This window comes from Leptodactylus fuscus, chromosome 5 (genome assembly GCF_031893055.1).
Source record: "Leptodactylus fuscus isolate aLepFus1 chromosome 5, aLepFus1.hap2, whole genome shotgun sequence".
Classification (NCBI taxonomy): Eukaryota; Metazoa; Chordata; class Amphibia; order Anura; family Leptodactylidae; genus Leptodactylus; species Leptodactylus fuscus.
Genome location: NC_134269.1, coordinates 201989923 through 202134101, shown reverse-complemented (window position 1 = coordinate 202134101; position 144179 = coordinate 201989923). Strand labels below are relative to the sequence as shown.

The window sequence follows — 144179 nt, the reverse complement described above, 5'->3', positions numbered from 1 at the left end:
ATAACTTTTTTATACTTCCGCGTACAGAGATGCATAGGGTGTTTTTTGTTTTTTGTTTCTTTTTTTGCGGGGCCAGGTGTACTTTTCAGTTATACCATTTTGGAAAATTGTTATTGCTTTGATCACTTTTTATTGAAATTTTTGTCAGTGAAAAAACGGCGGTTTGGCACTTTTGATTTTTTTTTCCCACTTCGGTGTTTACTGTACGGGAAAAATATTTTTATAGATTTGTAGACCAGGCGTTTTTGGACACAGGGATACCTAATGTGTATGTGTTTAACTGTGTTTAAATACTTTTATATGTGTTCTAGGCAAAGGGGGCGATTCGAACTTCTAATACTTAAAAAAATAAAAATAATTATATATACTTATAATTATTACTTATATACTTATATATACTATATATAATAATTAAAAAAAAGGTTATATATATATATATATATATATATATATATATATATATATATATAAACTTTTTTTTTTAATTATTAGACCCCCTAGGGATCTTGAATCCAAGGTGGTCTGATGACTAATGTAATGCAATTGAGTAGCCTGCAATAGAATATACTGAAGGCTCCCAGCTGTCATTGCTACAGTACGCTGGGCCTGGAGCAATGACAATAGTGTGTGAATGATAGGATCCCATTAAGGATTGACCCTTTCTGTGGTGCCCGACAATTACCCCTTTCTCGAAATTGGACAACTCTGCCCTTCTTGGCATCTTGCATGTGACTAATGCCAATGCACTAATGCCAATGCTCTTTCCTATACAATATTTAACGGTGGAAGACGTGACACCGCAAATATCTTCATTTGCATGGGTGCCCAAATACTTATTGGTAGACAGTGTTTGAGCTACTGAGAAGCTGGAAAAAAAATTCAAAATGGGTGGAACTGGAGAAAAACTTATTTTTTGTGATTTTTGTGTGACTTTTGTTTTTACAGTGTTTACTTTGGAGCCAAAAAGAAACCTGTATTCTGTAAGTTGGTACAATTTGGGTTTTACTATATTCTTTGGAGTCACCATATTCATACTGTATATCCATAGCTTTTTTTAGATTTCCGTGTATGTGGATACATAAGCGTTTTTGGGTGGCAACTTTTTAGTTATACCATTTTAGGGAATGCCTGATATTTTGATTATAATTTGTTTATGGTTTTTAAAAATATTTTTATTAGCTGTCCTAGGGTGTTTGAACTTGCAATCTTTTGATCGTGTGTCCAATAGACTGAAAATCTACTGTAGTGAAGTTTATGGGACTTTCGCTATATAGCTATGGAGACTGATTATGGGCTCCCAACTTAAGGTTTGGAAATCTGTAAAGGTATTAAAGCATAACAAAAACCATATAAATGTGGTAATGTCTTGATCACACTGACCTGCAGAATATATGTAATGTGTTATTTTTACTCTCACTTCCTGTATCCCCCCCCTTGCTGAACAGGACACTGAAATATCAGAATACTTATACAGATCAGATAATATGCAGATGCTTCTAGAGAATGGACTCAGTGTTATCTGTGTGTTTACATAGAAAGATAACAGAATTGGCTTTATCAGCAAACTGCAATTAGCTGAACTGTTTGTCCTGCTGGGAGAGCAGTGAGTGATGTCATGTGTCCTATCACACAGGAAACACTGTGCAAAGAATGGGAGGAATAAGTTCACATAGCAGGAAAACAAAGCAGCATTGCTGAAGCAATGTATTTAAGAAAAGTCTTCAATTTACATAAGCTACAAGCATAGATAGGATCCTTGAGATGGGAATACCCCTTTAACTCCTTAATCCTCAGTCCTGCTTTATCTTCTTGATATACAAGTATTTCCTCATGAACTAATTGTATTTGTATTGTGACATTCTCTATTCTTAGTCTTTCATTTGCAAGTGTCTGAAGGAGCTTCTGTGCTTTGAAAGCACGCAAATGTAATTTTTCTGGTTCGCCAATAAAGATGTCACAACACATTTACCTTTTGACACAACAGTATCTCACATCGCTTGGCTTGGGTGTATTTTTTCTGTACATCAGCAACTACTGATAACATAAAGTATTCATATATTCCTATTGCATCCTCCATCATGATTGTCTATGGATAAGCTGTCAGTAGTGATGTTAATCTGGTAATACAAGACTAAAAATACCCTCAGGTTACACAACTTTCAGTAATGTCTGTAAAACATACAAATGTGGTTGAAATCAAGATAACTTGTAAGATAGGCTCAATTTACATTTCAATGTATATTTAGTCTTGTGGCTTATTCTAGTTTCAGCGCGTAACTGTTAGGCTACAATGTTATGACCGAGTTTCACCCATAAAACCTGATTTGTGTGTCTGTGCCGGATTTACCGGCCTGAACCGTATGCTAGAGAGGGACACCTAGTCTTATAGTTATTTATCCTGCTAGGAGTGGATTGAGCCGAAGGTAGACGTATAAGAGATTCCTTTAGGATCCTTTTGTAGCCATTCTTGGCTTTAGCTCAAAAAAACAGAGCAAAATCTGCAACAAAAAAATTTGCTTCCACAACGTGAGACTTCAGCCTTAAAGTTGCTGTGGATTTTGAAGTCCTAAGAATTTCGAGTAAGACTGTCCCTTTCCAATTCAGTCAAGAGAACCATTTGATGAAACCATGGACATGGTACACCTGCTCAAAAAATAACCTCTAACCTCTACCCTTTGAGCAAGGAAGGTGTTAAGGGGTTGAACTTGATAAAATTCTGGAAGCTAATTAAGAAGACAAAGGTTTGGTTTTCACATGGCTCAAATATAGGTTACAGATTTCACAGTCAAAGTGGAAGTGCGTCATCTGACAGAAATGACAGAATATTCTTCAATAACACGTACCAAAAATGCAGATTCAGGGGAAAATTCATGAACAAGCCCACTAACGTTAAGTAACCTAAAAATTATGACCCCAAATGTCATCGTGTTTCTGATGCAGTTCAAAGAAATTGACACTCTTGTATTCAAATTGGTGCAAGATTTCTTAACCCTTTCCCTTTAAAGATGGCAGCCACTCGGGACCTGGGCGGACACCATAGCCACCAAGTGACACCTGGTGCTAATGCCCTTGATCAGTGCCCAGTCAAGGCTGAACGAGGCACCATTTTCCCGGCAGCAAATGGGTGCCCACAGGCTATGAGAAAATGGCCACTTGCATAGTATTGTAAGCGGCCATTTTCTCGTGGCCTGTGGGCATACGCAACCTGCTCTGCTCAAGGCCCGAGGCCTAGAAGTTACAAGCCACCACTGGAAGAAGGGGCTGAAGAGGACGCTCCTGATGAAGATGGAAGTGGCGCTGGAGAGAGTTCTCTCGCAGCATTGGGGATGCCCCCAGTGCTGTTTGAGTGCTGGGGCCCGCCCCCAGTGCTGCAAGAGAGCTAATTTGCATACTGACAAGAACTGGGATTGTAGGCGAACGGCGGCACGGAGAAGACAAAGAAAGTTAGGAGACGAATAGCCTTTCTTAAGGCTATTCTGACAGGGTACCTAGAAAAAATAGTGTGTGAATGATAGAGACCGACGAGTGCTGGCCAGAGAAACCGCATCCAATCGATGGCTCACATACACCAGGAGTTTCACCAGGAATCCGGGCGTATTGTGTTGATCAATCCCATCCGTAAGAAAGCATCTGCTGGGCTCTACCAACTATTGAATACGAATAAACGTTGTTTTTCTATTCTACCGCAGGTGTCCAAATACTTATTGGTAGGCAGTGTATAAAATATGAAATGGTACCATTACGAAGTACAACTTGTCATACAAACATTAAGTCCTCATATGGCTCTGTGAACGTAAAAATACAAAAAGTTATGGAGTTTGGAAGGTGGGAAGTCAAAAACAAAAATTGTATATTGCCTGTGGCGGGAAGGGGGTTTAAGTCCTTACTTGTTCCATACATGTAATCCAAATAGGATTTATAGCATTTACATTCCAAATCTTCATTGTAGACTTTCAATGAAAATTTTTATTGAAGAGTCTGAATTTCTTTTTAATAAATAGCTAAAAAGTGTTTCTCAAGTTAGCTATAAATATACAAAATTCTCTAAACTATCTAACCTAAAATTTCCAGATTTCCAGAATTATCTAGGTCCCTAACATCCTGATATTTTCTGAACACTCACTTCAAAAACCTACAGGTGCCAAATACATTATAATTATAGTGAAAATAGCATATGATATATATGATCTACTTCTGGGCGTGAAGAGTGTTTGAAGGGACGGGAAATTGCTCAGGTTATATAGCTTTTTGTTATTGTACACAATAAGTGACAATTATTATGCCTTGTATACTAGTTTTCTGGTGTATAAGGCAGCCGGGAGCCTTATGAAGGCTACCAGGCTTGTTATAGGTATATTACTATTGAGGCTGGTCTATGACCAACCTCAATAGTAATGCAGCGAATCTCTCATAGACTGCAATACAGATAAAAAGTTTAATAAAAAGTAATTAAAGCAATAGACATTCCCCAAAATGGTAAAACTAAAAAGTACACCTAGCCCTGCAAAAAAAATGATGCCCTATGCATCCCCGTACACAGAAATATTAAAAAAGTTACGGGTGTAAGAATATGGTGACTTTAACCCTTTCCCGACATTCACTGTACTAGTACAGCGCAAGCCAGATGTGTAACTTTACGCAGTAGACAACCGGCGTTAATGTCTCCGACTGGTCCCTGGACAGATTGGAGGCATTAACTCTTCCGGCACCTCGGTCAAAGCTGACCAAGGCGCCATTTTCCTGGCGGTGCCCACTTTTTCTGGTGGTCGCCGGCACCCGAAGTAAGCTCTGGGGCCGACGTCACGTTACTATGACAGCCGGGAGCCTTGTGAAGGCTCCCCAGCTTGTCAGTACATTGCTTCTATAGCAGGCTATGCTACATAGCCTGCAACAGAAGTGCTGGTATTTTGCAATACATTACAATCCATTAGCATTGTAATGCATTGCATTAGTGATCAGACCCCCTGGGGTTCAAGACCCCTAGGGGGTCTAATAAATGCAAAAAAAAAATAAAAAAATAAAATATATATATATATATATATATATATATATATATATATATATATATATAATTTTTTTAAAAAAAGTATTAAAAATTCAAATCACAACCCTTTCCCTAGAACACATATAAAAGTAGTTAACTACTGTGAAACACATACATGTTAGGTATCCCCGTGTTTGAAATCGCCTGCCCAAAAATCTATAAAAAGATTTTTCCTGTACGGTAAACGCCGTAGCGGGAAAAATAGTCAAAAGTGCCAAACTGCCGTTTTTTCACTGTTTTGATTCTGATAAAAATTTGAATAAAAAGTGATCAAAGCAATAGCATTTCGCGAAAATGGTAGAACTAAAAAGTACACCCGGCCCTGCAAACAAAGACACCCTATGCATCCTCGTACACTGACGTATAAAAAAGTTACGGCTGTCAGAATGGATTTTTTTTAAGGGGTTAAAATGTAAATAAAACCATATAAATTTGGTATCCCCGGAATCGAACTGAAACACAGAATACAGGGGACATGTCATTTTGGCTGCACAGTGAACGCCGTAAAACCGAAGCCCGTAAGAAAGTCGCAGAAATGCATTTTTTCTTCAAATCCACCCCATTCTGAATTTTTTTCCTGCTTCCCAGTACATTATACAAAATAATTAATGGCGGCATCATGAAGAACAATTTGTCCCGCAAAGATTAAGACCTCATATGGCTCTGGGAGCGGAGAAATAAAAAAGTTATGAGGTTTAGAAGGAGGGGACTCAAAAATGAAAAACAAACATCAAAAAATGCCATCGGAGGGAAGGGGTTCAGAAAATAAATTTTTTTTTCAAAGCTTTGAATTTTTTTAAGGTGTTCAATGCAAATAAAACTATATAAATTTGGTATTCCTGGAATTGTACCAAAACATAGAATACAGGTGACATATCATTTCGGCTGCAGAGTCAACGCCGTAAAAACAAAGCCCCTTAGAAGGTCAGACAAATGCATTTTTTCTTGAATTCCACCCCATTCTGAATTTATTTCCAGCTTCCCAGTACATTGTACAGAATAATAAATGGTACCATTATGAAGAACAATTTGTCCCACAAACATTAAACCCTCCTATGGCTCTGCGAACTGAAAAACATAAAAGTTATTGGGTTTGGAAGTCGGGAAGTCAAAAAAACAAAAATTGAAAAATCAGCGGTAAGGGGTTAAAGGTATTTTCCACTGGAATTTCTTTACAAGATTCAGAGCTTACCTACAGGTATGAGTAATATTTTAATTTCCCTATGAAGTTCTAAATCAAAATTGCACAATTATCTTCCTGGTAGATTGCATGTATTTATTTTAAAAAAACATGACTATATTCAAAATTATCTTCTAGATCTAACAGATATTTCTATGACATATATGATTTCCTTCATCACTTGTGGTTTCAATTCTTCCTCTTCTATATAGTCACATACAATATATTACTATGCTGTTTTTGAAAAAAAAAAAAAAAAGGATAACACAATGAATATGAGATGAAGCACATTCAGTAGTTACAGGCGGCCTATACACCTATAAGTAGCACTTGTATAATGTTTAAATGTCCAGTAACTTTGGAGACAAACGGATGAGAACATAAGGTGCTTGCCAGATTATTGCCCCACACAAGGGGCATTAGTTATTGTAAATTTAAAGGGCTTGTCCACTTTCAGACCAACATTGAGAGACATATGTATTGTCAACTTTGACCGAGGTCCTGAGGGGTTAATACCCATGATCAGTAGGGGCACTGATCATGGGTATTAGTATCAGGTCTCTGCTATACAGTACAGCAGAGAACCGGCGGCTACGTTGGCTGCTAAGCTCCTGAGTGGTTGTAATATTTAAATTCCCTACATTCTCCATACTATTATGGGGATGTCAGGATGGGGTAAAAGAGTAACTAAACCGTAGGACAACTTTTCTGACATTAACAAATTTTGTAATATACTTTATTAACAAATTTTGGATCCTTTCTGTCAAATCCTGCATTTTTTCACTCTTTTCCTTGTTTTTGTATTGAAAGCTGTTTTTGCCTCTCACAGAATGTTACTGTGTATGGGCATATGGGGCTGTGTCAAATATATAAAGAATGAGGGTATGGGAGGGTCACTGTAAACAGTTATTATACAGCCTACAAACTTAGTTTTGGTGTCATATGAAAGGAGATTCTCCTTTCATATGACACTAAGTGTTGCAATGTTGTTAGAAAGTATTCCCATAGATATCATTGGTTGAAAACAGAGTCGGAAATAGGATATTTATATGCAGCTGTATAATATATTGTATAAATATCCTAATCCCAAATATCACTGTGGGTTTCTTTAGAAGTTTCTCTTTCGTATGACACCAAAAGCAAGTTTGTTTGTTTTATAATGTCCAAGAAACAGCTCTGAATCCAGACAAACTGGAAAAAGAAGGATTTCACAATAAGGATCCAAAATTTGTTAATAATTAGAGATGAGCAAACAGTAAAATGTTCGAGATTCGATATTCATTTCGAGCAGCCCCTCAATATTCGACTACTCGAATCGAATATCGAACCCTATTATAGTCTATGGGGGGGAAATGCTCGTTTCAGGGGTAGGCAACGTTCGATCAAATTATACTTACCAAGTCCACGAGTGAGGGTCGGGCTGGATCCTCCGAGAAGTCTTCTCCATGCAGCGTCCCCGTGGCATCTTCCGGCTCTGAATTCACTCTGCCAGGCATCGGGCCTGGGCAGAGCCGACTGAGCATGCCCGCACTACAAGCGGACATGCGCAGTCGGCTCTGCTCAGGCCCGATGCCTGGCAGAGTGAATTCAGAGCCGGAAGACGCCGCGGGGAAGCTGCACGGAGAAGACTTCTAAAGGTAGGAGAAGAACCAGCGTTGATTGGCCAACTGTATAGCATTCGTCCAATCAATGATGGTTCTGCATCGAACTTTTACATTTGAATAGCGAGTGGTACTTGATCGAGTATGAGTATTTCGAATACCGTTGTATTCAATCGAATACCTACTCGATAGAGTACTACTCGCTCATCTCTATTAATAATGTATATTACAAAATGTATTAATGGCACAAACGTTGCCAAAAAAATCAAAGTTTGTCCGAAAGTTTAGTTCCATCTGGCTTATAAGTCAAGGAGACTCACAGATTCCCCTAACCACACTAAGGTAGATTCAACGCCTTAGCCCCAGTAACCATCACTATCAAGAATTCGCTGTAGGGATGAGGTAGGGACCCCGGACATAAGATTGCATTGGGACCCAGAAGACTTTAGTTACGCTGCTGCTTAGACAGCTTTAGACAGTTCAGAGGAAAACTATGTAATTTTTGCAAATAGGGACATGGGTTCCATATCCTCAGCCCAAGTGTCCATCAGTGAGTCTTGTTCTGAAATAGGTAGAGAGGTGATGCTACTGTGAGGTGAGCTGCCCTTTGCTGAACCAGATGAGCACAGTGACCGGAGTAGTTTAGGAAGGGTTTGCCAGGTTGCAGAATCGTCTGTTTCTGGAGCTTAGGCTTCTGGGATTAGATAGACATGGCACACTTGAATTAAGTGAGAAGCTGCGGGCACAATCCTATAAGATAGCTGGCAGGAGTTGCAGGTAGTGCCAAGGAGTAATCAGGGTCCCAAGTAGGAAGAAGAGTAGGAACAAGGAAGGTAAACCTTGTTGATCAGGTGATATGGAATGAGTAACATCACAAGTGTCCAGCTTATATCTATTGAGAGGGCTTAAGCATAAAGCATAGAGGACAACATGGCACTAAGGTGGAGGAGTACATGGAGTTAGAGCAAGCCCAAGGAAGGGCTCCAAAATGTAGGATCGAGTCAGAGGCTCTGCCTGTACTGAAGAGAGAATAGATGAATCATGATGCGGATTTAATTGCCAAATTAGTATTTCTATTCCAAAAGTAACAGATTCCCAGCTATGGACAGCGCTGTTTCGGCCTATTGGGCTTCCTCAGCATAGCGTAGGGATACTGATTTGGCAGAGTGAGAGACTATAGACCAGGGTCAGGGGATAATAGAGAGAATAGTGAGTGACGAAGAGCTGAGGGGGCAATCACCAAAATCTGGTACTACCAGGCTGGGGTATCAGCTGGCAACTAGACGGGAGACCTCATGTTGTAGAGACAGCATTGGGGCGGGTGTTGCAGTAGAGTGAAGTGCGAGATGTTGTAATTTTTATCTTAACAGTAATTAACGGCATAGAAAGTAAAAGCATATCTGATTACATATTTCCCATTTCTCACTAAGTTTTTAGCCACCATCTTGGAGTTTTTGTGTCCCAATTGAATTCCTGATTTTGGAGCAAAGGTCCCATGCTCCGCATGATGAAATCCTTTCTCCTACTACTTTATTACGTACTATGATTCTAATAAGATATACATATCATATATTAAATATTGTGTTCTATTAAATGAAGTAGAGAGTTAATTACATTTTCCATCTCTGTTTTGGTGTGAAAGTAGATTTTCTCTCTGCTGTCGGTAAATCGCAAATAAATGATAAGTTATATTTAGCAAAATGGTAATCAAAAAGTGATAAGAAGTGAGATAAACAAGTGAGATGTATTTAGTCATACAGACCTTTCTACAGGTTCTGTCTGATAAGAACAAAACTCTATTAAGCGTAAAATTGCAACATGTCCCTGACTCAGCGATGGAGCTGACTCACATTGACACGCCTCGATCGTGCGCTTACACACAAAAAACACAGAGACAGGACGGCTTGCTATTCAGTGTGCAAAGTAAAAATTCTAAATTATGACAAGCTGCTAAAACCTAGAACTTAACCTTTATGAAAGACCAAATCAAAAAAATATAGTACGAATATAGCAGAAAATATCCTACAAATGGTAAATTACCCAAACCAGCACCTAGATAACCTGTTGAAAAAGAAAAATTAACAAATAGGGTTCTTCCTAGAGATGAGCGAACAGCGTTCGACCAAGTACATGTTTGATCGGATATCAGGCTGTTCGAGATGTTCGATTCCAGTCGAACACCAGGTTTCAAACTCACTAAATATTCGTATCCCCTCCCACCTTCCCTGGCGCTTTTTTTGCATCAATAACTGCGCAGGGGAGGTGGGACAGGATCTACGACAAAGGAGGCATCGAAAAAAAAAATCGGGAAAAGTTTGGTCAATGCATTCCTATGGGAAAAAAGTCAGCTCGTGCATATCGCAAGCTGACAGGGATCCCGATGTAATACAGTGACTTGGGCATGTTAGATGCCCCCAGACATGCTTCCCCTGCTGTCCCAGTTGAATTCCAGGGTGTTGGCATCATTTCCTGGGGTGTCATAGTGGACTTGGTGACCCTCCTGAGTCGAATATTGGTTTCCCCCTTAATGAGTATTTTTTCCCCATAGACTATAATGGGGTTCGATATGCGATCAAATAGTTGAGTATTGAGCGGCTACTCGAATTGAACTTCGAACATTTCACGGTTCGCTCATCTCTAGTTCTTACAATTTCACTGGTCTTGGGTAGTGTCCACTTTCGACTTGCCATGGTTTTAGTGTGTGTGTGTGGGATCTGTTTTCAAAGTGGCAATCCAAGGTGGCAATTGATTGGCTTCAGAGATAGTTATGGACCAGTCCGGTCTCTATTACACCCTACCGTATAATGGAATAATGGATGGAAAGAGAGGAATAGATCTCAGGGATTGCCCCAGATTGTCATGATGGAAAGGGTGACAGGACTAGAGGAGGGAGTGAGGAGCAGATGTCAATTACCCAACATGTGGACGCCTTTTGCTGTAAGTTGATATGTCTCCATATTCCTTTTTTCACAGGAAGAAACCTAAGCAAACTGTGCAGCGAGCTTCATCTTTATTTCTGTCATTCACAACCACCATAAAGGACACCATGAAACATCCCGGAGAACCGAAGCAGAGAGTGCCCCATACTGCTTCTCCAAAAAGTCTTCCTTGTGTACAAAATGTCTATGAACACCCAAGTTCAGACTTAGAAATCCAAGATCCACACCTGCACCCGGTCTCCGCTTTGCAGGTTTCCGTCTTATATCTGAGAAACTGGACAGGAGACGGAAACCGGCAGTCAGTTTTCAAACCCATTCACTTGAATGGGTTTGCAAAGTGTCCGCCCGTGGCGCGGCGAAACCGTTTTTTTAACCGAACACAAAGTCAGACATGCAGGACTTTGTGTCCGGTTAAAAAAAACAGTCTCGCCGCGGAGAGGCACAAGATTCTCACGGGCGGTCACTGACCGCTGAGTTTCCGTCTCCTGTCCAGTTTCCCGGGCAGAAGGCGGAAACCTACAAAGCGGAGACCGGGGCGCAGGTGTGAACCTGATTATAAGTGAGGCTGCTATTTTATGTTCACTTTATTAACACATTGTTTTATATAAACTAAAGAAAATAATGAACACTGGTCAATAAGAAGTCCCTAGTGTCTGAAGTCTGCATAGATGATGGCAGGATGTGTATCACCCTTGAGGAGCTATCTCTATTCTTCTAGAACCAACTTGATGGCTACTTGCTCCTTATTTCCTATGAAGTAAATATTAGATCTACTTCTTCCTCTTAGGTCCTTTCTGAAACAGAACCGATCCAATGTAATGTAAGAGGCATTAGTCTCAAGGTAGAGTTTTTTTTAGACATCCGGATGGTGCAGGACTAAAGCAGAGGCAAATGTCCTCATCAGTTTTCGCAAGGTCAATTCAATCTGCGGTGTCCAATGCTTGTAGTCACCTACTACTTGGCAAGAGCTGAGATGGGACCTGGCAAAGTGAAGAAAACAGGAATAAATAGATAGTGGAAGATGGCAAAGCCCTAAAATTTTTGGATATTATAGAGGCCTTGAGGACATAACCAATCATGGACAGAAAAAAGCTTTTCAGGTCCATTGGGAGACTCTGGTCAGTAATGTAAGGAAGGACTGAGAGGGAGCATCACTTGAACAGACAATTCCATATTGACTGATATTGCAAGGTGACCAAAGGTCCTCCATGCATGCCAGTGGGAATGCATTTGGCTCGGCGGTTATGCTTTATACACTTGAAAAAGGCTGTTTCTTAAGCCTGAAACGCGTTGTAGAAGTGCATACAATAAAGCTGTTTTGCTCATTTACCTATCATGGAAGCGCATTTCCTACAACCTAGAACTCATAGCGAAGTCTAGGTCCGGTCCTTGATCCATTGCCAGTAGGTTATGTCATCATAATACCTCAAGGAAATAGTGTGGCCACGGAATAACTCAGACATAGGGACAGCATGCTAGTGTGTAAACAATAGGTCATGACCTATAACCAGGAGGCTTTGCAATGGGCCCAGACATACATGAAGACAAATTCTGAAACAGTCTTGTTCACTGATGAGTGCCGTGCAACCATGGATGGTCCAGATGGATGGAGTAGTGGATGGTTGGTCATTAGCCACCATATCATAACAATGCTGCAACTTCACCAAGGAGGAGTCATGCTTTGGGCTGGAATAATCAGGAGAGTACTAGTAGGCCCCTTTAGGCTCCCTGAAGGTATGAAAATAAACTTTGAAAAGTATACAGTGTTGGTCAAAAGTATTGGCCCCCCCTGCAATTCTGTCAGATAATACTAGTGTTCTTCCAGAAAATGATTACAAGCACAAACTCTTTGGTATTAATGTCTTCATTTATTTTGCTTGCAATGAAAAAACACAAAAGAGAATGAAAAAAGTCAAATCATTGATCATTTTACACAAAACTAGAAAAATGAGCAGGACAAAAGTTTTGGCCCCCTCTGCCTAATACTTGGTAGCACAACCTTTAGACACAATAACTGCGCACAACCGCTTCCAATGAGCAATGAGTTTCTTACAAGGCTCTGCTGGAATTTTAGACCATTCTTCTTTGGCATACGGCTCCAGGTCCCTGAGATGTGAAGGGGGCCTTCTCCAAACTGCCATCAGGAGATCTCTCCTCCCCCACAGGTGTTCTATGGGATTCAGGGCTGGACTCATTGCTGCCAATTACAAGTCTCCAGTGCTTTCTCTTAAACCATTTTCTAGTGCTGACCTGAAGTGTGTTTTGGGTCATTGTCCTGCTGGAAGACCCATGACCTCTGAGGGAGACCCAGCTTTCTCACACTGGGCCCTACATTATGCTACACAATGTGTTGGTAGTCTTCAGACTTCATAATGCCATGCACACGGTCAAGCAGTCCAGTGCCAGAGGCAGCAAAGCAACCCCAAAACATCAGGGAACCTCCGCCATGTCTGACTGTAGGTGGCGTCTTCTTTTCTTTGAAGGCCTCTTTTTTTCCTGTATACTCTATGTTGAGGCCTTTTCCTACTTTTGTCTCATTTGACCAGAGAACATTCTTCCAAAAATTTTTTGGCTTTCTCAGGTAAGTTTTGGCAAACTCCAGCCTGGCATTTTTATGTCTCTGGGTAAGAAGTGGGGTCTTCCTGGGTCTCCTACCATACAGTCCCTTCTCATTCAGACGCTGACTGATAGTACGGGGTGACACTGTTGTACCCTCGGACTGCAGGGCAGCTTGAACTTGTTTGGATGTTAGTCGAGGTCCTTTATCCACCATCCGCACAATCTTGCATTGAAATCTCTCGTCAATTTTTATTTTCCGTCCACATCTAGGGAGGTTAGCCACAGTGCCATGGGCTTTACACTTCTTGATGACACTGCGCACGGTAGACACAGGAACATTCAGGTCTTTGGAGATGGACTTGTAGCCTTGAGATTGCTCATGCTTCCTCACAATTTTGCTTCTCAAGTCCTCAGACAGTTCTTTGGTCTTCTTTCTTTTCTCCATGCTCAATGTGGTACACACAAGGATGCAGGACAGAGGTTGAGTCAACTTTAATCCATTTCAACTGGCTGCAAGTGTGATTTAGTTATTGCCACCACCTGTTAGGTGCCTCAGGTAAGTAACAGGTGCTGTTATTTACACAAATTAGAGAAGCATCACATGATTTTTCAAACAGTGCCAATACTTTTGTCCAACCCCTTTTTTATGTTTGGTGTGGAATTATATCCAATTTGGCTTTTTGACAATTCTTTTTGTGGTTTTCCATTGAAGACAAATTAAATGAAGATAATAATACCAAAGAATTTGTGATTGCAATCATTTTCTGGAAGAACACGAGTATTATCTGACAGAATTGCAGGGGTGCCAATACTTTTGGCCAACACTGTATAGAGTTTCTGACTGACCACTTTTATTCACGGTACAAAAGAAAGAACCTTCCCTTCTGTAGCAAAATCATCTTCATGCATGACTGAGTCATGGGCTGCTGCTATGGGCATAAAAGGAGAGAAACTCATAGTGTGGCCACCATCTTCCACTGACCCCAACCCTATCGGGAACCTCTAGAGTATCCTCAAGCAAAAAATCTATCAAGGAGGGAGGCAATTCACATCAAAACAGATCTGGAAGGTTGTTCTGACATCTTGTAAAGAATTTGAGGCAGAACATATCCAAAAACTCACAAGTTCAATGGATGCCAGAATTGTGAAGGTGATGCCATTGAATGGATCCTATATTACCATATACCGTATTTTTCGGACTATAAGACACACTTTTTTCCCCAAAAATTTTGGGGGAAAAGAAGGGTGCGTCTTATAGTCTGAAGGTGGCGCCTGGCATCCACTGTAATAGAGAGGCGGAAGCCGGCAAGTGATAGACGCCATTACAGGTGCCGGGGCCTGAGACATCGCTGCGCTCCTCTGCCCTGCATGAAGCCAGCAGCGGCAGGGGCTCCTCCGTCCCCCCGCCGCTGGCTTCAGGCAGGGCAGAGGATCGTAGCGATGTCTCAGGCCCCGGCGTCTATCCCTCCCCGGCATCCGCCTCTCTAGTACAGCGGATGCCGGGTCAGTATCGGTGGCCCCTTCTCCCCCGGGGCCGGTCCCCACCGGCCTCGTACCTGTAAAGTTGCAGGTCGGCTCCTGCGCGGCGATATCGCAGGAGCCGACCTGTCCGGGTGACAGCCGGGAGCCTAATGAGGCTCCCGGGTCTGTCACTGCTATATATTAGTATTGCGGCTGGTCTCTATGACCAGCCGCCGTAATACTAATAGACAGAATGTCCCATAGACGGCAATACACTAGTATTGCCGTCTATGGGACTTGCGATCAAGTGACCGCAGGTTCAAGCCCCCGGGGGGGAATAAAATAGTAAAAAAAAAAAGCTTTAAAAATATGAAATAAATAAAAGTTCTAAATCACCTCCTGTTTTTTTTTCAATACAAGGTGATCTAAGCAATAGATATCCCCCAAAATGGTATAACTAAAAAGTACAGCTGGCCCCGCAAAAAAAACACTCTATGCATCCCCGTACAGCTGCAGGGTCACCTGTCAATGTGGCCTTGCAGCTGTTGCAAAACTACAACTCCCATATATTAAATATTTTACCAGTTTTTGCTTCAAAATTTTTTTTCCCTATTTTCCTCCTCTAAAACCTAGGTGCGTCTTATAGTCCAGTGCGTCTTATAGTCCGAAAAATACGGTTGTCAATATGTTTTGATTGAAACAGCTTTTGATGTCAGCACATGTGACCTCTTAATGCTGGCTCAACAAATGACCATTTTCAGTTCTTTCCAACCTATAAGAGCTTTAGAAACTCTGTTGTGCATAATAATTTGGAACAGTGGACTTAAGTTTTTTTTAACGTCTGAAAAAACAAATGTTATCATTAGGAGGTTTGCCATATATAACATGTGACTTAGACTTTAAGGGTTGAAGATGTGAACCTTACACTGACTTTTGTCATTTGCATCGACCATATAGGAAAATCAGACAAAAAGAGAATTTGCATAATTACATAATTTGGAACACAGTATATATGTAAAAAAAACTACGTTGTAGCTTTGCATTCAGGATATTGCAGTCTGGGCAGATCAACTCGATTACCTTTTTCACGGTAGACGTCACAAGTCTTTTGAAGATACAAATCTAAGAAAGTGCTACACAAATAAATTTCAGGCAACTTCTATCCGTTATCTGAGCGATCTAAGAATTATCACGCATGGATAAGCATTTGTGGTTTTCCTCTTTCCTAAATTCCATTAATTTCAGTATCATTTTCAAAGATTACAAATTTTGTTGAGAAATACTGTGTCATGTATTAGAAAACACCAATTTCCAAGTATCGTGGACATGTTTACGCTTTATCTTAGATGCCATTTATGGTATTTCCTTAAGCAAAAACATATAAAAGGACTAAGAACAATGCCAGAAAGTCACAAAAACCTACAAAACTGCTCAGGATGAAGAACTTACTTTGTCTCGTTGTGTTCGCACTGTGTGCTTGTGGAGCCTACGGTATGCCGGTCTCATGCCGACTTGTCGCAGATGGATCCGATTTCTTGTTTTCGCAAAATATTTCAAATGCAATAGCGAAGGTAACAATTCCTCTAACTATGGTTTATATTGTTTTATTGCATTTATTATCTTACCAGTTATTTGCCAATAGATCGTGTATAGGACACTCTTGCTCTTTAAGATATAAATTCAGGTTTTTAATGGTTTACGGGTTTTTTTTGTGTTTTTGCGTAGGAAATGGCACTTCAGAGTCCAGCCGATGCCTCTTGCACCGTAAGTAACATTATATTGTACTATATACAGTGTATTTTGGGGTAATAGCTTAGCACAGAAAGTCCGTAGAGGAAAACTCTTTCTGCTTCTATTATACCGATATGGAAAATGCCAGTGTTTCCGTAGGTATAATTGACATTGTGATTTACAAAAATGCAAGTGTGCAGATTTCCGGTGCAGATTTTTTTCTGCAATGTGTGGATGGGATTAGTTAGAATCCCTTCTACTTTGCAGGTAATGTAAAATGCTGCGTTTTTGTAACGTAGGACCCAGCGCTGCACCTCCCATGAGGCGACCTGAAACGACTGCTTCAGAGGGCGCTATGCCAGGGCCCCGGGGAGGGCGGCAGTTTTGCTTACCTAAGCCAGTCCAGGACAAGCTGTCCTGCACTGGCTTAGCGTCACCGTCACTGAGCGGTGGATCGGGGAGGCCCTGTGGACGCAACGCTGCTCCAGTGGCCTCACCTCACACTCAGGCAGAGAGCAGGTCCTCTCCCTGCCTGCTCTCTGCCTGCTAACGCTGCTCCGCCACGCCCCCTTCACTCCGCCCCACCCCCCTTCACTCCACCCTGCCCCCTCCGCGGCTTTCTGTCATCCGCCTCAGGCGGCAAAAAAGGTAGGTTCACCCCTGGTGGGACCCCAGCCTTAAACTGTGCCAGATTTATCACAGTGTCTTATGCCACAATGATAAATCTGGGCTATCTTTAGACTGTCTAGTCTACGATCATATTACCTACAAGTTTATCTTATCTTAATCCACACCACCTTTTCATGCTGCAGAGTTCTACATGATGGTACATCAGTCTATCTATCTATCTATCTATCTATCTATCTATCTATCTATCTATCTATCTTGTGGGGAAGTTAGCTCGGTAGAAGCAGTGGTGCGGTCCCAAACAGTCAAGACAGGGACACAAAATGTGAAGCAAACTGGTTTATTTAGAAAAAACAGGAAAATAAATAAGCCTTGGCACAATATGAGCAAAACAAAATACAGCCTTAGCAAAATAAAAAAAACCTGTTCATCTGAGCAACTAACTTAACAGAACTGATAACCTAACTATACGTGTTACTATCAGCCACATGACCAAAACAGGCGCAATATAGTCTCACCGGACTCAGGGTTACAGGACAGAACCATACACCTCCTTTCACCTCATGGAACTGCCCTGGAATGCAGGATCTTCAGCCTTTTTCTGGCCCAGTAATGAGCCCAGGATCTACACCTGGGCTGAGGCCTACTCCAGATCCACCCTGGACCACACATATGTCAGAAACCTGGGGCTGATATATCTGGACTCCAGCACTCTGCCTGTTACCTTCTCACTATATATATATTTTTTCTACAGAGTTAATGTCCTTATTTTCTTTTTCAGAGTTCGAAATGTCGGAAGTTATATCACGATGAACTAGAAAAACTGAAGGAAAACATACCTGGCCTACAAAAAGTGCAAACAATCCTAGCTTCCCCTAAAGAGCATGAGGTGAGTTGATTGTGAGATTCTTTATAATAGAAGCGAATATTTGTGACTCACTTGTCTGGTCTTATTCACACGTCCCCTTTTAATGGACTTGTGATGTTCATTTAAAGCCTAAACTTTCGGACAACTTTTGATTTTCTGTCAGTTTTTGTGTCACTAATACATTTTGTAATATACTTTGTTAACAAAGTTTGGATCATTTCTGTGAAATCCTGTATTTTTTCACTCTTTCTCTTGTGTATTGAGATCTGTTTCTACCTCTCACTGAATGTTACGGGCTTGGAGTACTGAGTAATGAGGATGGGGAGGGTCACTTCAATCGGTTATATCTCGGACATTATAGAACGTATAAACTAGAATTTGGTGTCATATGAAAGAGGAGATTCTCTTCTACTAAGTCTACACTGCTATCTATATCATTTAGTATATACAGTATATTATCTGTATAATATATATGATCTAAAAATCCCAATTCTGACTGTGTTTTCCGTCAGTGATATCTCTAGAAATAATATAGATAGCACTGCAGTGTCACTTAGTGTCACGGGACAGAAGAGAATTTCTTCTTTCATATGACACTAAATTCAAGTTTGTATGTTTTATGATGTCCAAGATATAACTGTTGGAAGTGACCCTCCCCCTCTCCCATTCTCTACATATTATACCGCCCTGTACTCCCGTACCCAGTAACATTCAGTGAGAGGCAGGAACAGCTCTCAATACAGTGAAAAAAATGCAGGATTTCACAGTTATGATCCAAAATTGGTTAATGAGTAGGGTTGAGCCGATCTTGAGATTTCAAGATCGATTTTAAAATCCGATTTCCGATCATTTTCCAGCCGATCTCGATCCTGATCGCGATCGTGAAATTTGCTCAATCGCCAATCGGAATCCGATCCTTTCCGAACCCGATCTTCAACCCTAGTCAATGCTTCTCTATGGGAAAAGTCACTTTTAGGGTTGAGCCGATCTTGAGATAACCTCCGATCTCGATCCCGCTGGAAAAGATCGGGTCGGAATTCCGATCGCGATCGTGAAATTTACTCAATCGCCGATCGAAATCCGATCTTTTCCGATCCCGATCGCTCAACCCTATTAATGAGGTATATTACAAAATTTATTAATGACACAAATACTGCCAGAAATCAAAAGTTGTCTATCAGTTTAGTTACGCCATAGATCAAAGACTTCATGTACACTCATTCATTTTAAAGATGTCAATGGAGACATGTTCTACTTTGGTCCATTTTGCGGACCATGGAGTGATATTCTAGTCTATAGGTCCTTGAAGATCATACAGAGTCATAGATGTCATCTGTGTGATGTCTGTTTTTCACGGAGGTGTTGTAAATAGAGATGAGCGAGTAGTATTCAATTGAGTAGGTATTCAATCGAATACTACAGTATTTGAAATACTTGTACGCGGTCAAATACCACGTGGTTACGTTTACCATGTGGTATTCGACCGAGTGCGAGAATTTCGAATACCATAGTATTCAATCAAATACCTACTCGATCGAATACTACTCACTCATCTCTAGTTGTAAACTGTGGGAAAATACATACATATATCAATAAATACAACTGTGGACAACACAGCCCAAAAATAACTGAAAAGCTCTAAACCTTCATTAATGCAAGTAAATGGAGTCGCATTGCAACATAGTGGATTCTTTGACCAACACTTGCTACCCTGATTCCCAGAAAATAAGTCATCCCCCGAAAGTAAGACATAGCAGAGGTTTTGTTGAATTGCCTAATATAAGACACCCCCTGAAAGTAAGACATCCCCCAATAATAACAATCTTTCTGCGCAAAGATTGTATGAAGGAAAACATTGCAGCCGGCTGAACACTGTGTGCGATGTTCCATGTGCACGGGTATGCCGGCTGGTGATGCCGCTGCGATACATTGTATCCACTGTTCCTGCTGTTGCAGGATGAGCTTCAACGTACGGTATCACAGCAGAGGCAGCAGCCGGCTTTCCTGTGCACATGGAGCACCGCACACAGTGTTCAGCCGGCTGCAATGTTTTTCTTAATGTCTTTGCGCAGCAAGCACATCTCAGCATAGCGCAGTGGTGACAACAGCACACAAAAATAAAATAAGACATCTCCTGAAAATAAGACATAGCATATCTTTAGGACCAAAATTTAATATAAGACACTGTCTTATTTTCGGGGAAACACGGTATTGCAAAAAAATGTGGCAGTGTTGGTCTTTTGTGCCTAGAAATTCCAGTTACAACATCCACTAGGGGGGCAGTGCAACTGCAACCATGATGTTAGTTCCCACGCTATGACAGCTCAAGGATATCCTGGCCTGACGAAGGCGCCCGATCGGTGTCGTAACGCTAACACTTAGCCCTTGTCACTTCTGTTACCAGAACTTAATAAATACAAGCTTAGGGGGAGTTCACACGGAGTTACGTGCCGCGTGATGTGGCACGTAGACACCGCGGGACCCTTTGCAGGCCGTAAACGCTCCCATTGATTTCAATGGGAGTGGGGATCATATGCGCCACACTAGTTTGCGGCCGTGCATTTATTCAATAATAAATGGGATCCCCGCTCCCATTGAAATCAATGGGAGCGTGTACGGCCCGCAAAGGGTCCCGCGGCGTCTACGTGCCACATCACGCGGCACGTAACTCCGTGTGAACTCCCCCTTATCTTGTTTTTTATTCTTCAACAGTAGTGTTCTGTATCTGTCCCGGTCTTTTTGTTTTAATATTCATAATTTTCACCCCCAATCCAGGTTGGTGTCCGCTTAAGAGCTGCAAGTGACACCACTGGGTCCATCCAAGCACCTTTCTACGGGTGCCAGGCACTCTTTTTTTTTTTTTTTCTAAATGTAGATTGTGAGCCCCCCATAGAGCTCACAATGTACATTTTTTCCCTATCAGTATGTCTTTGGAATATGGGATGGAAATCCATGCAGACACGGTGAGAACATACAAACTCCTTGCATATGGTTTTTTTTTTGCCCTTGGTGGGATTTGAACACCAGGACTCCAGTGCTGCAAGGCTGCAGTGCTAACCACTGAGCCACCGTGTGGCCCCTGCTCCCCCCCTGACACTCTTTTTATACATGTGTCAATCTGATGAATCCTATAATGAATAGAACTAACCCTTACAGACGTATTCCACAATGACATACTTACATGACAAATTTGTTTTCCTAGGTTCATGGAAAATTGGACATTGAAGAAACTAACCCGGAACAATTTTTTCATAAACTGAAGATATTTTTAATAAAACTTGGTAGAAGGTGCAAATGATGACAAAGCAGCGCATGACAAGTTAAATGGAAATCTTTCTATGAAGGAAATTTCAATAGAAAAATATCCAACAGTTGCATCAAGAATTTGGGCTTTACTTCATTTTTATTTGTGGACTTTACAAACATCACTACTCAGGGTAAAATGAAGCAACGGGAAAATTTTAATTTATTTTATTTATTAGGACTTGCTATTATTATATAAGTATTCTATGGAACCGGTAAATTATAAGTGGCGAAACATGTATCGACTCGGTGATTCTGGATGATTCTCGGTGATCGGTAACTTACAGATATAGCGGAGCTCAGTTTGTTGTTTGACCCAAGCCATCATAATGTTAACCCTAGAGAGGTTGATCCTCAAGGGATTCTCTAATGAAACCAAGGATTTGTCCAAGAATGCTAGACGCTATATCATTGGAAAGTACAACGGTAATCACTTACCCACCATCCATGTCTGAATACAATATCTGTATATTATATAATGATATCAGAACAACTGCTCCATACGTGTCTAAGTCACTTCTAAATTAAATTTATTAGATTATATTTAAGATGTATTTATTTATTGAAAATTGTCATAAATTTTTTTATATATTTTAAAATATGAAATAAAATTATTTAAAGTATGAATGTTCTTTTTCTTTATCCAGAGATGAAAGTGACATATACATAGTTACAATTAAAACCACATTCAATATATTCAATGGAATACAATACATATAATCAATATAATACTGTAGAATACGTACAATCAATATAAGAAATAGAAGATAGTCATGGGAAGATCTGTGCTATATTTACTGGGCTTCCTATGCTGGTGGCTATGAAAACATGACATAAAACGTGTATTCCGTATTAAAATTGAATGTAAGATGCCAGTATATCTTGTGCTATAATAATCAGCGGGTTTTGCACCCATTGTTGATAAAATGTTTTGTTTCACCGCCACCAGTGTCTACTTGACCTCCTGTGACGGTTAGCATTGGGCACCGCCTTCTGTGTCCATGTGACCTCTTATGACTGTTGGCATTAGGCACTACCTTCTGTGTCCACGTGACCTCCTGTGACTGTTGGCAATAGGCATCACTGACCAATGTCTATGTCACTGTTGGCCTTAGGCACCACCGGCCAATGTCCACGTGACTTCCCATGACTGTTGGCATTAGGCACTACCTTCTGTGTCCATGTTATCTCTTGTGACTGTTGTCATTAGGCACCACCAGTCCATGCCCATGTCACTGTTGACATTAAACACCACTGGCCATTGTCCACATGATCACCTGTCTATTAGTATTGGGCACCACCTTCTCGGCCCATGTGACCTCCTGTGGCTCTCAGTTTTAGGCACCACCATCAGTGTTCATGTATCTTTCTGTGACTGTTAGTATTAAGCAACACCCCATGTGCCTAAGTCAAAGCAGGTAGATTAGGATTAAATTTAGGAGAGGCAAATTCAGTTATTGTCAATTGGGCCATGATGCAACACAAATGTTGAGCGGAGACTGTTTATTGTGGTGAGCTGGCGGGTTCAGTCTCCAGATTGCACAGCTAATACGCCCGGAGCTGAGGCAGTGACAACTACTGGATCCATGCCAACTGAGAACCTCCTAGGGGCCAAAGATTCTAGGAACAATATATTATTATAGAATAAAGTGAAGACTTTCCATATGGATTCCAGCTTACTTCTATATTAACATAAAAATGGAAAATCCTTTCAGCCAGGTTTTGATGTTTTATATGGAAAAAGTAATATTGCCTTCTGCATTATTTTTTGTCTGTTAATGTAGCAAGTTATTGCTTCTAGTTCTTGTCGAAAGGCTGGAATTTATAGTATAACGAACGTCATCTGGGTATGTTGTTTAGGTATCTTATTCCACCATGACACTTGAAATTTGTGAATAAGCAAATGGCAAATGGCATTACATGGAGCTTGCTGCATAAAGTTATAAAAGTTATATTAAAAGATCATTGGCGTTCTGTAAATACAAATTCAGTGAGCGCCCTCTAGTGGCACCAACAATGGCTTGGCACCATTTGTTGGAGGAGACAGAAATTAACTGCTTGTCCTTATAAGAGGATTAATGAAGCAATTTACAGCACCTTAAATGTAACCAAATGTCTTACCCTTGGTTCACATCTGCGTATGGTAATCCATTTGGGGAGTCCACATGGGGACCCCCCCGAATGGGCTACCAAATTCATTGGCAAGTGGTATGCAGTGAAAGTACACAGACCCCATAGACTATAATGGGATCTGTGTGCTTGCCGCGCGCTGCCCGCACGAGTCATGTGGATAGGAAAGTCTCCATACACAGAGATATAAAAAAAAGATAAGGATGTTAGAATTTGGTGACTTTTAGAAAAAAAGACTTTGTAAAGTTTTAGATTTTTGTTAAGGGGTTAAAATGTAAATAATAATAATAGGTAGGAAGACAAAACCAAAAATCGAAAATCAAAAAATCTTCTGGCGGGAAGGGGTTAATAAATAACACATATCCAATAAAGACAGCAAGGGTTAAAAAAAATAAAGCACAGGTTCGTATCTCTACCATCCATCTCTATAATTTCCCAAAGTAGGAACAATCTCACTGTTGTAACCGTATAATGATCAAGGAGCAGGTTTGTGTTCAAGGTAAAACACCACCAACAAAGGATTAGTCTACTTGTCCCATCTCCTAGGACATGTAGACTAATCCTGGTTTACCCTGAACCTCGCCCTATTAGCCCTAGATCAATAACTCCTGCCTTTACAAGGGCAATACCACAAACTGTGCTCTAAATGCACCCTAATATTCCCTATACCATGCTATCCCTTTCCCTATACAATCCCATCCCATTGGGATAGCGTACGTGTTGTGTGTGGTTTTTCAGGAGTATCATCGTTGATGCGGCAAGTGTGGTTTGGATGGCTTATTCACTACTTTGAAGGGTTAATTTTGAAATAATTGGCAGGGTTTGGGAAATGTCCCTAGTGCTGTGTATCACAGTGTAAATACACTATTGTACATGCACCTCTGATGAAGGAACCTCTACATGTCTACACGCAGATCTGCTGCCCTGTGATCCCTGTCTGTACACTTCAACTTTTCACAGCTCACAGTGGTTTCTATGTAATTCTGACTAGCTGCTTTTGTCACTACTGATGGGATGTTAGTCAGAGTAAGCTTTCCTTATTGTGATGATATTTCTGCTTTTCTTTGTCAAGGATCTTTTTAGCTGCTGTTATGGTTCTGTGTATATATAAAAAAAATAATAATGTAAGTCTGCACAGTGGGCTACCAGTTAAACTGCACTGGCAGTCATGTGGCGCGGTACACAATGTAAACAAGCTGCAACAACACCCTGCCAGTTAACCTCACTGGACAGGTGCAAGTACAGCAGAAACAGCAAAGCTGCCAAGGGTTAACCTTCACCCCAGGTCATCAAAAAAAATATGATCCTGCAATAGCTAGGAGCTATTAAGTGAGTAGACAGTTAAATGGGCTACTTATTCCCACTGGCAGAGCCAAGGAATCCTACCTAGATCCCTAGAGTCTGCTCCTACCATTAACTGGAACCTAGCCCTAACCTCCTGTCTTAAGGTACTTAGTCAAAGTGTGAGAACCGGGTGGGTGTTGGCTCACACGATATAAAGGATAGTCCCCGCCCAACAGGGCGTTGGTCATGATGTCACCGATCATTCTCAGTATGGGCAAAACAGGACTTAGCCTCTGAACAGCTCCAAAATGTCTGAGCATGCTCAGTAGGCCGAAAGCTGGACTTACACTCCAGACACCTCACTACCCGAGGCCGAGGGCAAGAGTTAGTTTGACCCGCAGGTGGTGCTGTGCACTGAGAGAGAACCCTGCGGGACCCAATCCTAACAGCTGCATTGTAACCTGGATACGTTGTTCAGTGTCCCTGGATCTCCAGTATTATGGTCACTTGGGTTTTTCTCACTTGTTTGTTTTCTATTTTACAGTTACTCTTGGCAGATAACATTGAGAAGCTTTCTAACTGTAGGTCTTTAAAAATTGTTTTAATAAAGAGGCCATAATATTATTTACATGCATTAACCAAATTGGCCACAAGATGTCATTGTTGACTTTTACATTGGTGTTAGACTATTGAAAACGTGAGGATCCATTCACACCAAATCTGGCCATACAGTTGGCAAAGAAAAACTGTCAACTATATAAATATAGTTATATTCTAAGGATTCTGTGGGGCGTTTATAGTAAATGCCAAAATGTCTTCTTTTGACCTACAGTGGGACAGATTCACTAATGAAAATGTGCCAGAACTGTGTCCTAATTTGCAATAAAATACAGGCGAACATGCCTTATACCATAGTCACATGTGTTTTAAATATTTTTTATCGTGGTTATGGTTTCATGAAAATGGGTACGGTTTTTCAGAAAGAAAAGCAGCCAAAACATTTTTCGGATTCTAAGTCGTCTACCTGTCAGTTCAGCCGCTAGACCTTTAAGCTTCCAATGTTAACCTGGCGAGGCTTTTGTAATTTTGAAGTCTCCTGACTTGGCTGGTTATCTATCGAGCAGGCATTTATAAACCCCTCCTTCCTGACTCCGGTTGCTGACTAATTGTTATTACTTCCTGGTTTGACTCTGTATTCTGTTGTCTTTGTTTCTTATTCCTTTTGGATTCTATTTTGTCTTCTGAATTTGCCTGTGACATGTCCGTTTGGATTTTGACCTTAGCCTGCTTCCGGATTTCACGTTTGTCTTCTGATTTGGTCTCTGATGTCCGCTCCTGGTTCTGAAGCATGTCTGTATGACTGTTCACCTGCTCCACTTCATTGTATAAGCCATTAGCAGGTTTTTGTTTCCATGTATTATTGGTAAATCCATCTGTTGGTGACATTTCAGACTGCCAGATTTTGCAATAGTCCATACGGCCTCGCGGCGGGCTCTGGTTAAGGCATCTGGGGTCTGTCTTGACTTGCAGAACTGTGCTCATTCTAAATAGCTTCTCTACTACTCGCTGTTTTCAGCCAACTCCTGCTATTGCGACGCCTTGCATCAAAATCATAACTCTCTCTTGTTAAGCCCTAGCATGATTTTTCAGGATTTCTGGAGTATGCTTAAAATATAAGCCCTACTCCAAAAATAAACCCTAATTAAAGTTTATTAAAAAAGTATTTAGACAGCTATATATGTAAAAACATAAATAGAGTACAGCAGGACAGATACAGTAGACCCTTCACCAAGGAAAGCATACATGCCCAAAAGAACCAGACATTGACCTTAAAGGAGATATCTGTACAAGACTACTGGTAGTGCCGATCTCTCACACACAGATCGCGTAGTCCCGCTGTCATCACTCCCCTCTCTAGCCCAATCATTGTGGCTGCTTCTGACCACTAGATGGAGCCAACACGGCACTTGGCTGCAGTGCAACGCTGCAGCAATGGCAAGAGATCTGACAGTAACACACCTTTGACAGGACTGGTGCAAATCTTAGTGCGAGAGTCCATGCACCACTGGCACTTGCGACCTTTAATTGTTTTAAGTCTAAGGTGGTCTGTTGGGTAATAGTCCATGTGGGTATACCTGCTCAAGAAATATACAATGTAAATTATCATCCTGGATCTTAAAGGCAACCTACATGCTGTAGTTGGGTTTAGCATGCAGGTATTGTCCTTTAGGGATACCCCTCTCCCATCTCACGCTGTGCAATACTGCAATAGCTAATATGCAACTAATATATTAAGAGATACCTGTCAATAAATTAAGTGCATGTCCTTGACCTTGTATGCAAAAAAACACAATGTTGTGCCAGCTAAGAGTTGGGCAATAACTTACTCCAGTTTATGGGATGCTCAGTAATATACACCTCTTAAATGTAAGACAATTATAATAGGGGAAAGATAAATTCCTCCCACAAAGTGGTATAAGATATTATAACATAACTATTCATAGGATGTATTACTTGAATGCAGTGTTGATTTTAGATTCTTGGATGGCAATATTCTGTTTTAGACCTCATTTTCACACATATGAAAAAAATTGTTAAAAGTGGTAAGAATGAAACCTACTATATACTGGTGCTAGAGGTACATGGTTAGGTGTGGAAACGAAAGTCGGTGCTGTCTACTTGCTAATATCCATAATACACCTGGAAAAAAAACAATATTTTTAATAACAGGCTGCTCATTGGTAACCAATTTTGTCATCCTCTGTGGCCATGTAGCGCCATCTTAGATATATTATAAAATGGATCAGCACAGATCTTTGGTCCATTTATATTAAGGTATAGAGATGAGCGAGTACTGTTGGGATCAGCTGATCCGAACAGCACGCACGCATTGAAATGAATGGAAGCACCTGGTACTTCTGCTTTGACACCGGCCGGCCGCTTAACCCCCCGTGTGCCGGCTACGTCCATTCATTTCAATGCGTGCGTGCTGTTCGGATCGGCTGATCCGAACAGTACTCGCTCATCTCTATTAAGGTACAACAAATACAATGCAACCTATTTAGCAAGACCATCTAAGTTGCATGGAAAAGTAGTCTACTAGGGGTGGTCTTCTAAAACAAGATGGCGGTCTTATAAAACAATCACTGTAATCAAACTGTAATCAATCCTCATGAGCAAACTGCTCCAGTTGTCTCGGGTGTGAAGGCTGCCTTTTCCAGATTCCATGTTTTAGCTCCTTCCAAAGATGCTCAATAGGATTTAGGTCAGGGCTCATAGAAGGCCACTTCAGAATAGCCCAGTTTTCCTCTTAGCCATTCTTGTGTATTTTGGGTCATTATCCTGTTACAAGACCCATGACCTGCGCCTGAGACCAAGCTTTCTGACACTGGGCAGCACATTTCTCTCTAGAATCCCTTGATAGTCTTGAGATTTCATTGTACCCTGCACAGATTCAAGACACCCTGTGCCAGAGGCAGCAAAGCAGCCCCAGAACATAACAGAGCCTCCTCCATGTGTCATAGTAGGGACAGTGTTCTTTTCAAGATATGCTTCATTTTTCCATCTGTGAACATAGAGCTGATGTGCCTTGCCAAAAAGTTCGATTTTTGTCTCATCCGTCCATAGGACATTCTCCCAGAAGCTTTGTGACTTGTCAACAAGTAATTTGGTTATTATTACTTTTATCCGATTCAAGTTATTTCTGTGACCATGGTGGGTTTATATATTTTATACTTCTTTCCTTGTTAATGTCTTTATTTGGTTATTTGAAGTTCTAGCGTCTTTCAGCTAAATATACATTGCAGATAACTTCCTCTGACTTCACACCTCGCCAACTTCTTTTTATCAGATTTCTCTAAGCTGACTATGTGGTCAGTGAGTGTGGAAAAAGCATCTTGAAGTATATTATACATTAACCAAATGACTAAGTCCTCGAAATTTCCACCACCAGATACTAATTCTTTAGAAAGTCCCTTTTGCTGTAGCTCTGGTGCATCCAGGATGGAGAACAATCCCATCAGATTACACTCATAGTTTCCAAACTTCTCAAGGTAATTTACCTTGTATATAAAGACAGACATCTGAGCCTGGGCGCTAAGTCACCTCCGAGAAGCCACGTCTGTCAGTCATGCTCTTGTTTGCCATCATTGGACTCTTATTCTACTGCATGGGAGGACATTGTGCACCGAGTGAATGTCCAGAATTATCCTGTAATGATCTCATTTCTGAAATATTCCACAGTCTGAACAAGTGCAAGGTATGTTTTCAATTCATTTGTCTTATCCTTATGATATTCATTCTCCTATATCAACGCCTTATGTGTTTAAGCTTATATAGTATTGTTTAGGATTTTATGTTTCTTTATGGATTTACATTTTAGTTCCTTATGGGGTTTTATATCACGCTTTATGGAACGTTTTAGATTTTGTTATATTTCCATTCAATGTAACATATTCTAATATACATTTGTCTTTGTAATTTAGATTTCCACGTGGCATACTCATGCAATAAATGTAACAGAAGACAAACTTGTAAGTTTTTATTTCCTGTTACCTATTTGTTCTGTTGTGTAGTTTCAGTTGGAATTATTATAGTGACCGGTTATTCACCTATATAAGTCCTAGTTTTTATAGGTGATTTCCAGTACAGTATCTAAGGCCGACTACGCGCTAGATTTCTGGCAGCCAACGCAACCATCCGATGGATGATGGGATTGTTTGTATGGCAATGTTAACAACTAGAGATGAGCGAACACTGTTCGGATCAGCCGATCCAAACAGCACGCTCCCATAGAAATTAATGCTTCCATTCATTTCTATGGGAGCGTGCTGTTCGGATCGGCTGATCCGAACAGTGTTCGCTCATCTCTATTAACAACTAAAACTCCGGGCAAAAAAAAATGAAGTCCATTGAGTCTGATGAATGGTCAAAAGTGGTCAATCATACCAAACATTGATATTATCTGCCAAATATTGAGCATAACTGATCTACTCCAGTAGAGTCCTCCATGAATGAAGGTTCATGGAACGTACAGTCTAATGTGCTCAATCGACAGAACTTGAGGACACTTCTCCATATTCTTAATAGATGTACCAATCTGTCTGTCAATAATCGTAAGGCAAGGGAATGAACACAGTGCTCCTTACATGTAGACAACTGAAAGTACGACATATGTTTTGTGGTGTTGTGGGCTACTTTACGAAAGTACAACCTATACACATGGTAAGGCTTGGTTCACCGTAGGAGACTCCACTGCAGATTCTGCTGAAAATTTGCAGAGAAAATTCTTGCATGGAGAAATTTTCTCTCCACCAGTTTCAGTATAAAATGATGGAAACCCAACTGACATCTTGTGGACCCATTATAATCTATGGGTTGCACGGGTGAGCATGGTTAACAGCTGTTTTAGCAGATGGGTTCTCCGTTATTCAACCACTGGGCTAGTGTGTTTGAGACCAACTCATTTTGGTTATATTCAAGTCAATGAAATAACAGCTAGATCCAACCCAAGGTCTCCAGTATGACACCATTTGGATGAATTGCCATCTCCCAATCTTTTGTGTCCCTATACACCTGTAATTGGATGCCAAGTGACCATTACAAGAAAAAAAAACTTTCTAAGGAATTCCTGAACATCAATGAACTTCTGACGGTGGAGACATATAGAACGTATATCGAGATTAGCTACCTAAGCACAATATTGCTTTTTCATTTCAATCCCTTAAGTATGATAACTTCCACTTTTAGATGTTTCATGTTAGAATTAGGCAATGTCATACGATGTATGACAGCTAAGTCAGCAGTCATAGGATCTAGGCGTCAATGACTGTATACTTAGACATGCTATCACTTGTATAACACTTAAATATAGATTTATAAACAGTGAGAATAAGGCGTTTGATCCACAGTGAAAAAAGTAGAAATCCTAATCTGGACAAATGGGGCCATACTTCTTTATATAATATCATAGGAAAGTCTTTTATTTGACTCCAGTCCATCAAACTAATACAAGTTTTGTAAAAAGTCCATATTTTGTAGTGCTGTAATAGCTGTACGTTGCGAAACAACAGTCTGATTTATATATATTTATTTCTCCAAGGTCAACTGTAATCTGGATATCTTCAAAAATGATTTCAACAACCAATGGAAGAAAGAGAATTGTAATGAAAATGTAAGTATTACAGTGTATTATAGCAGAATATATATTGTAAAAAGGTTTTATGCTGTCTATAGAGGCATAAGATATTAACAGGTCCCCCCAGTGGCCCTTCATAAATTAACCTGTCCCAACCGCAGTGGCTTCTCAGACATTATATTATAATTCCCCCACACTATAATGTCCCCTTTCCAGGCTGTCCCCACCAATATGATGTCAACTTTTCAGGTTGCACCACCCAGTATAATGTCCTCTGTCTAGGTTGTCCCCACAGCGGTCCTTTTCCAGGCTACTCCCATAGTATAATGTCCCCTTTCCAGGTTACTCCCACAGTATAATGTCCCCTTTCCAGGCTATTCCTACAGTATAATGTCCCCTGTCCAGGCTACTCCCACAGTATAATGTCCCCTTTCCAGGTTACTCCCACAGTATAATGTCCCCTCTCCAGGTTCGACCTGCAGTATAATGTCCCCTCTCCAGGTTACTTCCACAGTATAATGTCACCTCTCCAGGTTACTCCCGCAGTATAATATCCCCTTTCCAGGCTACTCCCACAGTATAATGTCCCCTTTCCTGGCTACTCCCACGGTATAATGTCCCCTCTCCAAGTTACTCCCACAGTATAATGTCCCCTTTCCTGGCTACTCCCACAGTATAATGTCCCCTCTCCAGGCTACTCCCGCAGTATAATGTCCCCTTTTCAGGTCACACCCCAAAGTATAATGTCCCCTTTTCAGGTCACACCCCAAAGTATAATGTCCCCTTTTCAGGTCACACCCCAAAGTATAATGTCCTCTTTCCAGGTCACGCCCCACAGTATAATGTCCCCTTTCCAGGTCGCACCCCACAGTATAATGTCCCCTTTCCTGGCTACTCCCACAGTATAATGTCCCCTTTCCAGGTCGCACCCCACAGTATAATGACCTCTTTCCAGGTCGCACCCCACAGTATAATATCCCCTTTCCAGGTCGCACCCCACAGTATAATGTCCCTTTTCCAGGCTACTCCCACAGTAGAATGTCCCCTTTCCAGGCTTCTCCCGCAGTATAATGTCCCCTTTCCAGGTCGCACCCCACAGTATAATGTTCCCTTTCCAGGTCGCACCCCACAGTATAATGTCCCCTTTCCTGGCTACTCCCACAGTATAATGTCCCCTTTCCTGGCTACTCCCACAGTATAATGTCCCCTTTCCAGATTGCACCCCACAGTATAATGACCTCTTTCCAGGTCGCACCCCACAGTATAATATCCCCTTTCCAGGTCGCACCCCACAGTATAATGTCCCTTTTCCAGGCTACTCCCACAGTAGAATGTCCCCTTTCCAGGTCGCACCCCGCAGTATAATGTCCCCTTTCCAGGCTACTCCCACAGTATAATGTCCCCTTTCCAGGTCGCACCCCACAGTATACTGTCCCCTTTCCAGGTCGCACCCCACAGTATAATGTCCCCTTTCCAGGTCGCACCCCACAGTATAATGTCCCCTTTCCAGGTCGCACCCGCAGGTATAATGTCCCCTTTCCAGAAAATAATAGTATACGTACTATATGTGCTGTCAACAACTAATTCACCATTTCATGTTTTTGCAGATACACTTGAATATACCTGAATGCCAGGTTTACAGAGGACTAGAGTGTATACCCCATATCTGCCATGTAAGTATTATCTCCTGTAATCCAGAGGTAAAGCCATTTCTGATAAAGATGAATGCAATATAAAGTAAAATCAGAAACCTCCTCTGTGTCATGTAGTGTCTGTTGCCCTATATGTACAGTATGTTCCAGCATTGTGGTTAGCTCTGTATGGCCCATACATCACACTGATGTCATCTAGACTTCCTTTGTGGAGGCCGATGAGAGATACAGAAAAAACGATCGGTTTTTCCTGCCACCTACTATGTGAAGGTCACTAATAATTATATCTGGTGCTAACTTGCACTTGGCCGATAACCCAAATTTTCAGAGGAGAGCGGTTTTGTCTTAAAGGGAGTCTAGCACTGCAGTTATCAGTATGTAACTAAGAGCAATGTTGTGGAGGGTTTTCCAGATATACCTTTCATATTGCTAAATAATCCTGCAAATCTATGGTTTTATGTGCAAATTTGGTCACTGGTGCACTATGGGCAAAGAGCACCACATGACTCGCTAATATTTAGCTTTGCATACTAGGGATTGGATAGATATAGTTAGGGGGTGATGTAGTTACACCCCTAGTTCACCAATAGGTGAAGGTGAAATTTACATGTATAAAAGATTGTCATATCTTTGAATATGAATTTATTTATTTTTTTACTTTACAACCTCCTTTTAATAAATATTAATCACTAGAGACAGAAAGAGATTTACAGCAGTGCCTTTATATTGTGAATGGGTGTCACAGAGTAGGAAGCTATGATTATAGGATTGATTTCGGGTGAGGACACACATTCAGGATTGATGTAACTTTTGAAGCCAAAAGCAGAAGTGGATTGGAAAAAGGAAAAGTACCATCTATACCAGGACCATCTGTACCTGGACCATCTATACCAGGACAATCTGTACCAGGACCACCTGTATCAAGATTATCTATTCCAGGACCATCCGTACCAGTACTATCTGTACCAGAACCACCTGTATCAGGACTATCCATACCAGTACCACCTGTACCAGTATGTATCTGTATCAGTACCATCTATACCATGACCATCAGTATCAGGACCATCTGTACCAGGACCATCAATATCAGGACCATTTGTACCAGTACCATCTATACCAGGACCATCTATACCAGGACCATCTCTACCAGTACCATCTATACAAGGACTATCTGTACCAGGACATCTATACCAGGACCATCTCTACCAGGACCATCTCTACCAGTACCATCTATACAAGGACCATCTGTACCAGGACCACCTATACCAGTACCATCTATACCAAGACCATCTATATCAGGACCATATGTACCAGATCATCTGTACCAGTACCATCTATACCAGTACCATCTGTACCAGGACCATTTGTACCAGTACCATCTATACCAGGACCATCTGTACCAGGACCATCTATACCACGGCCATCAGTATCAGGACCATCTGTCCCAGTACTATCTTTACCAGGACCATCTATACCAGGACCATCTATACCAGTACCATCTATACCAGAACCATCTGTACCAGGACCATCTGTACCAGGACCATTTGTACCAGTACCATCTATACCAGGACCATCTGTACCAGGGCCATCTATACCAGGGCCCTCTGTACCAGGACCATCTGTACCAGGACCATTTGTACCAGGACCATCTGTACCAGGGCCATCTGTACCAGGACCATCTATACCAGGACCATCTGTACCAGGGCCATCTGTACCAGGACCATCTGTACCAGGACCATCTATATCCGAACCATCTGTACCAGTACCATCTATACCAGGACCATCTGTACCAGGACCATCTATACCAGGGCCATCTGTACCAGGACCATCTATACCAGGACCATCTGTACCAGGACCATCTGTACCAGGACCATTTGTACCAGTACCATCTATACCAGGACCATCTGTACCAGGACCATTTGTACCAGTACCATCTATACCAGGACCATCTGTAACAGGACCATCTATACCAGGGCCATCTGTACCAGGACCATCTGTACCAGGGCCATCTGTACCAGGACCATCTGTACCAGGACCATCTGTACCAGGATCATCTGTATCAGTACTATCTATACCAGGATCATCTGTACCAGGACCATCTATACCAGGACCATCTGTACCAGGACCATCTGTACCAGGACCATCTATACCAGAACCATCTGTACCAGGACCATCTGAAGTACCTTCAGTTTTTTATGAGTTCTAACCCTTTAAGATTCACACCTGGCTTTGGCTTCAAACGCTACATCAACAAAACCTGCGTCCTTACTCTCGGACTTTATCATTTTGATACCACCAATGGAGAAGGAGACTGGCGAACTAAAAAAAAAAAAAAAGTTCTTTGGCTAAAGTTAAGCTGCTGTAATGAGACTTTTGAAAAACAGACTAAACTGCAATAAATAACTATATATAGGCAATAGAGTTTATGCCTGTAGCACGCCTATATTGAGCTTTTGCTTATGAATGTCTTCTGTTTGGTTTCGCAGGTTCCTAGCACATCCTGCACGGTCCCTCAAGGTTCCAAGAGGAGAAACTTCGCCCGCACTTTGAAATCCTTTCTGGGGTCAATAAGTAGAATGCAATAATAGAAACTTAACCCCATCCCTTCACTATACAGGCAATACTTGCAATGCTTATCTACTTCAGTAAGAAGTGGTGACTATTGTAGATCGAGAGGGCTAAGAAAATAAGTTCTCCTTTTTCCATGAAACCGAGGCACTCTTGTAAATGGACTTTGTTTTATATTATAACCTATCCCCATTCCAGTGGATGTGGTTGAGCTACAGCAAAGAACACATAGACGGTGGACAACAGCATTGCATAACCAAAACCATGTCCAACAGGCTAAAGGGCAACCCAAGGAGACCCATACGGTGTAATATGGAGCCACATTGTATGCTGCTGTATGATATTTATGGGGTTACTTTCCCATAGAATCAATGCTTCTATGGGAGAATAACTCAATATATATGTTGCATCTGATGGAACAGGCCACCATTTTTTTCTGTCGGATTCGTATGTGTTAACTCATAGACCCAGAGAGGTACAGCAAGGCCCCAAATGGGTAATATGAAGTCACTGCACAGAATATGCTGTAGATCCACTTAATGTGATAAAATATCCTCAATATGGAGAATGGTAGGAAATATTTTTGAATTTCAAAAACACTGACAAAACAAAGATCCAGATTTTTTGCGTTGCACATTGTTATTTATTTCTAGATATTTATTTATTAATTGTATAAAAAGTCAAATATTTTATTATTTATTTCAATTATTTATTATCGTCTCCCTATTTCTTGGTATTAAAGTTTATCTTATACTTTAAGGGGTATTTCTGGGTTTTTATGTTGATGGTCAATGTTTAGGATTAGAGATGAGCGAACAGTAAAATGTTCGAGGTTCGATATTCGTTTCGAGTAGCCCCTCAATATTCGACTACTCGAATCGAATATCGAACCCTATTATAGTCTATGGGGGGAAAATGCTCGTTTCAGGGGTAGGCAACGTTCGATCAAATTATACTTACCAAGTCCATGAGTGAGGGTTGGGCTGGATCCTCCGAGAAGTCTTCTCCGTGCAGCGTCCCCCGCGGCGTCTTCCGGCTCTGAATTCGCTCTGCCAGGCATCGGGCCTGGGCAGAGCCGATTGCGCATGTCCGCACTACAAGCAGACATGCACAGTCGGCTCTGCCCAGGCCCGATGCCTGGCAGAGTGAATTCAGAGCCGGAAGACGCCGCGGAGAAGCTGCATGGAGAAGACTTCTAAAGGTAGGAGAAGAACCAGCGTTGATTGGCTGACTGTATAGCATTCGGCCAATCAATGCTGGTTCTGCATCGAACTTTTCCATTCGAATAGCGAGTGGTACTCGATCGAGTACGAGTATTTTGAATACCGTAGTATTTGATCGAATACTTACTCGATCGAATACTACTCGCTCATCTCTAGTAAAGAACTATTTAATAAAATATTAACACAAGTAGTTTAAGGCTAAATACTTAGGAATGAGAAGTCAATGACTGAATGATCTCCTCTGTCATCAAAATACTGTGAATACATTAAAATCATGTAAAAACATTTTGTATTTTGTGTTAAATGTATTTGAAAACTGAATTTTTTCATTATTTTATGTGGTATAATATTATATAAAGTCCTTGATGGTCACTACACCTAAATAGCTATTATGTTTGTTAGAACTTAAAGGGGTTTTACCGTCTCAGTGTCTCTTCTCACTTCCTGTATTTCTCTCCACCTTCCCCCCAGCTTGCTGAATGACACTATACACCATAGTTATGAAGATCAGATAGTATGCACGATTGTAGAGAAAGGACTCAGTGTTATCTGTGTATTTACATAGAGAGATAACAGACTTGGCTTTATCAGCAAAACTGCAATTAGCTGAACTGATTGTCCTGCCTTCACTGAGTGACATCACTTGTCCTATCTCACAGTTCGTGGTTATGGTAACGCTGTGTAAACAATGGGAGGAATAAGTTCACATAGCAGGCAAACAAAGCAGCATTTCTAAAGCTATATCTTTAGTAAAAGTCTTCAATTTACATAAACTACCAGTTTAGAAAGGATCCTCGAGATGAGAAAACCCCTTTAAAGACCCTTGGCAGGCACAGGCCATCTAGTCCCCTAGACCAGTGGCTCTCAATGTGCGATACGTGTACCCCTGGGAGTACGTCCAACTGTCCCCTGAAGTAAATAAAATGTCTCCCCATGGTAGTTTGTGGGGTCATCACTCACGAATTACAATTATACGCTAAGGGTCTCTTTGGACTCTCCGCGGGCAGGTAATAATACATAAAAACAGTTTTACTTACCTGTCCTGGGCTCTGGCGCTTCTGCCTGTATTTGTATGGCCTAAAGAGATGTCGTCAGGTGGTCACATGGATCACGTAGCGTGTGCATCATTACGCTGATGTCATGTCGGTAGACCAGAGCAGCATGGTGAAAAGCGTCTTTACACTCTTTATATGCTACATTTTATTACAATCTTGGAATTCATGGAATCACTTGTGCTTTGAGTCCCTTGTATGGGAAAAGAGCATAGGAAATATTTGCCATTTATCATTGTCATAGAGTTCTACAGCCTAGTGTAGTTTCTCATACATGTACATGTGTGTTTGGTGAATGCATGTATATACTTTTTGTATGTGTGGTAAGTTTGTTCCCTATGTGTATCTGTAATGAGTATAGATGTCTTCTTAGTATGTGTATATGCTTGTATTTGTTTGCTTCCGTCAGTCAGGGCCATGTTGGTTTATACAACTCACTTTAGCCTCTTCCATCACAGTGTGTGTATTCTGTATAACACTTCATAGGGTTAAGCGTCTACAGGAGATCGGATCAGTTTGTGGACTGCCAGATATTACTAAAACCCTACAGAGCATCTGATAAAGTCTACAGTCTGCGCCGTTTCTTCTACCATGTACTCAATTTTCTTTTATAAAAAACTACCACAAAACAAATTATAATTGCTTTTAGGTAATTTGTAAAAAAAAATTGAGCATTTATTATATTTCTATATAGACATATTAATGGATTCATCGGAAAAAAAAAATAATTGATAAACCAACGGGGTAAAACATTGGATGGAGACATTTCTCCTTTGTTAGGTGGCGGCCATTCTTTGGAAGAAAGAAACATAGAATATAGTGGTCCCTTAGGTGACAATGACCTCAAGTTACAATATTTTTAACATATGATGGCCTTCTATGGGCCATTGTGACTTGAAATCTCATGAAATTTTCAGTGTTACAATAGGACCAATATGGCTGGAAGAGAATCTAAATTGACCCATGTTACATATCCTACTCCCAAACTAGAATTTGAAGCTGCCAAGAAATATTATTATTTAATTATTAATAGAGACCATTAATTCCAGGGTGCTGTACATTATTATATTAATTCCATGTTGCTCTACATTATTATATTAATTCCAGGGTGCTGTATATTATTATATTAATTCCATGGTGCTGTACATTATTATATTAATTCCATGGTGCAGTACATTATTATATTAACGCCATAGTTCTGTACATTATTATATTATACATTATTATACATTATTATATTATACATTATTATACATTATTATATTATACATTATATATTATATTATATATATTATATTGTTATTATTATATTAATTCCATGGTGCTGTACATTATTATATTCATTCCATGGTGCTGTACATTATTATATTCATTCCATGGTGATGTACATTATTATATTAATTCCATGGTGCTGTACATTATTATATTAATTCCATGGTGCTGTACATTATTATATTAATTCCATGGTGGTGTACATTATTATAGTAATTCCATGGTGCTGTATATTATTATATTCATTCCATGGTGCTGTACATTATTATATTAATTCCATGGTGCTGTACATTATTATAGTAATTCCATGGTGCTGTACATTATTATATTCATTCCATGGTGCTGTACATTATTATATTCATTCCATGGTGCTGTACATTATTATATTAATTCCATGGTGCTGTACATTATTATAGTAATTCCATGGTGCTGTACATTATTATATTAATTCCATGGTGCTGTACATTATTATATTAATTCCATGGTGTTGTACATTATTATAGTAATTCCATGGTGCTGTACATTATTATATTAATTCCATGGTGCTGTACATTATTATATTAATTCCATGGTGCTGTACATTTGAGGGTTTACATACAGTACACAAAATATACAAAACAATACAATACTAACAGTGACCGACTGGCACAGTGGGATAGAGGGCCCTGCCCGCAAGGACTTACAATCTATGAAATAATATGGTTTGCCTTATGGTTTGGGTCAATTTCATACTGGAAACTCTATATCTACCATGTGGACTGCTTCTTGTTTGAAGAATGCGGAATCTTCTCCAATATTTTCTGATAAGACAATAAAAATTGACAATAGATAAGACCATGAATGCAGGAACATTCTATGACCTGGGACTTGTCAGAAACCGAGCCATGATTTCCTTATTGTTATCGGGTTATATACTACAAGCATGGGAGGATAACCCGGTCAGAATAATGAAACCATGGCTGAGTTTCATTGTATAGAAATTTCCTGTATTCATGGTCGTATCCAGACTGTCACCACTAAGATGGTTAGAGAAAAACTTTAAAATGCTGCAAAATTTAAAATTTTAAAATTTGTCTACAAATTTAAATCTGGTTATATTCATAGGAAAACCCCTTTAATTTCTGCAATAAATCTGCTGGATGAATGCACTATGACAGAAATCATTGGGATCTCGGCTTCGTATTCACTAAGACAGCAAAGGAATCAAAAATAACTCTTATCATCTCCCAAAGTCTGCTGGTTTTGACTATCTCCTCTGGTACATATAGATTATAGACTATGACGATATTTCGCAAGACTTAGAGAAGTTTGCGGTTACTGGAAATAAGACAAAGAAAATATCATTTGTACGTTTTGTCTTCAGTGACCTTTGCCTAAGATAGTCCATTATCATTAGAATTAGGAAACCACCAGCCATTGATAGTAAAGGGTCAAATACGTCAGGACTATCTGGAAGGCATGGTACCAGTATATAACCTTTGATCCATCCCTGGGTACATGGCATGTGATATAACATTTTTTTTTTTTACTGTAATAAGGACAAGTATGAACATTGTCCCAAATGAAGCATGTTATTCCTAAAGTTTGGTGATTTTGTTAAGGTATTGGCATTTTTTTAAGCAGGGAACCAGAGCATGGGTATAGTAACTGTGTTGTCAGTAGTAGGCCAAGGACACTCCATCAACTCCTAAGTTGGGGCAAGTTCAAGGGAGACTGTGGTGTACCTGATGGTAGTAGTTCACCTGGGGTGCTTCCGGTTGGAGAGAGGTCCTTACCTCTCTTGAGCCGGATGATGGTGGTCGGAGAGGCCCTGATGGTAGACACGGGAATGACTCAATGATGAAACTTTACTGAGGTAACCATAACCAATGCTTTCCGGATGGGAGTAGTAGGTAAGAGTTCCACTGTGGGTACTGGTACTCAAGTTGGTCAGAGGGATGCCAAGAAAAAAGTGTTATCTTCAGTGCCTTTTATGTCCAATCCAATATGACTATATTCTGCCTCTCCCACTATCTGTATATAAATAAGTCCACTTTCGACTTTTCAGTGAGTTTGGCAGCAATTCTTCCCTATCTCTGGTGGCTCTGAAAAGAACCCAAAACTTTTCCATCAGGGGCTCCATGGTCTCTCAGTATATCTCTGCTCCAATCCACTGCCAGGACTAGACTCAACTCATTGAACTTCTGGATAACTTCCAGTCCCCCCCCCCTCCCCAAGCACCAGCCAAAGATTGGCCAGGCTGAACCAAGTCCTCAATGGGAGGGGTGTACCAGGCCACAGTGGATAGCTCCTAAAAAGGGGAAACATAACACAAGGGAAGCTGCAAATACAGTGTTGGCCAAAAGTATTGGCACCCCTGCAATTCAGATAATAATGCAAGTCAGATAATACTCATGTTCTTCCAGAAAATTATTGCAATCACAAATTCTTTGGTATTATTGTTCTCTGGTCAGATGAGACAAAAGTAGGAAAAGGCATCAACATAGAGTTTACAGGAAAAAAAAAAGGCCTTCAAAGAAAAGAACACGGTCCCTACAGTCAAACATTGCGGAGGTTCCCTGATGTTTTGGGGTTGCTTTGCTGCCTCTGGCACTGGACTGCTTGACAGTGTGCATGGCATTATGAAGTCTGAAGACGACCAACACATTTTGCAGCATAATGTAGGGCCCAGTGTGAGAAAGCTGGGTCTCCCTCAGAGGTCAGGGCTCTTCCAGCAGGACAATGACCCAAAACACACTTCAGGTCAGCACTAGAAAATGGTGGTGAGAGAAAGCCCTGGAGACTTGTAAAGTGGCAGCAATGAGTCCAGCCCTGAATCCCATAGAACACCTGTGGGGGAGGAGAGATCTCTTGGTGGCAGTTTGGAGAAGGCCCCCTTCACATCTCAGGGGGGACCTGGAGCAGTTTGGCAAAGAAGAATGGTCTAAGATTCCAGCAGAGCCTTGTAAGAAACTCATTGCTGGTTACCGGAAGCGGTTGTGCGCAGTTATTGTGTCTAAAGGTTGTGCTACCAAGTATTAGGCTGAGGGCGCCAATACTTCTGTCCAGACCATTTTTGGAGTTTTGTGTAAAATGATCAATGATGTGACTTTTTTTTTCATTCTCTTTTGTGTTTTTTCATTGCAAGCAAAATAAATGAAGATATTACCAAAGAGTTTGTGCTTGCAATCATTTTCTGGAAGAGACTGAGTATTATCTGACAGAATTGCAGGGGGCCAATACTTTTGGCCAACACTGTGTGTGTGTGTGTGTGTGTATATATATATATATATATATATATATATATATATATATATATATAGCCACAGTGGCAGTAAACAATAAAACAAACAAGAACACTCACTAGGATGCTGCACTGTGGTCTCCTGTGTATAGTTCGTAACTCTGCTACTTGTTCTGTTGTCCTGCCTTGGTCACCTGTACAAGTTCTGGCCTGTGCTGTCTATATGTCCTGTCCTGTTCCTGTTCCCAGTCCAGACCACCTATTTGTTTATTCTCTGTGCCAGCAAGTTGTCTGCTCTAGTCATTATATTCTGCAGTTTTCGGTAAATCCGTCTTTACATGCTGGACCTGAATTTTGTATTTCACCCTAAACTGGTATGTAGAGACTAACATTCGTTGCACACAGTGAGTACAGGAGAATCTGCTCCATAACTGTCTCTATACCATTTATTCAGAATGTAATGAAAGTTCTGAAAATGTAATATGTTTGCGCCTCGTTTTGTTTTTTTTTTTTTTTGCAACAATTCACTGCAAAAAACACTAATCTGCCCTTGTCTATCATCATATGGGCCTCTTCCAGTACAGCCATGCCATTTACAACACTTTGTATTATGACGTCTGCTATCTCTCAAAATCAGATTAGTCTTTTTTTTTGTAGTAAACCATATCTTCTCATGCCATGAGATAAAAACATTTCCTTTTCTTGAGCTATATATTACAGTCAGTATTTCATTCACTGGAGGGAGAGCTTTGCTTCGTCTTGGCTTTAGCTTGTTCTGTAGAATGGATAGACGCGTAAGGCTGATGTGCTATTATTTTGTAATATTTTCTACACTATTTTTTTCGTCATATACAATTTCAGTCTACAATCCTAAACACATCATTGAAGAAATTATTAATTTAACCGACGAACTGATAGAGAAGATACCACATGAGGTAGGTGACCATAAACCCAGAGGTCCTCCATCGTTCCTTCTACTGTTGTCATTGGTTCCTATTGTTATAGTGTTAATAATTTTGTTCTATTTTTCTAGATTCGGGGTTTGTATTTGTCTAGTCCACTGGAATACTACTGGGTAACAAACTTTATATTATATATTATATAAGTTATGTATGTTTTCTGTTCATGCTTAATTTTGTTCTTGGGGTGAAAGCTTAGACTCTATTAGAACATTATATGTGTTAGGCTGCATGCACACAGAGTTACGCCAGGCTTGTAAAAATACTCATTCACAGCCGTACACACGAGCGCTGCGGACGGCTCCCGAACACTTCCCATTCACTTCAATGGGAGCGCTCGTAACAAGCCTTCATATGGTATATTGACAAAAATTAGCTATGACTTTTGGCATGTGGGGATAAATACAACAAAAAAAATTGGCTGCAGTACCAATGAGTTAAACGTGTAGAGGATGTACATATGATTCAAAGCAGTGGTCCCCAACTTTTTGGACTGGGAGAGACACATTTGGCACAGAGGGATAGATAAAGGTCCTAGCTAATAAGACCTGTGTAGGCTTGAGCCAATCTTGAGATTTCAGGATCAATTTTAAAATCCGATTTCCGATCATTTTCCAGTCGATCCCGATCGTGATCATGAGTCCTTTGCTCGATAGCCGATCGGAATCTGATCTTTTCCGATCCTGCTCACTCAACCCTAGACCTGTGTCTTGCTGGGAATTGCAAGTTTCCTTATAAAATCAGCAGAAACATGGCGGACCCCATTATAGTGTCACCACTTTATAAGCAGATAGGGTTTTCATCGTTTGGGTCCTCAGGCAGACCCGAAGGACAGAAACGCGAACACCAGTGTGAACCTAACGTACTAGATAAAAGTACAATGGAAAATCTATTAAAATCCAGGTTTCTTTTCTTCAGAGAGAACACCATGAATGCTTGAGAACATACTTAAACACCTTTAAAAATGGAGTGGATCAAGTTTCCGAAATTTCCATACACAAAAAAGCAATGATCCCGATCATCGAACACATAAAAAGCTGCATTCATATACTGAAGCATCACTGTGCTAAAATAGAGGTACGCTGTAGATAATGGTAACGTGTGTAATGTAGAATCTTCTCCAGTTGTGGAGCACATTGGGGTATTTTGTACGCCTTAAAGGGGTTGTCCAGGATAAACTGATAATTAACCGCTAAACTAAACTCCCTCCCCCCACTTCTAATTTAGTTTTTTTAGTTTTTAGTTTTTTTTTTTAATCTATAATTACCCATATGTCACATGACCTCTCCAGGGACACTGTTGGATAATACAGTGACTTTCCATTTCACCACTTCCGAAACCATTACTCTTTCCCCTCTCCTATCCCCATCAATATTTACCAGCCTTCCTATGTCAGGGAATGGCTCCTTCCCCTCTTCCTGTCTTCTAGCAGTGGGCAAAATAGGTTAGCTAGGGAGATGGGGGAGGGAGGGAGGGACTAGTAATGGGCGGGATCTCTAGGCTAAAGAGAGACTGTGCAGGGTGGGAGGAGCTAGTAATGGGCGGGTTTTTAAGAAATGAAACAGCTCCGGCTTGTTATATTTTATTGTTTTATGTAATCAATTATGTTTTCTGTGTTTTGTATTACAGAAACAACCTGACCATATTGAAGATTGTGAAATTCAGACGAGAGAAAAAAAAGTCTATATTTTCATGCATAACTTCCTCGACTTTTCCAAATTTCTTAACAAAGACAACTTGTGTCATAATACTGTGTATTACAAAGACTATTACTATGTGAATAAGACTCATCATGTCTGTTAAACTTAATGGAACATTCACATGCCAACATTATCGTGCTATCGGAGATCCTTCCTCCCAACCGTGGTCAGGCTGTATAATCAACATTAGACTAAGCGAAGATCACTCCGCACAGAGAACTAAATGATCTTGCGTCTTTCTTTTCTTCTTAGTTGCTATGACTCCTAGTATCTTTTCTATCTGCTATGAGCTTGTATGTGTTCTTCTTGCAATATAACTGTATTATCCATACTGCTGTAACACACTGAATTTCCCCATGGAAGGACTATTAAAGGATTATCTTATCTTATTTTATCTTATCGGGTGAAATAATAAACTGGTTATTGAGCCAACAGCTTATAATATACTGCCTGTAATACACCTTTACTTTGTATACTGTACCGCTCAGCTATAATAAATTGCTTCTTGTTCCCAGTAATGTCTCTGCAGGATTTTAATGAAAACTTTACAACGGTAATATTAGAGTTATTAGTAAATGATACCAATGTAGGCAGTGGCGTAACTACCGCCATAGCAGCGGAGGCAGCTGCTACAGGGCCCGGGACATTAGGGGCCCGGTGACAGCCGCTACTGCTGCTATCATTATACTCGGGAGTGTTTTTGGACCCCCGAGTATAATGATTGGTGGTCCAGGAGAGGTTAGAAACATAACAAACACTGTTACATACCTCTCCACAATACTGCCAGGCCTCCTTCCTAGTTGTCTGACATCTCTGATGTCACATGACCCCGGCCTGTATCCCGGGTCATGTGACGTCCGACGTCATTAAAGAAGGACGGCAGCAGAGGACGACAGAGAAGGAGCCAGGGGACAGGTAAGAAACAGTAGTTTTTTATGTTTTTATTCCCCCGGGTCTCCAATTATTATACTCTGGGGTCTGAAAAGATCCCAGAGTATAATAATTGTTTATGGGTGTCCACAGTGGGACATAATAGTGTGTGCAGGAACCACTATGAGGGATAATACTGTGTGCAGGGGCCACTATGGGGGATAATACTGTGTGCAGGGGCCACTATGGGGGATAATACTGTGTGCAGGGGACACTATGGGGGATAATACTGTGTGCAGGGGCCACTATGGGGGATAATACTGTGTGCAGGGGCCACTATGGGGGATAATACTGTGTGCAGGGGCCACTATGGGGGATAATACTGTGTGCAGGGGCCACTATGGGGGATAATAGTGTGTGCAGGAGCCACTAAGGGGCATAATACTGTGTTCAGGGGCCACTAAGGGGCATAATACTGTGTGCAGGGGCCACTAAGGGGCATAATACTGTGTGCAGGGGCCACTATTGGGGATAATACTGTGTGCAGGGGCCACTATTGGGGATAATACTGTGTGCAGGGGCCACTATTGGGGATAATACTGTGTGCAGGGGCCACTATTGGGGATAATACTGTGTGCAGGGGCCACTATTGGGAATAATACTGTGTGCAGGGGCCACTATGGGGGATAATACTGTGTGCAGGGGCCACTATGGGGTATAATACTGTGCGCAGGGGCCACTATGGGGGATAATACTGTGTGCAGGGGCCACTAAGGGACATAATACTGTGCGCAGGGGACACTATGGGGGATAATACTGTGTGAAGGGGCCACTATTGGGCATAATAGAACGCGCAGGAATGCGGAGGAGGGGGTCGGTCGAGGTCTTCGATGTCAGTCGGGGTGGGGGTGGGGCATGTCAAAAGTTCGCCACGGGGCCCCGCCATTCCTAGTTACGCCACTGAATGTAGGGTATGCAGTAGTAACAGTCACTATCGAACCCTGGGCCCTGGACACTAAGGGTGCCCCAAAGGCCTCTCTGTCACATAAAATATACCACCTTTCTCTATGACACAAGGTAGGTCGGGGCCTCATTACAGATTTTGTATTGAGGCCTAAGAGCTTCAAGTTCTGCACATACAACTTTTGCCTGTACATGTACATGATGGAAGAAAGCTTCCGTCATGTTTTTTACATTGGGATGAATGCATTCCGTTAGCATGTGTCATTTAATGTGCGTTGCGCTCCTGTGGCAGATTATATTATAATAAATTAGACTAATAAAGTCTCGGCTTTCATCATAAAAGAATGAACTTTAGATCAGTAAATCAGTTATATGATATAATGATACATTACCCAGTAGAATCCCAGCGAGGTGTTCAAAAATGTATCGGCTTGCAAAGATACAAAAATAATCAAATAATATTAATAATTAATAATCAATGACAACAGTAAAGGGAACATCTAAAGACCCTATGACAGACTTTAAGACGGCTTTCTCGGGCACCTACCTTCTTAATCAGATCCTCAGTTAATTTAATAATTTCTTCGATGATGTTGAGATATCATACTGTATATGTGGAAGAAAAAAAAATTGTACAAAATATTCCAAAATAAAATCATGCCAGTCTCATGTTTCTATCAATTTTTGAAGAATAGTAAAGGCGGGCCCAAACAATGCTCTGGCTTCGGTGAGTAAAATTCTGCAATATATACCGTATATCAGGAAAAGGAAATGGTTTTATCTTGAAATTTAAGAAGATAAGGTAAACTAGAGAGAAAATGACTTTGCGTGATAAGACGTTATCATGAAAATCTCACAGCTCTGATAGAACTTTTATAGATATGGGACATTTGGTCTCTTTAGCACCCTTAGTATATGCAGCTACTATACTCAATACCAAAGAATGGGAACATATTTGACAGGTTTAAAAAAAATCCTCAAAAGTGACCCCATTTTGGAAACAAGGCCCTTTTGGAAATTCATCTATCTATTTTGAACCCATAGGTTCTTGACGGAACGTATTTGAATTGGGCCATCAGTTTTAAAAAAAATGATAATTTTTCCAGTTATATGTACTTAATGATCAATTTTGGCCCTCTTTCCAAGGAATTAAAAAAAACATTTTGTTACACAATTTTATGGTGATTTTGTGTCATGTGACCCAGGCTGGATTAAGTGGAACTTGCTGGACCTGCTAATGTGCTAACTTCATCAATAATACAGGATTTTAACAACAAATCGGCAGTGGTGTTACAGCATTGTTCTATACTGTAGTCTGGATTTGTTAATAGTTACTGTAATGTAACAGGCAGTTAACAAATTTTTTTGCTTGTTTGTTTTTATAAGACAAGTAGACTTCCCTAACACGAAATCAATATATGGCAAGGATTTTATAACACTAACATTAACTCATTTATGCAAACTTCTTGATGCTAAGCCTATCTAGTTTGATGTGAACCTCCCCAACACAAAATTTAACTACAGTAATAGGTACCTTATACTAAACTTAACTATGATGACAGTTCCCTAATTCTAAACCTAATTACGGTGACAGTTCCCATATACTAAACTTAACTATGGTGACAGTTCCCTGATTCTAAACCTAACTACGGTGACAGATCCCTGATTCTAAATCCAACTACAGTGACAGTTCCCTGATTCTTATTTCACAGAAGGTTAGATAAGTAGTCCCTAATTAATCATAAACTCACAGAAGGGATACAGTCCCATTAGGTACTAATGAATATATAAAACTTCACTTTTATTGTATCCTTTTAAAACTAACAACTCACAACCACAAAATATTAAAATGAGAGTACAACTAATAGGGAAATAATGGACTTGACTTGTCCCTATATAAACACCCTATCTCCCTCAACCATTATAAGATAGGACGCAGGAAGAGGCTAAATGGGCTGTAATCAGAAACCCTGACCTTACAATTGCAGCCTCCACATACGACCAGAGTCCCCTGAGGTTACTGGCCTATTGACACGCCAACAGGGGAGATCAGGTGCTGCGGTAGCTAGGTGAAACGGGAAAAATGCCCAGTACAGACTCAACCTGCGTATCTAATATCATCTGTATAAACCTACGCGTTTCATCTTTTAAGACATCAGGGGTTAACTAATATGCAGTCTCAAAATTGGAAGCAGTAATAACTGCTTTTGTCAGATGTCTCTAGAGGGAGGAACGCCCCCTCCCTCTGCTCGCAGTACTCGTCCATAGACGAGCATTATCAGGGAGGGAGGGGGCGTTTCTCCCGGCTCTCACAGCACAGCGCGATTGGCTGTGCTGTGAAGAAGGACGTCTCTGACTGAGTGGCAGAAACGCCCTTCTGACCATAGAAGAGCTACGGTACCGGACCGTAAGCTCTTCACACCGGGCACAGATCGCGAAAGCCGACAGTGTGCTGAATTCAGCGCACTGTCAGCTTTCCGGCAGTATATAGAACTGCCTGTGGGCAAAATGGTGAGAGGTCTTCTTTAAGGGTATATAAATTCTCCATTAACTGCCTTCAGAATACTAAAATAGACAAATTGCCAGGTCCAGATGGCATACACCCGGTAGATCTGAGGGAATTATGCACAGAGATAGACAGACCCTTATATCTAATATTTAAAGACTCCATAATGACATAATGACCTGGTTTGTTACACAGGGTTGGTATATAGCAAATGCGTTGCTAATATTAAAAAAAAAAAAAAAAAAAAAAAAAGTCTAAAAGTGATCCTGGAAACTATAGGACAGTATACTGCTGGCATAGTGATAGGAAACAGAGGACTTGTTAATGGTAAATACTCAGGCTGGACCACAGGGGGCAGTACAGTCCTCTCCTTTGTAATAGAAGGATTTCCATATTTTCAGACAATACTAAACTCTGCAAAGTAATGAAAGCTGAATTCTCATGTTAATTGCTGATTTATGAAAATACTTTTACTTGCTCTTTTTTTTTTTTTTTTAATGTAGATTGTGAGCCCCATATAGGGATATACATATAGGGATCACACTGTACATTTTTGTCTCTTATCAGTATGTCTTTGTAGAATGGGAGGAAATCCACATAAACATGGGGAGAACATAGAAACTCTTTGCAGATGTTGTTCCTGGTGAGATTCGATCCCAGGTCTCCAGCGCTGCAATGCTAACCACTGAGCCACCATGTTGCCCCTACTCGTACTTGTTCTATGTCATTATACATCACCACATAGAACTCACCAGACACAATAGCATTATAAAATTCAATTCTATTCTTCTTCCATAGGACCCGAATCTTGCTCCTCCGAGGTCACCTCCTCTCCAGCCTCTCCGAGGTAGCAGGGATTATGGTCTGATCCTTCCATGGATGAGAGTACCTTGGGCTTCAACTCTAAAAGCCGCATAGTTTCACGTGAACTTCATATCCTCTGGGCTGATGTTGCGTTCTTGCAAGAAGCCCACTATGATAACACCAGTACACTTAATTTGGCTAAGCATTACGTCCTAGTTGCCTAAGCAGCCTCACATGACCGCCATAAAGCGGTCACAGCTTCTCACTTGGATTCCAAGGGTTGGTACATCATCTTAGAAGGACTCCTACATGGCCAACCCATTCTATTGTGCAATGTCTGTGCCCCCAACTCCTCCCAAATCTTGTTCATTCGACGGATCTTTGGCTGCCTCCAGTTGCACCCTTTTGATGGGAGAGGACTTTAATATGGTAGACAGACTGTCCCTACCGGATAGGCCCCCTCTGTGTACACAATCCCAGTTTGTAAAAGGGTTCCGACCTCTGATTCAGATTCACTCACGTGCACAATTTGATTTATGGCTTGTTGGAAATCCCACAAGTAAATCTTTTGTTCTTTTGCCACCCCAAAATACTCATATCAGAATAGACTTTCTCTCTGGGAACGCCCCGGTCCTCCGCATCCTCATTGACTCAAAAATTGGTGTAATATCATGGTCTGATCATGCCTCGTTCTCCATCTCACTTTCTTTATCCATGACTGTGTACTGTTTTTCGTTTTTTTTTTCATGTAGATTTTGAGCCCCATATAGGGATCACAATGTACATTTTTTTTCCTATCAGTATGTCTGATGGGAGGAAATCCACACAAACACAGGGAGAACATACACACTCCTTACAGATTTCACAGAAGATATATAGCACAAAAGGTCCGCAGCACCTTCGTCCGGTTAAAATATAACCTTTATTTCATGCTTAAAAGTCCATAATAGGAACGTGCTAACAAACAACAAAAAACATAGAAAAAACGCCAACGCGTTTCGGAGCTTCTACTCCTTAGTCATGGCATATGCATATGCCATGACTAAGGAGTAGAAGCTCCGAAACGCGTTGGCGTTTTTTATGCATTTTTTCTATGTTTTTTGTTGTTTGTTAGCACGTTCCTATTATGGACTTTTAAGCATGAAATAAAGGTTATATTTTAACCGGACGAAGGTGCTGCGGACCTTTTGTGCTATATATCTTCTGTGAAATCTGTCCTTTGAAGTCCAGGAATCTACAGGTCGTGCACCCTTTCTGGTTCGGTCTCATGGTGAGTGGCAGTGTGCATATACTTAATCTTCTTTGTTGACTCCTTACAGATGTTGTTCCCGGTGGGATTTGAACCCAGGACTCCAGCGCTGCAAGGCTGCAGTGCTAACTACTGTTGCCCCATGACTGTGTACTGTGTTCCCACCTGTGCTGCATTACTGTATGCCCTATGTTCATGTCCAGACAATTAATTGTAAATTAAGCTATTTCCACCAGTCCTGTGGCCAGATGGATGTCTTGGGCTAGGCTGGCATGACTTCATTCACCAGCTTGTTTTCCTCTGGAGCATCACTTTAATGTAAGGCTTATTGTAGTAGAGACTTTTCTGAAAGCGAGGAGCAATTTATTATAGCAGGGCAGTAAAATATAAAACACAAGGATCGACAACATGGAGGAGTTTGTTAAAAGCTATTGACTCGGTAACCAATTCTTTAAATCCAATCTATAATGTTAGTATGTGGATACTCCATTAAGTTTAACAGGTATACCCTGCACCAAAACAGAAGTGATTAAGGAATCTCAAAAAGCGGAGGAAGTTATTCAGGAATATATTTATGTTTCGTTCTCTTATTTCATCTTCACAGTCTTGAACATGGATAGATTCTCTCTGTAATGCAAAACATAGAAAAAAACATTGGCTATATATTTCTACACACTATACAGAACCAGTCACAGCTATTCTATCCCATAAATGCACAATACATTGTGTTTTTACGCCCTTGACATCATGTTCATTTATCAGTATGTTTTTTGGGGGGTAGAAGGAGACCCACACAAACATGGAGAACAAACTCCATATAGATGTTATTTTGGGTTAGATGCAAACCTAGAACCAAAGTGGTGCAAGTTATCAGTTTATCATGGCTACAAATGCAGTGAAACCAGTTTTAGATGACCTCCCAAAGATGCACCGAAAAGCAATCGTCTATGGAATTATCTCCTCATAGAAAGAAGAAAAAATATGTTTGTCACATGGTGGAACTAATGGTGGATACTGTAAGTGGTGAGCTCCATGCTGGAGAATAACTCCCACCCCATGTATGAGACCGTGACAGTACTGGGCAGTACTGTCAGTGACCGACTGCTTCACCCCAAGTGTGAGAAGGAGCTATTGGAGATCCTTCCTCCCAACCGCGGTCAGGCTATCTAATCTACATCAGACTAAGCAAAGATCACTCCGCACAGAGAACTAAATGATCCTGAAGTCTCCTTTTTCTTCTTACTTGCTATGACTCCTAGTATCTTTTCTATCTGCTATGAGCTTGTATGTGTTCTTTCTTGTAATATATTACTGTATCACCATGCTGCTGTAACACTGAATTTCCCAATAGTGGGACTATTAAAGGATTATCTTATCTTATCTTAAATCTGGATCTATCACAAGAAATTTGGTCTAGATAAGGTAAGAGGGGGTCATCTCGCATAGACGGCCTTTTGGAGAAGTTTTAAAATTTTGCCATAATAATCTACATAGACCACAATACATTGTGCATTCCAAAGTTCAAAGCAGATAACACAGGATTACACAATTGACAGTAAATGTTTGAGACAACTTAGTTCCTTCTCCTTCTTGCACAGTGTCAGAGTAAGTTCACTGTCTGGTGGCAATGACATAGATATAATACTGGCTTCCCCTGAAATGAGCATTTTTTCCCATAGACTATAATGGGATTCGATATTCGATCGAGTAGTCGAATATTGAGGGGCTACTCGAAACGAATCTCGAATATTTCACTGTTCGCTCATCTCTAATAGTAACTGATTATAAATTTTTTTACAGATGAGGTAGACACCAATGGTGACTTTCTAACCCCCATGTGTGGAGGATATTTCAATGTCAATAAATCGTGTGGGTGTGAGGATATCTTTGGGAGAGGTAAAGATTGATAAGTTGCCTGGACTGGATCATATTACTCCCAGGAGCCTAAAAAGTTGCAGTGTTCATCTGTGTGAGTATACACAGTAGCGTAACTAAAGTCTTGCGAACTTTTGTCCTGGCTCCCTATAACCCCTTCATAGAGCGAATTCTTGGTAGTGGTGGTTACAGGCTCTGAAGAGATATTTCAGATATTTGAAAGAGATACAGCTTTAGTACCCACAGCTTCAGTTATGAAGAATACGGTGAGTGAGCAACACAGCACCCAGCATGTAAACAATACTGGGATAGTATTATGTGCTCCGCAGTGGCCCCCAAACAGTATTATGTGCCCCATAGTGCCCTCACACAGTATTACGTTCTCAACTGTGGCCCACACACAGTATAAATATGCTCCGAAGGGGCCTCCACACAGAATTATATGCTCACACTGGCCCCCACACAGTATTATGTGCTCACAGTGCCCCCCACCCCCAAGCCTGAACCACCCCATTCCCTCCTCTTGCTCACACACAACCTGTAACCTCATTCCCTTTCTTGCTCAAATACAGTCTACCCCCCATTCCCTCTGCTTGCTCACAACACAGCCTGAACTCCCATTCCCTCCTCTTGCACACACACAACCGGCACCCCCATTTCCCCTCTTGCTCACCACAGCCTGCAACCCCATGTCCCCCTCTTGCTCACACATGTTCTCTTCTCTCCTCCTTACCTTAGATTAGACTCCGTTCCCTGCACTTCCACACTCTCCTGTACAATCCTGATTAGCTCTACCCACACGAGTCTGATCATGTGCTAGTGGACTAAAGGACCTTTCATGACATCATCAAAGGTCCTTTAGCTTACTAGGATTTAGCATCTACCGCAGGTAGAGCCCTGGAGCAGATGTTCAGCCCAGGACAGGTAAACATAAGTATTTTATTTATTTTTATACACCTCCCCTGGGCCCAGTCAGGCCCCTTTCCATCAACTACAGTATATGTATAGCGATCGGGGAACAAGGCTTTCCCCAACCTCTATGGTCTGGGACCCTGGCCATTTCAAGCTGTCCGTGGGCCCTGTACCCCTCCATTCGCGGTCACATTCACTGTGACCACGATCGTTACGCCACTGAGTATACATGTACAGTGTGTTCCAGTGCTTTGGAAGACTTCCTGTTTGATTTCTGTACCCAAGAAAAAGGAAGACTGTGATTTCAGTAACTATCATCCAATTGTTCTTAAATCACAGTTCATCAGGGTGTCAGTTGCCGAAAACTAGGTGAACTGGATCAGCAACTATCTCCCTGCTAGACTGCAATTTTTTTAGGCTGGGGCAGTTTGGGTTGAATCTGTTCGTTGCAAACAATTTGCTCAGTACTAGCTGTAGGTGTTGGCAACCCCAATCTAAAGTACAACACAATATACAGGTATACAGTAGAACAGGAGAAGACTCTACACTATACAGTTTTTCCTATAATCTACTACTCACCGTTGTGTCATGACAGTGGTCCCTCAGTATCGCTATGCAATATTTTAGTTGATCGATGATAGGGAGCACTGCGGTATCGGTGGAGATGTAAACTATTTCACGTTCAAAGGTGTTTAAGTAAATTCTCACGCATTGTGCATCATCAATCTGAATAAAAGTAAATAGGACTTAAAAAGGCTTTTCATAAGTGTCTCTAAAACCTTTGTACTTCTTTATGTGCCTTATATAACAGACTTAATGGAAGAGGATAAACATCTTGCAATGGTTGTGGTTATTGTATTATTGTAATTTTATTATTACATTTATTATTAAATTGATTTATTTCTATAAGATTCCGGCAAATACGGCACTCTCATTCGGGGGCACCCACTTGGCTTCCCAGGATATTGACTAGAAGGCTCAAGGGGATGCCATGCCAAGCAGAGGCCTCGTACAGAAGGTATAAACTCAAAATCTGTAGTAGTCTGCTCTATACAAATCCACAGTTCTCCTCCATATTATGCCCCACTGTGGACACCCATGAACAATTATTATACTCCGGAAGCTTTTCAGACCCCAGAGCATAATAATCGGAGTCCCAGGAGGGATACAAACATAAAAAAACACTGTTACTTACCTGGCTTTGCTGTACTTCCCACTGATAGCAGCCAGCTTCAATAACGTCTGGGATGTCATGTGACCCGGGGGGCCTGCGTTTCAACGCAAATGACGCAGGCCCCGGTCATGTGAAGTCAAGGACGTCACACGAGTAGACCCGAAGCCTGCCCGGAGAGGTAAGTAACACAGTTTTTTATGTTCCCTTACATCTCCTGGGCCTCCAGTCATTATACTCGGTGGTCTTTTCAGACCCTCGAGTATAACAATACTGTTTGTGGGTCTGCGATGTCACTTACCGATCCCGGCCGCTGCTAGGATCGGTAAGTAAATAGGGCCTGTTACCGTCTGGAGTACCGTATATACTCGAGTATAAGCCGACCTGAATATAAGCCGAGGCCCCTAATTTTACACAAAAAACTGGGAAAACTTATTGACTCGAGTATAAGCCGAGGGGGGAAATGCAGCAGCTACTGGAAAATTTCAAAAATTAAAATGGTTGGAGTTTTTGGATGCAGTAGGTGCTGGGGAAGGGGAGGGGGTGTTTTGGTTGTCTGTCTGCCCCTTCCCTGAGCTTGAGGACTTGGTTTTTTTCCCCCACTTGGAATTCAGCCTGGCAGACTATAGGGGATCTGCAGTGCTCCTATTAACCCCTTCCCGACAGAACAAGAGCACTGCAGATCCTCTATATTCAGTAGACCGGGCACTGTCAGACACAGGATACCTAATGTGTATGTGTTTCGCAGTAATGTTCTACTTTTGTATGTATTCTAGGAAAAGGAGGGATCTGCAACTTTTATTTTTTTAAATCTTTTTTTTTTTTTTTGCACTATTTTATGGGAGATTCTATACATTAATATTGTGGCTGGTCATAGACCCCCCTCCAAAAAAAAAAAAAAAATTATTTTGTTCTGACTGGAGTATAAGCCGAGAGGGGCTTTTTCAGCACAAAAACAGTGCTGAAAAATTTGGCTTATACTCGAGTATATATGGTAACTCCTGGTGTAAATGTTTTATATGTTTGTGTAAGTGCATACATTTTAATTTTTGATAACAAATAGTTAAAAAAATAGTTGTAATAGTTTATACTACATAATATGTATTGAATATATAAAATCAATAAAAATGTTGTAATGAAAGAAAAAAAGTTCACATCAGTGTTACGACAAATTAGTAAAATGCCAAAATAATAAAAATTTAAAGTGGAAAAAAAGATGTAGCTCTGAAAATGTCAATTTCAGTGTGACACTGAAAATTTTACTTTAGCTAGCATAACCGAAAATTGAATATATTTTCCGGGTATTCTACTAGTATATAATATATTGCAGTACAATAGTGTTGCAGTGTAATGTACAATCAATTACATGCTTCAAAAGAAAAAAAAAGGAGTGAAAATATTTTTTAAATATTAAAAAATAAGATGATATTACAACTAGATTTCAAAGAGAAGGCCGTCCTCTCATAAGTATCAGGGAAAGACCACATCTATTTGTAATTTATGAAATATCATATGAATAGTTAATATTTAAGATGGCCATATCCTTAATATTTTAAATGATCTTACCCTTTTAACACAAAAATAAAAAATAAATAAAACTTTGCATAATGAGATATCGATTAAGCTATACTTTCTTTGTTACTTTGATTATTGAAAATTTAATACGTTGATTTTATCATAAAATTTGCTAGTATTTCATATACTGAAAACCCCATTGGTTTAACAATAAGGCCTAGGCCCTGCATAGCATGAACACCACGATTTTGGGATGGGATTGTAGCTAATCCTACCCATATATTGTAGGAAAATTCCCACAGCGGACGTGCTGCAATTTCAAAAACCATTGCGTTTTCTCTATAGATATAATTGTAGCAGCAAGTCTTTCCCCTGTGGACTTTCTCCTTCAATTTTTGGATGCAGTTTTCCCCTGCGGCCTTAGCTCAAGGAACAAGATAAAGCCCTAAAAAAGTTTCAACTTTCATCACAAAATAATGAACGTATTCAGAAAACCTGTAGGTCAGATATATGATATAATGGTACATTACCTGGTGAAACTCCAATGGTGTCGTGAACCCTTCTTCAGTCTTAAGTGTTAAGTGCAATGTCCTACTTCATATGCTTATAGTCATATCAGATTAACCATAAGGAACAAATGCAAAGTACTAATAAAGTATAGGCATTCCCAATGATATAATGATATATAATAAAGCTACATTACCCAATGGCGTTCCAATGGTGTTCTCAAATATGTATCAGTCTACAAGAATAATCTATAATTAACAATCAATGGCAAAGATAAAAGGAACTTCTCAAGACCTATGACCGTCCTCAGCATGGGCTTCCTGGTCACCTACCTTAGGTGGTATATTCTTTATCAAAACTTTAGTTAATTGAATCATTTCTTCAATGATGGGTTGAGAAATTGTAGATCTGGCTAAAAATATTCCAAAATAAAAGCAGGTCAGCCTCGTGGGTCTATGCATTTTAAAAGAATACTAAAGGTAAACCTGAACGAAACTCTGGCTTCAAGTGCCTGAAATTGTGCAATGTATCTAGTAGATCAGGAAAAGGAAATGTTTTATCTTATAGTTTAAGAAGATAAGGTTTACTAGAAAAAAAAATGACTTGTCTGATTTGAAAAAAAACAAAAAGTTGCAACAGTAACAGCACCAAGAGCATTGCTACAAATACCTGCTGTATATAGGGATACATGACAATGGGGTCCTTGGTACGTAGGTGGTGTAGAGACCCTCCACTATCCCCTCACTGTAAAACGCAGCATTTCCACCCCGTGGGGCTCCGGCCTAAGTGACATAAGAAGATATGAGTCAGCATAGGCATTCTGCCCAAGGGATTGTTTAATACTCACAGTTTCTATTTCGGCTCTTTTGCACGTAACTTCTTCCTTCTTGTGTACTGTTTCAGCTTTTGCCTTCTTACATGGTACTTCAACTTCTGCTTCTGTGCTAATTTTGGTTTTGGCTTCTGCTTCCATTGCACAAATATATCCTGTCCCTTAGTAGCCTCTGTACGTGCTCTGTAAACTGTTCATTGATGGTGGAATATTTTGAAGATTGCGCCCTGTTATGGACACTTACTGTATCTTCTATCAGGTGCTCCATTCACTTTTATGGGTCTACTGTCACTGTGATCTCCAGCAGTGCCCACAGCCCTGTAGAAGTAGATGGAGTACCGATCAGGCAAGCACCCAACCCAGAATCACCAGGCTCTTCGTCATTTGGGTTCATCGTTGCACCCGAACAACAGAGAAATGGAACACTGAAACAGTGGTTACACAAGAACCGACGGACCGCATTGACTATAATGGAGTCCACTGTTTCAAAACTTAAACCAATTGGGAAGAAAGTCCTTTGTGCAGGACTTTTCCATCCGCCAATTTCCGGTGGTTTCTGCAACAGAGTTTCCAAAGGGATCCAGCCTGACGGTGTACTGTATGAATAGGCTCAATTGAACAAGCCGACTCCAGAGGTTGCTGCCATGAGGTGGATGCCACAGCTCAACGAGACAGGGCAGCTCACTTCTCTTTAGACCACCATAGACCACCATTGTGAGGGGGAAGATTATGACGTGGATTATGCGCCATAATCCGCCCCCACTGTGCCCATGTGAACTAGCCCTAATGCCCCACATAGCGGGCCACAGCGGAAAAGCTCAGTGTTTGTGCCGTGGCCAAACTGTAACATTTACGTGACATGTGTTTAGCGTTTATGCCACATGAGGCGCTGGCCTTAGGCCTAAAACACAGCTTTTTTGTTGCAAATTTTGCTGCATTTTATTGAGCCAAATTGAGGAAAATATAAAGGAAGTTCTTAGACGTTTTCCCTTGTGTTAAATCCCCCCCCCCAAAAAAAGCCGCAAAATCTGCAACAAAAATCGTTGTGTTTCCGCTATGTGGGGTCTTAGAGAGATTTTACAATAAAGCCATCACATATGTGCCCATTCTTTGGTATTGTATATAGTAGTTATGTATACCAAGGAGATGAATTGTCCTACCTATAGGGCGCACTCATACTCATCTCAGTCTCTCTGATGGAGCTGTGAGATAGAACACGCTTTTCACTATGACATCTTCTATCACTCCATATCAGACAAGTCTTTTTTTTTGTTCTAGAAAACCTTATCTTCAAAAGTTGTAAGATAAAACATTTCCTTTTCCTGAACGACTGTATATATTGCAGAATTGTATTCACAGACGCCAGAGCATTATTCGGGCTTGCCTTTACTAATCTTTTGAAATCGATAGAAACATGAAGCTTATGTTCTTCTATTTTGGAATATTTTATACACTATTTTTTTCCAGCTATACAATCTCTGTCTACAGATCTCGACATATCATAGAAGAAATTATTAAATTAATTAAAGAGCTGATAAACAAGATCCCGCCTGAGGTAGGGCCCCGTGAAAGCTTTGTTGGGGGTCTGTCATAGGGCATGGATTGGTAATTATTATATTATATTAGAGTGTTCATTTTTTTTTTTTTTTTTGTAGAATAATACATTTTTGGAGACCCCACTGGAACACCACTGGGTAATGTACCTGTATATTATATCCTTCTGATGAATGACACTTTATTGATTGAATTTTTTATTGTTAAATTGATATGATTGTAAGCATATGACGTCATATATTTCGTAGCTATATATTGCTGTAACACTTTGCTCTCCCTATTTTCATTATTATATTTACTATATTGCTCCAGAAAGCATGTCTGCTTCCAAACACCATATTAGACATCAACTTGTATGTCATTTTATGATGTCGCACAATCCTTATGGTCCTTAAAAAGCTTTTATGTGGATTATTTTTTACATATATTAGCACAAAAGGAAATCAATTTCCAAATTTCAAAACCAATTTCCAAATTCCAGTACCAATTTCCAAATTCCAAAACCAATTTCCAAATTCCAGTACCAATTTCCAAATTCCAAAACCAATTTCCAAATTCCAAAACCAATTTCCAAAAAACCAAATTCAAGCCAGTCTTAAAATGGCTTCATTTAGTATAAATTCATGGGACATCCTAGTGGAAAATCTAATAGTTTAATCGGATTCACCTTAGTATTTAGAAGCCGTAACCTGAAACTTCACGTATAGTAAAATAAACCCATCATGTCTATAACGTGGCTATAATGTGTCTATAATCAATTAAACCCATCATGTCTATAACGTGGCTCAAAAATACTAAAATTTTTATGCATCGAGATCATCTCTTCCTTCTTTTGATTGCCTATAGGGTGAAATAATAATAATAATGTATTACATTTTCATTAAAAAATGCAAAGAATATACCATAAGTTACAAATAGATGTGGTCACTGGCCACTGTTGATTTTGGGTAATTCAGTTCGCTTCCTATGTCCCTTAAGGATCGACTATTTCTGTGGTACCCTACAATTACCACTTTCTCGAAATCGGACAACTTTGCCCTTCGTGGCACGTTGAATGCGACTAATGCCAATGCTGTTTCCTATTTAATGGCGGAAGGCGTGACATCCATCATGACCGCAGATATCTTCAATTACATGGGTGCCCAAATACTTATTGGTAGACAGTGTATATGGCAAAGAATAAGGTACAAATCGATAACAGAAGTACAGAAAAAAAAAACCTTTTAAAATCCTGTTTATTTTTTTCAGAATGAAGACAAAGAATGCTCGAGAATGTACTTACACACCTTCGAACATGAAATAGAGAACGTTTCCACCGATATCGATATGCTTGATATTATAGAACATATAAGAAACTGCACAACGTTACTCCAGACGCATTGTTATGAAATAGAGGTGAGAAATTATAAGAAAAACATCTGTATAGTGTGGAGTCTTCTTCATTCTTTCATTAGGCTGAGGCCCTATGTTGCGGAGTGTTTTTTTATGTAGATTGTGAGCCCCACGTAGGACTCACAATGTACATTTTTCCCTATCAGTATGTCTTTGGAATATGGGATGGAAATCCATGCAAACATGGGGAGAACATACAAACTCCTTGCAGATGTTTTTTTGCTCTTGGCAGGATTTGAACACCAGGACTCCAGCGCTGCAAGGCTGCAGTGCTAATTACTGAGCCACCGTGTGGCTTACTTACTAGACATGTGGGTTTGGATTCTCAGAAAAAAGGGGCATGACATTGATCCGCCATGATGTGTCAAAAATGTGCCAAAATTTTCAGACTGGAACTATTAGCAAATCTTGTGAAATCTATCAGACTTTTGTAGAACGGAATAGCTCTGCGTTCTTATGTACAGATGAATGCTATGCAGAAATATTAACCCGTTCATTGTTCTGTCTTTTGCATTACAGAAGGAATCTATCCATATTAAAAAATGTAAAGATGAGATAAGAGATCGAAGTGTATCTATTTTCATGAATAACTTCCTCAAGTTTTCCAGATTCCTTCATCACTTTTGTAAAGACACTGTGCATGACAAAGACTATTACTACGTGAATACGAAGCCGGACTGTTAAACTTAGTGCTAATATTATACTGGTGACTGAGCCGACAGCTTATAATAATCTACTGCTTGTTATGGACCTGGCTTCTTAGATTTTACTGCTCCGCTATAATAAATTGTTCCTTGCGCTTGGTATAGTCTCTACATTTCTTCTTATACGGACCTCTCGACTGCTCCTCTGACCATCGCTCTGCTTGCTTGATCTGTTAGGGTACGTTCATATTTTTATGTGAATATACCGCACGGCTAGCCGCAATGGAATGCCGATGCAGTGCACCAGAATGAATGGGCCTAATCGGGAGGGAGTCTCGCTCCGTGTCTGAGTCAGGCGCAGAATCCGCGGCAAGATAGGTCATCTTGCATCTTTTTTCCGCTACTAGCTAGCGGAAAAAAGAAGTGAGCGGCTCCCATTGGAGTCAAAATTTGCTGCCAAAAAATTCTGTGTGAGCTTGTCCTTATGCCTAGTTCAAATCTACGTTTGGTAATCTATTCGGTGACTCCGCATGTTGACCCCCCTTCCCAAATGGACTACCGAATGCACTGGCAAGTGGTGTGCAGAGAAAGAACATGGACCCCATAGACTATAATGGGTCCGTGGGCTTTCCGCGCGCTGTAAAATAGATCACGATCTACTTTCCTGCCCGCATGTTCCGTGCGGAGACCATGCGGTAAGCACACAGACCCCATTATAGACTATGGGGTCTGTGTGCTTTCACTGCACACCACTTGCAAATGCGTTCGGTAGTCCGTTCCCATGTGGACTCGTCGAATAGACTACCAAACGCAGATGTGAACTAGACATAAGGGCAAACTCACACAGAATTTTTGGCGGCGAATCTTGACGCGAAATCCGCCTCAAAATCTTGGCCATGTCTTGGTCAGTTTGCAGTTGTAGAATACGTTTCCCATTTTTGGATGATGGATTGATGGGACAGCGCTCCTTGGGATGCTCAAAGCTTGGGATATGTTTTTATAACCTAACCCTGCATTAAACTTCACAACTTTATCTCTGACCTGTCTGGTGAGTTCCTTGGACTTCAGATTTTTGTTTGATTAAATTTTAGAAAACCAGGTATCATTTTCCTTCCACTTCACAACTATCTGATACTTTGTGTTGATCTATCCCTTAACGTCTCAATAAAATACATATGAGCCCTCACATCGCTACGTTGACATAAAAATAAAAAAGATATGAATTTTGGAAGGCGCGGAGGGAAAATCTGAAAGAAATCATCGAGCATTAACTTACAAACTACCCGGCATCCTTAAAGGGTTAAGAATGTAGTGATTTTTGTTGTTGTTGTTGCATTACATTAACACATTGAAAAAGTCACAGCTTATATTTTTCCCTGTGCATTGGTTTTTTGTGGGTTCAGTAGTATTTTTCAGTGGTACCATTGTAGGGTATTGTAGGGGTGTGAACCTAGACGGCGCTGGACAGTGACCCAAAAATAGGGTTGAAAAGGACTTTGACCATACTCAAATCAGGGGGCCCAACTCCAAAGAGAGCACACAGCAGGAGCAGGTGGACTGTGGACCAGTTGGAGACGGACAGGTAGTCTGTCCCAAGAGGACTGGATTCCAGAAGGGACTTGGTGAGCCAGACAGCTGGGAAGAAACCACAGTAAAGCATCTTGCCCCAAAACATTAGTCAGGGTTCAGGAACGTATATTGTAAAGCTGTTTTTTTTATATAATCTGTAATTCTGCTAGACTTAGCTTTTTTTGTTTTTGCAAGCAGTTTTTTATATTTTTATATTTTTTTTTTGATGTTTAGCTTGCAGGGTAAAAAAATGCATTATTTTTATAGTACAGGTCATTATTTACTAAGATAACCAACCTGGGGACCTTCATTAGGCTTCAGCTGCTATGACAGTACCTAGTAAATGAAATGAGGTTGGATGAAGACACAGGTAAATCAGGTCCAACCTATAACCCTACAGTGTTGATCCAGAAGAAGGCAAAAAAAACAAAACAAAACACAAAAAAACCATAAGGTTTATGCCAATTGTCCTATGTCAAGTGAAAAAATTCCTTCCTGACTCCAATCACATGTATACGTGTCTAAATGAGAGGCGCGCTGTGAAGGGGCCCTAAGAACCTATGTAATTTACTATGTTTTTGTTGTTTCCTACAGTTTATTAACTTTTTCCCACCGGAGGAATTTTTCAATTTTCGTTTTTGATTCCCCCCCCCCTCCTTCCAAACCCCATAACATTTTTATTTTTCCACCATATGAGGTCTGAGTCTTTTTGGGACAAATTTTTCTTCATGATGCCGCCATTAATTATTCTGTACCATGTACTGGGAAGCTGGAAAAAAATTCAGAATGGGGTGGATTTGAAGAAAACCTGCATTTCTGCGACTTTCTTACGGGCTTCGTCTTTACGGCGTTCACTCTGCAGCCAAAATGACATGTCCCCTGTATTCTATGTTTCGGTACGATTCCGAGGATACCACATTTATATGGTTTTATTTACATTTTAACCCCTTAACAAAAATCCAAAACTGTGTAAAAAAATAGTTTTTTCTAAAGGTCGCCATATTCTGACACCTGTAACCTTTTATACTTCAGTGTATGAGGATGTATAGGGTGTCATTTTTTGCCTGGCGGGGTGTACTTTTTAGTTATATCATTTTGGGAAATTGCTATTGCTTTGATCATTTTTTATTCAAGTTTTTATCAGACTCAAAACAGTAAAAAATGGCGGTTTGGCACTTTTGATATTTTTTCCCGCTACGTACAGGAAAAATATTTTTATAGATTTGTAGGCCGGGCATTCTCAGACACAGGGATTCCTAATGTGTAGGTGTTTGATAGTGTTTAAGTACTTTTATATGTGTTCTAGGAAAGGGGGGGAGGGGTGATTTGAACATTTACTATTTTTTATATTTATTTATATATTTATTTATTTTATTTTATTTATTAATTTATTTTGCAGCTATTACACCCGCCAGGGAGTCTGATCACTAATGCAATGCATTAAAGTGCTAAAATGAAGGAAGACTAAGTTGTCTGAACAGTTAGTGACCATTTCAATGCCCAACACTCACCACCACCTCATAAAGCCCCAACCCAGACTGATATGGAGGCCATTATTGTATTGGAATAGGCACTTGCATCCTATTAGTGCCTCAGGAGCACAGCCATGCTTTTACAAATACACCAGCACTTCTTTTGCACACAGTACAAACCCCTTGGTATAAAGACTGTAATTGCATTGAATAATACACTTCTGTCCTATTAAAGGTGACGCTTGATGAATGTGTTTCCACTATGGAGTATATAGCCCCAAAGTTTCATCAGAGTTGTATTGATTATTGGGTAAAGTGACCCTGTAATCTGCTGCATCACCTCACTAGGACATTTGTTTTCCCCATCTCTGACTCTAATGCATTGCCATGGGTGGGGAACAGGATGCCGGCTATTTAAGGACTAATCCCCACCCACCAAGGGGCGGTACCATGTGTCTCAGCCAATAAACACACAGCAATGTTGTGGCCTATACCACACCCCTTCCTGTGATACACCCACCCCCAGGAAATAACAGCCAAATACAAGCATCAGTAACCAGCAGGGAAACATAGAAAACCAAACCTGGAATCGAACTATAGAAAAAGCATAACATTAAAGGCTGCAAATAACATAACATAACATAAGGCTGCAAATAGCTCACTTCTTCTGCCACACAAAAGTGGGCATACAAAGGGCCACATGGTGGCTCAGTGGTTAGCACTTCAGCCTTGCAGCACTGGAGTCCTGGTGTTCAAACCCCACCAGCTGCAGTATCCTCCTGAAGAAAGGACAGGTCGCTTCTTTTTTTCCACGAGCCGAAACAAACTGCTCGCGGAAAAAGGAAATGACCGGCTCCCATAGATTTCAATGGGAGGTGGTTTTTTTGAGCTGGATTCTGATGCGGATTCCGCGTCAAAATATAATACAGCTAGTCCAGGTCACTAGGTCCACAGTCAGGACTGACGGCTGTAATATAGACTGTATAATACAGACACAATATGGCCATCTAAGGGCTTACCGCCACTAGCCCGCGCACTGCCTCAATGGTGGGAGTCGCCTATCTGTGGTCATCTGGATGATGTAGAAGCAGAAATCTTCAGTAACACAAGCTAGCAGCCTCACAACATGGAAAATATCATTATTAGAGACAGTTCTTGGAAGTGACTCATTCGGCCTCTGTGCTAGAAATGTATGCGACTATTGGCGCTCTTTATAGCAGGAAAATAAGTGAAGTTTGCAGGTCATGACTGAAGGTGAAACTTACAGCGAGGGCAAGGCAAACAAATAATGTCATACTACAGAATGCTACAGAGTACTACATACTAGTACAGTAAGTCACTATTCACACTGTGCCTTAAAACTAGCCAAGAATTATGTTGTGATGCAAATAACCGGCAGAAATCCCGACCTGACCCCCGAGATAACTCGCTGCATCCTCATTGTCTATCAGTTTATCAAGGTCCAGGTGCAAAGATCACAAAGCCAAAGCTTACTGTATAATGTCAGAGCTTCTGCCCAGTTTTTTTCAGGTACTGCAGTTTTTGCTGCGGCTATTACCCTACAGGGAGCTCCGACCATTGAGAGATTTTGCAATAAAGCCTATGTGCCCATTCTCTGGTATTGTGTATGGTAGCGGTTAGAGATGAGCGAACACTAAAATGTCCGAGGTTCGAAATCCGATTCAAACAGCCGCTCACTGTTCGGCTGTTGGACCGGATTTCGAACCCCATTATAGTCTATGGGGGAAATGCTCGTTTCAGGGGTACGCAAAATTCGATAACATTATACTTACCAAGTCCACGAGTGACGGTCGGGCTGGATTCTCCTTGAAGTCTTCTCCCGGTGCAGCGCCCCCGCGGTGTCTTCCGGCTGGAATTCACTGTGCCTAGGCATCGGGGCCTAGGCAGAGCCGACTGCGCATGCGCGGTCGGCTCTGCCCAGCCCGGCGCCTGTGCAGAGCCGACTGTGCATGCGAGGGCATGCCCGCGCATGCGCAGTCGGCTCTGCCTAGGCCGGATGCCTAGGCAGAGTGAATTCCAGCCGGAAGACGCCGCGGGGACGCTCCACGTAGAAGACTTCTAAAGGTAAGAGAAGAACCAGCGTTGATTGGCAGAATGTATAGCATTCTGCCAATAAACACTGGTTCTGCATCAAACCTTAAACTTCGAACAGCTAGTAGTGTTCGATCGAGTACGAGTATCTTGAATACCGTAGTATTCGATTGAACACCTACTCGATCTAACACTACTCGCTCATCTCTAATAGCGGTGTATAATTTATATAGGGTGCACCCAGATCTTTCTGATAGATCTGTGAGAACAAGTTCTGCAAGATAACATCTTATCACTCCGAATCAGACAAGTCATTTTCTTTCCAGTTTACTTTATCTTCTTACATTAGGAGATTATAAAGATTTCCTTCTCCTAAACTACTATATATATTGCAGAATTTCACTCACTGAAGTCAGATTTCATCCGGGCTTGACTTTACTATTCCTTGGCAATGGATAGAAACATGAGGCTGACATGCTTTTACTTTGGAATATTTTATACACTATTTTTTTCCACCTATACAATCTCTGTCTACAGATCTCAACATATCATCAAAGAGATTATTGAGTTGACTGACAAGCTGATGGAGGAGATACCAACTCAGGTAGGTGCCCGGGAGAGCTTGGGTGAGGTCCAACATGGGGCTTGAGATGTTCCCTTGTTATTATTGTTTTTGTATTATTGTTTTGTATTTTGTGTTTTTGTTATTAATTGTTTTTGTATTTTTGTAGACTGGGAAATTTTTGAATACGCCGCTGGAACACAAATGGGTAATGTACAATAATATCATGTCTGTACATGTTCTTTGTAAGTTCATTAGTACCGTATATACTCGAGTATAAGCCGACCCAAATATAAGCCGAGGCCTCTAATTTTACCACAAAACACTGGGAAAACTTATTGACTCGAGTATAAGCCGGGGGGGGGGGGGGGGGAATGCAGCAGCTACTGGAAAATTCCAAAAATTAAAATGGTCGGAGTTTTTGGGTGCAGTAGGTGCTGGGTGCTAGGGAAGGGGAGGGGGTGTTTTGGTTGTCTCTCTGCCCCTTCCCTGAGCTTGAGGACTGGGTTCCCCCCCCCCCCACAGTTGGAATTCAGCCTGGCTGAATATAGGGGATCTGCAGTGCTCCTATTAACCCCTTCCTGACGGACCAGGAGCACTGCAGATCCCCTATATTCAGTAGACTGGGCACTGTCAGACACAGGGATACCTAATGTGTATTTGTGTCACAGTCATTTTCTACTTTTATATGTATTCTAGGGAAAGGAGGGATTTACAACTTTTATTTACTTTATTTTTTTTTTAGCTTCTTTTTTTTCACTATCTTATGGGAGATTCTATACATTACTATTGTGGCTGGTTATAGACCTCACTCCCAAAAAAAAATAATAATTTTTTTTTTTTGCTTGACTCGAGTATAAGCCGAAAAACTGTGATGAAAAATGTGGCTTATACTCGGGTATATACATTGCTTATACTTGAGTATATGCAGTATTCCTCATTGTTAAACCAAGTTATTGTAAACATATGAAGAATGGAGTACTAGATGTATTCCTCTATTGGTTGACAGTCCCTACTTTTGACCCAAATGCATTTTAACTGACTCTTTTTCACCCCTTTCAATACATTAGCATTAATACATTTACTATGTTTCTCCAAAAAATATCTATCTGGTTCCTATTAGATACAGTTGTGCTAAAAAGTTGACATACCCTGGGAGGTTTGTTGCAGCAAAATCTGCAACAACAAAAAATCTGTGTTTCTGCAACGTGGGGTTTTCTTCTTGAGGATAGTCGAATTTGGGTCTTCAGGACACAGTGATTTATTTAATTTTTTCATTTGTGCGTACTTACATAACTATTTTATTTTCCTAGAATTACTATTTTGCTATTGAAGTGTTAGAAATTTTTAGGGGCCATATGACGGCTTGTTTAACATGAGACAAGCTGTATTTTAGGGTGAGTTCACATGGGGGGCATAAGGGTGGATTTTAGCACCGAGAATGACTCTCGGGCCAAAACCCTCCTGCCACAACTGTCGCGGCTTCCCCCCTCCAGAGCAGGCTCAAATGAATGGGCCGACACCGGAAGAACGAGCCACTGAAACCGCCTGAAAAAAGGGCCGCCCGTTTCTTTTTGCATGTTGCCGCTCACGGAATAAAGTAGCCTGATGGTCTCCATAGACCACCATTGTGAAGGGGCGGATTATGACGTGGATTACACGCATAATCCGCCTCCTCTGTGCCCGTGTGAATGAGCCCTTATATGGCACTATTCTGGTATACATATAACATCTTGTTAATTTTTATCAATGTTTTCTGTCATTTTATTTAAAAAAGACCTTCCACGTCCTCAGGTATTGCGGTGTAATATATCGCTAGAATTCAGTGCCTTTCTAATGGTGTATTACACCGCATGTGCCCGAGGATGTGAAAAGTCTTCTTTAAGGTCTTGGTTTTTGCCATTCACTATGTGACAAAAATGAAATGCGGTTCATTATTATTATGGCCATATTTATGTTGGGTTTTTTATGTTTTACTACTATTACAAAATTAGAAGCTTTTATTGGAACCATTTCAGGTTAGGTACGACTTTATAGCTTTTGATTTGGGGCGGGGGGGAGAAGTGATCAAAATTATGTTTTTTTTTTATTTATGGTGTTTACCATTTGGGCTTAATAAATAAAACTATGTTTTATAATGTTATTTGCTTTTCTCCAGGGAACACATCCACAATGTTTGAGAATGTATTTAAACACCTTTGAACATGAAATGGGGAACGTTTCCACAAATAAGTCAATGACCCCAATTGTGGAGCACATAAAAAACTGCACAGAAATACTGAAGAACCACTGCAAAAAGATGAAGGTGAGTAGTAGAGCAAAAACTAGATAGTGTAGAGTCTTCCTTTCTCCAGTACTTTGTTGTGGGTGTTAGAAACCCCTCTACAATACAGTACAAAAATTACCCCTTTCCCCAGAATATACTGAAATGGGTCAATACCTTTTAGACCTACAATCTGGGTGTGATTGTACCCTCTACACCCCCTAAAATTACACCCCTGTGTACTCTCCTCTGATGCACACATTGTGTTTTCTGTGTGAACCAGCAAATTATAAAAGCAATTCTACAGTAATCCGGATGTAATAGACCTACAGTCATAGTGTAATTGTAGATTCGTACAGGAAACATTGTATACTTTGGAGGAGAGGAAGTCAGCGCTCTGGAGGAGAGCAAATAACTTCACAATATTATTAGGATTCTCTGGTGTACCCTAACCACACCCATGTACCATAACATAGAAGAGTGAAGTCAGCATACTAGAATTTTAACCCTATATAGGCCATGAATATTATAATATCACGATATTTAACAATGTTGCGTGTTTTGCCTTACAGGATCAACCTCTTCATGATCAAGAATGTAAAGATGAGATAAAAGAACGAAGTGTATCTATTTTCATGCGTAGCTTCCGCAACCTTTCCAGATTCCTTAATCACTTTTGTACTGACACTGTGCATGACAAAGACTATTACTACGTGAAGATGAAGCCGGTCTGTTAAACTCAGTGCTAATATTATACTGGTGACTGAGCCGACAGCTTATAATAATCTACTGCTTGTTATGGACCTGGCTTTCTAGAGTTTATTGCTCTGCTTTAATAATGTTCCTTGCTCTTTGTATAGTCTCTATTTCTTCTACTTAGGCAGTAATCCTAACCCCACAGTTACAAGACTCAGTCCGTGTTTTGTATGGATTTATAGGCCTGGACAGTGATTCGAGAGACTTCTAGTGATACAGTTATCTATGTCTGGCTAGTTTGCTATCCATTCGTGAATGTCACCCTCACATCTGATTATAGTACAGGGCAGTATGTCTCTGGCACGCAGGGACTCCTATCATCATAGACTACGATGATAGGAGTCCCTGCGTGCCGGAGACATACTGCCCTGTACTATATGTGAGGGTGACATTCACAAATGGATAGCAAACTAGCCAGACACCAGTGGTGTAACTACCGCCATAGCAGCGGAGGCAGCTGCCATAGGGCCCGGGACATTAGGGGCCCAGTGACAGCCGCTACCGTTGCTATCATTATACTCGGGGGTCTTTTCGGACCCCCGAGTATAATGATTGGTGGACCGGGAGAGGTAAGAAACATAAAAAACACTGTTACTTACCTCTCCCCGATCCGTGCAGACTTCGGACTAGTCGTCTGATGTCTCATGACCCCGGCCTGCGTCCCGGGTCATGTGACGTTTGATGTAATTGAAGATTGACTACTTCGGAGGCCGACAGCGTAGGAGACGGGAGATAGGTGAGTAACAGAATTTTTTAAATGTTTTTCTCCCCCTGGGTCTCCAAATATTATACTCTGCGGTCTGAAAAGACCCCAGAGTATAATAATTGTTTATGGGTGTCCACAGTGGGACATAATACTGTGTGCAGGGGTCACTATGGAGCATAATACTGTGTGCAGGGGCCACTATGGGGGATAATACTGTGTGCAGGGGCCACTATGGGGTATAATACTGTGTGCAGGGGCCACTATGGGGTATAATACTGTGTGCAGGGGCCACTATGGGGCATAATACTGTGTGCAGGGGCCACTATGAGGGATAATACTGTGTGCAGGGGTCACTATGGGGGATAATACTGTGTGAAGGGGCCACTATGGGACATAATACTGGGTGCAGGGGCCACTATGGGACACAATATTGTATGTAGGGGCCACTATGGGACATAATAGAGCGCGCAAGAATGCGTAGGAGGAGGTCGGTCGAGGTCTTCGGCGTCGGTGTCGGTCGGGGGGCCCATGTCAAAAGTTCGCCACGGGGCCCAGCCATTCCTAGTTACGCCACTGCCAGACACCCATGTGTAGGTAGCAATGTTTCAGGCAATTGCATGAAAAACCAAATAATGTTCCACGTCCCCACATTTCCAGAGGTCAGTCACAATCTGGAGCACAGGCTTCTTCTCGCAGGCCAGCAATGTCGATGCTTGACAAAAGACAAGCTCTGTCGGAGACATGTCACATGGAAATACTTACATTACATGCTCAAGTTATTGTTATGATTTTTTTATGCATTTTTAATAAAAGCTGTTATCAAAGGAAGTGATGGAAGGAATAATTCTATAACTCTGGACATGAACATATGATATATGATATGGTGCAATATTGTAATAAAGCCCCATGTGTCAGTCAATAAACAGAAAAGTGTCAGGGAATGGGGGATTGGGGAAGAATGGAAAGGGGTGAGGGAATCACAGGCCCGAAATTTTATCCAAAGACGGAACATAAAGGGAAGAGAGGGAAGGAGAAGGGTATTAATATTCTACTTCATTAACACATAGACTGTCCATAATGGAATAGCCATTGAGCTGGCTGTGGACCAGAACTAAAAGTGTTCTCCGGGAACTGAGTCTGTGAGTTCAATTTACATGGACATCCAAATGGACAAGGCCAGAAGAGGCACAGGGGTGTGAATGGGAACCTCAAGCTGTTCCTGGTGTTGCAGTCCACATGGATTAAAATTACTTCCTTCGTGAATAGCCATCCATGATAGGTCTTTGTACCCAATGGTTATGCTGCTAGAATCCACCTTCTCCCAAGGAGTCTCAGCTATGGTTACAGGGAGCCTAGAAGAGATTCCATTAAGTCCTTTGTTTAGATAAACTTGTAGATAATTTTTGGTTTCCGCAAATCAGTCTTGAGTCCCTCCACCTAATGATGACGGGGTCCATCTTTTCCCATGTGGACATTTCCAAGGAGAGGCCCACATGCCGACAAATTTCCTTTAGAAATAATGATGGCTAGGTATTCTCCATTGAGACTATGCTCTGCCATCAGTTGGCAAAACGCAGTGGATTCCAATAACTGGCATGGTAGTGACTGCAACGCCGGTAACTTGGCCAGGAAGGAGTTAATATTTCAGACCAACCAGATTACTGGGTTCAGATTGCTGTATGCTGGGCACACATTCCTTTATATATGGTGACTGATGTTGGAGGAAGGATAAGCAGGTGGAGATGATGACCATGTGCTTGGTGTGGATGTGACCTGACTACAAAGATGATCATGGAGAGAAGAAATGTGGAATGTGACTGACATTGACATGGAGGACTCAACAAGATAGGAAGAATCAACAGAAGAACCATTAGAGAAGAAAGAAGGAAATCCATGCTCTCCCAATTGGTATTGGAAGTCATTCTTTATTGGAAGCCATAAGGCAACACATTTTGGTGGATGGGTTCCCCTTTGTCATGTGCATTGGAACATAATCCATAGTCCAATCAACCCCTCCTCTCTCCATTCATTAAGTGAAGAGAGAAAAAGAATGCCCCTACACTCAGTGAAATAAACAAGACAGAAAGGAAGGCATCTATGGATCAACTTCATTGGTAACAAAAGAGTGAACACGTCTAGTCGCAGGAACTTTAGAGTGTTTTTTTTATTTTTTCAGGCAGAAAGAAGACGCTTTTTTAATTAAAGTGCATTACATATTGGTTCAGAATCCTATGTTCTATGAAATAAGACTACTGTATGTAATCTGAAAAGTTAGGGAACATTTAAATGCTAAATACTCACCACCACCACATATTGTCAGGGTCTGGGGTTGCTAGGTGGGATGGCATAGACACACAAGTCCAGTTTCTTTAGTCCAAAACCAAAGTAGAGTTTTAATTTCACTCAAAACAAAACGGTAGTGCAGCAGCAAAAGGAAACAATACAAAAATAAATACCTGCCCGGCTAGGCTCTAACTAAACAATAGTTTACCTCACCTATGATAGCAGATTCAATAGCAAAATTGAAGGGTAGAAGACACAGCTCCCACAGTGTGACCTTCCAGCTGGCCCTGCAACCCAGTCTTGCTGCTGGAGCTGACCTTTTAAACCTTACTGATGAGGTCAATCCACAGCAGCTGACACGCTGTAGAAACATCCACAATGTGTGGACTGGAGGGGGGTGGAATGACAGGTCCCACTACCAATCCTACCTGCCATTCCTAAAAAATCCAGCCCAATACTGAGCATGTAACAAAATGCTCGGCAGACAAAACCTGTCTGCAGAGAACAATGGGAAGTATATGCAAATATGTCTTCCATGATGTAATCAGGAAGTCAGCTGCTGCCTCAGTGTTGCAAACCAATAGAGGGCGCTCACTGGAATGTGCAAGCCTGTCTTCTCTGATGTAGTTTACAACACTGAGGCAGCAGCTGACTTCCTAATTACATCATGGAGGACAGATTTGCATATTCTTCCCATGGTCCCTTGCGAAGTGGAGTGCTAAAGGCTCAATAAGTCTCCACACACCTATATGGTGGTCTCTCCCCAAGGAGTGACAATATCCCCTTAACCCTGCAGAGAACAAGTCATCCCTGGACTTTCTCTCATCTTGCCCACCCGAATAGTCTGGGCGAGATGTACACCCCCTAAATTATTTCGCCGGCCATCGGCTTACAATATATAGCATAAATGTATTGAGGCCCCAACCCAAACTGATATAGAGGCCATTATTGCATTGGAATATGCACTTGTACACTATTGGTGCATCAGGAGCAGAGCCATGCATTTAGAAATACACCAGCACTTCTTTTGCAAACGGTGGTATAAATTGTGGTATGGTGGATTGTGAATTGTGAGATAAAATCGATAATTGTATTGAAAAATACTACACACAACTCATATATGCATTTCCATTGTGGAGTATGATAGCTCCAGAGTGTTGTCCTGAATATTGGGTGAACCAACCCTATAATCTGGTACACTGCCTCAGTAGGACATTTGTTTCATGGGTGGGGAACAGGATGCCAACTATTTAAAGACTAATCCCCACCCACCAGGAGGCGATACCGTGTGTCTCAGCCACTGAACAAACAGCAATGTTGTGTCCTATACCACACCCCTCCCTATGATACACCCACCCCCAGAAAATACAGGAGCAAACCCGGTAATGGGGGTTGCACAGCTTCACTATATAAAATTTCCTTTATCTGTAACCGTCTCCATAGTTGACATTACATTAAAAGCAGCTGCACAGACAAGCACAACTAAGGGCCTCCAGACATATCTGCATGGACAACACGGCATCATCAGGTACCAGGAAAGCATGGCTCTTCCCTACAAAGTCCTGGTCGAAATGAATCCATTGTAGTTCATGTTGGAGATATTTCCTGCTCATCTTGCGCAGACAGCGGAGGAAGGCGTATTTAGATGCCGTGCTATGGGCTTCCAAGTTGAAGATTTCGGCATCAAAGTGCATGGAGAAAATAGCGTTGTCCTGCGAGGAGAAAGCTTAGCTTTACTGTACAGTATAACACATATAACACGTCAATGGACAAAGTGTTTTCTTACAACCAGTGAAACCTTAGAAAGATAAAAAAAATATATCCAATTACTTTCGAGAACAGATGGGACCTTGTTCTCAAAATAGATGGGGGTCCCAGTAGAACCTGTATCTATCCCCGGGATATAGCCTAAATTCTGACCCCATTAAATTGCTGTAGCTATACTGCTGCTTACATTACTATAGTTGATTTACCACTAACAAGGTGGTCAGGGCCCATTCCTGAATTTGTTAGACGGGAATACTATATGTTATATTCATGTGTGTATCAGCACATTATACTTTGCCCACATTCAAAGGCCTGTAATATAAGGTGCATATAACACTGCAATTCCTGTTCTTTTGCAACGACCTGAACTTACAACACCATAGACCCCTATAATGCAGCTAGTGCAGGTCACCAGGTCCACAGGCAGGACTGACGGCTGTAATAGAGACTGTATAATACAGACACAATATGGCTATCTAAGGACACTAGCCCGCGCACTGCCTCGATGGTGGGAGTTGCCTATCTGTGGTCATCTGGATGATGAAATTTTCAGTAACACAAGCTAGCAGCCTCACAACATGGAAAATATCATTATTAGAGACAGTTCTTGGAAGTGACTCATTCGGCCTCTGTGCTAGATATGTATCCGACTATTGGCGCTCTTTTCAGCAGGAAAAATAAGAAAAGTTTGCAGGTCATGACTGAAGGTGAAACTTACAGCGAGGGCAAGGCAAACAAATAACGTCATATTACAGAATATTATGTATTATTATATATTACGGTATATAGAGTACTACAGAATGACACAGCTATGATGCGGTGCACAGATGAAGCTATTCAGTGCAACCTGATTTCTGTATTCTGGCAGGAGTATCACTATTTCCTACTCCTAGGGTTGAGCCGATTTTGACTTTGCAGGATCGATTTTAAAATCCGATTTCCGATCATTTTTCATTCGAACCCAATCTCGATCCCAATTCCGATCCCAATGCAAGTCAATGGGATTTTTTTACTAATCGGAGATTGGATTTTAAAAGCAATCCTATTCACTATACAGCATGGAATCTAAGAATTGTTAGAATCCACGCTGTGTAGTGAATCACTAAAGTAGCCAGAGGATTTTTTTTAAATCCTCTGGCTACTTGTCCCCCCTGGTGTCCACTTACCTCCAGAGATGGCTGCTCCGGTGCCCGGTGACTTCCTTCTTCTTTGCCTCGCTGCCGGCTCCACGCTGCTCTTCTTCCTTCGCTGCCTCCTCCCTGCCAGGTTAGGAGAGTGTGGGCGGGTTAGGAGAGTGTGGGCAGTACTGGGAGGGGAGACGTCACGTCTCCCTGCCCTGTACCCGCTCACACTCTAAGCCACAAGCCCCGCCTACCTAGCGCTTTAAACACTAACCTGGGAGGCGGCGGCAGCGAGGCAAGAAGAGCAGCGTGGAGCGGCAGCGAGGCAAGAAGAAGGAGAACACCGGGCACCGGAGCAGCCATCTCTAGAGGTAAGTAGCTGCTAGAGATGTTTAGTTTAGCCTCCCATTTGAATGAATGGAGGCAGCCAGTGCGCAGGGGGGTTAAGGCTGTGTGCCGGCTGCTTCCATTCATTCCTATGGAACTGCAGTGGAGCCTTCACACTGAGTATACAGCATATACTGAGTGTGAAGGCTAAGCAAAGCATTGTGGGAAAAATCACCGATCTCGATCCCACATAAAAAGATCGTATTCGGAATTCCGATCGCGATCGTGAAATTTTCTCGATCGCCGATCAGAATCCGATCTTTTCCGAACACGATCGCTCAACCCTATCTACTACTAAACATGTCCCTGAATTGTACAGATATTACATGAAACCCTATTGATTATCTTCTCTCTATTGAAAATGGTTTCACCTAAAATGTAACATTGCCCACTAGACTCTGCCTCTGGACACTCCCATTTGTCATATTTCCAGTGTTCATGATAGTAATGAAGCATGCTCTATTCTTCCCATCAGAAAGATCAGAACCAAGATGGATCAGAAGCCAACGCTGGTGTGAATAGAGGTCAGAAGGCAGAGTACTTGTGACGGTTTGGTAAGACTTCTTGCTTTTCCCATAGACACACTGCGAACTTGCGAACATTACTGGCAGCGGTGTCAGTTCTGTGCTGGGTGCCCGGGCAGTGCCCTGTGAGTTTTGAGCCAATCAGAACGTCTGCATCTGAACAGGCCCCGCCCTTTAGACTTGTTAAGCCCCGCCCACTCTTGTTAGACATGTGGCCCCACCTACACAGCAGACCCAGGCCCCGCCCACACAGTAAATCATTTTGACTCGGTCAATTTATAAGTAGCTCAACCCCTGTACAAGTGTGAGCACCCCTGACGTAAATGTATGTAAGGGTATGGCCACCATAAGTAAGGCCTCGTTCACATCTGCGTTGGATATCCGTTTGGAGGAGTCTGCATGGAGATATTTACCTGTGAATGGTCTATTCCATCTATAAGTTTTAGCTCTTTTAGAAGCCATTTGTGACTTGATTCACATTTCAGGACCGTTTTGTCTTCCGTCACAGTTAAGAAAGTGATGTAGACGTCATTTATAGAAGATACTGAAAGAACAAACAGCCTAGGTCAGACGTATATCCATACCATGATCCAGCCTATCATACAACACATAACACTAATAATAATAATAATAAAATAATATCTTATTTATAGTATTGTGCGAAAGTTTTAGGCAGGTGTGGAAAAATTCTTCAGTGTGTTAAGAGTTTATTTTTGTTAAATCAATATAAATAGAGAAATTAAATGAATATTTGGTGTGACCGCGCTTTGGAGCTCTGGGAAGTGACAGTATGGCCTCCAGAGATCCCTAACATCTCAACATTATCCAGTCTGTCTGGGATTACATGAAGAGACAGACGGATTGGAGTAAGCCGACATCCACAGATCTGTGCTTAGTTCTCCAAGATGGCGGCGGGAACAATCTCCCTGCCGTGTACATAGAGGATCAATTCTGTTTTAAAGGTATCGGGTGGTCAAAGCAAATATTAATAAGATTCAGATTTCTCTCAAGTTTATCCGCTTGGAAATTTGTTAACTGAGAAAAATAAACTAATAAAAGGAGTCGGTCAGCAAGAAGAACAAGACAAAGTGCAGCAACCTAATGACAGCGCCATGACTTGTACACTTTCACTCTCCGCTCCACATAGCCCTATCTGTGACAAAGGATGAGCTGTCACTGCCTAGAGCACTGCGTAATATTGTATCTAATGTAAGTAAGAGAGGAATAAGCTATTAGGACAAAATACTATTATTTACCAAGGCAATACCTGAAAGGATAAGTCACTAGTTGTTCTTTTGTGTGGTGTCTTATAATATTTCTGTCACACCACAAATATGAGCATATAATTCTGCTTCTACACATGGACCGCATGTATTACTCATGGACCGCATGTACTACACATAGACCGCATGTACTACTCATGGACCGCATGTACTACTCATGGACCACATGTACTACACATAGAACGCATGTACTACTCATGGACCGCATGTACTACACATGGACCGCATGTATTACTCATGGACTGCATGTGATACACATGGACCGCATGTACTACTCATGGACCGCATGTTTTACACATAGACCGCATGTACTACTCATGGACCGCATGTACTACTCATGGACCACATGTACTACACATAGAACGCATGTACTACTCAAGGACCGCATGTACTACTCATAGACCGCATGTACTACACATGGACCGCATGTATTACTCATGGACTGCATGTGATACACATGGACCGCATGTACTACTCATGGACCACATGTATTACACATAGAACGCATGTACTGCATGCACTACTCATGGACCGCATGTATTACTCATGGACTGCATGTGATACACATGGACCGCATGTACTACTCATGGACCACATGTATTACACATAGAACGCATGTACTGCATGCACTACTCATGGACCGCATGTACTACTCAAGGACCACATGTATTACACATGGACTGCATGTACTACTCATGGACTGCATGTACTACACATGGGCCGCATGTACTACACATGGACCACATATACTACACTTGGACCACATGTACCATGCAGGACCTATAAATGAACACTCACATAGTTACTGTATTGCTGACTATGATGACTTCTTGTCCCCTTTCTTAGCCTCTTGTTATACCGGGCTCCTGTGTATACATTTATAGGGTATCTCCAATTACTAAACTACTTTACATAACTCAATAGTACAAGTGAATAGAAGAAACTCTGTAATATCTCCCATTAGATAAATAGGTTTCTTTCTTCTTACATAAAAGTCTATGGAGAATGGAGGGGCTGCTCAATAAGTCACATTCTGCTGCACTATAGTGGGGGACGTCTTGTGACACTGCTATCATTCCAGATCAGACTCTACCATTGTACAGAATGAGGCAGTAAATCAATTAACCCCTTGCCAGACATTTTCTCATACATATATATGTGTATATGTGACAGCAATCTGCTAATACCTATGTAAGCAGGGAAATGATTCCTAGGAGAATCCCTTTAATCTCGGTGACCTTATACCCTATGCATTTCCTATGGCTCATATTATATTACACGTACAGTACAATATGTCACAATTCACCCTCTGCCTTAAAACCGTCAGCCATGCAAATCCCTACCTGACACCCCGAGATAACTTGCCGCATCCTCATTGTCCGTCTTTGCCAGCGGCAGGACATGGATCAGTTTGTCGCCCTTGATCTGGAAGACTTCTTTCTGCAGGTTACTTCTAAGGATAGACGCCATTGTCCAGGTCCAGGTGCGAAGATCACACGGCCAAGGCTTACTGTATAATGTCCGAGCTTCTGCCCAGCGTTATAGCGTCATATATAACAAGCTCTTGTAGGTTTTCATGTTAACAAAGTTTCGTTCGATATTTTCCAGACCTCGAAATCAATGTTCTGTCAGTTAGGTGAAGGAAAAGATGGAATATCGTATCAATGAAGAAAGAAATCCATGAACGTAAGTGGTCGGGATTGTGAGGAGGGCGGAATCTTTCTGGGGGCATGGATATGGCATTTGTAGGGGATACCGTCTTATAGAAGAAGTCTATATTCTTATCCAAAGTAGGAAATATCAGAGAAATTTCTGTAAATAGTGAAGGGAGGTTCCATCTTGTTCCGGAACTTAGTGCTATGTTTTGCAGATTCTACACTACATTAATCATAATTAAAGGGAATGTGCTATCAGAACATGGACTGCTGTTTTAAAGGCAATCTTTGAGGTCTATTTGGGTCAGTAAACTACCCACAGGTTTATTGTCCTGGCTGTGCGACTGTTCACTGAAGCTGTAGTAGTACACCTCGGCATCAGTGTCAAACCTAGAGCACATGTGCGGTGATGCCAATGTGTATTCCCCCCCATCTTCATTGAACAAGTGCACCTGTGCCAGGGGCACTATAGACAGTGCATTGGACTCTGAGGGTAAGTTCACACGGAGATTTTTGGTCAGGATTTAGAGGCCGTATCCGCCTCAAAATCCTGACCAAAAAGATGACTCCCATTGAAATCAATGGGAGCTGGTCAGGTCTTTTTTCCAGGAGTCGGTTTGTTCCGGCTCCCGGAAAAAGAAGCAACATGCTCATTCTTCAGGCCATTTTGCCTTGCAATTCAGACTGAAGATACTCCCTCCTCCGGACTAGACCCATTCATTGGGCCTAACCCAGAGCAGAGTGCGCGACTGGATGCCGGTGCAGTGCACCAATATTCAGTCGTGGCTACACGTTTTTTGGACCGGAATGCAAACTCAGGTTCCGGTCCAAAAGAACCCATCTAAACTTACCCTAAAGGCCGCCTCAGGTTCCAGACCAAAAGCCAGGTAGCCGCGACTGAAAGCTGGCGCACTGCACCGGTATCCAGCCACACACTCCGCTCCAGATTAGGCCCAATGAAAGGGCCTAGCCCGGAGGAGGGAGCGTCTTCAGGCCAAATCGCGAGGTGAAACGGCCTGAAGAATGAGCAGCTCGCTTCTTTTTCTGGTAGCCGGAACAAGCCGGATCCCAGAGAAAACTACTGAGTGGCTCCCATTGATTTCAATGGGAGCCGTCTTTAGGGTCAGGATGTTGAGGCGGATACGGCCTCAAAATCCTGACCAAAAATCTCTGTGTGAACTTACCCTAAGGGTAAGATCACATGGCGATTTTTGGTCTGGAACCTGAGGCGGAGGCCGCCGCAGGTTCTGGACCAAAAGCCGGGTAGCCCACGACTGAAAGCCGGTGCACAGCACCAGCATCCAGCCACGCGCTCCGCTCCGGATTAGGCCCAATGAATGAGCCTAGTCCGGAGGAGGGAGTGTCTTCAGGCTGAATCGCGAGGCGAAACGGCCTGAAGAATGAACATCTCGCTTCTTTTTCCAGGAGCCGGAAGAAACCGCTCCCGGAAAAAACTCTTGAGTGGTTACCATTGATCTCAACGGGAGCTGTCTTTTTGGTCAGGATTTTGAGGCAGATAAAGCCTTCAAAATCCTGACCAAAAATCGCCATGTGAACTTACCCTAAGTATAAAGGTTTTATCTTCATAGTGGCCATGGACAGTGTTACGATAAGTCTATTTGGAACACCTAACCAGCTGTCCATGAAGAAGGACTTGTGGGTGGTTTTGTCTCCTTTAATGAAGGTTTTATGATAAACATATTTCTATATTTTCCATGTCATTATGTATATTAAATCCTGAAACCTTGCAATTTTTACTGCCTCATAATAAGCTGAAACTTCCTGTTCTGTAGAGAAGACTTTCCAGAAGACCTGACATTAGCATCACAGGCAAAGTTACAGCGGAAAGTAAAACCTACACGTATGGTAGATAACAGAGACATCACACCAGGATAAAACCAGGCAGCGATGGTGACAGGTCGCCACTGCACAGATGACAGAGAATACCATAGAAGTCAATAGGTCATATGGTGGGACTATTGAAGGATTATCTTATCTTATCTCCGGGCTGCAGGTTCCAATGAGCGATAAGGCTCTAAATGCTGATAGGAGTGACCCTCTGTTTAGCCTCCATTTTGCAATCCTGTACCCATGTAAATGTAATTCAACTATTCTAAGAATCCGTTTATGACGAGACAGTGGCATAACAATCATGGTCACAGGGGGTACGAGTGTGACCAGGTCCGGCCGGGTACGGGACTCGCGGCCAGCACTAGATGGTCGGGGAAAGCCTGGTTCCCCGACCACTATACATATTGTAAATAAAAAGGGGCCCCGGAATGTTGCCGGGCCCCTTTCCAATAGATACTAGCTCAGGGGAGATGGCTTAAAATAATAAATACTTACTCACCTCTCCTGGGTTCAGCATCCTCTTCGGCGCTCTTCTGTTTTTTAACTGAGACCTGTGATTAGGCCCCAGCAGTCTAATGGGGCGCAGTGGTGTAATGGCATCAGTGCGCCTCAAGTGACTGCTGAGGACCAGTCACAGGCCTCAGCAGGGATGTCTGAAGATGGACAAAAATGCTGAAGACAGCCTGACTGAGCCAGGATGCCCAGGAAAGGTGAGATAAGGTGAGTATTAGTGTTTTTTTTTTTTTTTTTTTTTTTTAATTGTTATTCACCTTCCCTGAGCCTCCAATTATTATACTCTGGGGTCTGAGGAGACTGGGGGTTGGGAGCATATAAGTGTAGGGGCCACTGCTGGGCATATGATATTGTGTGGGGGCCACTGCTGGACATATAAAACTGTGTGTGAGCCACCCTGGAGCATACAATACTGTGTGTGGGCCACTGCTGGGCATATAACACTGTTTGGAAGCCACCCTGGAGCATATAATACTGTGTGTGGGCCGCTGTGGAGTGAATAATACTGTGTGGGGGCCAGTCTGGTGCATTTAACAGTGTTTGGGGCCCCTTCACTATACACATCACACGTCATTTGGGGATATGTCTGGAAATTATAAGAATAGAACGCTCACGTCACCAATCTCATTTTTCATATGACACTAGAATTACTGTTCTAAGTTTTATAATGGCTAAGTGTTTGAGGGGACCTCCACTCATCCTGAGATTCCCCACATTATAATTAAAGAATACTTTTTTCACTACGAAGAAATATTTTGATCTACAATTCCACTTCTCAATATACTGCTTTACATGGCGTGTATCTCACTATATCTGTGAAATACTTCCAATCAATACCCTGATGTTGGTAAACACAAAGGAAATTCCTTTAAAAAAAAAAAAAAAAAAAATTACATGTGCAGGGAAAGATGCAGCATGCCTATGTAATGCCAAGGGTGCCACTGGGTGTAATGGGACTGAATACATAGGGATCTGCTGTGAACTCCATTTGGTTTTTACTGACAATTTCACCAGACATCTTGCAATACTAATATTTGTAAAATGAATGTATTCAGGAAATGTGCTGCAGATTACATCTGTGTATCTGATGTGGTTCAGGATACAAACTAAAAATGAAAACTTGCTGATCTTTCCGATATAGGCTACAACATTGAAAAACAGAGCTCAGCCCTATACGTGCAGGATTGGAGTTTCTTTGGCCTCCTTGACTTTTATAAAAATATATGGTTATTTGTTACACGTTTTATTATTTTTTTGTGATTTTGATAGAAGTTGTCCGATTTCGAGAAAGGGGTAATTGTGGGGTACCACGGAAATGGTCGATCCTGAAGGGACATAGCAAGCGATCTGAATTACCAAAAATCAACAGTGGCCTATGTGATTAGGAAGTGGAAGGTGAATGGTGATTGTCGGAATGTGCCCCGAGTCAGCAGACCCCCGAAACTGGGAGATAGAGACCGACGGGTGCTGGTCAGAGAAACCGCACCCAACCGATGGCTCACCTACACCAGGCCATATAGTCCATATGAAGAACACTATGGCCATTCAGCCTAATCCAAGAAAAACCCTTTATTTGTTTATAGCTGTACAGTATCTACCCCAAGGGAAGTCAATAGAAGGTGATGGAATCAGTTGTGGTCTCAGTAACTTTACATCATAAGACGGACTGTTGTATACATACTTACACTTTAAAGGTACAAGTATATACCAAGACGTCATTTTCCAAGGCGCTGAGATCGATTTTCTGCCCAGTTAATGAACAGGCCTCAAATCAAAGCAAAACTTGATGTATGTGCATTGATGTGTTACTTCTGCCATAATGTGGAAAATGGGTTTCATGGATACTTAAGGACAAAGATGATCTGACCTATTCAAAGGAAAAGTGCTAGCTGATACCACAGAGCTTTAAGTGGCTTCCGATACAGACAGAGGATTGATCCTTGTAGGTGTAACATCTATCAGACTGTTTCTGAGTTGTCCCAGGAGGACTAAGATATTACAACATAAGTAGGTTTTCTAGGAGCATCTCATGAGGTTATGTATATGGACATCTTCCCTGGATGTTTTGAATTATGAGGAATATTGGACAGAAAAGCGGTATGGCCAAAAAATCCATGGGGGGTAGCACTGTAGATCACTATGTACCTTTTAAAATCCAGCACTTCTTTACCCCAATATCTACTGTCCAGGGAGTGCTAGGACAGGAGGTGCATATAACAAGAGTATTGAAAATTGGTGTGTGCATCTGACTGATGAACCAAACTAAGGCCCGAATTCACATCTGCATTCGGGTTTCCGTTCGGGGAGTCCACTTGGGAGTCCAGTTTTCCTCTGAAGCTCCAAGCCTACAAGCACTAAAGTTTACGGACCCGGTTATCCATACATCTGGGACTTCTACACGTATCTCTCTATTCAAGTAAGTCTTTGGGACAAATCTATATTTAAGAAGCCCATAGCTAGTCTGGAAGAATTCGAGGGTCTCCCACTGCTGACAATTCTAGTTCCTCTCCTACATACGTGTACCCAGTTTGTTGAGGACTAACCCCCTGGATTCAGGCCATCTTTACAAGTATATACAAGTTTAAATACCCAAGCAACTATCCAAAGCATTCCTGCTCCAAACTCCATCACCTGCTTAATTGGACACTACCTACGAAGATAGCTGTATTGTATGTGAAGAATTACTCCATATGTACATTTGTATTACCTTGTCCTGCTAGTAAAAGAGCAACGGCTACCCCCGAGACCTGGTTGTCTGTTGTCATTGTCAGATATCACGTGGGGGTGGGTAGACAGGGACATCAAAAAGGAGATTTTGTGCACATTTGGGACCCAGGGACCCCCTGAAAGCCAGCCACATCTGATATATTACCCGTGATACCAGCCCTGGCCCTCCTGAGTGTTACATCCTCTTCTCTCCCTCCCTCCCCGAACGGTCTGCGATAACCTAATAGAAACCCACAGACCATAATGGGGTCCATGTGGTTTCCGCTCAGTGTCCGCACGAATCATGCGGAGAGAAAAGTCTCGCAAACAGCACTTTTCTCTCTGTACGTTTCGTGCGGAAACCACATGGACCCCATTATAGTCTATGGAGTCCGTGTGGTTTCTTAGCTAACTGCTTTTTAATGCGTATAGGTTTCCATTCGGCGGATCCCCAAGCAGACTCCCCGAACGAAATACCGAATGCATATGGAACCAGGCCTAAAGCAGATCACAAAGTACCAGAGAAACATTTACTTATCACAGTTTGTTTTATTTTTATATCACAAAAATAGACTTTTACAGTTCAACAAAACTCCAGCTGACTCATGAGGAAATGTACATCGCAGGTCGCCATGTATTTCGCCAGATAACCGCCAACATAATTTTACTAGGTTGCCTAGTGATAGTTTTTCTGCTGTTTTACCTTAGGTAACCCAACATAGAAACTGTAGTTTCCCTGAAGTTCGGGTGGAACATTTTTTTGGGTGCTTATCTTGGTTTTAAGCACATTTCATATTTATGAAAAAAATACTTAATATAGGTGGCAATATTTAATCTCTCTATGCCATCAGCTGTTTGTGAGGTTGTGGTAAAGTGATATGAACCCAATAGCAGAAACTTCTACCTATAATGCATCTGCAGCCCACACCCAAAAGATAAGGGAAATAAATATAGGTAATTTATATTCAGAATTTCGGGCATGTTCACAATGATGACCTTTGAAAAAAAAACAAAAAAAATTTGCTCATTTGAAAGAACTCAAAGCTTAACCCGAGGATGAGCTTTAAGTTTCTGCCATGGATTTACAGTGAGGATGCTTATCAGTCTTGTTCCAGGGGCTTATCCACATGTGACTACTAAACTCAAGAAATGTGGATTTAAACTCTCCATAGAATAAACTGAATAGTAGTTTATAGGATGCAGAATATAGCCTGAAATCCCCATTAAAAATCAGCAATGCGTTTGTGCCCTTGGGCTCTGGTCATATCACATTACAAGCTTACACTCTTATGTATTCACCCGGAAAGCTCCATTCACCCAACTCAAGTCGAAACAGTGTCATTTTGATGTGAACAGAGCCTAAATGAGAAGTTTAGCACCATTTTACTTGTATAAGTAAATCTGTTATCAAGTCACATGTAGAAAAGAATTGGCTGCATGGCATTAGATTTCCAGAATCTTTACGGTTTCACCACGCTGGATACCAGGAGTGAAAGAGAAATTGCAAAAAGTTCTAAAAAACAGAATGAGAAAATAAAATATAAAAACAAAACAAAAAAAATTCAATAATAGCCGAATGATACTGCAGGTCAGTCAACTTCTGTTAATCCGCAAGGCCTGAGAAATTCTTGTCCTCTTTCGTGAAACCATTTATTGGAAACTAGAGAGGAAAAAAGATAAAAAATAAGAAAACAAGAAACACTTAATATGCAATAGGGCTTCAGTTTTAAGCAGAATGGGGGACGGAGTCCTTGATCGGTCACACTAGCCCAAGACATTCTGTTTGTAGCCACAAAAATGTTAAGACAAACATAGATAGTCCCTTAACATTAAAAACTTCCCTGCGCTCTACCTTATTTCTACTGAATACAAAAATTGTCAAAGGGGTGGTGATATTAAGTGAATGGGAACCTCTCTGTATAACTGCGCATAAGAGGAGGACCGCCCACTGGACTCTTAAGCATAAAAAGAGCAGAGATGTAAAGAAATATAAAGTTCTACAGAAGATTTACCAACAAAACTATAGATCAATAAATTCAGCTCCTTCTACTCAATATCATGTTATCCATAGCGTGAGAAGGTGATGGCCTGGAGTCCAGATATATCAGCCCCAGATTTCTGACATATGTGTGGTCCAGGGCCGATCTGGAGTAGGCCTCAGCCCAGGTGTAGATCCTTGCCCAGATTCTGCACTCCAGTGCAGATCCATGGGGTGAAAGGAAGTGTATGGTTCTGTCCTGTAACCCTGAGTCCGGTGAGACAATATTGCGCTTGTTTTGCGCTGGAAGTAAGCCACATGTATAGTTAGGTTATCCGTTCTGTTTAGTTAGTTGCTCAGACGAGCAGGTTTTTATTTTGTTTTTCTATTTTGTGCCTGAAGTCAAGGTTTATTTATTTTCCTGTTTTTTTTCTAAATAAACAGGTTCGCTGCACATTTTGTGTCCCTGTCTTGACTGTTTGGGTCCGCACCACTGCTTCTACCGAGCTAACGTCCCCACAATAGATACAGATGTAGAGTTTTATTAAACTTTTGTCGCATGCTATGATATAGCAAAATAAATGACCGCCATACAAGCTTTTTAACGACTTCTACATAACAATTTCCAACATGACATGACCGTTGAAGGTTTCATACAACATGGATCCATAATAGGGCCTTGTGTATAAAAACATAAAACCCACTAGATAGCAGACTGTATTATGGCAAGGAAGCCAGCCTACAAAAAACGCTAGCTGCTGTATTTATCCCCATAGTCGGGACCATTGAATTACAATAGTCATGTATCTTCAATATTGAATCCGACACGGCAAGGGAAAAGCTTCTTTGCATTAGGTTCTATCTAGAAATGAGCGAACACTGTTCGGATCAGCCAATCCGAACAGCACGCACCCGTAGAAATGAATGGAAGCACCTGTGACGCCGGCCGGCCGCCGGCAAAGTCAGTGTCACAGGTGCTTCCATTCATTTCTATGGGTACGTGCTGTTCGGATCGGCTGATCCGAACAGTGTTCGCTCATCTCTAGTTCTATCCTTTTCACATTGTGCTGGTTTAGTGCTGCTTTTCATATACTTGTGTAACATGTTGGTCACATCGATGGGGTAAGACTCAAAAAACACTTCCTGTGTGAGGTCTAACACTATATCCTGACATGTATATGTCATAACTACCGTAGCAATGGAGGCAAGAACTTGAATATTTTACAAAGCATGAGGACAGTGACTGCTTAAAGGTAAAGCTACAGATCACGGATCCGGGCTGGACTGATTTTTTTTCTTAAAACTTCAACATTTTTTTTTATTTTTGACACAACACAATACAGAACTAGAACCCAAAAAGGACTTACCCCATTTACTCCCTACTAGTACAGGGCACGCTGCGTGCCTAGTCCTATAGTCGCCCTCTCCGCTTCTGAAAAGATTGTACCAGAAAACTGCAGTGCCCTGCAAGAACAATAAAAGGAGGATAAGTGTCTTAATACAGTAATTCTTAAGGACTGCTGATGTCAGCCATCGTACTCCAGTAAAAACTTCGAAGAGGAGTCAAAAAATTATGAAGAATTTATTTTAATCAACTTTCTGAAAAAACAAACATCATCTTTCAGCAGTGGCGTAACTACCGGGGTAGCAGCTGACACACGGCCGGGACATTGGGGGGCCCAGCGACACCCATTACCCTTAATAGGCCATTGCCAGCTGCAGTTACTCCAGCCGGTAACGGGCCCTATTTACTTCCTGGCAGGGGCAGGGATCTGTAAGTGACGCCGCGGGCCCCATAAACACTATTATTATACTCGGGGGTCTTTTCAGACCCCCAAGTATAATGATTGGTGGCCTGGGAGAGGTAAGGGAACATAAAAAACACTGTTACTTACCTGTCCAGGTTCCAGACAGGCTTCGGCCTACTTTTGCGACTTCCCTGACGTCACATGACCGGGGCCTGCGTCATGGGTCATGTAACGTCCCGGACATCATTGAAGATGGCCGACACCACCGAGGAGTGCAGCGGAGCCAGGGATAGGTAAGTGTTTATGTTAGTTTTTCTCCTGGGTCTCTGATTATTATACTCTGGAGCAGACCTGGGCAAAGTCCGGCCCCCGGGCCACATCCGGCCCTCTGAATGATTCAGTCCGGCCCGCACAGCTTTGTCTAGGGAGGCGTGTCTTAGTGCCGGCCGAAGATGGAGATGTGGAGCGTGTCATAAAATACTGAGAGATGTAAGGTGAGCGGCAGGGGGGAGAGAGAGAGAGAGAGTGTATGTCTATATGTGTGTGTGTCTATACATGAGTCCCCCTTTGACAACAATAACAAAGGATTAAGTCCCGCCCTTCCTATTTCCGGTCGAAGATCTCTTTCCGGTTTTGAGAGTTTGCCATGTCTAGCAGGGGTATAGGCATACTGTTTCGTGGTTACGACGAGCCTGCTGCAGAACCTCATTTGCTAAATGCTATACAGTATATATATTTATTTGCCGAATGCTATATATATGTATAGCATTCGGCAAATGAACACTGATTCTGCAGCAGGCACGTCCTTGCCACGGGCAGGAAAGAGTTTTTCTCATTGGAATGAATAGTCCGATGTTAGACTCCGCCTCCTCAGACGAGCCTCTGGCAGAACCAGCGTTGATTGGCCAAATCACTGGCAACTGGCCAATCAACGCTGGTCTATTCATTTCAATGAGAAAAAGTCAACTGGTAACAGCATACTTACCTGCTCGTAGCAAGGACGAGCCTGCTACACAATCAGCCTTCATTTGCCGAATGCTATACACTGTATAGCATTCAGAAAATGAGGTTCTGCAGCAGGCTCGTCGTAACCCGAGGACCATACCCTGAAGTACATACCCAGCCCTGGTTAATTCACTAAGGAACAGGAAGTCTTCTTGCCGCCCTTCCATTGCGCATGTGCCAACCGGAAGTTCGCAGGGGGACTCATGTATATGTGTGTCTGTCTGTATGTATCTATATGTGTGTCTGTCTGTATGTATCTATATGTGTGTGTGTCTATATGTGTGTCTGTCTGTATGTATCTATATGTGTGTCTGTCTATATGTGTCTGTATGTGTGTGTGTCTATATGTGTGTCTGTCTGTCTGTATCTATATGTGTGTCTGTCTATATGTGTCTGTATGTGTGTGTGTCTATATGTGTGTCTGTCTGTACGTATCTATATGTGTGTGTGTGTCTATATGTGTCTGTATGTGTGTGTGTCTATATGTGTGCCTGTCTATATGTGTCTGTATGTGTGTGTGTCTATATGTGTGTCTGTCTATATGTGTGTCTGTCTATGTCTGTCTGTCTGTCTATATATGTGTGTGTCTCAGTAACCTAGGGCAGAGATGGAAGGGGAATGTTATACTAGGGCAGAGATGGCAGATGGAGGGGGGGGGGGGGGGACATGAAATGGGGAAAATAAAGGGGGATATGAAACTGAGGGAGAAATGGAGGGGGGGACATAAAACTGTGGGTAGATGAAGAGGGCACTTAGACTGGGGGGACATTAAACCGTGGAGGAAGCTGTAGGGGGACCTGTCTGCCTCTAGTTGCCCCCAGTTTAATGTCACCCTCCAGCTACCCCTACAGTTTAATGTCTGCTTCCAGCTTCCCGATTTTAATATCCCCCTCTAGTTGCCCCAGTTTCATGTCCCGCTCCAGCTGTCAATTTATTGCCACCCTCCAACTACCCCCACTGTTTAATGTCCCCCTCCAGCTGCTCCAGTTTCATGTCCCCTCTAGTTTCCACCAGTTTATACTGGGGCACCAGGAGAGGGGCTTAATACCGTGGGGCAGTTGGAAGGGAACATTACAATGTGGGGGCATATAGTGTACGGGTGACTGTAGGAGGATTATACTGTGTGGGGGCACACGTAGAAGTGGGTGGAGCTAAATTTGCCGTGGCGCGGCCCTCTAGCATAGTTTCAATTTCTTATACGGCCCCATGGGAAAATGAATTGCCCACCCCTGCTCTGGAGTATACTCTGGGGTATAATTATTGTTCATGGGTGTCCACATTGGGGCATAACACTGTGTATAGGGGCCACAATACTGTGTATAGGGGCCACTATGGGGCATAATAGTATGTGCAGGGGCCACAATGGGACATAATACTGTGTGTAGGGGCCACTATGGGGGATAATACTGTGTATAGGGGCTACTATGGGGGATAATACTGTGTATAGGGGCCACTATGGGGCATAATAGTATGTGCAAGGGCCACAATGGGACATAATACTGTGTACAGGGGCCACTATGAGGCATAATACTGTGTGCAGGGGCCACTATGGGGGATAATACTGTGTGCAGGGGCCACTATGAGGCATCATACTGTGTGCAGGGGCCACTATGGGGGATAATACTGTGTGCAGAGGCCACTATGGGGCATAATACTGTGTGCAGAGGCCACTATGGGGCATAATACTGTGTGCAGGGGCCACTATGGGGGATAATACTGTGTGCAGGGGCCACTATGGGGGATAATACTGTGTGCAGGGGCCACTATGGGACATAATACTGTGTGCAGGGGTCACTATGGGACATAATACTGTGTGCAGGGGCCACTATGGGGGATAATACTGTGTGCAGGGGCCACTATGGGATATAATACTGTGTGCAGGAGCCACTATGGGGTATAATAGAATGCGCATAAATGCAGGGGGGAAGGGGGTTGGTCAGTCAACGTAAGTTGGGAAGGGGGGGCCATGTCAAAACTTCGCCACAGGACCCTGCCATTCCTAATTACACCACTGTCTTTCGGCCATCTCCTCACCTTTCAATACACTTTGCCCATCTGTCGACAAACGCTCGTATTTCCTCATTAATAAAATATTTTAGGCTATGCTGCGAGCCACGAATGTCATTATGTGCTTACTCCATTTTGTATTAGAAGTATTTAGTGAACTGTACTTAGACATAACTCCAAACCGTCCCGGATTCTGCCTCCAGATTCATGCTACAAAAAATGGTATTGCACTTTGCTCAGTGCCACAGATTGACGATTCCTTGAACACCTTTTACTCTCCATACTTGTTAATGTAGACCTGTAAATCAATACCTAAATAATATCACGTCATTTAGTATCTTCTGATATATAAACATCCAGTCCGTTGTGGATAACTTACCTTCCTAGGCCAGATCGCCGCTCCAAAATCAGGGAAGACTGTGGCCCCTCCAGCTTGTACATCACTCATCTGAGGAAAGCCATGGGACAGTTATATTACAAAATTCGGAATTTCTACAAATCAGAAACTCTCTATATCATCACGGCTGCACCGACTCAAACACAAGCTCAAAGAGAAGTGAGAATTCACATGCAGAAAACAATCCGCACGGAAAAATAAGCCTGCAGCAGATTTTCGTATTCACATTATGTTCATTAGGACAATCTACGAAGACTGGCATTAGTCATGCTAGTCTTCATAGCCCCGTAGCTGGTGTAGGGTTTGCCTCACATATGACGAGGCGCACGTGTCCATATAAATAATGCGCACCATCTTCCGAGCTGTATATCAGATTTTTGGTGTAAATGATGCCAAAAATGGTCATGGAAGTGTTAAAGGCGGCACAGAATTTTTTTAAAAGACACAAATTTTATTTTTTTGCAAGTGACTTTTTATGCCTTGTACATGACATGATACATCTGGGCGATTATGTTTACTACACTGAAAAACGAAACCCATTTCATGTACAGGATGAACCAACAAAACTACATGCAATAAGTACATTTTTTGTGAATTTGCTGCAGACTAAGGGTCCATTCATACGGGGGAACTTGGCGTTGATTCTGGCGCGGAATCCGCGTCAGAATCTGCGCTGAAAAAAAAGACTCCCATTAATTTCAATGGGGGAAAACGGAACCCATTGAAGTCAACGGGAGTCTTTTTTTTCAGCGCGGATTCCGCACCAAAATCAGCGCCAAATTCCTCCGTGTGAATGGACCCTAAGGGTAGCTCCACATGACTGAGTCTGTGTGTTAGCCAAATTTACCAGCTTGAGCTTCATATTGGGAGCAGGACTCCTAGCAGTATAGTTATTGTTGATGGTAGGTAGGAGTCCCTACCTACAGTATGTCGCTGGGCAGCAGGGACTCCTACCTACCATCATAGATCACTATACCGCTAGGAGTCCTGCTTCCACCATGAAGTTCAAGCTGGTAAATCTGGCTAATCTGGGTGAAACTCGGTCGTATGTAGCTACCTTTACCTTATAATGACTATGTAAAGAAAAACAAAAAAACACAACAAGCTGAAATCTTACTTTAGATATTTGCCAAAAAACCTCATATTCAAATAACTGGTATTCTTCAAAGGCCTTGTTAGTGATGTGCGTGCGGATTGCCATACATTACATTTCAGATAAACCACAACATGTGCCTGATGTCTTATGAATGATTAAGAAAAAGAGTACTGAAACTTAGTCAAAAATAGTCAGCCATATACGTGGGTGAATGCGATGTTTTTAGAATGAAAAGGGGGGGGGGGAACAAAAAACCTTCCCCTTGGATGTAATGCAAGTGACCCTTCTAAAGCTTCAAGTGGGGCTTCCACCACAAAAGACAGACATTACCGATGTCTGGAAAGTCAATTACATTACAAAAATTGGGACTGGGGCCACCATAAGAACATCTTGCAATACCAATGCTCTATGGGGGGAGGGGGTTTCCTAATCCTGAATCAATCCTAAAAAATAAAAGGCCCCCAAATACAAATACATTTTCTGAGCGCTACATGTGCTCCTGGGTTACTATCATTTTGGATCTGGAAAACATTGACCTGAGAATATTAACGGAACCCATAACCCCCCGATATATCAGTATGTATGTCGCTTCAGGATCGCATAGTCTGTGCAGTGCCGTCCAATGAAAATTAAAATTATGTAGAAAATATATCTATACAACCGCACATAGTGTTTCCCCAAAAATAAGACAGGGTCGTGCACAGATCTGCGTCACTCATACCAAAGTCACGTCACTCTCATGTCCCTGCGTTGCACTGCAGCCAAAGGTGGCGGTTGTCTCCCCGGAAGCCGCCATAATGCTCAGGTGTGGAGTGATGCCAACGGGATGTTACCTGATCTGTGTACGAATACCCGGTACTGTACCCTTACTGTTGTGGAGAACTACTTCACTAGTGCCATCTTGTACTGATAGCTCCTTTAAAAAAATTTGACTGGGGGAGGTGAAAAAATAAAATAAAAATATCATACTCTGCTGTTTCCAGTGGTCCGGTCTTGCCAGTCCGTTATTGTCTTCTGATGGAATCTTTGCCATACCTGATCACTGAGACCAATCAGCAGCCTCAGCGAAGGACACGGGACGTCACTACCTGTCCCTTCCTCAGTGGATGGGACGCTATAGCTGGCGACGAATTCCACTGCAAGAAGACAGCTGAGCAGCAGGACCGGATCACCCTGGAACGACACCCGAGCATCGGGGACAGGGGAGTTTTGGGGTTTTAACAGTCTAAAATATAAACCTGGACAACCCCTTTTAAGGCCAATGTTCAATTTTTTTGGGGTGCAATTTTTATGGGAGGGGGGGTTCCTTTCCAACTGCAGTTGTCAGTGATGTCACTCTGCAGCACCAGCAACAAGGGGCGGCAAGGGGAACCAGAGCTAGGAGTGAGGGGTGCACACAGTTGTATATTTTATACTATACCTAACCCTGCCACCCCAGACCCTTTTTCCTCCCTGCATCCCCCCTTTACATATATCTTGTTATATACGGAAAGAAAAATCAAGGCACAGAGGTAAGATAAGATAACCTCCGTCCTATGACACACTCATTACCCTGGGCCCACATGAACGGAAACTGTTCTTTGCAGTGGCCTTAAGAAACATAAGGAGGGGATCTCCCTTCTTTGAGGTGTATTTGTCCCATCTAGAATGGACAACACCTTTAACGCAAAAAAGAAATTCCAGTATTAGGAAATAAGAAAAGAGACGTCTTTAAGACGCCCTAGGTACTAACCACATAGTAACGTGTTCACACGTGGCACTTGTATGAACAAACACATATTCTAAGAACTCCGGGCAGATAGAAACCGCACCGACTGCCACTTCTTTCTAGGAAGACGGGTTTGTTTTCTTAAAGCTGGTCAAGATGTTAAAAATCCATTTTGTGCAAGATTTATAGAGAAAGATGCTGTGCTTAATAATGTACGCCGTGCAGGCTTCAATTTCCTGTGTATTTGTGGTTAACCCCATTTTTATAGCAAAACAGCCATAAAACGTTTCCTGGCCAACATCAATTTTTCCCATCGTGACAGTACAGGGTGCAAAAGTTAGCATTTAACCAGAAAAATGTGTGCATGCAATAGTGATGCATGGTAGATGTGTACGACGGGCTGCGGGATACAGGAAGGGCCCGATGCTGCAAGGAGCAAATAGAATATCAAAAAAGGCAATCACATCGGAAGATAAAACCTGATAGGCCATGTGGGAATCAGCCCAGGGTTCACAGAATGGGCCCAGGAATAATGATACGACATGGTGGAAGTAATATCACATATGTACGAGCAGACCAAAAATAAATATATAGATCATATCGCCTTCCCAATAACAACGTGCATGTGTATAGGCAAAAAGATACACGGATTTGTATATAGAGGATACAGTATGTGCATGGAATACAGCTCCCTCTAAGGCCCTATTCACATCTGTGTTCGGGTTTATATTCGGGGAGACCCCTCGAATTGAAACCTATCCCCATAAAAAAGTGGTTGCCTGTGAAACACGTGGACCCCATAAACTATAATGGGGTCTGTGTGGTTTCCGCATGAAACATGTCCTTTCTCTCCGCATGTTTTGTGCGGAAACTGAGCAGAAATCTTATGGACCCCATTATAGTCTATGGGGTCTGCGGGTTTTACAAGTAACCGCTTTTTAATGCGGATACGTTTCTGTTTGGCAGTAGGGTTTGACATGTCGGGTTTTTCTGTCCGCTTGAAAAGTCGGCCATCTTTACTTGCAGACAGTGAAGGACGGGCACGGAGTGCAAAAGAACGCACCTGATCGCCATTTAAATAAATGACAGGTGTCACGGACACAGCTAGTGTCCGCTGCTAATGTCCGTGCCAGATTTTGAACGGACACTAGGAGCAGACACTACCTGTCGGACACAGACGGTAGTGTGAACGCCCCCTAAGAAGCCTAGTGTGATTATTTTTTCCCTTTTTCACTGATTTATGAAGGCTTGTTTTTTGTGGGATAAGTTGTATTTTTAATGGCACCATTTAACGTACCATGTTATACACTGAGAAACACTGCAGAAATTATCTGTTGGATGGAACGGAAAAGAGATTCCATGAATTTTGGGGTTTTGTTTTATGTGTGTGTATATAATATGTGTGTATATATCTCTATAGATCTATATATATAGTGGGTGCATACACACATCTATCATAAAGTTACATATACACATGGGCTAAACTGCATGATATACTATATACTATACTGGATGATATATTATATACTATACTGGATGATACATTATATACTATACTGGATGATACATTATATACTATACTGGATGATAAACTATATACTATACTGCATGATATACTGTATACAATACTGGATGACATACTATATACTATACTGGATGGCATACTATACTGGATGACATACTGTATACTATACTGGATGATATACTGTATACTATACTGGATGATATCCTATATACTATACAGGATGACATACTGTATACTATACTGGATGATATCCTATACTGGATGATATCCTATATACTATACTGGATGACATATTATATACTATACTGGATGATATACTATATACTATACTGGATGCTATACTATATACTATACTGGATGCTATACTATATACTATACTGGATGACATACTATATACTATACTGGATGATATACTATATACTATACTGGATGCTATACTATATACTATACTGGATGATATACTATATACTATACTGGATGCTATACTATATACTATACTGGATGATATCCTATATACTATACTGGATGACATATTATATACTATACTGGATGATATACTATATACTATACTGGATGCTATACTATATACTATACTGGATGCTATACTATATACTATACTGGATGACATACTATATACTATACTGGATGATATACTATATACTATACTGGATGCTATACTATATACTATACTGGATGATATACTATATACTATACTGGATGCTATACTATATACTATACTGGATGCTATACTATATACTATACTGGATGACATACTGTATACTATACTGGATGATATACTATATACTATACTGGATGATATCCTATATACTATACTGGATGACATATTATATACTATACTGAATGATATACTATATACTATACTGGATGCTATACTATATACTATACTGGATGCTATACTATATACTATACTGGATGCTATACTATATACTATACTGGATGACATACTGTATACTATACTGGATGATATACTATATACTATACTGGATGCTATACTATATACTATACTGGATGATATACTATATACTATACTGGATGCTATACTATATACTATACTGGATGCTATACTATATACTATACTGGATGACATACTGTATACTATACTGGATGATATACTATATACTATACTGGATGATATCCTATATACTATACTGGATGACATATTATATACTATACTGGATGCTATACTATATACTATACTGGATGACATACTATATACTATACTGGATGATATACTATATACTATACTGGATGCTATACTATATACTATACTGGATGCTATACTATATACTATACTGGATGATATACTATATACTATACTGGATGCTATACTATATACTATACTGGATGACATACTATATACTATACTGGATGACATACTATATACTATACTGGATGATATACTATATACTATACTGGATGCTATACTATATACTATACTGGATGACATACTATATACTATACTGGATGATATACTATATACTATACTGGATGACATACTATACTGGATGATATACTATATACTATACTGGATGCTATACTATATACTATACTATATACTATACTGGATGACATACTATATACTATACTGGATGATATACTATATACTATACTGGATGACATACTGTACTGGATTATATACTATACTGGATGCTAGACTATATACTATACTGGATGACATACTATATACTATACTGGATGCTATACTATATACTATACTGGATGACATACTATATACTATACTGGATGACATACTATATACTATACTGGATGACATACTATATACTATACTGGATGATATATTATACTGCATGATATACTATATACTATACTGGATGACATACTATATACTATACTGGATGACATACTATAGTAAGTTACCATACCACACGCTCTCCTAAGCAGTTTTCACAGCACAGCGATGATCATATTTTCCTTTTCTCAACAGCAACTTCTCAGAAAAACCACAAGGGATTTATTTCCACAAAGTTCTGATTTAAATCAATTGAAAGTCAAATCATTGAATAAATACAGAGCCCAACGCTATGAGGTCTCATATACAGGGAACTGAAAGTCTTCTGATAATATATATAATAAATCCTCAAAGGCTAAGGCCCAGAGCAGAGCGCCGCAGCTAGAAAAAAAAACACCGCCGAAACGCAGCGCTTTTTTTCCCGTTGCATTTTTCTCTGCAGTTTGTCTCCAGAAACTCATTCAATTTGCTTGTACTATAGAAAGCTGCGTTTTTTTTTTCTCCTGATGCATTTCTGCAACCTGGGGCATTAATCTTAGACTGAGGCCCCACGTTGCAGAAACGCAGCTTTTTTTGTTGCAGATTTTTTGTGTATTTTTGAGCCAAAGACAGGAATGGCTACAAAAGGAATAGGAAATATATAGGAAGTTCTTATACTTCTACCTTCTGCTCAATCCACTCCTGGTTTTGGTTCAAAAAACATAGCAAAATTTACGTTTCTGCAACATGGATCCTTAGCCTTAGGCAAAGGCCCAATGGGAATGATAGCACTGCAGGAAAAACCACGGCAAGAGCGCATCACGGTTCTTCCCGCAACAGTTTGAACAGAAAGTTCACAGAGTTTTTCCTCCGCGGACTTTCTGTTACCATACAGGCAAGCTGCCGGCGTTTCTGTAGATATAATTGACAAGCTTTGATTTCCAAAACAGCGCTGGCTTTGGAAATCGCAGCGTGTCCACACTACGGTTTTAAATGCAAAGTGGATATGGGATTCACATGAATCCCATCCACTTTGCAGTTAGGCCCCGTTCCCACGGGGAGCGGATTGGCAGATTTTGGCACCGAGAGTGATGGAGGAAGCCGCCTGCCACAACTGTCGCAGCTTCCCCCTCCGGAGTAGGCTCAAATGAATAGGCCTAGTCCAGAGGGTGCTGCTGCGAGGCGGAGGCCGGGCCTGAATCAGCCGCAGAGTCTGCCTGAAGAAAGGGCTGCTCGTTTTTTTTTTCCACATAGACCTCCATTGTGACGGGGCGGATTATGACGTGAATTCAGCGCCATAATCCGCCCCCTCTTGCCTCGTGTGAACAGGGCGTTACTGTAAAACGCAGCGTTTCCGACCCATGGGGCCCTGGCCTTAAATGTGTTTTTCACCTCATGGCATATGTTTAGGGTATGAGATCACTTTCTCATTGGTGCGGGTCAGACTCCTGCCAACTCCACCATTGCTTCCAGTGAATTAAGTCATGATGCTGACCCCCCTACAACACCATGGTTCATACAAAACATTTAGAAATTAATGTAGTACCATCCTAGTGTTGGGACTCCTCCATTCTAAAGCTAAATCCCAACCGGCATGTGCAGCAATGAGTCTATGGTAAAGCAGCATGGAGGACATATTTGCCACCTGAGCCTTCACGGACTCAATTATTTGCTGCATAACTGACAGCTATCGAACCTGTCCAGAGTTTTGCATTTGGCCTCACGGCCCCCTACACAGACCTCTGTGTGTATGGTGACCATAGAAAATAATGGGGTCAGTTTGCAAGTTGTAAAAAAAGATCCTAAAGATCCATGGTGGTCCTAGTAATATGCCAACTCTCTATATGAGATAACCCCTTGGTCATGATTATTACGACTAGCATTAGACTTGTTCCAGTACTTCTATACAAGGGTGCGTGACAATTTAGCAAGCGCATTCAAGCAACCAGGCAGACAACATTGCAATGAATGCCATAATAATCGTCACTTCATGCACGGACTTCATACATTGTACCAAGACCCATCATAAGAACAGGCGTAGTTTACAGCCGTGAGTTTCGTGCCAAGAATCACAGACTTCTGATAAAAGAAGGAATTGTAAGGGAAGCCTCAGGCAATCGTGCTAAATACCCCCAAGTCAAAGACTCTGGCAGCCAATCTTCAAGAAACACGGCTTCATTCCAGATTTGTTGTACAAGGTTCCGGTTTTATTGGAGCCACCATACTTACGTAATTCAAGAAGGTAGCCACACGATTGCCAGTCCCTAAACGCTTGAATACATCAGGCTCCTCTTTCTATAAAATTAAACATGAGAATAAACTGCAGACCTGTAGAGGTCACGGGACACGTAACACGGTACTTACATAGTTAAGATATGTTGCAAGCCTATTTCCATCCGTTTTGAGATTGGAGTCAAAGGGACGCTGCAACAGATAATAACTTTAACCCAGAATTATAAAGAAAAAAAGGATCATAACCATATTGTTTTTGAATACTGAACACAAAATACAATTGTACTTTGCGTAAGAGTCCAGCCAATAAAGAGAAAAAGACAAAAAAAAATTAGCCAGCGAGGGCACGTCATACCAAATTTGTGAGATTACACGTCTTAGACCAAGCAAAGGTGCACAGCAAACTATATGCAGACCATGGCAGTGCATGCGTGGGTATTGGCTTGAGCGTTACAACACCAAAAGTAAAACTGGTAAAGCCGGGGGCACATGTGGCGGCAGGGGGCACACGTGGCGGCTGGGGGCACACGTGGAGGCAGCTGACCCTCTGTGATATACGGTAGCTGTATATAGAATGAGATCTAAGCAAATCCCATCCATACACTATAGCAAAGAAGTACAGTGCAAAAAGTCTTATGCTGCGGGTTTCAAGCACGCAGCATGTATGGTTATCAAGTTTTGTAGTGAAATGCAATGGTGGAAAGCCAGTCTAGTAGCCTAATGGTGTTGTCTGGGACTTAAATATTGATGGTTTATGGGAAAGTTTCATCGACTATACTGTTTACACAAAGTAGCTTGTCTATATGGGACTTAGAACCTGCCACAGTCACTCCTATTGGTGTGTCTTAAAGGGATTCTACCATTAAATTTTTTTTTGTGGATAAGACGTCGGAATAGCCTTTAGAAAGGTCATTCGTCTCTTACCTTTAGACGTGGTCTCCGCTGCGCCGTTCCTTAGAAATACCAGTTTTTACCAGTATGCAAATGAGTTCTCTCGCAACGATGGGGGTGGGCCCCAGCGCCCAAAAAGTGATGGAGGCGTCTCCACCGCTGCCAGAGAATTGTCTCCAGCGCCGCCTCCTTCTTCGGCCACAGTGTCATCTTCAATATCTTCTTCTGGCGCAGGCTTGTAACTTCTAGCAGAGCAGACTGCACAGGTGTACAGGCCACGGGAAAATGGCCGCTTCCACAGTATTGTTAGCGGCCATTTTCCCGTGGCCTGTGCGCCTGCGCAGTCTGCTCTGCTCAAGGCCCGACGCCTAGAAGTTACGAGCCTGCGCCGGAAGAAGACATTGAAGATGACGCTGCGGCCGAAGAAGGAGGCGGCGCTGGAGTCAATTCTCTGGCAGTGGTGGGGATGCCCCCATTGCTTTTTGAGCGCTGGGGCCCGCCCCCGTCACTGCGAGAGAACTCATTTGCATACCAGTAAAAACCGGTATTTCTAAGGAACGGCGCAGCGGAGACCGCGTCTTTTGTTAATTTTATATGTTTAATGTTCCTAATTCTATATGATTTGTATTTTATAAAAGGTCTGCATAGGCGAGGACTAAAGGGCCTGGGTTTAGCGTGGTAGGGGTTCCTTCTGACGGCAGGCCCACATCACTAACCCTTTTTAAGGACACCTTGCTTTATCAATTGACTAACATCTTTTACTGAAAATGTATGCAAGAAAGTTTCCTCTGTGTGAGAAATCATCACGACTGATCAGACAGGCTTCCGTGCAAGCGCAGCATCTCTCACTGTGACGGGTTAGACAGCGCAGCGGGCTAAAGCTAAATGCATATGCTTTCTAAGGCTCAAGAAAGCAGCTAAGCATGCTAGCGGAAGCAAATCAGGTTTTCATGCCATGGCAGTGTGCAGATGAAGTCGCTCAAGCTCTATATTACATAATTTGGCCTTCTGTGCACTTGGTGTGAATTTGGAGCACAGTCAATTGGAAATCAAAGATCGAAATAATAATAATAATAATAATAATAAAAATATAATAATAATAAAAATAATAATAATATAATTAATAATAATAATAATAATAAATATCTTTATAGCCAGACAAGCCGCAAAGCAAAATTGCACCTTGCATCACCCACCACCAAATATAAGCAAATCAAGAAACATTTTGGCACAGTATCTACAATGACCAAACCGCAGCACAAGAAGAGTAATCTCAGAAATGACTGCACTGTGTGTACAATGCCTATAGCTTTGGTCCTGATCCAGAGTCCCTTTGATGTTGCAGATCATGGTTTTTTTGGATACTTGGTTTTCACAGCTTGCAATATATTTTAAATTTCAGCACATTCATCAAAACATACAGAAATTGTACGAGCATGAACAGCAGAAACACATTTGCTTAGGTGACCACAATCCTTTCCATTGTGAGGTGACTATACATTTCCAGGAGTAATAACAGAGGAACGGCACAGTGCGGTTCAGGGACAGATCATTCGGTGTTGTTACCACATGGAAAATACAACTAAAGGGTTTCATACTACACAAATGCAAGGTAATCTAGCAAAAGACCCCATTCCTAACACAGGCTGCTTTCGTCATAATGTAGTTTTTGTCAAAAATTTACCCAAAGCCTTTGCTAAAAACAGGACCGTTACACGAGAATGCGGCTTAAGTTATTGACTCTGGAGTCAATAATGGGGGTCGTTATCTATCATTTAGTCTATGTATGACATATGGGTTCTTTATGCTTCTTAAATAATGATTAATTTATTTTAATTAAATAACCAATTCCATTGTTAATTTCACACAGGATTATTATTATTAATAATAATAATAATAATAATAATAATAAGCTATAAATGAACAATGTGTTAGTCCTGGTTCACATCTGTGTTTGGTATTCCGTCGGGGAGTCCGCTTGGAGATGGGCGAAATACTGAACACATTGACAAGCGGTGAGCAATGAAAGCGCACGGACCCCATAGACCCGTGATGGTGAACCAGAGGTGGCACTCAGAGCCTTCTCTGTGAGTACCCATCTGTGGAAAAGATTGTACTGTGTGGGTCCAGTTTGCAGCAGATTACACTGTGTGGGGCTCATTGTGGAGCAAATTGTATGTGTGGGGTCCCTTCACTATTTTTATAACATAGTATCTGTTTTATAGCAGACAAGTGATATTATTACAGACCATCCGTAACTAGCCACAATTGTGGATCCGCACAGTGTTAAGGTTTATTTGCCGTGTTGGCACTTTGTGACAAATTAGTGGGTTTTGAGTTGCAGTTCGGGCACTCGGTCTCTAAAAGGTTCGCCATCAATTCCATAGACTATAATGGGGTCCATGTGTTTTCTGCGTGGTGCCCGCATTAGTCATTAGTAGTTCTGTAGTGAAAGTAGTTTTCTCTCTGCATGACTTGCGTGGACACCATGCGGAAAACACAAAGTCCCCATTATAGTCTATGGCGTCTGTGTGCTTTCACTGCACACTGCTTGTCAATGCATTCTGTATTCTGTCCGGGGGGTCCCCATGCGGAACCTCTGAGCAGAATACCAAACGCAGATGTGAACCCGGCCTTAATATTATAGAGAATAAGAGGTTATTCTGACATAAAGATACTTTTTAGGATTAAAATGACCTGTACAAATTGTGATAGCGCTCTCTAGTGGTGAGGATGTAAAATACAGCATCTACAATTAGTTATTACACAGACTGCTTTTAGGGTCCATTCATGGTGAGGAATTTGGTGTGGGATTTCAGCGCTGAAAGAAAAAAAAGCCTCCCATTGACTTCAATGGCTTTTTTTTAGCGCTGAAATTCCACACCAAATTCCTCACCTTTTGGACCCCAACAGTAATAGGACTATAATAAGACTACATTCACATTACATCTAAAACAACAGACATGACAGTGCTCTATTCCGCCCAAGGCGTTGCTCATGTCGGTCATAATACAGATTTCCATTATGTTTGTTTCTTACCCTGCTCTTATAACAGAGCAGAACAATGGAATTACTAATCCCAATGTGAATGAAGCCTCAACAAGTCAGTCTGTTTACCGAACCGATTCATGAGCGTCATCCGTATTCACACGCAGTAGATTTATTACAGAAACTTCCATGGCTCGAAATTGCTTCCTTCTATCTCAATGGATTTATTTTGGCAGCAAGCACATGAATTTCTGCAAGCCCTGTTCGGAAATATAGGAAATTCTTAGAAACTGCTGCAACAAATACGCTGCGTGTGAACAAACCCTAAGATTTTGGCACGAGAATGTAATAGCCACAAGGTGGCGCTGGTGGAGAATAAAGAGCCGGCTGTAGGAGCGACGGGCAATGCTATAATGAGAAATCAGTTCTTATGCGTTATTATATAGGTGATCGTTACTTATATCTGGAGATTATTACAAAGTAAGTTATCATTAAAAAAAAAAATTGAAAAAATCTTAATAAAGAAAGGAACATGGCAGATTCTTTAATTGACTTACCCTGGAGAAATCAAAATGTGGCTCATACTGACCTCCCATGCCATAGTTTGCTACCTGTCAGTGGGAAATGTATATTAGAATTTTACATAAAACAAAGCAAATACATATGACGGCTAGATTTGAGGCCCCACATTGAATTTACATAGTAATGATCTGTAGAGGTCCGACACCGGGACCCCACACAGATCAGCTATTGGGCCTCCGGATGGCGGAAGCTACTTATGATCTAGAAGCACATGTATGCCGTTCCTATTCAAGTAATAGAAGCAGCGCAGCACACAGCAGTGAGTCCAGGAAGAACCCTTTAATGCAGGGGTGCCCAATACGTCGATCGCGATCTACCGGTCGATCGCAAAGGACGTATGGGTCGATCACGGGATGCAGCCAGGGATCCCCGGTGTCTGCTTGTTCACAGTGCAGGCTGAGAGTCGACTCTCAGCCTGCGCTGTGAACAAGCACTCCGGACACTTGCAGGGCGGGCAGCAGCAGCTCCGGGGGAAGACGCGCTCCCCGCTCTTAGGGATGGAGGGAACCGGGGTGCTGCTTGTTCACAATGCAGGCTGAGAGTCATCGCCGGACACTGGCAGGCGGGGTTGCCGCAGCCCAAGCCTGCCAGTGTCCAGAGATAACTCTCAGCCTGCATTGTGAACAAGCAGACACTGGGGATCCCTGGGCGGCCACAGAACGCCGCTGTCTCCTGCTCTCACGCTCCGCCCGCCCCCGCCCCAAGGAGTGCGTAGTAGATCTTTTGCCTTGGTCAGTTTATAAAGTAGCTGACATGCTGAAAAAGTGTGAGCACCCCTGCTTTAATGCTACCTAAGGCTATGATCATACTGCAGATCTATAAGGCAATGGATACCAAAAGAGTAAGCAACATTTAAAGCATTGTACATTATGCATGAAGATATATAGATATTGATATATATTACAGATACAATCCCTCTACAATCCCTGAACAACCTAGGAGCCACCACTGAAGTCAATGGGAGCGGAGCCACAGTACTTGCACCCGGCCACCTGCTTCTGGCCCTAGGTTGTGTATAGTATCGGGCACAGGAAGCAGCACCATACGGCTGACCTGTGCGAGGGATCAGCTATCCAAGGGATAGTCCTAAAACCCTTTAATAAATTTGTTCAATACCCATCAAGTAATTTGGCACTGACCCATAGAAAAATGAGTCCAGAACCTGCAACAACTCATGCCAGTCGTGGTCTCTATTAGATTTATTTTACCTGGAGCAGCTCGGCTGTGTCTACGGTCAGGCCGGTAATAGCTTGCATGCGCCGATTCACCCGAGCAACGACAGGATCGTCGTATTCCTCCAACCAGGCACTAGATAGAACATAAAACACATCCTAGATTTATAGGTCAGCATTATATATACAAATATTTAATAGGAATCAGTGGCTCTCAATGCAAATCTGAATGTGTCCTTGCAAATCCTGAAACAATTATAATGGAAAAGTGCACCACTTTGCATCATGCAATGATCGGTTTGCACAAGACTGAACTCTGTAGACTCACTTGACATATAAGACAGCAACTAGGATCAGGATTAATACCACACTATTGAGTGTAAGCCGATGGCCGGCCAGGTACCTATTGTCTGCAGAGGACTATTTCAAAGTTCCGGTTACTGAGCTGGATTTTTAGGAATGGCAGGTAGGTTGGTAGTGGGACCTGTCATTCCACCCCCCTCCAGTCCACACTTTGGGGATGTTCCAGCAGCTGCAGAGAGTCTGCTCATCAAGGAGGCTTAAGAAGCCAGCTCTAGCAGCAACACTTTGGCAGAGCTTGGCTGGGGAACAAACAGAGAGGTCATATTCTTGGAGCTGTGTCCTGAATGATTCTACTGGCTTTTGGATTTCTGTTATTCTAGGTGAGGTAACCTATTCTATGTTAGTTAGTGCCTAGCCGGGCAGGGATTTATTTTTGTATTGTTTCCTTTTGTTGCTACACTGCCTTTTTTTGAGTGAAAATAAAACTTAACTTTTGTTTGGACTAAAGAAACTGGACTTGTGTGTCTATGCCACCACACCTAGCAACCCCAGACCCTGACACGGGCTATGTTCACATGCAAGAGGCTGTTCGGAACCTCCTACACATACATTTTGGAAAAAAAAACAAAACAGAATTTTTTTCCTGTAATATAACACCATGATGAAAATCCAACTATGATAGTCAATGTAGTCTGTTGAGCGCTGTTGGCGTCTTGTAATGTAAAATGTCGTGTACTATAGTATCCAAGAAAGGATCAGGAAAATTAAAAAAAAAAAAAAATTTAAAAGCGGCCCTAGCTACAATGTTAACAATCCAAAACGCTGTCTGTATATTGGCTGCCTATAAAAGGGGTTGGAGAAGTTGCAGTTTATGGGGAATAGCGACCATAACAAACAGATTTTAATGCAGAAAGTTTTCCATTCTCTGCTGAGTGCTTATACAGCCAAGGGAGCTGAGATCACAAAGTGGACAAGCGGCCCAAAGTATATTCCATCTACTGTAAAGAAAGTTGCTTGTTATGGAGTTACAGTGTGTTCGCACATGGAGAAGAGGTGTATGGTGTACTGCCAGCGCTGCAACTCCTGCTATCAGCTGGGGTGCCGCCTTCTTCTTGTTCGCCTCTTCTTCCTTGTCCCGTCACGTCTTCTTCAAACAGCGCCAAATGTGTGTACATCGCCATTTTCCTGTGGCTGAACGGGAGAGGCCATAGGAAAATGGCTGACGGACATGGGCAGTTGGCCATTTTCCTGAAGAAGTGGAGGTGGAGAACAAGAAGAAGGCGGTGCTGGATAGTTTTCTCGCAGCACAGGGACGCCCCCAGTGCTGTTTGAGCGCCCAGGACTGCCCCCAGTGCTGTTTGAGCGCTGGAGATCACCCGCAGTGCTGTAAGAATATTCATTACCATAATGAAGAAACCGGGAATATATACCAACCGGCGGCACGGAGACGACTTCTAAAGGTAGGAGAAGAATAGTCTTTCTTAAGGCTATTCCGACGTGGGTTTAAGCTAAAAACAGGATTCTAATGATAGAACCCCTGTAAATACAAGGTAGATGGCCCTCCACTGACTCCAGTGCAGTTGGGATTTTTCCTATAGCTCTCACGGTCCCTGAATAGACAATGCCGTTAGTATCTGCAGCCAATGCTATAAATTAGACTGTCAGGTGAGCGGTCCCAGGCGGGTTTTGCGCCAGTTCAGAAACACTGAAAAATATAAACACCCTGCTCGATTTTGGCATTGCTTAGCTCCCAAACCTGTAGTACCAGTCACTCCGCTTCAATTTTGGAGTCGGAGGATGATAAAAATTAAAAGAAATCTGAGGTGATAAGTCTGTCTCCGTTCTCTTCATTTTCAGAAGTGTCTAAGGCCCTTATCTACTCTCCCTGCTCAGGAATTACGTGGCCTACAGAAAAAAATTCCAACTGAGCCAGAATCAACGGGGCAACACCTATTTAAAGGGGTTGTCCAGTTCCTATTCGCACTCACTCTCCCTGTGCCCATTCCACAGTCGGCAGCTCCATTTGTTTATATAGAGGTCCCGTGCACTGTGTGTGAGGGGGCCATTGCAACCACAGGCCTCAGGCCCGGGTCACATCTGCATTTGGGTTTGCTTGGGGACCCCCCGAAACGGAAACCTACCTGCATAAAAAAGCGGTTACTTAAGGAAGCCCCTGGAATCCATAGACTATAATGGGGTATGTGTGGTTACCGCACCAAATGTGTGGAGAGAAAAGGGAACAGAATGGCCTGAGCGCAGATGTGACCCGGGCCTCAGCAGTGACCTCTTCACACACGGCACGTCACAGCACTATTTAATAACCATTTGGCATTCAGAGCAAACAAGTTGTTCCTTACCTTTTAGATACCCTGTAATTGGCTGTGGTTAAAACACCAGTTTTGGGATCACGAACCGTCGCTCTCGCTAGCTGGAAAATATTAAAATAATAATAAATCATCACGTATATTAACCAGGCCCTATGTAATGCTCTACAAGCACAAAACAAGAGTCCACAGCTCAATGCATCTTATCTCATTGTACTCAGTTGCGGTTCTGTGTGCCAGAAAAAAACTTCCTCCGGTTAAGGTCACGATACAGAATCACAATAAAAAACTTTTTCAGCACAACAGAACCGATGTCTTATTTCCTTATTTTCTTTAAAAAATAACTTTTATTTTCAAATATTAAAACATCCAAAATGCCTTTGGTATAGCACCAGACACAAAACAAAAATAAGTGGTAAACACAGACACAGAAAAAAACTTACGGCATATGTGTGTACGGCATTAGGAGCTAGCCTACGCGTATCGGGACGCCTGTCCCTTACTCATGGCGATATATCTCATATTACTCATATCGCCATGAGTAAGGGACAGGCATCCCGATACGCGTAGGCTAGCTCCTAATGCCGTACACACATATGCCGTAAGTTTTTTTCTGTGTCTGTGTTTACCACTTATTTTTGTTTTGTGTCTGGTGCTATACCAAAGGCATTTTGGATGTTTTAATATTTGAAAATAAAAGTTATTTTTTAAAGAAAATAAGGAAATAAGACATCGGTTCTGTTGTGCTGAAAAAGTTTTTTATTGTGATTCTATGTAATGCTCTGTTCAGATTGGTGTCAAGGATTTCGTTTCTTATGGATCCATGACAGAGACGTTTTCCTGGGGAAGAAAGTAGAGGTTTACAGAACCTACTGGATTTATTGGGATCTGGCAGGTCTATGTTTTATTCTACATTATTCTATGCAAAAAACCTAAAGCATGGCCACACATAAGCAATAGAGCCAATAGAGGCGAAAATTTTCCTTTTCCTATGGAGAAGAACTATTCCTCTATGCAAAGTTTGTTGACGTGACAAACGCCTACGGGAGCGCAATAGTAAAGCCTTGGCTAGTGTTTTGTCTCCAGTCTGGCACTATTATTTAATCATACATTTTTTTATTGCCAAATCATCGCTTGAATCAGTTGATCTTAATAGCGTGGAATTTGGCCATACATGTGGTTTTCATCCCGTAGGTCAGTTGTCATGGTGAATAAACATATCTGGCCACTGCAAACGGGACGAAAAACACGGCTTCGCTTTTTAATAAGCAGAACTCTCCCAGATCCATCTACTTTTCCACAGTGTTTTAAAGGGATCCGATCATTAAAATGCTATTTTTTCTGACTAACAAGTAGGAAAGGCCTTAAGAAAGTCTATTCTTCTCCTACCTTTAGATGTCTTCTCCGTGCCGCTGTTCAGTAGAAATCCTGGTTTTCTTTGGTATGCAAATGAGTTCTCTCGCAGCACTGGGGGCGTCCCCAATGCTGTGAGAGAAATCTCCAGCGCCGCTTCTATCTTCGTCTGGAACGACCTCTTCCTGCGTCTTCTTCCGGCGCTGGGGTCAAACTTCTACACATGCGCAGTCGGCTATGCCATTGGCCATTTTTTTGTGGCCGCTTACGTGAGCATACTGCGCATGCGCAGTACGCTCCTGTAGTTCAATGGAGTACAGAGCATAAGCGGGCACTTGCAGTCAGCTCTGCCCGAGGCCCAATGGCATCGCCGGAAGAAGATGTGTGAAGAGGCCACTCCAGACAAAGATGGAGGCTGCGTTGGAGAGTTCTCTCACAGCATTGGGGATGCTCCCAGTGCTGTTTGAGTGCTGGGGCCCGCCCTCAGTGCTGCGAGAGAACTCATTTGCATACTAAAGAAAACCGGGATCTCTACCAAACGGCAGCGCGGAGAAGACATCTAAAGGTAGGAGAAGAATAGACTTTAAGGCTGTTAGTCAGAAAAAATAGCATTTTAATGATGGGATCCCTTTAACATTGGATCTACAATTTTAGTTGGCACCGTACAAACAGTATTGGTTGCAAAGCATTACTTAGCAGAATGTACTACTTATGTAAACGTAGGTGTCCTCTGATATTAAAGGATTTCTCTCATCACAATGATATTAAAGAAGATCTTTCACTAAGTCCAGCTCTGTGTATCCGTTAATAGGCGCGGCTCCTCTAATTCCAGCACAATTGGAATTTTTTTCTCTCGCCCTAACAGCCTCTCTACCTTTAGCTGGACGGCTCCAGCACAGGACCAGCCACTTGACAGTAGACAGGCTAATTAGCATATTGGGTGTTGAAACTAATGGCACCGATTGGTCTCCCTGCCTCTCCTTCTACCGTATACCAGTCTTATATAATGTAATCCGGTAACGCTTCCCAATCATTACATAAAGCCGCTTATCGGAAAGTTCTCCAAAGCCGTCGCAGGTAAATCTCTCCAGTCGCAGTATTTTTCCAGTATACTGAGTGTACACGGAAAGCACAAGCCTTCTGTTCTCGGATTATGGAAATTAAAAGCCAGAAAATACAGCTGCAAGGAAGGCTAACAATATGGAAAGAATAAAAGTAAAATTGTAGAGCTGCTCTTCCAACTTCGCTGAAACTGACTTTCCGATTTCCCTTGGCAGGAATAGTTTGGTGAATTAAATAAAAAGTTCATCACAAAGATTTGTCCACGTACTGTCAGCCGCTGATCTATGGGATACAAGCACTGCTGAAATGGGGGCAGTATACGGGACTCTAGCAGTGCCCATTATACGGTTTTTCACTTTACAATTTCCATTGTTGGGGCTCTCACAGACAAGCGTTTGGTCTCCACATCTATTCATATTTTTCTTCCTATCAGTTTGTCTTTGTAGAACGGGAGGAAATCCACGCAAACACGGGGAGAACATACAAACTGCTTGCAGATGTTGTTCCTGGCGGGATTCGAACCCAGGACTCCAGCACTACAAGGCTACAGTGCTAACCACTGAGACACCGAGTTGCCCCGCATGTATTCATATTAGGGTATGTTCACACAGAGTTTTTTTTTACCTCCCTTTCATTTTAATGGGAGTCACTAGTAGTTTTTTTCCTTTAGTGTCTTTTTTCAGCTAGCAGAAAAAAAAGCGACATGCCCCATCTTCAGGCAGATTCCCATTGAAGTCAATGGGAGGTGGAAAAAATGCGACACGGTTTTTCCAAGAAAAGTGAAATGACTTAGATCCTTGTTTGGGCTTTCATTAACTTGTCTTGTGCTCATTGTGCACAGGCAGTTCTATATACTGCTGGAAATCAGACAGTGCACTGAATTCAGCGCACTATCGGCTTTCCCAATCTGTGCCCCGGGTAAAGAGCTATCAGTCCTGGTACCGTAGCGCTTTACAGTCAGAAGGGCATTCCTGAGAGTTAGTCAGGTACGTCCTTCTCCACAGCAGCGCCTATCGCGCTGTACAGTGTGAGCGGGGAGGAACGCCCCCTCCCCTCCTGATAATACTCATCTATGGACGTGCACTGTGAGCAGAAGGAGGGGGTGTTCCTCACCGCTCACACTGTACAGCGCGATAGGCACTGCTGGGCAGAAGGGCGTTCCTGGCTAACTGTCAGGACGGCCCTTCTGACTGTAAAGCGCTACGGTACCAAGACCGATAGCACTTTATCCGGGGCAAAGATCGGGAAAGCCGACAGTGCGCTGAATTCAGCGCACTGTCAGCTTTCCAGCAGTATATAGAACTGCCTGTGCCTGATCTGATGAAAGGTCCTCTTTAAAGGTGTTTCCTGGGCTAAAAATATTGTTGACCTATCCTAGGGATAGTGTAGAGAAAACTTGGCACTGCGGGTGTTTCTTTAATCTGGATCTGTTGTGTCCTAATCTATTACACCACTATAGTACCTACCGTATTTTGCGGACTATAAGGCGCACCGGACTATAAGGCGCATTACCCATGAGCGCCTTATAGTCCTGCCTAGGTCCATATATAAGGCGCACCGGACTACAAGGCGCAGCGCTGTCCGGTGCGCCTTATATGATTGAAAGCGGCGGCCGGCAAACTTTGCCGGCGGCCGCTTAACCCCCCGCGTGCCAGCCGCTTCTATTCATTTCAATGGTACGCTTCCATTGAAATGAATGGAAGCGCTCGGCACACGAGGAGTTAAAGAACTTCCTTCTTGATCACGTCGGAATAATCTCCTTACCTTTTTACCATAGCCAGCGCCGCCTTCTTCCGCAGCTCCGTCTCTGTCTTCTTTGGGCCTCATGGATGACGCATGCGCAGTCGGCTCTAACAGGCTCTCGCAGGCTCTATCCATGAGGCCCAAAGAAGACGACACGGAAGGCGCGAACACAGCTCAGGGAGAAGGCGGCGCTGGCTATGGGAAAGGTAAGAGACGAATAGTCTTTTAAGGCTATTCCGACGTGGTTAGGGGGAAGAGGTTCTTTTAATGGTAGAATCTAGAGTTGAGCGAGTACTGTTCGGATCGGCTGATCCGAACAGTACTCGCTCATCTCTAGTAGAATCTCTGTAAGCAGCGGCCGCCGGCAAAGTCTGCATGCCGCTTCCATACATTACAATGAGAGCGCGCTATTCAAATAGTTAGAGATGAACGAATACTATTTGAATAGCGCGCTCCCATTGCAATGTATGGAAGCGGCATGCAGACTTTGCCGGCGGCCGCCGCTTGACTCCTCGCGTGCCGCCGCTTAACTCCTCGCGTGCCGCCGCTTCAAGCCTTATATAAGGCGCACCGGACTATAAGGCGCACTTTCGATTTCTGAGGAAATCAAAGTATTTTATGTGCGCCTTATAGTCCGGAAAATACATAACGCGTAAATATCATAGATTAGTTCTGTGTGTTATCTCATGTCATTTCTCTTCAACCTACCGTATATACTCGAGTATAAGCCGACCCGAATATAAGCCGAGGGCCCCTAATTTTACCACAAAAAAATGGGAAAACTTATTGACTCAAGTATAAGCCGAGGAGGTGAAATGCAGCAGCTACTGGAAAATTTCAAAAATTAAAATGGTCGGAGTTTTTGGGTGCAGTAGATGCTGGGGAAGGGGAGGGGGTGTTTTGGTTGTCTGTCTGCCCCTTCCCTGAGCTTGAGGACTGGGTTTTTCCCCCCACTTGGAATTCAGCCTGGCTGAATATAGGGGATCTGCAGTGCTCCTATTAACCCTTTCCCGACAGAACAGTAGCCCCGCAGATCCCCTATATTCAGTAGACCGGACACTGTCAGACACAGGGATACCTAATGTGTATGTGTGTCAGTCATTTTCTACTTTTGCATGTATTCTAAGGAAAGGAGGGATTTACAACTTTTATTTTTTTTTTTTAAAGCTTCTTTTTTCCCCCACTATTTTATGGGAGATTCTATACATTGATATTGCGGCTGGTCATAGACCCCACCCCCTCCTAAAAAAAAATAAATATTTTTTTTTTTTTTGCTGACTCGAGTATAAGCCCCCCTTGGCTTATACTCGAGTCAGCTTTTCCAGAACAAAAACTGTGCTGAAAAATTCAGCTTATACTCGAGTATATACGGTACATCACAGAACTCAGTGCCATTGCAGCACTGTACTATTTATGTATATATTAATTTCCCTCGTTCATGTCTACATGAGGGGTATGTAACCTTGTATGCGCGTTCTCTTGCAGATTTTTCTATTCTATCAATGTAATTTATTAATTATTCACTACTATATAGTTTCTTTTTCTAGTGTCTGATGAAGGTTGCATTGTGACATCGAAAACATTTGTACATTTTTCATATCCGAAACTCACGGAGTGCCGAGTTTTCTCTACAGTACTGAATGGGTTGGAGGTCTACTCATGCACCCATACCAGTGGAGTGACGCGTATGATCTCCTACGGAGAGATCATCAAAATCAGATCGGTGAGGATCTGACACCCAGCACCTCCATCATCCAGCCATTCTAAGCAGATGATATAGAAAGAAGTGGCTGAACGGAGTCACTGCAGCTTTGGGCCCATTCAAACAAATCAAGCTACTCTACAATAACCTGGTTTACCACTACATAGAGAACAGAGCTGTCTAGTTCCTGCTCCATTCACTGCGTATCTGAGAGAACAGAGCTGTCTGCTTCCTGCAACATTCACGGTGTATGTGAGAGAACAGAGCTGTCTGCTTCCTGCAACATTCACTGTGTATCTGAGAAAACAGAGTTGTCTGCTTCCTGCGCCATTTACTGTGTATCTGAGAGAACAGAACTGTCTGCTTCCAGCTCCATTCACTGTATATCTGAAAAAAACAGAGTTGTCTGCTTCCTGCTGCATTTACTGTGCATCTGAGAGAACAGAGCTGTCTGCTTCCTACTCCATTCACCGTGTATCTGAGAGAACTGAGCTGTCTGCTTCCTACTCCATTCACTGTACATCTGAGAGAACGGAACTGTCTGCTTCCTACTCCATTCACTGTGTATCTGAGAGAACTGAGCTGTCTGCTTCCTACTCCATTCACTGTGTATGTGAGAGAACAGAGTTGTCTGCTTCCTGCTCCATTTACTGTGTATCTGAGAGAACAGAGCTGTCTGCTTCCTGCTCCATTCACTGTGTATATGAATTTACTTACTCTTGGCTTAGCAAGCTCTTTAATTCTCTCGATTTCATCGTTGGACAAAACATCCAAATAACGCACTATATATGGACTATCCCACTCATCTTCTTGCTTAATAGGACCCAAAATCAGGAGAGGATCCCGATTTCCATCATGATACCGACAAAAAAGTCTCTTCTGTCTTCGAGTAGTCTGAAAATGAGACCAGAGGGTGTTTCAGTAAAAATACCAGAATATTCTAGCTATAAATACACAAACATGAGCTAATCATGGACAGATGTCAGACCAGAGTTTGCTCGATCGACAGCTATCTTTCCAAGAAGCTCACACACGTGTGCGCTCAGCTCTATGTGGCGGTATGTTATCATTCAAGACGAGTGTCAATCTGTTATAGTTACCATTTTCACTCCTTCTCCACGGCACAGGGCTTCATACGTGTCACGCTCTGGCAGGTAGTCCAGGGGTCTAGCGTAGACACCAGAACTGGGGGTGGCAGGTTCCTTGTCTGCCGTCTTGTTAGTCTTCTCTTCTGCTCTCTGTTTCTCCAGTAGTTTCTCAAAATATCTCAAATTTGTTCCAGCTCGATCATGGCTAGAATCTATGGAAGCATGAAGAAAAAAAACAACAACAAAACTGTTATAAACCAGAATTACATATATGTATTTACTAGCTTTTACCCGTGACTTCGTCCGCGGAACCCCGATCCCCTACGGGACCCACCTGGAGCGGTGCGCAGGCTTGCTCCTTTGCCTTGTGTCCGCAGCGGGCCCTTCCTACACCTGTGGGTCCATGGACCCTCGGGGCCCACCCTGCGGCCCCCTGGAACTGTTTACCTCCTCTCCCTCCTGGTGCCCGCCACCCCCCTTTCTCCCTACCCGCTTCCCCATGTGGTCACTGATTCCTCCTACCCCGTGCCCCTTTGCCCCCCAGGAACGTGCCCCCTTCCCCCCCCCTAACCCTATGCCCCCTTCTCCCGTGTTACCTACTCCATGCCCCCTTTTTCCCCCTACCCCCAACTTACCTACCCCGTGCCCCCCGCCCGCTGGAACTCTTTACCTGGTCTCCCTCCTGGTGCCCGCCACCCCCCTTTGTCCCTACCCGCTTCCCCATGTGGTCACTCCTTCCTCCTACCCCATGCCCACTTCCCCGTCTTACCTACCCTGTGCCCCCTGTTCCCCCCACCAGACCCTGCCGACCGTGTGTCCCCTTTCCCCCTACCAACCTGTGGCCCCGTCCTCACCACACCCTGGGCTTCCCGTGCACCGATGTTCCGACGCTGCGGGACAGCTGGCCGAACCGGCGTTCCAGAGCGCGGCACAGGTGACCCCCTGTCCGGCCGCGGCAGAGTACTGCGGTCCCGTGGTGAGGCCACACAGGTGGGGCAGCGTATGGACTTGTCGCTGCTCCAGAGTAGAGGCCCTTGTGCAGGACGCTCCGGACCTCTGAGACGCCATGTTGGTGTGGACGGCGGCCGGATGACTCCGCCCACATAGAGAAGCGGCACCCAATCAGGTGAGCTGCTGAAAGGGCTGGGATGACGTCATCCCAGGTCCTACAGCATGCCAGGTCCTGCAGCGAATTGAACTGTGAGAAGCACCGGGAACAGGAGGGAATTGCGGTGGTGTACGGGAATTCCATGTAGCCTATCGTTCAATCCGGGACCCAAGGTATGTATGTGCGCATTTTCAGACAAATCCGTTTGCCCATGTAGGTGTGATTGAGGAACAAACATCCAAACACACAAACATCCAAACACACATACTTTCACCTTTATAATATTAGTAGGATGACACGACCATAAATTGTATTATGGTCACATCAGTTGGTCTTACATCAGTTGTGCTACAACATTGCACAATCTCGGATAATCTTACAGCTGAAGTGTTTCCTCACCTAGTGCCAGTAGTCTTCTTGTGAGCTCTACCGCCCTATGGATGTCTCCCAGCTGAAAAACAGTGTAACTTAGATAGTCAAGAACATCCACTTTAGATATGATGGCCTGTTCTCCTTCATCCAAGAGCTTCAGAGCTTCCTGCATCCACAGAACGGTGTGGTAATAGTCACCATCATTGTAGGCGATTTTCCCCATGCCAAAGCAGTCATCCACAGACAAGGATGCGACATATTTACTGCCTAAAATAGAAAACCGTAGAATAGGATTAAAAGAGGAACTAAGGATTATGGGAGCAAACAGGTTTCAATAATAGACAATGAATATTACTATTCATGACCACGTCAAGATTGCCAGTGCCAGTGAGAGGTTCAGGACAGTCTTCTCCCTCTCTGTGGTGAAACAGTTTTTGTTTTTAACCGGACACAAATTCCTCCATGTCCAACTAAAAAAATGATTTCCCGGCGGACAGGCAGAAGACGCTCGCGGGCGGTCACCTCTGCAAACCCATTCAAGTGAATGGATTTGAAAGCTGACCGCCGGGTTTCCGTCTCCTGTCCAGTTTTGCAGGGCAGAAGACGGAAACTGTCTGGATTGGCTAAACCGAAGGTGTGAACCCGCCCTAAGGGTGCTATTGGGTGGACTTTTATGGTTTCAGTTGTCCCTTCTATCTTTGTATTGTTTTTAATATGTATGTGACTTTTGTGTGTCCCGGTAAAAGCAAAATACGCCAGTCGCTACATTGGCTGCCTATTCATTATAGAATAAGTTATCACACTCATCCACAAGGCTCTCCATAATGCCGCACCTCCCTACATCTCCTCCCTCATCTCTGTCTACCGCCCAACCCATGTTCTCCGCTCACTCAATGACATAACACTTACATCCTCTATTATCAGAACCTCCCACGCTCGTATACAAGACTTCTCCCGAGCTGCACCACTTCTCTGGAATGCTCTACCTCGGACAATCAGATTAACTCCCAATTTCTACAGTTTCAAACACAAACTAAAGACGCATCTTTTCAGACAGGCCTATCCCAATTCCTAATGTAAACCCTTCCGTACTATAATTAGAATCGACAAAATTTAACCCTCCTCTGTCCCCGCTCCCACATTTCCACACATGATATGATGCCATCTCAGGATAACTTTATAGGTCCAAGCTCCATTCACATGTTAAAGGACACGACTGGTGACGGCTCATAAGGTTTTATGTTTGTGTAATGACAGTCACCTCTATTACAGAATTATCTGACCACTGTATAAGCAATGCCGCCCCTGCTACCTCTTGTGTCACCCCCTCTACCACATAGATTGTAAGCTCTTGCGAGCAGGGCCATCAGCCCCATTGTGTGAAATGACGTTCTTCGTTATGTTTCTGTCTGTATTTGAACCCTACAAATTGTACAGCGCTGCGGAATATGTTGGCGCTATATAAATAAAATGTATTATTATTATAAATTAATTTCCGTGTGCTCTATTGGTTGCGTTTTAGTGTTTGTGCCTTTAGTTGTTTTTTTTTTTTTTGACACACACGTAGCATCCCAATCTGTTGCTTAGTGGTGCTGGCCTATCCTTTCTTTTTTGCATCTAGAATACTGGATACCATTAAAATGCAAAATAATAGGGGGAATTCCTTATTTTGGAAAGATTTTCCCTCTAATGTAAGTACCATTCGGCCGGCGAGGAGCTCATGTCACATGAGAACTAATCCGGAGCACAAACCTGGCAGCACGCCTTTTGCTATGACATCTGGATCGAGCCTGTAGGTGTCTTGGAGACGCATTAATGCCTTGGCTGCTCCGGTCTCATCTTCGTCGTTTGGAAAGAATTCCCTCTGTATGGTGAGGTTCGCAATAAAACCTAAACCGGAGACGAAACGCAGTGATGAGTCACAAATGGGAACAACGCAGGAGTTACGGATGGGATGAGTAATAGAAGTGTTGACATAAGGTGTCTAAGGATCAACTATAGACTTCATTGTGAAATGCTTTACTAAAACAGCAAATAATCTCTTCATATAATAGAAAACGTAAAACTATGCAAGGTCATGAAGAAAATCTTAACAGGTGTTGGATTCCTTGTTCATTGCGTTTCTAATAACCCGAAATTAATAAGTGAATTGTTTCAGAGAATCCCCTTCAGATATGCTGGAAAGCAATGCAGTAATAAGACATGCAACCATGTCTGATCATGTCCTGAACTTCACAGGACCCTGAAAGAGCATAAGACGACGCCTTTCAAAGCTTGTAGATGAAATGATGTATGACAGGAAGCATCATCACACATGACAGACCGGGGAAAGAAATTTCTATAGCGGGCGTTGTTCCTAGGACATTTTAATCTACATTATTTATGGTCTTATGGTCAGGAGGCAGATTATGGAAAATATCACCACCACATCATAAAAGTGACAGAAGCCCCAACTGCAGCCATTTAAGACAATGGGATCTGTTGGGAGCATTTGGCTTCTGTTTCTATGTTGTTCATGTAGTCCTATTTCTGCGTGGCAAATTAAAGGTAGTCTGTGAGCAGTAAAGTAGTTATACACCTCATCGTAGAACTTTGTAGAGGTGAATCTTAAAGGGATCCTATCATTGGATACCCTTTTTTTCTCCGCAACTCGTAGGAATAGCCTTAAGAAAGACTATTCGTCCCCTACCTTCCTTCTCCGCACCGTCGTTCAGTAGAAATCCGGGTTTTCTTCGGTATGCAAATGAGTTCTCTCGTAGTACTGGGGACGGTCCTCAGCGCTTTAAAACTACTGGGGGGGGGGGGGGCATCCCCAATGCTGCGAGAAAAATCTGCAGTGACGCCTCTTTCTTCTGGAGTCTTCTAGGCCTCAGGCAAAGCTGACTGAGCCTACCCAGGCCACAAATAAATGACCACTTACACAGTAAACTGGTGTAAGTGGCCATTTGCTTGTGGCCCGGGCATGGGCAGTCGGCTCTGCCCGAGGCCTAGAGGACAGAAACCCAGGACGGAAGAAGACACAGGGAGAGGCCATATCAGAAGAAGATAGAGGCGACGCCCCCAGTGTTGCGAGAGAACTCATTTACATACCGAAGAAAACCCGGATTTCAACCGAACGGTGGCGCAGAGACGACATCTAAAGGGAGGAGAAGAATAGCCTTTCTTAAGGCTATTCCTACGCGTTAGTCAGAACCAAAGGGTATCCAGTGATAGGATCCCTTTAAGTTTCAAAATATACCCCTGCTATTCCGCTTTGGCGCTCCATTTAATGTAAACTGGTGTTTTATTCATTTGCAAATGAACAGAAAGTGCTTTGTCTGGGAATCTAAGGTGGAAGCTAAATTCCAACACAAGCCAACGCTTGGTTCACACTAGCATTCAGACACTCCATCCCAGGTTCCACTTAAAATTGGCAGAGAGAAAAGTCCTGCGAGCAGTCATACAACAAAAGCTAAAAGAGAGAGACACCGAGCGCCAATATGGTGTAGTAACCCCAGTGCTGATGTGGTAATAAGCCAAATTAAGGCCTCTTACCTTGCCGTGAAAAGTCACAACACTAAAAACACGTAGAAATGCAAACCTGGTGGCAGCAGCTAATCCCCGTGCGTCAGCGGAGGCTCGTAATGAAACAGTGTACAGGTATCCTTCAGGGTCAAAGACCAATCAGGTGGTGGAGGAGTGGGGTGGAGCGCGCACAAACCAACCGAACATGTATTCTTCCAAAAATTTTAATACTTAAGCGCAACGCGTTTCGGGCGAACAGCCCTTTTTCAAGTGCATATAAAGCAGGCTGGTAGCCTGCAGAGAGTGCGTCCAATATGTTTAGAAAGAACATGGATTTAATAGGCTGGCTCTATAACATACTGCCAGCAGATCAGACACCATGTTCAATGTGCCATGTCCCTGTATGGCTCCCACATTACTATTAGACAAGGTGCAGTGACACGTACGGTATTTAAGCACTAGCATAGTTATAACTGTGTTGTGTAATTTTATCCCAACAATGCAGATCATCTTGAGTATTCTTCAGTGTTCCACTGAGACGCTTGGCACATTGGGGCATGGATTCCCAGGCTTACATACCATACATTACTACGTTTCCACACCCAGCTCTAATGGCACCCGACACACTGAACACAGGGAATAATATGACAACATAGATAGAGGACGCCACTATGTTTTTCCCTCTTTCCTAGTTTGCTGTTCACTCCCTATTACTAGGGCAAATCAGCCTTTAAAAACCAAGAAGCTCAAAGACAATAACACAGGGAGGGGAGGGTCTCTAGTAACAGACCGCTTTCTCTGCCTGTACACTGCACAGAGAGGAGTCTGCAACTAATGACTGCTCACAATAAGTATATAGAGTCTATCTACTTCTGACTACCTGTTTCTATTATTCTTAATGGGATGTTAGTTAGAGAGATCGTGCTCAGATTTCTCCCTTTCTGTGCCAGGGTTCTTTTTAGCCGCATCATAACCTGGATGTGGAGTCCAATGTCTCTGGATCTCCTATATTAGGGTTTTATTCGCCATTTTACAATTACTTCTAGCAGAATTACTTGTAGGTTACAAGTTCTTGACCAGGTGGTATCATGTCCTTTCCAAACTACATCGATTTTATCCGTCCTCCTCCCCTACCTGCTGGCACTGTGGCTCGGAGGTGGGGACCCTTTTGCATGTTTTTTGGGAGTGTGCTGATCTGAGGAACTTCACAAGGTGCTTTGTCAGATCTTCCAATCTCCCCTCTCTTCCACTCCGGCCTTTTTCTTGCTCCATCTCTCGGACTTCCCTCTCCGCACCTATCGTAGGTCCTCTTTGCGTCATATGCTTAATACCACCAGCGCCTGTATCCTGGCACCGTGGAAATCGTCCAACCCTCCCTCCGTCAATGGGTCCGTAAGGTGGAGGCTAGCAGGGTTATGGAAGATCTCATCGCCTCTCTTCGAGATGCACATGTGGTCTATATGGATGCTTGGATGCCTTGGCTTCTTTTCCATGGTACTCAGACATACAGAGACTTGGTTGGCTGAGGTTCCTTGGCGGACAATGGATTGACTGTGGATGTCTCCCCCCTCCCGTTTTATTTTTTTTTGTTTTCTTCTTTTACCCCCCCCCCCTTCTTCTCTGCTTTCCTCTCCCTCTCTGTGCCCGACTTAACGGCTGTTGCCTTGTTCGGTTGTGATTCTGTTAATTTGGCGCACATTGGGGTCAAATAAAAACTGCACTGTAGAATTTCAGGGAGATAACCTGCTGGTTTATTCCTCTATTTCCTTTGAGAACACATGAACACTCGGCATGTGTATAGGGAGAGCTATCTGACACTTACAGTGTAGGCTTAGCTTTAGATACAAGATGATTAGGTAACGGCTACACATCTTTAGGCCATATTGTAGCTCATATTGTATGCCCATATGTTATTGTATCATTGGGCCCATTTACACTACTAGATCCGTAAAAGTAACACCCGGCCTGTTAACGCTACAAGTGTTTACATTCCATAGTAAATGATTCCTATAAACCAGGCCGGCCAATACATGAAATAAGAGAAACTTTATGCAGCGTGTCTGTCAAGTTAGTAAACTCCATCGGTTTACATTACGGCTGGAAGAAATTAGTCCGAAACGCTCAATGCTTAAAGCCGGATACAACGATCCAAGTTTAGAAAGCTGCTTTCAATATGCTGGCGGCAAAATAAAAGGAGGATATGAAGGTCAGGAATTATCCCTTGTGGCAAAGGATGGCAGGGGAAGGAATATTCCAGCCAATTCTCCAGAACATGATCTAACTTTTGGCTTATAAAAATGGTCTGTGAATCTAACAGCTAAAGCAGACCGGGGCTGCAGAGAAACATGGCTTGGGTCTATGTGAAAGTAATTACTGTAGCGTCTCTCTGCAGACTCGCGTTCTCGTACATGCTCTTCCCGCCAAGAAGAGATGGAACATGCATTCTTGTCTAGAATAAAAGCCCTGGAGAAATGTTCTTTAATACTGCAATAAAAATTATCCAGCACTGCAAGAAGCTAAATGAGCCATTTTCCTTGTGGTCTTCTTCATGTAAGATTTCATGAGCCATACAATCTGGCCTATACTTCATTGTAACTGTAATATAGAGGTCAGAAGCAAAAGAGATCAAATGTATTAATCCGAGGTTGTATTGTACATTAGGAGCCCTCTAGAGTATAACCTATTATGGAAATATTCATTGGTCAATGGCTACTGGATTTATCATGTGTGGTCACTATATGGATTCTTATATCCATCTCACTTATTCATCATAATAAGATAAAGGCCCTTTAAAGGTGACCATATAGAGAGGCCTCCACAAGGCCTAAACCTTGCCCATCTGAGGAGGCCCAATGGGCTAGGTCATAACATCATGTAGATATTTGACCCCTGTGGATCCAGTTGGTTCATATGCTATGTGCACGGTCACAAATACACAGGTGATGATCACATGAACCAACATTCTCAACTCGCCTGTTCACCACCTTGCAGGCTGTCTGCTCTGTTCACTTCCTGGTTTTCTCAGTACATTGGTGGGCGAGATTTCACTTGCTGTCTCAAAGACAAAGCCAGCTCTTCTAGGTCTCTTCGTGGCAGTACATGTTTGCAGTCAGTAATGAGGGATGGTTGTAAATAAATTAGCACAGTATCACTGGAAGGTGCACAACATGAAGCGGATTCTGGATTTGTTAGGTGATGAGAATCCCAAACTTACATACTACAGGACCAGGAGTCAGCTTGCAATATACTCACTTTTAGGTCTGTGTTTAATGGACTCCCTGTCTCAGCCCTTATCAGTAAAATTCAATTAGACGACTCATAACTGGAAGAGCCAGAGATAAACAGCTCAGAAATACAAGCTGCTCCGAGTGCTCAGATCCCCCTCCCCTCCTGAGAGCAGGGAGCTTATGTCACTTAGGCAGAGAGATAGAGCACTCAGAAATACAAGCTCTGAACACTCAGCTCCCCCTCCCTCCTGAGAACAGAGAGCTACATCACTTGTCCTGGGCAGAGAGATAAAGAGATCAGAACTACAATCACCGAGCACTCAGCTCCCCCTCCCCTCCTGAGAGCAGTAAGCTACATCACTTGTTCTGGGCGGAGAGATAAGATCATCCCCAGGTCTGTGGTTATGGAAACGCAGTATAAACAATGAAGTGAATAATCTCAAATAGCGGCCAAACTAAGCAGTTTTACTTAAGCAATGTATTTAGGAAAAGTCTTAAAGGGGCTCTATCATTGGGAAAAGTCATTTTTAACTAATCACATCCTTGCATAGCCTATAGAAAGTCTATTCCACAGCTACCTGTAGTATGTAAATTGCCTCAGCAGTTTTTGAATAAGTCCGTTTTTATTCATATGCTAATTAGACTGGTGCACGATGCATCATGCACCCTCTTTGCTATTGTTTCCTATGGGTGTATACAGCACAGGCTGCTGCTGCTGATGACTCAGCTTCCTGTTTGCAGGAAATAGGAGATAATAGCAGGGACGAGTGCTGCTGGGAACTTCCTGTTCTGGCTTGAAGCTCATTAGCTTATTCAAAGACCACTGAGGCAATCTACATACAAAAGGTAGGTGTGGAATAGCATTTCTAAAGGCTATGCATGTATATGATTAGTTAAAAATGACTTTTCCAAATGATCGAGACCCTTTAAATCCACATAAACTAGCAGTATAGATAGGATCCTTGAGATGGAAAAACCCCTTTAACTTTTGTTCCCATGTAAACATGGCAGCGACTAGTCAGCAAACAAGTTTGTCTACTGATCACATGATGTTAAGACATTGCATCCTTGTTTTCAACATCATATACTTCCGTGTATCCAATGGAAGTGCTGCCAACACTGTGCAGACTGTATGAGGACTACATGTTCTAAAAATTCACAATGCACCATAGAATAATAATAGATGGCTACCGGTAACAATTTGACTATACAATCGACCTGGGGTAAGCTACCTGAGGAAAGATACCCAGGGTAAGATAACTGACAACTCCCACAGCACAAAGCATCCTCATTATAGTACTGGATGGAACAATAAAGGATCTGGTCATATAAGGAAAGGTCTGATGCTGCAGCTCAAGTCTTCCATTGACAGGTCCTTGGCTGACATCAGCACTGATGCCCAATTTGGGCCAAGTGATGGCCGCAGCCAATCACAGGCCTCAGTGGCGACCCCTGGCATGTCACTGCTGTGACGTTTCTGCGGTCACCTGACAAACAGCTGAGAGAACTGTATTAAGCTGCTGCAAATAGGTCCAGGGAGAGGCGAGTAAAATTTTTCTTAAATTTCTGGCCCTTTTAGTAGTTCCGTTAAACAGTAAGGGGGAGTTCACACGGAGTTACGTGCCGCGAGATTTGGCACGTAGACGCCGCGTGACCCTTTGCGTGCCGTACACGCTCCCATTGAGCTCAATGGGAGCGGGGAGCGTATGCGCCGCGCTAGTTTACGGCCGTGAATAAATGCACGGCCGCAAACTAGCGCGGCGCATACGCTCCCCGCTCCCATTGAACTCAATGGGAGCGTGTACGGCACGCAAAGGGTCACGCGGCGTCTACGTGCCAAATCTCGCGGCACGTAACTCCGTGTGAACCCGGCCTAAGAGGGAGGTAGGGGGAAAAAACAATGTCTGCACATGGGCCCTATTTCCCAAACTGAATACAGCTGTGTTTAATAGAAGTCACTGCATCATAGTGAGTTATGGCACAGTGGGCACCCAAAGAGCGCCACACCTCTAATGAGGTGAGGTGAGGCGACCGCCCCAGGCGGCGCTGCGGAGGGGGGCGGCAGCCCTGGCGATTTTTTTTTTTTACTTTTTTTTTGTCTAAACTAACGCAGGAGAGCGGCCGCTCTTAAAACAACCCGAGTGGCCTCTCCTGCGTTGGTTTAGATCTCTGCGTCTCAGCGCAGGCGGCGTCATCCCGCCTACGCTGAGACGCAGACGTCTTACTGCCGGGAGAAGAGGAGGTGGCAGCGGGAGCAACACAAGGTTGATAAGTAAAATAACTTTTCTTTTTGTTTGTTTCTTTTTGTTTCACCAACCTCCCTGGGTCTGCTCATTGCCTCCCCCGCTTTCTCTTACTATAGGCTGCGGAAGCCTGTGTTAGCAGTACCATATAGGCCCGAAACCTGTGCTACTAATAATAGCCTGTTACTGCTAGCACAGGCTTTGGACCTGTATGGCCACAGGCTTTTACTGCTAGCACAGGCTTTGGGCCTATACGGTAATATTTCAGACCACATGATGTCTGGGACATTACCATATAGGCTCGAAGCTTGCTAGGATTAACATCCAATTCTGGAGAGATGAGTAACATTGTTTATTATGTTCCCTCATCTCCCCTGGGGCTCCGATTATTATACTCGGGGTCTGAAAAGGCCCCCAAGTATAATAATAGTTCATGGGTGTGCAACTCTGGGGCATAATAGTTGGGTGGGCAACTGTAGGGCATAATAGAGCTTGAAGGGTCCACTGTGGCCCCTGCAACCTCTATTATGCCCCACAGTCCATTGTGCCACTGTGGGGCATAATAGTGGGATATATATAATCACCTTTAAAGGGTGATTCCAGTTACTTAATATATCAATAAGATATATTAAGTTATCCATAAGAGATCTGTGGGCGTCAAATACCCAGGACCCCTGCTGATCAGCTGTTTGAAGGATCCATAATGCTTGTGAACGTGCAGTGACCTCTTCACTATTTATATCACACATGGTTTGTTTTATAATCTGTGATACAATGACAGCCTCATCATGTTTTATACTATAGGACAAAGCTGCAGTTACATCGGACAGCCACTAGAAAGCAGACGGTGAAAGGGGTCACAGTGCTTGCAAAACCTCTAAGGATTTAGATGTGTGAGCCAAGTTACAGCGAAATGGGCTGGAGACCATATTATGCATGAAGATGAAAGTAAGACCTATACAAGATTATTTGCATGGTGTATTTTTTTTTTTTTTTTTTTTTAGGGGGGGGGGGTTAGAACCCTTTTCAATAAAGTGACGACCACCAAATAAATGCACGATGTGCACACACTACTACTGAGCCATGACACATCTTCACGTTTAAGAAATCCTGTATAAAAAAATCGTCTACCTAAAAAGAATATGGACGGAAAAATACCATTCCTCTATTGTAATAAAATCCAGCCGCCGTTGTGTTTTTAATCTATTTCCTACATAAAAATGAAAAAGAAGGCAGATGACTAATTCTTAAACTCAGCAGAAAAATCAGCTTGTGACTCCACAGATTTAGTCATCCTTCGAGGAGAGTGTCTCCTTGAAGACACAGCTTAATGCTAAAGATCGGTACTACTTACCTTTAGTTGAATCTTGAAGCACCAAGTTCTCAAGCGAGAGCCATTCGGTATTTAGCCGCTTTACCAGTTTATAGGCGTTGACAGGATGAGCGAGGTAACCCTCCGGATCAGAGGTAGATCTACCTGTGAGCTCCTCTACCTGAGAAGCCCAGCTGAAAGATAAGGACATATTTAGGATTCAATCCATCTCCTCATATATATATATATATATATACACACACTGTATATACATAAAACATCTTCTACATTCACCTCTGCACTGAGACTCCTTCCGAGCCTGCCAAAAATCGGTTTCAATTTAAAGACGACTGACCCCATTATAGTGTTGGGCTCCGCTTGAGAAACCATTGTCTTAGCAGTCCACCTTTCCTTTGTTCAGGTCCCAAACAGACCTAAACAATGGAGAGACAGCGCTAGTGTGAACCTAGCGTTAATATTAGGGTTGAGCGATCGGGAAAGATCGGATTCCGATCGGCGATCAAGTAAATTTCACGATCGCGATCGGAATTCCGGTCCCGATCTTTTCCAACGGGATCGAGGTCAGAGGTTAGCTCAAGATCGGCTCAACCCCATTCATGTATATATCGTTAATGAGGTTGAGCGATTGGGAAAGATCGGATCCCGAACGAGCATATTTCACGATCGCGATCGGCTGGAAGATGATCAGATTTTAAAATCCAATCTGAAATCTCAAGATTGGCTCAACCCTAGTGAATATGACCACTAAACTAAAGTGACATGTAATGTAAGAACATGCTACGTCCTACCGACTGAAAGGAGTTTCCTTTAGTCCCTCTTCACTCTGGGTAACAAATTTGTATGTCTCTATTAGAGTACTTAATATTGGTTTAGTATATTAGCTGAGCTGATTGTCCTGCCTTCACTGAGTAAGTGACGTCACTTGCCCTATCACACAGGTCCGTGGTTATAGCAACGCTGTGTAAACAATGGGAGGAATAAGTTCACATAGCAGGCAAACAAAGCAGCTTTTCTAAAGCAATATATTTAGGAAAAACCTTCAATTTACATAAGCTATCGGTATAGATAGGATCCTTGAGATGGGACAACCCCTTTAAGATTTAGCTCCAGAATGCATGAATGAATGAATGAATGAATGAATGAATGAATGAATGAATACACCATCTTTATCCATATCCACATACCTTTTAATCTTAGAAAGACGTTCTTCTTCCTCTCGTATGTACTCTTTTAGGGACTGCACTAAGTCTCTTTCCTTGTAAATGAGGTCGGTCATCTGACCTACAAAAAAAAGCAGAAATAGATTTCAAAAACGAGAAATGTGAACTGCCTGCTCCAGATTTCTGGTTTCTTGTATAAACAGAAGCTTCTTCCTGTCCGCCATATTGCGTGTGCAATGGTCGGGCGCACAGCCTGAAGTTGTGTCTATATATAATTACTCCTGGCTTCTCTCCCTCTTGTCAACTATCTTTGCCAACCTTTTAGAGACTCCCTCCCACCCACGTAATAACCTGGTTACTTAAGGAGATTATCCCAGAGGTTAGCCACAAAAGAAAAGAAACTGTATCACCAATTTTCTGAATAGTGGTCCCACCTCTAGTGATCCTCATTGATCAATCACACCCCTGACTCACATCTCCCTCGCCCACACTGAGTAGGAGTTGTGCAGTGGTCACATATACACCCGGCCATTCTGTTCTAAGCCTATGGGGCAGATGGTGCAGACATGGATCGTATATATTTAGAATATATTATATATTCCACAGACATCTCGAAATACATTGTGTTTACAAGAATGTTAAAAACAGAGTGCAGTGGCTTCTATGCTTGATCCCTGGAAAAGCTGAGCCTTCTAATTTATTATACCAGAAGACAAAACAGATCAAGCTTATTTTAGAGCCTTCAAGAGAAGAAGACGGTTCTCACAAATGCATGTGGAGACGAGAACAGAAATATGGCAAGGAAACGGAAGTGCCTACATTGACAGACTGACAATTATGTGCCCATGGCATGATGGAAAGGACAACAAATGCCAACTCTAATAGAAGGGTACATCTCAATGTCATCCAGCTCGCCGCCATACGAGGATCCGGCACTAATGTGTGGTGACGGGATCAGTCAGTTGAATAGAACAGCAACATAAATGTATCTAAGGTTAGGAAAATGTGGCACAGCGGCTAATCCCGCGCCAATGTGTGGTGGAGAAGAGGTTCCGAATATTATTATTATTTATTTATATAGCACCATTAATTCCATGGTGCTTTACATTTGGGGGTTACATACAATACACAGAATATACAGGTAGATATAATACTAACAATGACCGACTGGCACAGTGGGATAGAGGGCCCTGCCCGCGAGGGCTTACAATCTATGGGGGAAGGGGGTAGAGACAGAAGGAGAGGGGGAGACTGTACAGATGGCAGTGAGGTGATAGTGTTATTGGAGGTTGTAGGCCTTCCTGAATAGGGGAGTCTTCAGGGCCTTCTTGAATCCTGTGATTGTGGGGGTCAGTCTTATGTGTCGTGGTAAGGAGTTCCAGAGTATGGGGGATGCACGGGAGAAATCTTGGAGACGGTTGTGTGAGGAGTGGATGAGAGCAGAGCGGAGTAGGAGGTCATTGGAGGATCTGAGGTTACGCGTGGGCAGGTAGCGGGAGATGAGGTCAGAGATATATGGAGGGGGCAGGTTGTGGATGGCTTTGTATGTTAGTGTTTGTAGCTTGAACTCAATTCGCTGGGCTATTGGTAGCCAGTGGAGGGACTGGCAGAGGGGAGCGGCCGATGAAGATCGGGGGGTGGATATCCAAAATAACAGATAGCAGAAATGCCCATACTACTGAAGAGGGCCCGTTTTGTTTTTTAACTAGGGGATGTTCCTCTATTAACTTAAACAGGAAACCACTACAATGGGGCAACACGGTGGCTCAGCACTGCAGCCTTGCAGCGCTGGAGTCCTGGGTTTGAATCCCGCCAGGAACAACATCTGCAAGGAGATTGGATGTTCTCCCTGTGTTAGCGTGGGTTTCCTCTTATTTTACAAAGATACTGTATACTGACAAAAAAATGTACATTGTGATCACTATATGGGGATTACAACCTACATTAAAAAAAAACAAAACAAAAAACACTATAAGACTAGGTATAGCCATGTATTCAATGGCTGCCGATTTGACTGAATAGTATCTGTAGAAATACTTGGGAGGAATATGCAAATCTGTCTCCCAAGATGTAAATAGGGAGACAGTGCCTCTGTTATGCTGCCCTCTATAGGAAGCACCCTGAACATCATGCCCGACTTTCCCAGAAGCCTTTACTGCATAATGTGGGTTTTATACCAAGTAAGTTTCTCAGGTACGGACGGCCGTTTCGGTCTGGTTGGACCTAGTCAGCCCAGCGCAGAGGGAACTGACTTGGTAGAAGTGAGAGGCTGAGAGACCAGATTATGGGGATAATGTCACTCCTTAAGGACAGACCACCATGTAGGTGTGTGCAGACTTATACAGCCATAGTTGCTCCACTGCAAGGGAACATGGGAGGAATATGCAAATCTGTCTCCCAAGATGTAAATAGGGAGACAGTGCCTCTGTTATGCTGCCCTCTATAGGAAGCATCTGGGAAAGTCGGGCATGATGTTCAGGGTGCTTCCTATAGAGGGCAGCATAACAGAGGCACTGTCTCCCTATTTACATCTTGGGAGACAGATTTGCATATTCCTCCCATGATCCCTTGCAGTGGAGCGACTATGGCTGTATAAGTCTCCACACACCTAATAGGTGGTGTCTCCTTAAGGAGTGACATTATCCCCATAGAAATACTTGCCAACTTTTGTGAAGGGAGATCAAAAAGACCCTAAATGAAAACCTCCTACTCTGTATACAGATCTCTTACCAGACATGTAGATACGCAGTCACCCCTCCCCATATACTTCAGTCCTCTTCACTCCTGTATATACCACAGAAAACATCCACACATGCAGACATTGTCAAATATGGTGGCCTGAAGTGAAGAGAGGGAGAGGTGAAAGGCCTGGTCATGGGGGGGACGACTGTGTAGCCCTAAGCACATACCATATAATACTATTATAACATAATACCCCCGAGTAACCATTTTTAAAGGAACAAAATATAATATATATCATACTTGTCAAGTGTAAGCCTGAATATTTATGTATATTATATATGTACATACCTATTGAAGTGAAAAATTCTGCATGGACCTGCCATTGACACAAGATGTTGGTGAGGAGCACCACGATGCCCGGAAGACTCTTCATCTTTATATAGGACAACGCAGAATTTCAATCTAAAACAAAACAGAAAAAGGAGTCAGGTATATATATAGTTGCCTACATAGCATGATAGAAGAACAATGGTGCCGCAGTCAAGGCTGTAGCTTCAATCATGGTGTAGAAAGTGGTCGGGTCCTCCAACCCAATGACTATTTAGAGTAAAAGCACGGCGCACACAACTGGTATTATTGCAAAAGTGATGTTGTTTATTTCTCTTTACATCACATAGTAATATTATGGGTGATGGGCGACACAGTACCATATCCGTAAGGTGACGTTTCAGTCAAAATTGACCGTTATCAAGCCAGATCTGGATGACGTCATCGTCCAACATGGAGGCGACAACTTGCTGACCTCAAAGTAAAACTATAAAATGTGCTACTTTGACAAACTATGAGCCAAGCTAGAGGACCAATCCACTTAAAGGGATCCTATAATTTTTTTCTCCCTAACACGTAGGAATATCCTCAAGAAAGGCTATTCTTCTCCTACCTTTAGATGTCTTCTCTGCGCCGCCGTTCGGTATAAATCCTGGCTTTCGTCAGTATTCAAATGAGTTCTCTCGCAGCACTGGGGGCATCCCCACTGCTGCGAGAGAACCCTCCAGTGCCGCCTCCATCTTCTTCAGGAATGGGCTCTGTTCGCGTCTTCTTACTATACAGAGTATAGTAAGTGGCCATTTTCTTGCGCAGTCGGCTTTGCCCTAGGCCCGAGGCCTAGAAGTTTGAAGCCAGTGCCGGAAGAAGATGCGAAGAGAGCCCGTTCCTGATGAAGATGGAGCCATTGCTGGAGAGTTCTCTCGCAGCATTGGGGACGCCCCAGTGCTGCAAGAGAACTCATTTGCATACCGACAAAAACCGGGATTTATACGGAACGGCGGCGCGGAGAAGACATCTAAAGATAGGAGAAGAATAGCCTTTCTTAAGGCTATTCCTACGTGGTAGGGACAAAAAATTGAGTTTTAATCATAGGATCCCTTTAAATAGGCGAGTAGTTGTCCGTGGGTTACACAGGGTCGGAATCTGGAGAAGAATCTGAAGCAGTAGACCTCAAATTCCTCTACGAATTATGTGCAAATCTAAGGAGACATAGTATCCCTCCCAAACCAATTACAGTTCTGAAAGGAAAGGAATAGCAATATTTTGTTCCTAGGCTCACTTTATATGAAGGAAATGTGAGATATTCTAACAACAGTACAGATCTTTACTATGCTATTTATGATGTGTGGATGAGCTGGATAGCAAGCTCTATGGTCAAGCAATTCCGGCTGACTACAATATTAATAGACAACACCGAGAACTTTAAGTGTGTGACATATTATGCTATAATAGTAGTAATAACACATCATATCATGCTAATATGGGTTGACAGACCTATCGGCATGATACTGTAAGCCATCCCAATTTCTCATTGAACAAGATGGTCTCGGATCCACCAGTGTTATTCTCCATAACGCCTAGTATTGAGTAATCCAGTCTTCTGAGCACCAGGAGATGTATGAGCTCCAGTCACGTAGAGAAGCAATGTCTCATGGAATAATGCTCGCCCCAGGGAGACACATTCTCTTTCTAGCAGACTTCACAATAACTTGTCAGAACAAATATATCATGCGCAGCAGATGAGCAAATGGGAGTCTAGCCAACATGGCAGATCCAGCGCTCTCTTCTCAGACAGTTGTAAGACACATGGCACCAAGACCCAATAACACCGCCATGGTTAGTGTGAGAGCTTTCCTAGAAGACGATGCACAATGTATAGGTTTAGTAAATATAATAATAATATATTAATGACAGGGCCTGTGGCAGATTGGGGGAGTAGATGGTGAACACTCAATGAATGAACATTGGGTTCCAAGATTCAGCCATAGGACAACTATTTGTTTTAGGAAGTTACACTATAATTTCTATCCACAATTCATGTCTTAAGAAGCCCACATGTACCCTTAGACAAGATGGTCTACTGATCATGGAATCCATAATCTCCATATGGTCTCCTAGTTCTCAGAGCAGCTAAAAGATCAAAAGTAGGGACGGAGTTTGCACGCTCATTATATGGCATCCCAGCGAGCTGCTGAGATGCTGGAACAACCACAGGCACGGCGCGAGGAACATGTTCAGTGGCAGGACAGCTGCCGAAATGCCAGAGCAGGCGGATCATCAACGCCAGCAACACGCTCGTTATATGGTGTTCCAGCGAGCTGCTGAGATGCTGGAACAATCACAGGCACTGCGCAAGGAACCAGTTCAGCGGCAGGACAGCTGGAGAGCTGCTGAAATGCCGGAGCAGGTGGATCATCAACACCAACAGCACGCTCGTTATATGGCGTCCCCGCGAGCTGCTGATATGCTGGAACAATCACAGGCACTGCGCGAGGAACAAGTTCAGCAGCAGGACAGCTTGAGAGCTGTCGAAACGTCGGAACAGGCGAACCACTGACGCCAACAATTTGCTGAATATAGGCGGATCATTGACGTCAACAACATGAAGTCAAAGTTGCGGGCAGAGGCACCGTGTCAAAATCTGGTCCAAAAAACTCCATGTACTCAGCCAAGGAACCAGGCAGGTCGAAATGGGACAATAAACATACCGCTGGTTTTTATGGACTGGGGGTTTAGTGTCCTGTATAGATGTGTAACAATGTCATAAATACATCTGGGGCGCCCAACGCAGTTCTGCATTGAAGTTGGGGTGTACGGGGTGCATGTCCCCGTCTTCACTGAAGAACTATGCAGGCCCCACGAGAACAAGAACCGGTTAAGTATAAAAAAATTTTGGTTTTTTTGCACGTATGGTATTTTGGACACTAAAACCTCAGTCCATATGGACCTGTTTAGCGTCTCAGATCACCCTAAAAGGTTCCCTTTAATTTAAGGAGCTGTAAATACTGGTCATGACGGAGTTAAAGGAAACTTCTAGACCCAACATAATCATAGAAACCTGCAAAGAAATCCTAAAATGAATGAGTTCAGTAATTGCAGGTTGGACAAGATGAAGAGAAAGGCTCGGTAACATAATGTAATCTGGTGCGAACAATGTTTTCGGATTCGGCCTAGATCTGCTTTCTTACTTTTCCTCTCGGAGAAAGTCAAGCGCAAGGGTGAGTGGACTTAGTGATCTCACTCCCAATGAATGCATCTCCAAGTAGTACTTAGCTCATTGAAGCCAGCGTCTGAAGGATCCTAGAAGAAATATGTAAAACACACACCAAAAAAAAAAAGGAAACTCTTACTCATTCTATGCTGGCACAAGTCGCCCTATACTTCTGCATTAGATTACAGACCACGTAGGTACAGACAGAATGTGTAGACTTTGTATTGCACGCAGCGCCTCGACTCGCTCATGACTGGCTTGTTTTATTCCTCCGGAGGTCGGCGAAGTTCAAGTAGAACACAGACACTTAAGACAGACGTTCCCTTCCCCCTATTTACACATACTTTCTGCCCAAAAAGGAACAAGACTATTATAAAACGGGAGACACCCATTCGGTTTTTGGTTGCTTTATTTTGTGTGCAGATTTTGCTGTGGTTTTTTTGAGGCAAAGAGAGAAGTGGATTCAAGACGAATCAGAAATATAAAAGAAGGATTTACACTCTTGGAATTTGCTCAAAAAAAAACAAAAAAAAAACACAAAATTTGCATACACACACAAAAAAAATACTGTATATACTCGAGTATAAGACGAGTTTTTCAGCACAGTTTTTGAGCCTGAGCCTTGGAAAGAATAAACAATTCCTTTAAATGGGTTGCCCAGCCTCCAATCGAATTTTCATACTGAGGTTATCTGTCCGGGTCAGACACCTGTACCCCACATAGATTATCTGTTCTACCCCGTTTCCCCGAAAATAAGACAGTGTCTTATATTAAATTATCTTCCGAAATATATGACCTGTCTTATTTTCGGGGGAGGTCTTATGCAGTGGCTGGAGTGGGGGACAATCGGCAGTCATGCCGGCGCTTCCTTAGCGGAGCGCCAGCATGACTGCCGGTTGTAGGTGGTCCAGGAGGTGAAGGGGAGGTGTCTTATTTTCGGGGAAACAGTCCCTGATTGACGTAAGCTGCTAGTGGACAGGCGGCCCCTGTGGACCTCCTCCTAGTCAAGTAATAGTGATCCTGGTGAACTACAACGCCGCTCATATTATTACGACCATCCACCAGAAGCTTTGGGCACCCACAGGTTGCTAGGACAGCCGATCTGTGCAGGTTCTGGGTGTTGGACGTTGGACCCCAACAGATCGCATACTGATGACCTATCTACAGGGTAGGTCATCAGTATAAAAATTTGATTTTGGCTGACAAGTCACAACCCCCCCCCCTCCCCCCTCAAGAAAAATAAAAATAAATACAATACAATATAATATAATATACATATATACAGTATATATATTTGCTTGCATCTAAGTTTCTGATTTGTTTTCTATGAAATTCCACGGAATTTTCATTGTAGCCAATTCTCGCCCCATGGGTGTCTTCCTTTCAGGGAAGGAATCTCTGGTGATGACCATGTTTATACTGTGATAATCCTGCCAATCCTACTAAAAAAAAAAAGAGCTCTTAGTAAGATGTTTATATACTCAGGCCCATTACCTCTCCAACCTGAACGACAAAGCGCGCGGCGCAATTTCTTCTACGGATTAGTCATTAAAACTTGCTAATTCCTGCCTGTTGAGCAGTAGCCTGGCACAGGAGGTGAGATAGGTCTTGTAGGTCTCCATGTTTTCGTGTACCTCCTACTGACCCCAGCAGAACAACTGGTCCAGGGTCTGAAAGGGAACACGATGAACATCACCACCTCGCACCGGAACTTGGATACCGGCCTTTGTTGTTTTTTAACCATTTGTGTTTCCGAAAGACGGGGGTTGGTTGATTGATTTGCATTGGTTGCTTTGCACAGCTGTTAAAATGCTACCCTACCCCCCCCCCCCTGCGGACATGTGAATACAGCCTTACACGACGCTAGCGCAGTCTTTGGTCAGTGTATGAATTCTATACGCAGTTTTGATCAAAATCTTGAGAGTTTGTTCACACGTGGCAGACAATCTGTGGGTTTTCTGTCACGGGATTACATGTGGAAGAATTGGGAGTATGTTACAATGATAGAAAGATTTGGATAAATCTGGAATAAATGACTAGAGCCATAGAGAGTAATAGGGTCTTCTGCGGAGGATTTTTAGTGAGTGTTAGTGAGGCCCCGGACCCCTGTTCATGTAAATACTCCGACAGCGCTGACATAAAACATCAGTATGGAGAGAAACTCCCATGACCCGCTCTGTGCTGCCAGCAAGTGAGTAGAATCATCTGGAGCGGCTGCTCATGGATGGAAGTCAATGTGGCAAAGTTATACGACTGCTTGTTGTAAAGATGGAAGGACACCAGCCATAAAGAGAAGAGGTCCAGGACAAGGTCCTGCAGCTGGAGAATACAAAGCAGCCCATTCACATCACTTTAGCACCATGACTGCCTAACCCTTCCCCCACCGCCCAAATAGACCTCTTAATAGTAACTACAGCCCCCTACCCCAGGCGGATCTTAGGAGAGGCAAAGTAGCCGGTAACTTTCTGCTGAATGCACCATAGCTCAGGCTTAAGTGAAAATCACTCGTACGCCACTCATGTGCCGTTGTAGGTGCGAATAGAGACGTAGTGACCGTCACTTTTTTGTGGCGCTGAAAAAAAAAAAATCGCCTTTTTATTAGGGTTGAGATTCCAGGATCGATTTTAAAATCCAATTTCTGATCATTTTCCAGCCGATCCCGGTCGTGAAATTTGCTCAATCGCCGATAGGAATCCGATCCTGATCACTCAACCCTAGTCAATGCTTCTCTATGGGAGAAGTCACTTTTAGGGTTGAGCCGATCTTGAGATAACCTCCGACCTCGATCCCGCAGGTAAAGATCGGGATCGGAATTCCAATCGCGATTGTGAAATTTACTCGATCGCCGATCGGAATCCGATCTTTTTCGATCACTCAACCCTACCCTTTATCCGTATGTACATGAGCACTGTGGTGTACTATAGCCACATACGCCGGAGCACCTGTTTTTACACATCAGGATAAGTCAATCCTTATTTTAGGTGTAAACAGATTATATAAAATTTTCAAAAATTGAAAAAACAACCAAACAAAGGCGAGCCCTAAGGGCTAGTTCATACGGGGCACGGGACCGCATATTTTGGTCCTGATTTTGATCCTGATTTTGATGTGGGAAGCCGTATCAGAATAGGACCAAAATGCGCCTGTCACGGCTTCCGACAGTCGCGGCTTCTCGCTCCGGAGTAGGCCAAAATGAATGGGCCTAATCCAGAGAGTGGACGCCGGGGCTGACTAAGCCGCGAAATCCATCCGAAGAAAGGGCAGCTCGCATCTTTTTTCCATGAGCCGGAACATACCGCTCACGGAAAAAAGGAAGCTAGCGGTCTACATAGACCTCTATTGTGAGGGGGCGGATTCTGAGGTGGATTTGGCGTCAGAATCCGCCCCCTCTTGCCCCGTGTGAACGAGCCCTAAGATATGAAAAAGGAAAATAAGGCTCAAAAAAGTCCAATAAATCGGCTCGCACACAAATCGCAGCAAGTACAGACAAACTAAAACCACAGGGAACAAAGGACCCTCGAGGCCAGAGAGACCAAGGGGAGCCAAATGAGAAAACAGAGAACATACAAGGGATAGGGACATGACAAAGATGAGAAACAAGAGGGCACAGTGAGGGCATAGGCAAGCTCAGGGGTAGAAAAGGCACCGGGGGCCCTAGAGGGCCAAAAGAAAGGACCACAGGTAGAGGGAATCATGCAAAAAGGAGGAAAACTCTGCAGACTCCTGGAATATGACCCACGGCCGCCAGAGGGTTTCAAACTTATACGGGTCAGCAACCAAGGCCTCCATCCTCCTGGAGCCATTCCAAAAGGGAAGGAGTCGTGGTAGTACGCCAGTGGCGAGGGATAACCGTCCTGGCGGCCGTAAGGAAGTGGTGCAGAGGGTCACCCATAACCCTTGAAATCTTACCAGGGATAAGGGAGAGGAGTGCAAGCTGAGGTGAGGAAATCAAGTAGCAACCACTAACCTTCGCATATAAAGGAAAAACAGCAGACCAAAACACATGAATATCTCTGCATTACGACCAAATGTGGAACAAAGAACCCACCACGGCACCACAACGCCAACACACGTCAGAAATAGCAGGATAGATCCGATGCAGGAGGGTCGGGCAACGGTACCAACGGGTCAGGATCTTGAAATTTTTCAGAGGATGACTCTGGATGCGATCACTAGCACCCCGGGTACTCCAAATAGCTCAACGCACATGGAGTAAAGGATGATTTTTTTGGGGAAATGGGATGTTTGCTATGCCACCAACAAGCCTCTACTACACAGTGGAGTGGTATTGAGCCATAAGGGACGCCATACCAACTCCTACACATGGTTGTACAAGATGTAAACAAGTGAACCCTTTAAAGATCCCCATTACGTAGATATAAGGTGGAATCTCCGAGCGCTCCCATGTTGCCTTCTCTACATTTGATGTCCATTTGTCTCCTATAAATCACGCTGGATGTCTTGTTTGTAGCGTTCACAATCCTATCTCCAGAATAAGCATCTGTGAAACATAAGCTGCCTGCATCATCTATTTCCCAGCCAAGAACCATTTATCTCTGCAAATAATTACAGCCAGGGAAATGAGAAAAAAAAGTTTTCAAAGAAAGTGTAAAGAGCAAAACGACCGACCCCGATCCGTCTCCACCAGACTAGAACAAACTCAGCTTTACAGGGGTCACACCACAAAAATTACTTATCCCCTATCCACTGGATAGAGGAAAACCTGCTGATCAGCGAGGGTCGAATGTTCACCAATACCAAGAACGTGGATGTTCTGCTTTAAACCAAAATGTAGCGATGGATACAGAATACATGCCCCCTACCCCATTGGTTTCATTGCTGTTCTTCAGCTATTGTTGCTCCTATTGAAACAGTTGCAATTTTTTCTCTAGCCCCCACCATTCCTGAACAATCAGTGTAGTTAGGCTCAGCACCAAATAGGCTAATTAGGCTCTATACTGTCCAGTCCCTGTCTGTCTGTTCCGGTAGGACAGCCCACCTGATAGTAGAGAGCCTTTTTAGCATATTGGGTCCTGAACCGAGCTACATTGAGTGTTCAGGAAGGGTGGGGGCTAGAAATAGAATTACAACTGCACCGGACAGTGGCGTAACTAAAGTCTTGTGGGCCCCGGTGCAATCTTTTGTCCGGGCCCCCTACAGCGAATTCTTGATAGTGATGGTTACTATCATACTTAGTATGGTTCGGGTAATCTGTGGGTCTCCTTGGTTTATGGGCCAGATGGAAGCTGCAGTCTCAATACTGATGCCAGTGCTTATGGGCCCCCCTACGGCTACTGGACCCAGTGCGACTGCACCCTCTGCATCCCCTAAAGTTACGCCTCTTGCGCCAGAATCAATGAAGCAGTGACTATTGCAGAATGCAAAGTGTTCTGGAGGAGATGGTATAAAGTCCTATTTAAGAAACAAACAAAAAATACGAAGTCTATGGGTAATGGATTTTTGACGCCCCCTTAGGATGATTTTCTAATATAAGAAAACAAATCATCTTCCGCTGACATGAAGAAATAAGGAGATCACAGGCGCTGTCTGCGAATGAACGCCCTTGTGGGTGTAATACTATCATCCATTCTGATAACAGTATAGAAACAAACCACAATAATGACAGCGATTCCATTAATCTCTTCATGTCCCGGCGCTCAGAACCCGCCGCTCGCTGTATATACGTGAGAATTATATTATCAGCTCTCTGTAACCTGCAGGCTCCATTGTGGATTAAGCCGATACTGCTGCGAGGTCTGGATGCTAAACATGGACACAATGTGGAATCACAATGTGGAATAATCTTTAATAACAGTCTGCATGAGATTATAACCATGTATGATGGCTCAGTGGTTAGCACGGTTACATTACAGAGCTAAGGCCCGGGTCACATCTGCGTTCGGGGAGTCCGCTTGGGGAAAACGGAAACCTATACGCATTAAAAAGCGGTTACCTTCAGGAAACCTGCAGACCTCATAGCCATCAGAAGACAACTGTAGCACCTCAAACCACCGGTGAGGGTCTGGCTGAAGATATTTGATGCAGTCATCGCCCCGATCCTTCACTATGGTAGTGAGGTTTGGGGCCCGGCTACCTACCCAGACCAGCCAAAATGGGATTCTAGCCCAACAGAGACCTTCCCACCTGGCGTTCTGCAAATACCTGCTCCATGTCCACCACAACACCACCAACATGGCCTGCAGGGCAGAGCTAGGCAGGCTCCCCCTATGGCTCACCATACAGAAGAGGGCACTAGGGTTCCAGGCACACATCGGGGGAGCAACCCCGACTCCTACCACCACCAAGCCTGGCTAAGACACATAACTCTAAACAAGCCAGACACCCCCCAACCGAACACCAGCCAACCACCAAATCAAAAACACCAACAGATGATAACCAAGGACCAAATAGAGGCGACCACAGAGGCAAACAGAGAGCAGTACATCGAAGAATGGAGAAACAAATTTAGAAAACTCCATGAAACTCACCGTGTACCAATCCCTACAAAGGGACTACACCATGGCCACCTACCTGGAGAGAATACGCCACCCCAAGCACAGACAGACCCTGAGCCGGTACAGACTGAGCGCCCACAACCTAGAGATAGAGACAGGGCGACACAGGCAGACGTACAAGCCACGGGAGAACAGACTGTGCCAGCACTGTGACCAGGGGGCCCTAGAAGACGAGACCCACTTCCAGCTACACTGCACCAAATACTCAGCTGTGAGGGCTGTCTACTACCAAAGACTCTCTGCCCACATCCCAGACTTCATATCTGCAGACGAGAAGAGGAAACTCTACATCCTACTGGGAGAAGAAGAGGCCACTGTGGAGATCGTTGCCCAATACGTGTCCAGCTGTCACCAAACAAGAGGAAGATGAGACCCCATGGACTATCAAACCACCCATCCCCCATGGACCATTAAACCCCCTACCCACCACACAAAGACCGTTAAGCCCCCCCCCCCGTCCATCACCCGTCTACCCAGACCAACCGATACCCACAAGCCCCAAACAAGAACGATGAGACCCCAACCCGCACACCCCATACTCCTCCCCAATCATTCTTTGCTTTGGCAACACAAAACATTTTTTTTCTTTGGTAATGCTAATAAAGCTCTATTGATTGATTAACTATAACGGGGTCCATGTAGTTTCCGCACGAAACCTGCGGAGAGAAAAGTGCTGCTTGTAGGACTTTTCTCTCCGCATGTTTTGTGCAGAAACAACATGGACCCCATTATAATCTATGGGTCCGCAGTTTTCCTAGGTTATCGCTTCAGCTGACTACGGGAATATAAAACAGGATGGATACGTCCTTCTGTTACCCGGCAGCCGCTTATCTCCCCCACGACACTGCAATAACATGCACATTCCTTGGAGGAGACACGGCTGATAGCTCTCGGCCAAATGATAGTTATGCTAAAATAAATTTCTGTTGCCTCCAACGACAAGTTCTTAATATATGTGCATAGAAGTATAAACAACATTACTCCGCTTAAAGGGGCGGTCTGAGAAGTTTACTAAAGAAACTATAGGAACTACATTATGTATAAAGAAATAAAAACCAAAGTTTATCCAGGGTTCACTCCAGGACTTTGGTCCCGTCCATGAATCGGCTTGAAAAATGCGGAAAGAAAGTCCTTGGCATGTTTCATGCGGAAACCCAACGGAACCCATTATAGTCTATGGGGTCCACAAATAACACGGCTTCAGCGGACAGCCAGCTTATTATTATGGAGGAACCCCACCCCCTGACCTGAACCCAAGAGACTTCCATCAATGTAGTAGTCACTTGTTATGGATCAGATCAGGCTCAGTATTAACATGGTTACAGAAGCAGCTGCAACGTAAGATCCTGTGCGGAACAGAGGAATATCAAGTAACATCAAGAGCTTACAGATGTAGCAGAGCTAAGCGGTTATAGGGCATAGTCATGATTCCTGCACCTCACTCCTGGGGTCCCTGCTGGTCTCTGCCTCCTGATTTCAGGACTTGCCTCCTTGGCCGATCACTGGCCACATTGGGGACATTTCCTGAAACCAGGAGTGACCTGGTCAGCAGCACAATAGGGGCAAAAAGGGATCAGCGGAGATAAGTATTACTTATTTCCCTTTTTTTTTGGGTACGTTCGCACAGAGTTTTTTTTGCAGGCGGATTTTGAAGTGGAATCCGCCTGCAAAAACGTCTCCCATTCATTTCAATGGGAATCACTATTGGGAAAAAGAAGCGACATGCTCTATCTTCCCGCGGATTCCGCGGCTCGAGACACGCTCCTGCTTAGTCCCATTCATTCGGTCCTAATCAGGAACGAAATGCTGCAACGGGATGCTGATACACTGCATCGGCATCCCATTGCAGCTAGCCGCGCGGAAAATTCATACCTTGTCCGCCGATTGAACTTTATGACCCTCTGAGCCTATAAAAAACATTATATAAACAGGAGACCCCCTTAAACATTCACTCTATCAGGATATCTGGATTCTATAGGGTCGCAATTCCTGACAGCGGTGCCTTGGAAATACGCCATGACACGGTAGTGAAGATGATCGTATGCCTTCGTGAAATATAATCTGCGTCCTTAGGGGGCCCTGACGAAACGGGTTTTTTTTTTTCTAAAAAGGTTTTCCTATCAGGACGACCCTTCCGAGCGAATACCTGCTTCAAGTCAAGACACAGCTCGTAAAAGTAAAATCACAGCAAATAACGTCATCCCAAAAGCGTTTGTATTTTTCCCTCAACTTCGCCTTTTTCCCTAAAGCTAGCGATTCCGCAGGGAATATTCATATTCTGCATTTTTCACAGGATATTTTTTTCTGCAATGTGGGGGATGCAATGAAATAAAATCTCATTCGGTTTAAGAGTTTTTCTAAAAAAAAACTCCACATCTGTACGTGTGGCCCCCGGAGGACTTCCAGAAATTTCCAGAAATACCTGAACTCGGGGTCAATTTCTGAACATTTCTTACATTCTCGCGCACCGTCCAGGTACATCTGCAGCATTTCGGGGAGGGTAGAGCGACCCCCTAACCCCAGCTACCCCCTTGCGCCCGATATACACATAACATAGCCATTCTGTTATAGAGAGGTCATTGATGACAAGTGAGTTGTGCTGAGTGACATGCTCAGCTCTGCTACATCTGCAGGTTACAGCTATGGCTAGTAGTACAAGTATATAGTTGGCCATGTTTCTGCTCCTGTACAACTTTGGGGTATGTTTGCAGCACTGTGCACCCCCTGCCCAGCCCCGGGCCCCCTCACTACTTACCGCAGGGTATACAGGTCCCTGGATGTGACAGGCAGCTCTCAGCTGGGGCACAGCACACACTATGGCAGTCAGTATACAGGGGATTCCTCCTTCTCCAGCGGCCCGCCCCCAGGTCACGTGTCATCCGGCGCCGCCTCCCCTGGTGCGGGTCGTGCAGGGGCTCACGCCGCCGCTGGTGCTGCACAGACGTGTCGCTGCTGTGTGCAGATGTGTCCGGGGGTGGGGGGCTCCGCACATGTGCACAGCTGCCAGCATGGACGTTTACATTATCCCCCCCCCCTCTCTGTCACTGTCTCCTCCGGGACGGGTTCA

At 42.7% G+C, this 144179-nt stretch overlaps 2 protein-coding genes across 3 annotated transcripts; both read right to left on the bottom strand.

Moving 5' to 3' along the window:
- Positions 1–74423: 74423 nt before the first annotated feature.
- Positions 74424–79521, bottom strand: LOC142205071 (exocyst complex component 1-like). Its single transcript, XM_075276425.1, has 3 exons — positions 79395–79521; positions 77182–77312; positions 74424–74681 (listed from the first exon to the last, which is right to left on the bottom strand). Exons 1-3 carry the CDS (start codon positions 79519–79521, stop codon positions 74424–74426), a joined length of 516 nt encoding a protein of 171 aa, XP_075132526.1.
- A 5799-nt stretch (positions 79522–85320) lies between these two features.
- Positions 85321–143946, bottom strand: P4HA2 (prolyl 4-hydroxylase subunit alpha 2). Of its 2 annotated transcripts, XM_075275025.1 has the most exons (16): positions 143868–143946; positions 131408–131521; positions 128402–128498; positions 127239–127390; positions 118663–118800; positions 116938–117177; positions 115443–115642; positions 115060–115236; positions 108516–108586; positions 105892–105991; positions 104659–104712; positions 100355–100414; positions 100220–100285; positions 91894–91962; positions 88122–88218; positions 85321–86436 (listed from the first exon to the last, which is right to left on the bottom strand). In XM_075275025.1, exons 2-16 carry the CDS (start codon positions 131490–131492, stop codon positions 86366–86368), a joined length of 1677 nt encoding a protein of 558 aa, XP_075131126.1. In that variant the 5' UTR covers positions 131493–131521; positions 143868–143946; the 3' UTR covers positions 85321–86365. The 2 variants fall into 2 exon arrangements, with proteins under 2 accessions (XP_075131126.1, XP_075131125.1); XM_075275024.1 differs by lacking the exon at positions 100355–100414.
- Between the last annotated feature and the right edge of the window lie 233 nt (positions 143947–144179).

Excerpts from the sequence above, each read along its gene's own strand:
- LOC142205071 (XM_075276425.1), bottom strand. The coding sequence starts at position 79,521 with ATGGCGTCTATCCTTAGAAGTAACCTGCAGAAAGAAGTCTTCCAGATC. Across the intron at positions 77,313-79,394 it reads AAGTTATCTCGGGGTGTCAG|TATCTTCTATAAATGACGTC; the intron begins GTAGGGATTTGC and ends TTGTTCTTTCAG. Across the intron at positions 74,682-77,181 it reads ATGGAATAGACCATTCACAG|GACAACGCTATTTTCTCCAT; the intron begins GTAAATATCTCC and ends TTCTCCTCGCAG.
- P4HA2 (XM_075275025.1), bottom strand. The coding sequence starts at position 131,492 with ATGAAGAGTCTTCCGGGCATCGTGGTGCTCCTCACCAACATCTTGTGT. Across the intron at positions 127,391-128,401 it reads CGTCTTTCTAAGATTAAAAG|CTGGGCTTCTCAGGTAGAGG; the intron begins GTATGTGGATAT and ends CTTATCTTTCAG. Across the intron at positions 118,801-127,238 it reads GCTTCAAGATTCAACTAAAG|GTTTTATTGCGAACCTCACC; the intron begins GTAAGTAGTACC and ends TCTCCGGTTTAG.